Source organism: Anguilla anguilla, chromosome 10, assembly GCF_013347855.1.
Source record: "Anguilla anguilla isolate fAngAng1 chromosome 10, fAngAng1.pri, whole genome shotgun sequence".
NCBI lineage: Eukaryota > Metazoa > Chordata > Actinopteri > Anguilliformes > Anguillidae > Anguilla > Anguilla anguilla.
Genome location: NC_049210.1, coordinates 14,709,021 through 14,835,004, shown reverse-complemented (window position 1 = coordinate 14,835,004; position 125,984 = coordinate 14,709,021). Strand labels below are relative to the sequence as shown.

The 125,984-nt window shown below is 42.5% G+C and overlaps 9 protein-coding genes and 1 long non-coding RNA gene across 19 annotated transcripts in view; 4 read left to right on the top strand and 6 right to left on the bottom strand.

Annotated features, from left to right (window-relative positions):
• LOC118206992 (lysine-specific demethylase 2B-like) overlaps nt 1-4,253 on the bottom strand; it is a 44,842-nt gene extending 40,589 nt beyond the window's left edge. For 2 of the 9 annotated variants that reach the window (XM_035380227.1, XM_035380229.1), the window contains exons 1-2: nt 4,055-4,253; nt 1,545-1,640 (exon numbers count right to left, since the gene is read on the bottom strand). The gene's annotated coding sequence lies outside the window, so the exon portion shown is untranslated. The remainder of the gene's footprint in view (nt 1-1,544; nt 1,641-4,054) is intronic. The other 7 variants (XM_035380224.1, XM_035380225.1, XM_035380233.1 and 4 more) reach the window with 5 other exon arrangements.
• Nucleotides 4,254-10,508: 6,255 nt separating this feature from the next.
• Nucleotides 10,509-15,302, top strand: LOC118207001 (calcium release-activated calcium channel protein 1-like). Its single transcript, XM_035380245.1, has 2 exons — nt 10,509-10,894; nt 13,749-15,302. Exons 1-2 carry the CDS (start codon nt 10,781-10,783, stop codon nt 14,313-14,315), a joined length of 681 nt encoding a protein of 226 aa, XP_035236136.1. The 5' UTR covers nt 10,509-10,780; the 3' UTR covers nt 14,316-15,302.
• A 2,088-nt stretch (nt 15,303-17,390) lies between these two features.
• On the bottom strand, nt 17,391-20,601 carry morn3 (MORN repeat containing 3). Its single transcript, XM_035380244.1, has 5 exons — nt 20,059-20,601; nt 18,952-19,109; nt 18,554-18,713; nt 18,011-18,195; nt 17,391-17,539 (listed from the first exon to the last, which is right to left on the bottom strand). Exons 1-5 carry the CDS (start codon nt 20,198-20,200, stop codon nt 17,462-17,464), a joined length of 723 nt encoding a protein of 240 aa, XP_035236135.1. The 5' UTR covers nt 20,201-20,601; the 3' UTR covers nt 17,391-17,461.
• Nucleotides 20,602-22,263: 1,662 nt separating this feature from the next.
• Nucleotides 22,264-30,141, top strand: tmem120b (transmembrane protein 120B). Of its 2 annotated transcripts, none has more exons than XM_035380242.1 (12): nt 22,264-22,486; nt 24,086-24,204; nt 24,356-24,472; nt 24,621-24,680; nt 25,209-25,304; nt 25,430-25,519; nt 25,840-25,905; nt 26,085-26,146; nt 26,660-26,752; nt 27,374-27,438; nt 27,942-28,010; nt 28,428-30,141. In XM_035380242.1, the coding sequence occupies exons 1-12, from the start codon at nt 22,424-22,426 to the stop codon at nt 28,542-28,544; spliced, it is 1,017 nt and encodes a 338-aa protein (XP_035236133.1). In that variant the 5' UTR covers nt 22,264-22,423; the 3' UTR covers nt 28,545-30,141. The 2 variants fall into 2 exon arrangements, with proteins under 2 accessions (XP_035236133.1, XP_035236134.1); XM_035380243.1 differs by lacking the exon at nt 22,264-22,486 and adding an exon at nt 22,662-22,879.
• A 3,557-nt stretch (nt 30,142-33,698) lies between these two features.
• On the bottom strand, nt 33,699-44,854 carry rhof (ras homolog family member F). The gene is made up of 5 exons (XM_035380246.1): nt 43,046-44,854; nt 40,751-40,838; nt 36,213-36,322; nt 34,869-35,003; nt 33,699-34,446 (listed from the first exon to the last, which is right to left on the bottom strand). The coding sequence occupies exons 1-5, from the start codon at nt 43,172-43,174 to the stop codon at nt 34,279-34,281; spliced, it is 630 nt and encodes a 209-aa protein (XP_035236137.1). The 5' UTR covers nt 43,175-44,854; the 3' UTR covers nt 33,699-34,278.
• Nucleotides 37,606-40,783, top strand: LOC118207004. The gene is made up of 3 exons (XR_004761293.1): nt 37,606-37,693; nt 39,329-39,435; nt 40,703-40,783. It is a non-coding gene; the product is annotated as an uncharacterized LOC118207004 (long non-coding RNA).
• Nucleotides 44,855-52,863: 8,009 nt separating the features above from the next.
• Nucleotides 52,864-79,704, top strand: LOC118206991 (histone-lysine N-methyltransferase SETD1B-A-like). The gene is made up of 18 exons (XM_035380222.1): nt 52,864-53,607; nt 53,767-53,921; nt 54,306-54,404; nt 54,778-55,048; nt 56,177-56,298; nt 57,937-59,124; nt 66,468-67,217; nt 67,571-67,750; nt 68,749-68,842; nt 69,625-69,851; nt 69,969-70,077; nt 70,221-70,676; nt 71,248-72,708; nt 73,160-73,326; nt 73,601-73,726; nt 73,962-74,081; nt 74,500-74,637; nt 75,823-79,704. Exons 1-18 carry the CDS (start codon nt 53,547-53,549, stop codon nt 75,994-75,996), a joined length of 5,898 nt encoding a protein of 1,965 aa, XP_035236113.1. The 5' UTR covers nt 52,864-53,546; the 3' UTR covers nt 75,997-79,704.
• A 97-nt stretch (nt 79,705-79,801) lies between these two features.
• LOC118206996 (4-hydroxyphenylpyruvate dioxygenase-like) lies at nt 79,802-87,500 on the bottom strand. Its single transcript, XM_035380238.1, has 14 exons — nt 87,421-87,500; nt 87,060-87,086; nt 86,769-86,831; nt 86,227-86,331; nt 86,032-86,074; nt 85,818-85,900; nt 85,627-85,716; nt 84,932-85,035; nt 84,346-84,423; nt 83,643-83,805; nt 83,149-83,220; nt 81,764-81,886; nt 81,488-81,604; nt 79,802-80,835 (listed from the first exon to the last, which is right to left on the bottom strand). Exons 1-14 carry the CDS (start codon nt 87,478-87,480, stop codon nt 80,725-80,727), a joined length of 1,239 nt encoding a protein of 412 aa, XP_035236129.1. The 5' UTR covers nt 87,481-87,500; the 3' UTR covers nt 79,802-80,724.
• Nucleotides 87,501-95,471: 7,971 nt separating this feature from the next.
• LOC118206995 (integral membrane protein DGCR2/IDD-like) lies at nt 95,472-109,721 on the bottom strand. The gene is made up of 11 exons (XM_035380236.1): nt 109,304-109,721; nt 106,868-106,900; nt 104,237-104,359; nt 101,843-101,929; nt 101,244-101,454; nt 100,192-100,268; nt 99,520-99,702; nt 99,060-99,263; nt 98,549-98,701; nt 98,223-98,459; nt 95,472-97,985 (listed from the first exon to the last, which is right to left on the bottom strand). Exons 1-11 carry the CDS (start codon nt 109,383-109,385, stop codon nt 97,753-97,755), a joined length of 1,623 nt encoding a protein of 540 aa, XP_035236127.1. The 5' UTR covers nt 109,386-109,721; the 3' UTR covers nt 95,472-97,752.
• A 14,153-nt stretch (nt 109,722-123,874) lies between these two features.
• On the bottom strand, nt 123,875-125,749 carry aplnra (apelin receptor a). The gene has a single exon (XM_035380241.1). The coding sequence runs from the start codon at nt 125,499-125,501 to the stop codon at nt 124,416-124,418; it is 1,086 nt and encodes a 361-aa protein (XP_035236132.1). The 5' UTR covers nt 125,502-125,749; the 3' UTR covers nt 123,875-124,415.
• Nucleotides 125,750-125,984: the final 235 nt, after the last annotated feature.

The window sequence follows — 125,984 nt, the reverse complement described above, 5'->3', positions numbered from 1 at the left end:
CTGACGGTCTCCCCAGCCGCCTGATGTAGGCCTGACACAGATGGATGGCCATGTAGGAGGGGGAAGAGAGGGCATTGGTGTGGAAAGCTGCCTCTCCACAGGTGTTTTCTGTACACGAGTGAAGAGAAACGACTCGTATGTGGCTAGGGATTCCAACTCAGCAGAAGCCCATACGTTAGAGTGCAGTGATATTTCATCTACGCTACTGGAGGTAAATCATCTCTGATGTAAATCATGCCAACACAGTGTAGTATCCTTGATGTAACTTTGAAGTTTAAGCAAATGTGAGCAGAAATCAATTACTGGACCCAAATGTATCTTTTGAGCCTTGTGTCTAAAAATGTTCAAAGGTCTTTCACCTTTGTTAGAAAGACTAAGACCAATTTTATGATCTAGTGGGAAACTTTTGTCACTTCTTGGCATGTCCAGTGTAATGTTCTCCTAATCTGTGTCCCAACTCACATCTTCTACAAGCTTCAGTATGTATGATTTTTCAATCCAAATTTTAACATACGCTGACAAATACTAGCACGTCATACCAGTCCTTCTTAATGCACTCTGTCTGGCAAAGAAATGTCAGATTAATTAAAAAATTCGACTTCTCGACAAAGCAATATACAGTTTCAACAAATGACTCTGTGCTCCTCTCCCACAGTCCCCAACAGCTTCATTTTCACAGTCAGGCCACCCAGGTCGAGCCAAAAGCTTAAGCAGCATTGTGGCCTGTGCCTTCATGCCAAAAACACAGACTGCTGGCCCATCTGACTGTTTGTTGTTGGGTCATGAAATATCCAGTGTCACTCAAAATCCCTCCCAAACAAGACCTACTTAGTGGCATGCTTCCATTGATTAAAAGATGGCCACTAACTTGCATATTTTGATTTTTAAAAACTGCTTTTGACAACTTACGATTACTCCACCATCGACCATGACCGCAGTCCATTACCCCAACTGGCCCGATATGGATCAATGGGATTAGAGGGGCCCAAAGCATGGGCTTAAGGGGGTATTGACGGCAGGACTGCTGTTGTCTTGGAGTGACTGCTCACTCTGTGCAATTAATCTGGCCTGTTCATCAATAATGAGCCACTAACATGGATTTGGTTTAAGTCCAAATTATGTCTAAACAAAATACTGTCAGAAAATCTGGAAATGTGGGTTTTTGGAGTGTTTAAAAAAATGAGATTTTCTGGTGGGGGAGCTGGTTGAGCGAGTAGGCAAGCGGGTGAGCAAGCAGGCTGGTGGGGCAGCTGAGTGGGCTGGTGGGGTAGACGTGAGGCACACCCAGCCTGCACTACCGCAAAGCCGCGCCCCGTTACTGTCGCCCCACGGCCGCGGCACGGCCCGGCAGCCGGCACTCCCCCTTACATAATGGGCTGGCACAGACTCCCCCTCCTTTTGTTGCAGCGAGCTTCAGTCTGGCTGTCTGGGAAGGTGAGAGAGTGGCTGGAAGCTGCCAGCCCAGGGCTCCCAGTCAGGGCCAGCTGCAGAGCGGGACTGGAGGGCAGGACGGGGGATAAAAATCAAGCTTACGGAGGGCTCACCTCCTTTCCTTTGTGGATGTTTTGGCACGGTGAGCTCGTCCGCTGAAATCGAAGTGCGCTGGGGGGATAGTCTCTCCCTCACTCCTCAGACCGTACCTGTGAGAGTGGTAGACAGGAGAGGGGAGTCAGCAAAGCAACGCCATGGCTCTCGTGAGACACGCAGCACTTCTGTACCCCTAACGGACTCGCTGATGGATTCCTTCATCACAACAGACATGCCTTTCTAAGTACCACAGAAGCAATTAAGCACAATGAAGAAAGGTATGTGCTATTTTTGTTCAATGTGAACACTTAACTGAATTTCATTGAACAACAGCAGTAAAAACACAAAAAAAATGTTCTGAAGAATTGTCACATTAAAGCTCACGAAAATTGCTCCAGTCACAGGAGCAATGCAAAGCTTAATTGCTGTTTCTGATTCCTTACACCGGGGCAAGATCGATACAGAAAGTGCCCGTCCTCCCACAATGGAGCAGGTTGTGTTTAATGTGCTCCAATTCGTCAGACAGTATAACTGTACAATTTAAGGCAGGGCTCAGAGAAGAAGGAAAACTGCACAAGGCAGGAAACCATTCACTATCTGGGAGAAAACATCTCAGTTATTTATCTGGTGGAAGGGGCTCTGAGCCCATTCTAATCAGTCCCTCTCTCTTGCGGCATATTTAACAGAACGTTAGCCACTCGGTCCCGAATGCAGCAAAGAGAAAAAAGTCAACAAAATTACCATCCAGAGTTTTCTCACTATGGGATGCTTTTCCATTTATTCAAATGAATTGCACCAATGATTAAAAGTTGATGAAGCATTAATTACTGCATTATTCAGAATAGTTCTGGCTCAGCAGGGCACCATTTGGACCGAGCCCAACCAGCTCAAGAGGGTGCTGTGCTAAAGATTCTCAGGCAGGCTGATACTCCCTACTCACTGCTGAAGTCTCAGCCTTCTAGAGTGACATGCAAAATACTGTCACTTGCCCATGTGCCAGGCTTGACTGGAGGCATGCAGTATGAGGCAATGGAGCAGACTAACTAACAGACACACGGCATATTTCATGGGATGGTGACAAAAACACTGTTCTTGACTAATTGTACGGCTCTGTTATCCTCTATTGTACTAGCCTCCGTTATTGAACAGGGGTCTCTCAGGAAGACCTGGTGACAATAATTCAACAATGGATGGGTGGTGATTTGGATCATTTAGTGCAGTGTTAGTTAATATATAACTTTGTTTCTCAGGGCATTGATCCATATAGCACACAAATTACAATCACAGATGAACTGCAGGAGTCTAAAAAACAAAGAATTAAATTGCAATGACAAAATTTACAGTTTTTAAAAACAAGCCAGAAATATAGAAAATAATACATGAAAAAACAAAAAATTAATATAAAAGAATGGTGAAAAATAAAGAACCTCTGATCTTTTTGATGTTCCGATCACAATCACCTCACTTCCTGTTGAATATGTATGCTTTTTTTAAGTGGTCTGTCAAGCCCCCTAAAATTACCTACGTATAATGATGCACGGAACTCTGCCCTTGTCCTTAGCTCAGTGACCTTGTTTCACACTGATGCTAAACCTGTCACACTTTTTTTTACAGAGTAACGTACTCCTTCCATCCAGGTCCTGTGAGTTAATGCTCACAGAAGTTATATTTGCAAAATCAGAAGTTCAATTTGGCTACAGAAATACTCCACCCACACTGTGGGACTCTTCCTCTGTCACTTCAAGCCTGGCTCATCCACCAGTTTGGCTGCGGCCGGTGTGCCTCGGACCCTGGCACACCCATCACAGACTGAGCGCAGGCTGCTGTAGTCGGAGCTCATCAGAACTCATCCCCCAGTGAGCCCTCATCCTCACTGTAAGTAACCTGCGGAGGGGGGCCAGGGAGCCTGGGGGGAGGGACAGGACCATGCCATGACCTTGACTCCCGCATCAGTGGAAGCGACAGGCAGACTTGGCGGCTCCTGAGCTGTCATGAGACAACCCCTCCCCCCCCCCCCCGCCCCCCCACCCCTGTCCACCTAAGGCACTAACCTGCAATGAAATCTTAGACAGCAGATACTCGGCAGAGAGCGACTATCCAACCCCCCCGCTAACCCCACTCTGAAAAAGCAGGACTACAGTGTTTGCGATATAGATGGATTGAATAGCCACAGCCCTGCCTGATAAAAATGTCAAGACAGAGTAAGCAGGAACAGTAGGCAGAGGCTGTAGCTCACTTCAGGTGTACCTGCACACGTCCCAACCCTCCGCTCCCCACCTGCTCCTGGCAATACGACACCCATTCCTTAGACACCCAGCCACACACACTGCCAGCCAGCCCTTGGCAGACCGCATGTCTGGCAACCAACTGGAACCAACAACCTGAGCCACCACACAGAAACACCAGCCAATAGACAATGAGAAGAGAGGGAAAAGGGCAACAGAGTAGCCACCTAATTATTTTTTTAAAAGTGAGCACCCCAGCAGTGTCTCAGCCCTCACTGAATCAATGACAACCAAATACCCACCTGATAGCTTCTCCCCCCCCTCCTGCCCACCGCGTCTTGGCCCATGTCTCAGTTGCCGGACGGGAGAGATCCGCGCTTTCTTGTTCCACCTTCCGCTCTCTTTCTAGGGAGCTTCATTGAGAGAGAGGGAGGGAGAGGGAGAGGGAGAGAGAGAGAGAGAGAGAGAGATCGAGCGGCTCCGGCGTGCAGGCTTGTGCCGTCTTCTCCCGGTTCCTGATAGGCTGAGGGGGACCAACTGAGTGCCTGCCTCAGCCTGTGAAGCGCCGAGCTCCAGCACGGAGGAGCCCGCTGCCTAGCAACCGGCTGGAGCAGTCATAGGAGGCAGACGGCTGTAATACGCATTGCTGTTTCCAGCGCTGCGCTAGGTAGCGAGGACAGGAGAGAGCGTCATCACAGTTCTGCACACCTCACACCCCATTCCTTTCCTTACAATGTTAATTTGGTGGGACCTTTCTCTGAAGAAAGACTCACTTTGTTTTAACACTGTGTAATTTCAGTTCAGTTTCAAGTCCAGTTTTGAGTAACTTATAAAATGATGAAAACACTGGGAAAGTGCATGGCTGGACAAATAAAACATCACCCCAGCAATTGCCTTTTAACAGGTGGATGTATACATACATAAAGACTTACTATGGAGTCTTTTCAGAGATCAGTCTTAATTTTGCTTTAAGACACTTGTAGAGTGCATGAAAAGTTAACATTAATGGAGGACAGAGCAGAAACAATAGTTCTTCAAGGCAGCCTATGTTTCTGCTCTGGAAAAATTAAACCCAAGGGGAATGTTTTGTTGGATGAGATGATAATGCACCATGTTAGTGGCCTTTGGAAGCTCATTTTGTTTTCTTGCAACACAGAATCAAACACAGGCACTTTATAAACCCAGCCACTTTATCAAACTGGCCAATCCAACCTACCTAGCAAGACTTGTAAGGAGTTCAATTAAGATGTCATATAGTTTATATTATCTTTACGATGGTCCTTTGTGTGCTGTGTGCAGTAGAAGGGAAAGTGTATGCATTATGACATCCATTTGGGGTTGAATATCAACATTATGTTGGTGCCTCTGGCCAATAGAGTGTCATAAACCATACTGCATAATACAATATCCAAAAATTTTTTTTAAAAATTTAATTGTCAATACAATTACCTTCCTCATTGCCATCAGTCAGTGCTTTGTCACAGTACTGGGGAAACAGATAATAATAAACAAATAACAGACACCAGTTATCATATGGCTTTATTTATATGATATAGCATATTATTTAAAAATGTTGCATTACCAAGCATTTCTTCTGGTAACTGTAGCCTTATAGACATATTTCCTTTGTCTTAGGAATTCCTGAATATGCATGGCTTAATCCCAGATAAATCGAACACACACGGAAAAATCAGAACTCATGTTTCTTTTCAAGTATATTGATACTGGAGAGAGACTAAAATTCCTATCCACCCTCTTCCATTTACAGACTATTATTTCACAGTAGTGTGCAGCACTCTTTCAAACAATTACACTGGCAAATACAGAAATAGAAGCCGTCATTTCTTTCTTCCCTGCTCTCTCTTTTTGAGAGGCAAATCTATTTTAATCTTTTAAACTCATTACCAGTGCAGAACTGCCCGTGGCACCCAGCCAAGGCGAAACATTAATAAAGACGTCAGGTTCCATTCCACGGCCATCAGTTAATCCATTTTAACTTCATCTCACCCCATCATCTCATCCAGATTGTTTTACCTCTTAAAATGATTCCAAAGCTAACCTGCTCGATATTGCTTGCAGCAGACCCCTTTAAGCTGATAAAACCAAACGAACTCGGCCCTCAATTTACCATCCAAGGATGTGGGGATAAATATTGCCTCTTTCAAAATTCTTGTTCATTTTGGTAATTTGATCCAGTGTGCTAGTTTGTACAAATATGTGGACTCTCAGCACTGAAAATTAAGGGTGATCAATCTCCGGTTTGTTTACAGGTCAGTGCAGTCTGCTCTCCCAGGTTAAAAATGTAGTGAGCCTGTACTGAGTATGGAACATCTCTTGGGTATTGAAGCTCTGTATTTGTGTACAGAGAGCGCAGCCCCATCCGCTAAGCCTACATCCACATGCTGGCATGCAGCAAGCTTTATTTGACATTTTAAGAATAAAAACTAAATTTCATGTTGGGCTGCTGGTTCTGACTATGACAAAAATTCAGCCTGAGATGCACATAGAATGCATGAATATTTACTGTAATTACTTGTTTATCTGATTTTAGATCGCATCTGTGCACGGTGACATCCATATCTCAGCCTTTCATCTTCCTGCAAAGGTGAATGGAATACAAATGTTTCCCTGAGAAACATCACCAACAATCGAGCAACAAAATCTGATTATGTTCCAGGGCCTGAGCTTTTAGCATAACATAATAAATAACTTTTGTTTTTATTCTGTTCAGAAATAGCCAACTGCAAATGGCAAGATCAATATAACAATACAGTATGTGCATCCAGTAGATGCTGTTCACTATGACCTCCACTAGGTGGCAGTAATTACCCATGGAATATCTATTCTAGAGCCAGTAATCTAGTCTCATCTACCAACAAATCATACAACAAATTATGGACACCTCAAAATAACAGGTAATTTCACAAAAAAAGCACCTTAAAATTGATAGGAGAGATATGTAAGTGCAGTTCTTTGCAGAAAAATAGCTTCTGTTAAAGCAATAGACATAAGGAATAGACTGTGACTTTGATACACTGCACAAAACACCTATGATGCAAAATATTTCAGTATTCAAGTATTTAACTTCCCCAGTAGGCTACTGTAGAGATGGGACAACAGGTCGTGGCAGGTCAAGATATGATTAGTCACCCACACAAAGCACTGCCCTAAATGTGCCTATTGACTCCAGCATGTCCCGGCGCAGTGGGGCCTGGGTCGGTGCTTATTTCCCATCATCCTCTCCTGGGCCTTATTATCTGTCCTTCAGCGTGCGTTCCCTGCTGCTCTCAGCTGTTCCTCTCCTGTTACTCATTTCAAGGAGAGGCTTATGTATTCTGTCTGTCTACTGTGACGAATGAGCTGCCGTTAGACACATCCTCGCTCTCTTGAGCTCACAGTGTCTTGTGTTTTGGCAAGCAGATACAGCACACAGCAAAATGATCAGTGTTACATCGACTCTAACAGTTTAAGAGTTCTAAGAGTCCAATAGGGGATGTATGTACTCTGTTAGTTAGAAGTACTCATATATCAGGTATTTTACAATGTACGTTTTGGTGCATATGAAACCTGGAATGGTATCCCAGCAGGGGATCTTGTCATAGTTCCTGCTTGCCACCAGAGGGCAGAAATGGACTGAGGCCATGTTTGTCCTGTCCTCATTATTGAATCATTGTTGTAATCATTATTTGCATCTGTGTCTCGTCTAGTGTATTTAAGTTGCTCCAGATGCCTTGCTCATTGTTCAGTCGGGGAGTTTTCTGTCTTTATTTTTGTCAATTAAATCTCCACTTCACTGCTTTCCCTGCCTCCTGCATTGCTTTTCTGCATTTAGATCCACTCTTCAGTCCATTTTATGGATCTGAGAGATTGTGTGTTTTTAAGAAAATGTCAGCAATACCAATTTTATCAAATCAGGGGTGTGCAATCCTATCTGAAAAGGGCCACTGTGGGTGCAGGTTTTTGTTTTAGCGCAGCACTATGATACCTGATTCAACTAATTAACTAATCATGATCTTCAATCATGACCATTATATAGAATCAGGTGTGTTAGAGCTGGGCTATAACAAAAGTCTTCAGCCACATCAGCCCTTTTCGGATAAGATTGGACGCCCCTGTATTAAATTGAAAATGCAGAAAAGTACATACTCATGCACATAAAAGCATATAACATTTTAATGGCTGGTAAAATGGATTACTTGGGTGTAAAATCTAAACAAATGGCTGGTGCCTTGACTACCCCCAATTTGGGGTCCCTAGTTGAATTTGAAGGCCTCTTTCGTTGCAGAAGTATTTTCTTTCAGTCTGGGGGACTGCAAACAAGCACCTGCTCTCCTCACAAGTGTGTGCTGACCAATCACCAATCTTTTCACTCGTTAGTCCAGCAGCTGAGTTATTGCATGCAGTTATTGTGTCAAAGGAGTATACTTCATGCATGGCTGACACAGCAGGTGCTCACTCGACCTCAAGAGTTACTCTTGCGTGATGAAATGAGAGAAATATCAACTGACTGAAACCCTCCCTCCCTATGCGCTGCCAAGGCCAATGCTGAGGTTAGTCTCAGTGCTCTGTAACTTTTATCATTTAAATTTGCTTTGCATTCATGAAAAAGAAAATGTTTGAAAGAGGCAGCCGGTTATTAATTTAGCTGTAGAAATGATTCAACAGACAAAATTGCAACACAAATTGTTTGGTCATAGATTGATTGTGAATAATCTAAAATGACCAAAAACATAGAACAAATGGACCAAAACAATAAAGGAATCATTTTTAAATATATATGGGAGACCCTTTTTAATATGCATGAAAGTAATACAAGCTATTTACACATTTCAGCAGCCAGTTGCTATTTATCAAAGAAAAAAGAAATCACAAATATTTAAACAGATTTTATACTGTAATTTTACACCCAAGATTCTCATCTGCTTAATATTTTTTACTTGGACAACATAAAAGTAGTATAAATGCCAGAAATGTATATGTCATGAATTAAAACTATAAATCCAAACATATGTGTATCTAACTCAATCTAAACAACAATTTGCACTTCTTCTTGCTTTTCACTTTGTCAAATAAAGTTTGTCTGCAACAGTGTGTGTGCTCATATTTGATTAAAGAAACCAGAAATTCTTGTCCTTCTCCTTCGCAATTCAGCAAATGATAAAGGCTCTTGTTGGCATTGACACTAATTTGCCATCTAGATGCCACACACTCAGAATGGAACAAGCAAGAACAGAACACACCATTGTCTTTTGGCTGCTCTACAAATTCTGTTAAAAAAGCAACAGTTCTCCTGATATCATTGTGGTTGAAAACAAAGTGGATTATTCTGTGGTTAAAATCAGTACATGTTAATACTCAGATGATTAAGCAGATTAATATGAATCAATCACACAGTTGTGCTTAATCTTTATTATTCTAATGTTTTGCCATTTGTAAAGGCAGAAGACTTGTTCTTGGTTTTAAGGTTTAACGACAAAATAGAACTTGCCCAGTGGTGTTCACTTGGACATCAATGCTGTTACATGCCTGAGCTTGGTGAAAACAATCAGCCATTTATTTTATGCATAGTAGACACACACATGCAACACAAATCAGCAGACAGACCAACACCACACAGGCAGCTCACTCTCTGGTTCTTACTTAATTTATGCTCGGCAAAGGAGTAACTGACACCACATCAGACAAAATGTTTAGTAAACAAATCACAAGAAACACCCTGGATACACCCAATGCTTATATCATTCTGCTTGTTCTGACTTGGTAAAACATAAATGGAATTCAGAGTCCCTGCAAAAGATCCTTTCAGTTGTTCGTGCCTAAAATGTCAGCAAACAGATCTGTGTCTTTTTTTCTTACGGATTTGTGAAAATTGTAAATATTATATTTAATGCAGTAAAAGCATAATGAAAAAATGCATGCTAACTGGTGTTCTTTGCAGTGAATATCAGTATTCAGTTTCTTGTTAGTGGGCACACTACTGGTAAATGAGCAAGCCAATTTCTCACTAATGCCAGCCAACTGCAAGCCCTGCTGGACTTATACTTTGCTAGATTTAGATTATGACATGAAGCTGTCAGTTTAGTGAGAAACATATTAGACATCTGCTCCCAGTTCTAAAAGAAAAAATGTCATAAATTGTTTGCAACAATTTTACAAATTCTAAGGGATTTTAAAAAATAAAATAAAAACATTTAATCATATTTCTGTGGTTTTCCAGGATGCTAATATCACCAGCTCCTGCTCCAGAGACTGAAAGAACTCTCAACCATTAACTTACGACAGTGATTTAGTTGTTATCCCACTATATCAATGAATCTCTTTAACTAAACAGGAGCACAAGGAATAGCAACAATTGGTACAGTGTGTTTCAGTGCTCTTTGGTTCATGGACTGTTTGTCACTGTTTGTTTGTCACATGATTATGAGGAAATTACAATCTTACAATTGCTTCACTGGCTTATCACCATTCAGTGGGTTCACTTCAGCAACTACAGTGAACAAAAAATGGAAATGACAATATAAAGTCAATAGGGTTTGTATAAAAAGCTACAGGACAGCAAATCTCCTGGAACAGTGTTGGTTATTTGTATGTACTATATGTGCATACAAATATGCACATATAGTACTGTTAAAACGCATGCTTATAAATAATATCTCTTGCCTCGTTAAAAAAGACAAATCTTTTGGCCACCTCCAAAATGAACATGCGAATACTTACCACTGCGGGCGTTGTGCCTGAGGTGAAGTGCCTATATCTCTGAACCGCGTTGACTTGTGGGTAACATAGAGTGCAGTTTCCTGAGAAAGCAGGGAACTGTGCTCGATGTTAATAAGTTGTCGACATTTTATTTTTTTTCTTTTGTTACACTTCTCTTTGAAGCAGTGAATCAGTTAAGGCTGTCGATCTCATGATTCCAGACCACTTGTCATTCTTTAGTGACGCTTCCAAACGGAACTTATTCTCGCAAAACAAATCGGACGGTTTGCAGTCAACAAAGTTACCAACTAGTTCCACTGTACTTCAGCGTAATGAGTCTTAACGAGCATTCGCTGCAGGCCCTGTCGTGGAGAAAGCTGTACTTGAGCAGAGCTAAGTTGAAGGCTTCTAGTCGGACATCGGCTCTTCTCTCGGGCTTCGCCATGGTGAGTATCCTTTGGGGGCGACGGTATGATTGTTGAACTGGAAAAGCTGGATAGTGGTTCGCTTGCTCGTTTAGGAAAACTCTTTGGATTTGGTTTTTCTGTCGCAATTTTAAGTCTACTGACTGACTTGCGAGTACATTTGCGGTGTGCTATTTGAACACGTGTAAGAAGTACGATCAGTTTTAAAGATAGCTGACACATTGAAGACTGCTTTAATTATGGGTTGACAAGGATTTCGCACCAGCTGTTACTCGGGGTAATGGAAATCCACTTGTATTGCTCTGCACTATAACAAAGCGGTTGGTATCATTGACAAAGATTGACCTACGTGTCTTGGCAACTTTAACAAAAATCCAAAACTTTTCACTTTGCATCAAGTCCAGTGCTGTAAAAGTGCTGAACGTATCAGCTGTTCAAGGAACGCAAGACAGCTCTCTTCAGACGGCCACTGGTTGCATACGAGGTCAGAACTCTGCAACGTTGTTGCTATCTGTCTTAAAAGCTATGTAAAATTTGGCACACAAATCAACAGCATAATGTAGAAGTCTTGTCATTGCAGTAAATATATTCTGGGCTAGAGCTGCCCGCGCTGGTTCTTGCATATATTGGCACTGATCTCGTGGTGTTAAGATATTTCATTTGCATGAAAGATCTTAACACCACAAGATCACCGGATTCCATACTTTTTTCAAGAATGTAAATGTTTTTTAAAGAGCGTTCTTTTTCATTCAGTGTCAGCTCCAGGCGAAATTAAACTCAGAATCTGTAAATGTGCCAATAGTGATTTTGAATAAGCATTTGCAATACAAACAAGGAATTACTTTGTAGTGTATCTGAATCTGATTACATTTTACACCCCTGCCTTGGTCAGTAATGCTGCTTTTGGGTTGATAAAGAATTTCGTTATGACCTGTGTGGATTCATTTTATGTTCACATGGTAGACTAATTTTTGAAACACGACTAGCCGTTCTATATACATTATCCATAGTTAGCCTACATTGTCCAATTCCAAGGCATATGCAATAACTGTATAATCGAGACCCGGAAGAAAAAAGTTTATAATTGTTTTTTGACATAATAGAAGGGTCTTGGAAAACAAAAACATATGGCACTGGAATTATTTTCAAAAATATTTATTTTATTTTGATCAAATGTTCCTTGGAGTGTAGGTTTCAGCATCATAGCATGTGGTTCTTGATATAAAGACTTGTCCCCTTCAGGTTTAAAAAAAAAAAAAAAAGGATTTCCAGGTCTTAGGAGGATATAGCTGTCCTGGATTTTTTCTAGTCGTGACCAACCCATGGTCTAGGGCTGTTTTTCATGGTTTTGACTAGGCCCTGTGTGTAGGCAAACCGTAATGCTACAGCACACAAATACATTCTATATGATCATGTGCTGCCCCAACAGTTTGGGGAAGGCCCTTTCCTGTCTCAGTATGGCAATGCGAGCGAGGGCCATATAGAAATGGTGTTGTCAAGAATGGAGTGGAAGAACTTGACTGGCCTGCACAGAGCCCTGACTTCAACCCCATCCAATATCTTTGGCATCAACTGGAAAGTCAGCTGCAAGCCAGGCCTAATTTCCTAATCAGTGCTCGACCTCGCTCTTCTGGCTCTTCTGGCTGAATGGAAGCAAATCCCTGCAGCAATGCTCCAATGTCTAGTATAAAGCCTTCCCAGAAGAGTGGGGGTTGTCATAGCAGCGAAGGGTGGACCAACTCCATATTAATGCCCATAATTTTGGATGAGATGTTGGATATCAGGTGCCCACATACTTTTGGCCTGGTAGCGTATGTGCATTATAACTGCACCACTGTATAACCCTGGTTATGCATGGACACGCTACAGCTCACAGTTGAGCTCTATTTGTGGAGTGTCCCCAAGAGTCAGTTTTTTTCCTGTGCTCACTTGAAGTGTTTGTTCTTAACTTCAGCCAGTTCCTTTTTTGCAGTGTCATTCATTTAATGTATCATTCATAATTTGTTTTTTCAGTTGTCTGCTGGTTTTTTGATGTTACGGTTGTTGATGTCTTTGAATGACCCTTACAGCACACATCTGTGATATAGAGATGGTATAGTGTGGACATTTGGTTAGGACCGTCAACAATAAATGAAGGCTTACCATACACTCCTTTGCCTGTTGCATTCTCCTTGTTTTCTTAATGTTTTTCAGCTTAATGTAAATGTTACTGGCGAAAAGGGTGTGCATGGTGTAATTAAGTGAAGAACAGCACAGGAGTAAATTCACAGATGAAAGTAAACACTTGCACAGAGTTGGGACTGGAACCCTGCTTCTGCAGCATTAAGTGCCAATTAAGTCTGTTTTTTTTTCAAAATCTAGTTGAGCTGTAGAGAAGTGATGAAACCCCTGCTTTTCATACAAAGTGCAGTAATATATAATAAAATGAATGAATTGAGGAAAGCATTGGGCCTAATGCCATTGTTTCTGATATCCTGATTGCAAACTGGGAGGAAAGATAAACTTTGTTTTTATCATTTGGATGATAAAGGTGGTCAATGTCACAGATTTCTGTGGTCATTCATCTGTAATGAACTCCATTACAGTAGTGTCTCCAAACGCACCTCGTATAAAAAAAATCCATTATTGACTGAGTTGACATTTGGTGGCGGCCGTGCTGATATTGTAGGGGATGTTTTTGTCAAATCAACTGCATGTAATGTACACTGTTGCCACTGACTGGTGGAAATTTCAGTAGACATTATATACAATGAGTCATTATTATTGTGTGCTTTTCGCAACCTACTTAACCACTTCCTCTGACCCACTTGTCTTCCCACTGCGGTCCATTGAAAAGCCTCTATTGCCCTGAAGATGCTTTCCTGCCTTGTTCCAGGTGGCGATGGTGGAGGTGCAGCTGGAGCCTGAACACGAGTATCCTGCGGGGCTCCTGATTGCCTTCAGCGCCTGCACCACCATCCTAGTGGCCGTGCACCTCTTCGCCCTGATGATCAGCACCTGCATCCTGCCCAACATCGAGGCCGTCAGCAACGTGCACAACCTCAACTCGGTGAAGGAGTCCCCCCACGAGCGCATGCACCGCCACATCGAGCTGGCCTGGGCCTTCTCCACCGTCATCGGCACGCTGCTCTTCCTGGCCGAGGTGGTGCTGCTCTGCTGGGTCAAGTTCCTGCCGCTCAAGCGGCTGGCGAGCCAGAACAATGGCACCACCACCATCAGCGCCGGGCAGGCGGCGGCCATCGCCTCCACCTCCATCATGGTGCCCTTCGCCCTGGTCTTCATCGTGTTCGCCGTGCACTTTTACCGCTCGCTCGTCAGCCATAAAACAGACCGTCAGTTCCAGGAACTGGCGGAGCTGTCTAACATAACCAGACTCCAGAACCAGCTAGACCACAGAGCAGAGGCGGCAGCTCTGCAGTCTCCCGCCTCTCATTTCCCATGATGACTAGTCATCATGGAAAAATAATTAGTTTGAGCCATTTTTTGACTACTGTAAAAAGTTTTTTTTTCTCAAAGCATGGACATAATATAAAGAAAGTTTTATTTAAATAGGTCATTTTTACAAATGTAAAGATTTCTGCTGCTGTTTGGAGAACTTTTTTCATATTTATGTATTTCTGTCTTCAAAAGCAGGCTAAACAGGATCAGCATAAAAATCACTGCCTGATGCATACATTGAGTTAAAACAATCCTAAGCTTAAGTTGGTTTTCCAAGCTGTACCCCATTTCCACCGACTCTCTGAATGTCTGCAAGCTCAAATGCAAGAGCAACAGGTTACATTAAGATTTTTAAGTTTAAATGTTAAAATATTTATAATGTCCAAAATATGAAGGGTGTTTTAGTGTTTAAAATGCAGTTGAATAGTACATACTATTTAACCATGAGCTTTTCCCTGTCATCATTGTTTTAATTCAGAATCAAGCAGAAATGCTGTCAAAAATGGTATCAGAACTATCTTGATTTAATGGGCACATTTAAATCCCAAAATTACAATTATTGTTCATTATTTGGAATTGGTGGCTATAACTATAATTTGAAAGCTTCTGATTAGAAGGTGGATAAATGTACATTAATTCTTTTTATCCTATAGACTAAAAATAAGGCCAATGGGGGGAAAGTCCTAAGAAAATTTCAAAATGGAGTCCCACAAAGTTTGGGAGTTAGTATTTTACCATGTTATATTGGTACATCTGGGTATCCTAAGAAGAGAGGTTTTATCTCACTGTTCATTTTTCACTGGAAAAATGCTGTTTGTTTCTGTCTTCTGGAAGAGTGAAATACTGTACATGCTATGACAAGCTGCCCCTACATGACTTCCTGTGTCGAAGGTGTCTGTCAACTTGCCTCTGCCTTTGCGTGTATATGAGTCAATGAAAACCTTTTTTTTTTTTTTTTTGCACACACATGATAAACATCTTTGAAAATAAACCTGAAATTTGTTATGAATTTTAATTAAAACTTATAATCTTGCTGAGCCTGCTTTGAGAGGAGTTTGCAGAGAATTACATAATCAGACCTTGGTTTCGAATTCAGTAATAGTCCGGTTTCTTTAGCTTTCTTCCCATTTATGTGAACTCGGACTCCTTGAAGGAGGAAGTGATATGTATGTGCACAGTTGTGTTTTGGTTTTTGTAACATTAGATTTATATATAATGTTTCCCAAACAGGTTGCTGGTCTTCAGCAATTTGATGATGACGCACATTTTATTTTCTTTACAGGCTCCAAAAATGTACTGTCATCATCATCACAGTCCATAGTTCAGAATTCAGTGCTGATGTTACAATCAGCAAAACAAGCCCTCTACAAAATGAAGATTGTTTTCACTACTGTCTTGGAACTACCAGTATTTTGCTAGTTATACAGACTGCCAGCCCAGCCCTAAGCCCCCCCCCCCTACTTAGCTAGCATTTCTGAGACCTGACAATGATGGTAATTTGTTCTTGTAAACGTCAGATTGTTACATGGAGAAAAAGTGCAGCGCATTTGTTCTTGTAAAATTCAGATTGTTACATAGTGGAAAAAGTGAATGACAAATTTAGTTTGCTTTACTTGTGATACTTTTGAACACTTAAAATTGTAAGGGCAAAGTAAAATCAAGAAAATAGTTGCATGACCCTGAAAAGTAATTTTTCCAGTTTGTATAAAATTCTTGACAACAATTTTGTGAACATCTTTACCTAGCTAGCTAAAATGAATTATCTTTGTTATGATTATATACAGACCCGCCGTCCTCCAATTGTGTATTCTGGTTGATAGAAAAGTTCAAATTATTTTTTACATTGTTTGTTCTGTACAAATAATGCAACAAACTTGACAGACATCCCTTGGTTTTGATGGTTTTGTGGCTTCCCCTGCAGATTGCTGTGCTGTTCTATTACTATAAGGGAGTTTTCAAACTATAATACAAATAATATACAAAATGTAATACAAATCAAAGAAGTAACCATTCATAGTCTAATATCCATATAAAACCAAACTGCATGCTATAACGATCTTAAAGTAAAAGCAATGGCTCTATAGTATGTTATGGGATACATTGCTCATATCAGTATTTGACTACAGTATTGTCATTATTGGCACATCACTATCCATAATTTGTGCATCCTCCATTAATATTATACATTTACGGCACAGCAGTATTACCCCTGTATAATACATGGCTATTATACCTCAGCTGCACTGCAATATTATTTTATCAGTACATATTAAAGTGTAATTGCTACGGATATGAATGCAGCTGTAGTTAGCTGGTTAGCATTAGCAGTCTGCCTCTTTTGCAGTCAGTATAGTTGGCTGACTTCCCTGTAATATTTACCAGCCAAGCAGTAAATAGTATAGTTAACAGATTGGTTCGTAACCAATATTAGTTTCATCGTGTTAGATAGTATGTTAATTGCTGACAAGCTGCTTTGCTATTGCTGTTTTTGAGTTGGCAAAGGTGGGAAATCCAGGTTCTGTACGTAAAAGTCCTTCCCAGTATTTCATTCCATCCACTTGGATTTGCTAATCAGCACAATTCTTCAGCCAGGAGGTAGAACTTAGTGAACTCTAGTGAGTTTATGGGTTGAAGAGACGCATGGTAGGAGTTTTACTTTCTGACCCTGGAGTTTCCACCTCTGCTTGCCCTGTAGGGTGATGTTGTCGACGGCCGAGCTGCACTGGGACGTCTTGGCTTTGCCACGGAGTTCCCCCTCCTCCTCCAGGCCCTGGAAAATACCCTAAAAGTCTTTCCAAAGGTTTAAGTCTCCTTTGGTAGTCAGATAAGTAATATTGCCCATTGCCACAAAATAATTTCAATGCTCTATGAATAAAATGATGGTGTTTATACCTTTCACATATGGTCATGATATGTAAATTGTATAAATCATGCTCATAATACTAATTTTTCACCTTATATGCTATTGCTTGCTACATTCACCCTTGAAGTGGAGTGACCAATGTAGCAGAACCAGCATAGTATATTATGGCATCTGATCCCCTGTTAACAGAAGGATATAAGAGGCACACACAGGAAGTTCCTGGTATGGTCCGCCAAGAAAGCAGTCTCAATCTTCTTTATTTATTGATTATTTATTTAGCTATTGTCCTAGTCTCCCAAAGATGCATTGTCTTTCAGACAATTCTGTGCTTCCATCAGAACAGAATGAACATCCTCCAGGTAAACCTTGGAAAGAAGAAAATAATTCATTAATTTGGTGTAGTGTAGTGTACAACATTACCTGTATTTTACAAGGTAATCTTAAGCATTTTGCTAAATGAATATGAAAATTAGAAAAATTGTGCCAGCTAAGAGCTGCTGTCACAGGTGTACAATTAAGAGGAATAAGTGTCCTTCCTCTTAATCGTACAGTTATTCAGCCCTTTCTCAGTACATTTCTTTCTGATTGTCATATTTTTCAAGTTGCATAATAATCTAACTTCCTGAACTGTGATGACTTGCACTCAACATTTCCTGCTTTGAGCAGACAGACATGGATTGCTACACTTCTTTATATCAATTTGAAATGCTGTCAGAGCACTGGAACTTCACTGGCTGTAGATATGGGCTATCAAGTGTGCTGAAAAAACCCACTTCCTTGGGTTTTCTATCAGAGTAGCATGTTGGGGCAGAAGGCAGTTATAACGCTGTATGTACCTTTGGAATGGGGTAGGTTGTTGGCTTTGAGGCTTCCTTTCTCCCAGAGTCTAGCAGTATTCCACACTTGGCAATGTCCTGTGCCCACACCCCTTCGTAAAGCTGACCTTTGTCTGGGAAAAAGAACTTCCCTGGGCCATGCTTCTTCCCATCCTTCCAGGTGCCTTCATACCTGTGACCTCCAGCTTGAGCAGAAGTGAGCAGAACTCTACCACAAGGAAATCTAATACATACTCAACATTCTTAAATTCAAAAATTAAACAGTCATCAGTGTGTTACTGGCATCCAAATTAGAGCAAGGAAATAGTTTTTCACTAGTCTGGCCACTAGGTTTATTGTGCAATACATCGACAACATGTTTTTGTGCTGTCATTAATAATCCTTGTACTTAAGGCGTATCAAAACCCTGAACTGTACATTTCCATTTTAATGCCTTGTCATGAAGACACTGCTTTCAAACACTGACTCTACTTTTGCAATGACTTGTGCAGCTGAGAAACTCACAAAACAGGGCAAGTACTATGCAGAATAAGTGTTTCTTACCAAGCCATAAAATTCCCTGGCCATTGTGGTTATTTTCCAGCCACTCCCCTTCATATATGTCTCCATTCTCATAATACATCCTGCCCCAACCACTCCTCTTGCCATTGCACCACTCCCCCTCATAATAGACGGATTCACTGTAAAAGTAAGTTCCATTTCCCTGGGAAAATACATATGCATTACAAACCTGTTACTCAAACATGAGGGAAAACTGCGCTTCCAAAATTGATTCTGTCTAATTTCCAGTTTTTAACATATGTATGATTTTCATTTCTTGGATAAGATGAAAGATTTCTTACAGAATTAATAATACATGGCAAGGCAGTAGCTTTGTGCGTAAGATGTATTTTACAAAATCATTTAAAAGCACTATGCTAAATTGCAGCCATGGTTCTTACGTCCTTCTTGTTGTTTTTCCATCCTCCTGAGTAAACCTTTGTGTATTCTTCAGATCCAGGTAGTTTCACACTGAATGTCCCAAAACCATTGCGTTTTCCGTATTTCCACTCGCCATCATAAATGGCTCCAGTCTTTTTGTAAACTTCGGTACCTTTTCCTATTTAAAAATGAAAACAATATTGACATGATTCATGGTCTCCGGTTCAGTCTATCACTGAGATGAGAGGGAAGAACAACACTGAAGAAATTCAGATGGTAAAAATACCTTTGGTCTTATTTTTGAAGTGTAAAGTATCTTTTTTTTATTAATTTGACTTATCCGCTTGTAAATACGCTTCTCTTGTTTGTCCAATATATTGCACTGACAACATGTGTCTCCAACAGCCATATGACATTTCCCACAATAATTAACGTACAAGTTAGGTGGAAAATAGTAATTGTATGGTGTATAATATAGCTGAGCGTCTCTAACGTACACCACCTGTCCTATATAACAATCAAATAATTGTATCTATCTTGCAGACTGCAGATTGAGGCAGCGGAAGGGCATCAGCTATTTTAAAGTGTTATTTAAAGTGCCCAACTCATCTTCTCATTGGTTGTCAAGAATAGCCTGGAACAGGGTCCTAAACAGGATTACAGAGCTAGCTGGATAACTGCAATGAATAAAACCCGGGGCGATCCCAAATCTGGAATTGAAGCAAAAGGAGCTGTTCCAAGTTTTACTCAGTGCAGTTATTCAAGTAACTCAGTAATCCTGCTTCGTAAAATACCCCACCGCAGTGTCTTAGCCGCAAAGGGCCAGTGTGGGTGCAGGTTTTTGTTCCCAGCACAACCACATCTGATTCAATGAATTAACTAACCATGGATCCATTCCTTAATAAGTAGAATGGGGCGTCTTAGGTCTGGAGTAAAAGAAAAACCTGCACCTACACCATCCCTTTTCGGATAAGATTCGACACCCCTGTACTAGAAGTTCACGGGTAAACCCACTGTTCTCCATTAAATATCTGAGCAAAATAGTGTCCCTTCCATTGCTGTCCAACAACGAGCTAATTATAGATTTATAATTAATCACATTTAGTCGAAAATTTCCGTTACGTTACCGTGTTTCTTGTCGTTCAGCCATTCTCCAGTGTATTTATCTCCGTTGGTCAAATAAATTGTGTGCCGCATGCCATTCTTCTGCGCCATTCGGTCCAATATTTTGTTTAGGGGTTCTTTCCCAGTTAATTTGAGGAACGGCATGATAGTCAAATTGTTGGTTAAAGACTACTGATTGTGGATAATACGTAGCCCTAGCCATGCAAAAAAAATTCCCGGCTACCTGACTGACTAGCGAAGTAGATAAGTTCGCTCACTAGTTGTAGACTTCTTGCTACCTGATGATCTTGAGCAGCAACCTACATCATCACAACACAGTTTGCCTGCCATCCACCAAGCATCAAGCCAGTGCAAATACCTCGAAATCCCAAATAAAAACGGCCAATATTTTTCTTGTTCGCTTAATGTATTTTTACTCCATTAGATAGTCAACAGGCTTGGCCCAAAAATACGACAATCTCTTAGTAACAAGCTATTGACGTCTGTATGCTCTACGCTGAGATTTCTGTTGCTTACTTTTTTGTGGGAACACAGAAACTGAGACCCACCGGAACTTGTTATTCTCTCAATTATTCATACACAGACCGGAACTTGAAATCGGAATGAAAAAGAAAACTGAAAGTTGTCTCTCCTGGCTACAGTGTTCTGACTTCTAAGCGTCTTTTCGGTACTATAGCAACCATTGAACTGTAGCAACAACAAAGAGCTTCTGTAAAGACTATGGCAGCAGCCTCCCAAACATATCCAGTAATGTGACGCTACTTACCGCCATAGACCACCGCGCATTGTCGTCTCGTAGTATTTTTTACCGAGGCAGCTCAAGCCGCGAGCTGTGTGCAGTCCTATTTTTATATTGTCTATGGTCCAGTCTGGTTTACAGTTCATGCTGTATTTCAAAATGCGTTCAATGAATGAATGAATGGATAACACATTTAAAATGTGTTGTATGGGTTAGTCATTTGTGGTTCCAGCGAGCTAAGTAATATGCCAGTTTGAACTCAACAGAGAACGTATTTTGTCCTGAAGAAAACTGGTTTATCAGACACGATAGGCTAACCTACTGGTGCCAGTTGTTCTAGGAATAAAAGTGAATTTGGTAGGAACGCAGTCAATTTTTAAAATAAATATTTCATTAATTGAATCTAGGAATCTCAGTAGAACCAACTACCAGAAAAAGGACATAGGCCTACAGTAAACAAAATTTGTGAGAATACAAAACTGAATCAGGACTGATTCAAGGTCAGTGGCGCAGATCATGTGCATCCTTCGCGCGTGCGTAGAAATAACATTTCCAATTTTATAATGACATACTAAGAAATAACAAAGTTTCGTAAACCCCACAAACACTTGACAACAATGTTTATAGAGCTGGTTTGGTGTTTTGGATCTATTCTGAGCATACCCAGTGATTATAATATGTGTACAATACAAGCTCAAAGAAATGCAACAGTGACATCAAGCGGTAGGCTAAAACGTAAAAGATTTAACTGATTTAGCCTTAAGGTCTACCTGAGTAGTTCATATCAGGTGCTTATGATAAACGATGCAATTGAGAGTGAGATAGTCAGCCCATCAGAGCATAAATCAAAATGAAACATTCACGTTTGTAATAATTTCCTTTCTATCGCAAACATGATAAAGATATGCCAGCAGTATAACGATAGCAAATAACATTTAATTAAATGGTGCACGGAATAAGCGATACAAGTGAAGATGAATGTTGTGTAGTGTAGAATCTATTTCTGTAAATTCCGCACATAGGTTTATACTTTTGCATCGTGCATATAATAATTATTTTAATTTTTATTGTTAATAATCAAATATTTTTATCTGAGAGAGAGAGAGAGAGAGAGAGAGAGAGAGAGATCACCGCACTTGCCATTGGTTATGGCTAAATAACCATACACATATTTTATTGGTTCAGACAGTGTTACTGGGGGGTATGTACCTGCGCCAAAGTGGTTCGAGACACAACGTCATGAAGAATTTAATTGCGTCGAGGTTTATTTAACTGCGATCATTTCAGATGAAGATCTGCGCATATTATTTGATATGTACAATGCCTGGACCTGGTAATAGCAGGAAACGATCAATGACAGTTCAGTGGAAACGATAGTTGTATTGACTAATCCACATGACATATAAATTTATGAACTGCGCACTACTTGCGCCAAATTGACGCTTGTGAATTACGTTAATATGGCGCGCATGCACAGTACCAGAGAGCAGAGAGCAGGGAGGAGGGAGTTAGAGAGGGGGGTTTGTAGATTGTGCTGGATAGAGTTGCTCTACCGTGTGCAGCTGTGGTGTACTGGCTGTGGGACTGTGTGAATGACAGAGAAGGGGAGAGCTCTATGAGATATAAAAATGTCACTACAAAGGTGCAAAACAGAATGGGAAGAAATTGACCAAGAATTTCAGCAGCTGCAGGTAGGTCACATTTAGGTGAAAATAATCGTATTGGCCTGCTTTTGTCAGAGAAGTTGAGGAGTTCTGTGGTTATCAGTGTTGTTTGTACTTTGTAGCCATCCTAGCTATCTACGTAACAGCTATCTAACAAACTAGCGTTTTAGATTGACTAGCTCTTGTATGAGTCATTGGTGGTTAGCATGTTTGCTAGCTAGCTACCGGTGACATGCATGTCTGAGCACTGCTGCAAGATAGATTGTTGAGTTAGCTTCCTATATCCTACTTCGGGCATACATCAACCTCTGGTTAGCTCTCTATCTAACCGGCTACAATGTCTTTTGTTTCAAATTAGCCAAAGGCCTGTAGCTAGCCTGCGACGGCTGAAGTTCCAACCACTTTCACTGCTAAGGCCAGGTAGTTGGTTTGTCAACATTTTTAGTGTCTAATCTTGCTAACGTTAATTTGTTTGATAGATTTGTTTTAGCTGGCTGAACTGAGAGTAGCCGAATTGCGTGGTAGCTGTATGAGGCTAGCTGAAGGTTCACTTGGGTTGACTTGGGTCAAATCAGTGTCCATGGTAGCTAACTGTTATTGGGTAAAAACTGAACGACAAAAAGGGTACAAAAGTCGAATGAACTTCATAATAATTTAACCAGAGGAGATGTCTAGTTGTTCCCTTGGTTATGTTACAATATGTTGCGTTACTTACGTTGCTGATGTATGCAAAGTTTAGCTGTCTAGTGTACTGCTCTTTAGTTACAGTAATAGTATGGGTAGCTAGCTAAATCGCGGTTCACTATTCTCCTAGTTAGACGGAATACATTTCTTATTGAATCACGATTTATCGGGGTTTTTTTTTTCATATGGTGACTTATGTTAAAAAATAAAAATAGATAATGAGTAGTCATGGCATACATTGTTGTTAAATCAATTGACATTGGGATAATTACCGCTGTGTATTCGTAATTATATTACGAATTTAATCGTGTATCGCGGTCTTCCTAACTTTGAAGGTTTGTTATAAGGTTTAGTGACACTTTAGCTTGATGTCCAGGCTTAATTATCGCGTAGTTCAAGTGGAACCTTGGCCAAGTTGCGATTTCGTGAATTTTGGAGAACAAGAAATATAAATAAACCCATTTGCTGTAAATGTAAAGTGAACAGCGGCATAATTATTGCATTGTTCTATTTCTGTTACATGTAATGTTCCTTTCTCTATAGTTTTTATTTAGTGTATTGTGCATAATTGAAACAGAATTTGCTTCGCTTTTAATGAGATGGCTAGGTGACCCGAGGGTTAACATTTTCTTGGGTCTAAATCACAGTACTGAACATTGAGCCAAATAGTCATGATCGCGCATCCCATTTGGGGCATTGCCTCAGTAAGGTTGTTATATACTACCACCTTATTGTCTTCTGCTAAGCAGATATTTATTTTTGTATCACAATGCAATACAATGTAGCGTTGTCATGAACAGCCAGCATGCAAGTAACATACGGACTGTAGACCTAGCACTCTGTGTCATTAGAGGAACTGTGCAGAAGCACATTCATTCAAGGATGGCTGCTGCACGTAGTTTGCATCCAAATGGTTGTTTCTTTCTTTCTTTCATGTCAAAGGAAATGCACAAAACCTACAGACAGAAGCTTGATGAACTTACCCAGCTTCAGATGATATGTAGCAGCTCCATCAGCAAACAGAAGAAGGGCCTACAAGACCTGAAGTTCAATCTACACAGGTGTGTATGCACAACTGCAGCCAGAGGAAACTGCCACACTGCTGGCCATGCTAGATAGCTGTCTAAACAATAATCTGATCAGCCATTTGGACATCATCTATTTTATACTACCTCTGTATTGAGCAAAACGATCTCTGTCCCCGTTCCCCAGGTGTGCAAAAGCAAAGGGTTCTAAAGAAATGGACCAGATAAAGGATATTCAGACACAAATCAAAGACAAGCAAAATGCCTTCTTTGATATGGAAGCTTATTTGCCAAAGAAGAACGGGTAAGTTCATGTGGTGCACATTGCTGTTCCTTTAAGCTTGAAAAATATTAGCAGTGTCATGTTTTCAGTGCTGAGTGAAAAGTGTTATCAACCACTTCCTTCATGTTTGCTTTTAAGGCCTGTGTTCTTATTTGCTGCTCTGTTTCAGGTTGTACTTAAGTTTGGTCCTTGGCAATGTGAATGTAACTCTTCTCAGCACCCAGGCAAAGTAAGTTTGATTAGTAACATTAATATGTTAAACGGTGGTCTGATGCTTGTTTTGCTGCCACTGGATAATACATTGTATTACATTTTAACATTTAGTAGACACTCATTCTTTCCCTGAATTTTATGCTACACTGTCGTCTGTAATGATGCTATCAAAGAGGGCGTTGTGCACACGTAGTGTGTGCTGCTCATTGCTTTACAATTTAGATTTGTTACAGTTCTACTTCACATTTTATTTATCGCAGTTTTACTTACCTTCAGGCTACTGTGGAAAATCTTTAATTTATTTTACATAAATAAAAATTCAACTGTACATACAATCTCAGTAAAATGCTATATAATGCTATATAGCACAGGAAAGCAGTGCTTTAGAAATACTATAGAACAATAAGCAACAATTGGCAAGGCTCTTTGGTGAATAAACATTCAGCATTCAAACACTAGATTTAGAGGAGAAAACTAAAAAAAAACATGGGCTTGCATTGTTCAGCTTTGCTTAATTGATGCTTTTGTTCCCCTCCACAAACAGATTTGCTTACAAAGATGAATATGAGAAGTTCAAGCTTTACATGACTATAATCCTGATGTTCGGTGCCATAACATGCTGGTTCCTGCTCAATTACCGGTGAGTTTCATCTGCCTTGGTGTGGGCGGGTTTAACATGCTTTCTTTTCACTTCACCAAATCAGTGTTTGCTGTCTGATTTTCAGTGACACACACATGAATGAGACATACAATTTGTTGTTTCAGAGTTACAGATGAACTCTTCAACTTTTTGCTGGTCTGGTACTACTGCACACTGACGATACGGGAGAGCATTCTCAGGAGCAATGGGTCCAGGTAAACAGTGGATATGGGTCATCTGCTTGTCTTGTGGTCGCGTATAGGTTTGGAATCGGCCAGAATAGAAAATGGCAATATTGCTTTGAGTGTAGCCATTTATGTAGCTTTTGTCCTAGTAAAATCCGCACTCTGTCCACCAAGGAACCCTGGATTTGTGTGTTTCAGATTTTTGATTTAGATTTTTAGATTTATTTATTTGCACTCATCATATAAAAATTGCAAAATAGAACAAATGCAATGTTTAAACGGATTTATAATTGCAGTCAAGCAAAGTTTCTGTTGAACTTGATACTGTTTCCTCTCTCATTTCCCTTTAGAATAAAAGGCTGGTGGGTTTTGCATCACTACGTCTCCACCTTTCTGTCAGGTGTAATGCTGACATGGTGAGTTGTGTATATCAAGCAGGTCGTTCCTTCACATTCAAGGCTTGGATATATTTCTGGAATGGTTTCAGCAGAGCCGCTTTATCCAGAGGTCACCAGCTCATGTGCTTTGTGTCGTGAGGAAACAAGTGAATGGGCTGACCCCTGGTGTTGGTCTCTCTTGTTTTGCCACTGGAAAGGCCCGAGGGGGAGATGTATCGGATGTTCCGAAATCAGTTCCTGGCCTTCTGTGTCTATCAAAGTAAGCTTCCAATAAAAACTGAAAAGTCACTGTGTTGTGTTTGCTGGTAGAGAGCTATATGCTGTAGGGGTGAGAGCCCCAGAGTCTTATTATTATTATTATTATAGGGGCGATATAGCTCAGGAGGTAAGAGCGGTTGTCTGGCAGTCGGAGGGTTGCTGGTTCAATCCCCCACCCTGGGCGTGTCGAAGTGTCCCTGAGCAAGACACCTAACCCCTAATTGCTCCCAACGAGCTGATTGGTACCTTGCATGACAGCCTTTCACCATTGGTGTGTGAATGGGTGAATGAGAGGCATCAATTGTAAAGCGCTATATAAATGCAGTCCATTTTTTCCTTTATTATGGGGGCTGCAAGTTTGGGTCCAAGCTTGACACTGCTGTTGAATCATCTAACAAGCCTCTGAACCTCTATCAAGCCAGAAAGCATTCAGCTTTAGGAATAGCTTGTCATTATGTTTAAATGTTTTGGCCATCTTCTTTAGGAGGACTAACTTGATTTCTTGCTTTTGAAGGTTTTGTACAGTTTCTCCAGTATTACTACCAAAGTGGCTGCCTCTACAGGTTACGAGCTTTAGGAGAAAGAAATCATCTCGACTTAACAGTGGGTAAGTTATTTTAATGTGACAGAAAAGTTCAGAAAGCCAACTGGTTTGCAGGCTGGCCAATGGCCTGAAAGTGATTCTGATTGTATGTGTTGTTTATCTTGACTGGGGAACAAGCTGTCACACTGTGGTTGAGCTGCTTTTTTTTGTTGTTGTTGTTGATGAATAATTCCTTTAAATCTGTTAATGGATTACAGTCAGTCACAGTGAGAGTACATGGGTTCATCTGCAATGCAGATGGGTTTCTGATGGAGTTGTTCAAGCATTCAACACCAGTGGGGGCAACAGCCAATCATTTTTGTTCACATGCTTGACAAATTAGCATTGGAGGTTTCCGGCTAGATTTGGTGGTTTGGAAACCTCGTTGGTGCCAAGGATGGAAAATGGCTTTTTTTTTCTTGTGTGTCTTCTCTTAATTACTGGGGACCTTGGATATGTAGCTTTCCAGTAAAGATTAGTTGGTACTCTGAGCAAAGAAGGGTTTCTGTTAAAAAGAGTCATAAGATACCGGCATTCTGGGACCACAAATAGGCTGTCCTGTTTGTGTTGTGATGTCATTAAGCGGACTGGTCGGAGTGCTCGTTTAACATTGTTCTCTGTTGTATTTGGTGATTTATTTTTCAGAGGGATTTCAGTCTTGGATGTGGAGAGGGCTCACGTTCCTCCTCCCCTTCCTCTTCTTTGGCCACGTAAGTGCAGGCACTCGGACGTCAGAAGTGATATCGGGTAACCTTTGTGACTGTCGGTCTGTGGGCGGGGTTCCAGCAGCCAAAGTGCAGAGCAGTAACGCTGAGCAGGTGTCGGCCCGGAGGAACGGTCCGGCGCCGACCTCTGAACAGTGGTGGTGTGATCGCACCCGCCGAGTGGTTGTGCAGACAGACCCTCCCGTACCGCAGCGCAGCCATTCACCTTTAAGCCCGGGACAGTTCCACCACATTGCACGGTGAACAGGGCTAAAAGGGCATGTTTCAGTTTCGTACTTGTTGCCTAGCACAAACCAGGGCCACAGTGAAAGCAGCTGGTTTGATGGGCATATCTCATTACCTGTGTCTGAGGTCTATTGTGTTCTGATTAGTGGAGGGAGGAGTGCTGGTGTTCCTAATAGCTGCAAGCCAGCCAGTCTGGAAGCAGTATCCAGGGGGTTCTTTTGCTTCTCGTTTAATTAAAACGCTCTTGGTTTTTTTTGTGGCAGTTCTGGCAGTTGTATAATGCAGTGACGCTATTTGGGCTGTCCAGACATGAGGACTGCAAGGAGTGGCAGGTGAGCATTGAGCTCTGCTCTTTTAATATGTGATTTCACTATTCCATTTGTCCCTTGACCCTGATGTGTAAATCACCTTCTACCCTGGTTTGACAGATTTGATGGCTGGATTTGAAGTGTCCGTTAATTCTACCCATGTCTGCATTTGTATGACAGATGTACGACCTCAGCTGTGTAAATGTCCTTAATCCATCTTGTAGCATGTTAATGATTCATTTCAACGGTTAGTGACTTAAAACCTCGGTCAACATTTGCAGACGGTGACAGTTTCTGCTTATTACACAGAGAACACAAGCCATTGGTGTCCCAAGGTTATGGGGGGGGGGGGATGAATCATGGCTCGCTCATTTAAAACTTGCTGTCTAGGCGATTGGGGGTAATTGCTTCTTCTCTCGTGTGACGGGGGGCGTATTTCAGGTGTTCATGCTGGCCCTGACGTTCCTCGTACTCTTCCTGGGAAACTTCCTCACGACGCTGAAAGTCGTTCACCAGAAGGTCCAGAAAAACAAAGGGGAAATGCAGAAGGAGGAATAGGAAGTAAGGAAGAGAGGGACGAAGAAACCCCTGATTTTCAGGTGGGCCGGTGAAGAGGAGGGAGTCGAGCGTCACAGCTGTTGGGCTCTTTCTGTCCGGTGATTCCAGGAAGGAGAGAGAACCTCTCCGTGCGATCTTGGTGACTTTGCTGGACCCCTTCGCTGTTTGATCAAGGCCATTCTGAGTTTCCTTCGTTTCCGGTGGATGACCTGTGTAGTTTTGTATTTGTTTCCCCGTGCGCATCCAGTTCCAGAGGGAATCGCATAACCACGGAACCACTGCAAACCCTGGAGGCCTCAAGTCGTACTGTCGCGGGCATATGAACAGTTTTTTGTTTTGTTTTTTTAATTTTTATTTCCAACGGATTTTGGTTTGTGTGTGTGAGTGCATTGTGTATGTATGGGGGAGCCTGCTCTCTCAAACTTTATGCAATACAGAAATAGAATAAATAAATTCAGAAATGCAATGTAAGACATAAATATATATTAAAAAAAACAAATATAATGTACAGATAGGCATAGAGTAGATATGCTGTCACAATACTGCCCTTTGATCAAAGTGCATGCATCACATTGCAGGCTAGACTGCTGCTCACTTGTGTCTAATTGTAAATTCTTTCTGTTCCTTGACTTTATATTTGTGAAATGTCTTACAGATTCTAGAAAAAATGTTCAGAAACTTCAGACATTTAAACAAAAATGAGGTTTTTTTTTTTATTTTCTGTTTTTTATAAACCTGCTTAAAAAAAGATGTCACGGTAAGAGGTATAATAGCTGTGAAAGTCTAACCTGCATTGGTTATCAGTTCACACTTGCTTTAAATGTCTGCAGTAATTTGGCTGCTAAACCTGCTGAGATCTCTGGATTAATGTGACTATCTACGTAGTTCAGCAGACGACGTGCCAAAGCCGTGACTACGTTGCCCATGGATTCTAACCCTGAACGAAATGGCAGTAAAATGAGGCACGATTGGACACAGAGGTGTTCATTAGGTAGCAGCGGCAGTGCATTACAGAGGTCCTAACATTAGAACACGGTGTTCAGCTTTGTCCGTTGCCTTGTAATTCAAGTGATTAAAAAAAAGAAAAAGGAAGAAGTTCTGTTTACAAACAGCTGCTGCATTACCTGTCACTGTTGAATGTGTAGTGGTCTCCCCTTCCATTTCACCCACAAGCCATCCATGATGGGAGCAAAGCCTTGTGTTCCGGTTTCATTATTCTGCAATAATGCAGAAACTGCCGTTTGATTAACAAAAGCATTTTATCCATAATTCACTGACAAAGTATACGGTTTATTTGTAACATGGCCGCCTCAACGCACAACAGGTTGTTTTCCTACCCTTTCCCCGAAAGTATGATGATACTGTATCCATTGTGTTGTGTTCAGTTTTGTGTGTTCATATAGCACGGGATCTCTTTGGTGTCAGAACCTTGGCTTACCCTGTGGAACGGCAGTGGCCCATGCATGATCATTGTCTTCCTAGCCGCAATAGAGCCGGGATGAACATTTTGTTCAGTGATGAAAGCATTTCTGTTGTGTTTTTCAGACTCAATCAGTGTACATTGCCATAAAATTATTAAAACTGATCTGCTGAAATACTTTCAAATCCTTTTTTATTTCTTACTCAACAGCTCTGAGAGGAAGGAGGCTGTATGGGGGAGGGGGGGGTGGCTGAAGAGGGTATGCAATTGCATGGTGTCGCCACTTGATGGTGCTCATATAATGATTTCCTTGTATGAGGGTGGTGCTTAAAATCTATGGCATCTAAAGTGCAGGTGAAAAGGAAAATCATTTACTCAGCCCTTTTCCTGGCTGAGAAATCTCAGTACCCTTTTCCTTTGTGCCTGCGTGTCCTAACTGGTTGTAACCTTCCTGAGTAGACTGTGATGAATTATTCAGTCCCGTACACCGTGCACCCTCCACTCTGCATCAACTCGCAACGGTATAAATATCCCTTGTTAAATTTAGGACAGTGCTGGGTGCAGAGAGAGCCCTTGTGAGCCAACTGTGCTGTTACACCCCTGTTGCTTTATCTGACTTCACCAGCATATCATTTCCTTGATTCTAGGAATAGGAATAGGCCACTGTTCTGTATGAAATGGCTCCTACTATATAGACCGCGCTGCAAACTGGACCTTTCAGTTAGCGTGGCAAAGAAGGGTGTATGTATGTATGCGTGTATACAGTGAGCTTCATAATGTTGGGGACAAAGACAATATTTCTTTGTTGATTTGGCTCTACTCCACAATTTTAGATTTGTAATCAGAAACTTCACGTGGTTAAAGTGCAGATTCTCAGCTTTTATTAAATGGTAGTTTTATACATTTTAGCCTCACCGTGTAGAAATTACAGCAGTTTTGATACATATCCCCCCATTTCAGGGCACCATAATTTTTGCGACATAGTAATGTTATGTGAATGAAAGTGGTCATGTTTAGTACTTTGTTGCATATCCTGGTCCTGCAATGACTGCTTGAAATCTGTGGCCCATAAACATCACCAGGTCCTGAGTATCCTCTCCTGTGATGCTCTGCTAGGCCTGTACTGAAACCAGATCCTGGTTGTTTTGGGGACAAGTTGCAATCATTTATCTTGCTGTAGGATGATGCGCACTCCAATGTGTTTGGAGGCATTTGGTTGAACTTGAGCAGATAAGATGCTTCTTACACTTCAGAATTAATCCTGCTGCTGTTATCAGCAGCTACATCATTAATGAAGAAAAGTGAGCCAGTGCCTGTGGCAGCCTGACATTCACAAACCATAACTACCCCACCACCATGTTTCACAGATAAGGCTGCTTTCGATCTCTGGCTGTTCCTTTTGACCTCCACAATCATCAATGAGTCAATTTGTCCACAAGACCTTTTTCCAGAACTCTGCAGGCTCTTTTTAGGTACTTTCAGTATTGTAACCTGGCCATCCTGTTTTAGCGGCTAACTAGGGGTTTGCAACATCCCAACAATTTTCACTAAATATGTAGGTATATGTGTGTGTGTGTGTGTGTGTGTGTGTGTGTAATATGTATATATACATACAAACGAGTGACAACTCAAAAAGAAAAACTAACATAAAGTGTCTTAGTATTGTGTTAGGCCACCACTAGCCAGCCAAACAGCTTCAATGCGCCTTGGCCTAGATTCTACACGTGTCTGGAACTCTACTAGAGGGATGGAACACCATTCTTCCAAAAGATATTCCCTCACTTTGTGTTTTGATGATGGTTGTGGAGAGCGCTGTCTAACACGTCAGTCCAAAATCTCCCATAGGTGTTCAATTGAGATCTGGTGACTGCAAAGACCATAGCATATGATTCACATCATTTTCATACTCATCAAACCATTGAGTGACCCCTCATGCCCTGTGGATGAGGGCATTGTCATCCCGGAAGAGACCACTCCCATCAGGATTGAAATGTTTCATCGTAGGATAAAGGTAATCACTCAGAATAATTTTGCATTGATTTCCAGGGACCCTTCCCGCTAAGGGGACAAGTGGATCCAAAACACCCCAGGAGAAAGCCCCCCACAGCATAACAGAGCCACCTGACCCCCCTCACTGTAGGGGTAAAGCATTTAGGCCTGTACTGTTCTCTTGGTGTACGCCAAACACGCACTCGCCCACTTGTCATGAATATGGTGAAGGATGACTCATCTGACCATATCACTTTTTTTCCACCAGTGCCTACAGTTTTTGGACGGAGCACAGTGGGTAAGGAACTGGGCTTGTAACCGAAAGGTCGCAGGTTCGATTCCCGGGTAGGACACTGCTGTTGTACCCTTGAGCAAGGTACTTAACCGAAATTGCTTCAGTATATATCCAGCTGTATAAATGGATACAATGTATAAAAAAAAAATGCTATGTAAAAGTTGTGTGAGTCGCTCTGGATAAGAGCGTCTGCTAAATGCCTGTAATGTAATGTAATGAACCACTGACCTCTCAAATGTGAAGTCGTCTTTGTAATGAGGGGTTTATGCACTGCAACCCTACTATAATATCCCTCTCTATGTAGTTGTTGACAGACTGTTCTTGCTGACACAGTCTGATCACGTCCTGCATTGACAATCTCAGTCACTTGAGAGTTGCCCTTCTGTTTTTTCGCACTTATGCACGGTCATCGGATGTGGGCTTCCAACCGCAATTTCTGACCCTATTTATTGATGTGCAGACTGTCAGCTTTAATTTAAGGATATTACCATCCATATCAAGTGATCCGTGTCAGAATTGCAGCCCTTTTCAATACATAGTTCCCCATTTCAAGGTTGCAAAAGTAATGGGACAATTGACTGCTCAGCTATTTCTTGGCGAGCTGTGTGTCTTTGAATCATTAGCTCATGCACAAGAAAGCTAACAAAAGGTCTTGAGTCGATTCGGGGTGTGGAATTAGCATAAAATTCCACTTTGGCTTTTGATAAATAATCTAGAACAACCACTGTTAACACAGTCCTGCCTGCAAAATTGCAAGGCCCTGGACCTTTTGAGAGCCTAATGACCAGTGTGAAGTTTTCAAGCAAAAAGATTGCTGAGTGTATGCGTTCACAGCATTTATCATCAAACACCAATCTTAGCTGTGAAGTTTTGTGTAAATCATATTATTTCTCAGTCTTCATTTTGTAAATATGTTCTTTACAATGTTACAATTATGGGCTGATTCTGGTTTTAGCAACCCCGTGTCTGTGTATATAATGCGTATAATTTCAATAATGCCTATTGAAAAATAATGCAGGTGTCTTGAGAATTTCTTTCTAAAACCCACTGAAGGACTGTTTTTCTGCATCTTCTGCATACTCAGGGCCTGAGTTTTATGACTCAGAGTCATTGCCGCCACAGGAGAAAAACATTAGCATTAGCATCAAAAGGCCTTTGAAAGAGTTACGTGAAGAACAGCAGGAAGGAATGCAGCATGTTTTGAAATTCAAAGACCATGGTGTCTGCAAATGGTGTCAGAATTTAGTGCTGACAAAAGGGTGTCTCCTGCCCCACAAGAACCAGACAGCCTGCAACTGCACAGAATATATTTATCCAATTTATTTAAAAAAAAAAAAAACCATACTGCTTTTATAAAATGTGCTAAATCAATGCTAACAAACATATATATCTTTCTGTGTTTACAGCCAAGGAAGTTCATTTGAGAATGACCAGCAAATCAGTCTAAATCAATCAATCCTAGCTGCTTTAATTAGATGGAAAATGGTTATTTCACATTCATTGATCAATTTCCCTGTTTGTGGACTGATTCTTACTTTTTGATAAATAAGTGTACAGTGTGTAAAATCACAAATTTTGGAATTGTGCCTCTTTGAATATTTCTCATTTCCACATGATAATACAGTGTAAATCACCAGTTACAGTGAAGTGATAGGCTAGCAGCATACAGTTTCTCCCCAAAAACATTGTGTGGGGTCTGGTCCAGCCAGTACCCCAAACAGGAGCTTCCATTTGGACAGTGGGGATTCAGGTATATGGACTTCCTGATGGATGTCGGGCAACACGTTATTCCTGGAATGGCTCAACAAATAAATGCCCACACGCGGCTTCACCAGCTGGGGAAAAAGTAAGACCATTTTGGCACAACTTTCATGCCATTTAAAAAAAAAGTATTTGAAATATTTATTTTTAAAAAGGGTCATTGTCTTTTGCGAGAGCAGACACAGTACTTGTACAATATTGTACTTGAGAAACAAGATGGCCGCTGCATCCTCTCAGCTGTTCATCCGTGGACCGTGCTAGTCATGTGATCAGAGGAGGACGCACATCCCGCTCTTCTTGCGTGCTTGCCTGGCTTTCCGAATGCCTGCCAGGCCCCGCTTGGCAGCCTCTCTGAAAATGTCCTCCACGTTCTCCCTGTACTTTGCGGAACATTCCAGGTACAGTTCAGCATTGATCTGCAGCTTGGTCTCCTCCCCCTGCCCAGAGACAATAGAAGCACAGACCTGAATACGCCTCATGCTATGGCTGAATGGTTAATATTAAAGTCAGAAAAAGCTGTGGTTCAGCTCTCAATGAACTGCACATTCTCAGCAGTGTCTATATCTAGATCACAACAGAGCTTGAAAAGAATGTGAGAACTTGAGGGGGTTGAATGTAGATTAGCGGAGAGTGTTATTGTTTATGCAAAACTGAAATTGTTGCCTGACGATTTATTGCAAATATGAGCAAGAAGGCTACAACAGCAGTGCCCCATTTTGGATTGGCGTTACAAGCCCAGGCCTTAACCACTACAATAAACTACATTACACTACACTGCCAATATTCATGAAACTTTTAAACTCATCTGATCTACAAGACCAATAGCAATTTAACCTTGCGCATGGGTGCTCCTCTTTACCTGGATATATGTGATGGGGGCCTGACCGAGAGCCCGCAGCTTCCTGGTTCGCTCCTTGTCCTTGCGGAGGTCTGTCTTGCAGCCAATAAGAATTGCCGGAACGCCACGGCAGAAATGGTTCACCTCTGGGTACCACTGAAAGAGGATTCATATTTGTAACAGGTGCAAAATTATGAAAGAATGGAAAACAGAATACGTGCAATTATGTTTGATCATAACTGTCAAAAGAAAAGTTCTGAGAAAAAAACTTTTTGTAAAACGTTTAGGAAATAATTTTGGGAAAAAGTAACAACGCTGTTTAATTAAGTCAGAAGATCTTGTGCCAGTGAAAGTGCAAAGATCTAACTGCAATTCATCAGGTGCATGATAGGACATTTTTTCAGATGCTAAAGATAAATATAAAAACCCAAGCCTGTTCTATACCACAACTTGAAGCAATTCATCGAGGGAAAACACACACACGTACAGCACCACATTATGGAGGGTGTTTTATGTTCTCCTGAACTAAGGACCAGAGTGTTCTGTGCCTTACACCCCTGTGGCGTGAGTTATGTACCAATAAAGATGTCCAAAACAGCTTGTTCCAGGACCGTCAGGCAAGTTAAAAGGCCAGATATACTCAAGTGGTGAGAAACGAAGATCCTGGCAAAGGTTGTTATGGATACAGTTTGTAGTTTCTCAGGGGGTCAGAGAGAAATTCCAGCGAAAGCCATGTAGTTCAAGTAGATAATATACGAGGGGTGAGGAGTACTGTAGGCAGCATTACTAAAACAGCAATTAGTGAGTAGAAATCCCTTGTCTGTCACATCATCTGATGAAAGGACTCTAATGAAGGGATCTGAAGTACACAGATATGATTAATCTTATTAAACGGTCAAAAAACCTATTCTTAGTGGACTTACAGGCAAGCTGATTAAATTACTGACTGTAGGCTACGTCAATCTGCTTTATGTTTTGCACTCAATAAATTTCACTTCACCATCCCCTTATATACAGTAAATATACACTTTTTAAAAGAGCATCTCTCTCTTACACCCACACACATGCACAAAGCATAAGAGAGAGAGATAAAATAACCTTTTTCAACATTCAAGAAACATCTCTTTGCAGAGACATGTGGTTTGTGCATACAATATAATGATAAGCTCCACTGTATCGAGGAAACAAATTCTGCTGATGTCCTTCTTCACTTACAATCATTGAGATGTGGCACTGTAGATGCCTCCCCTTTCCTTTAAAGTAGGCACTTTTTGTAATAGTAAAACAGGCTCAGAAGTGGGGTTACATGCAATTGCATACATTTGTGGTCACAGAAAAAAGGAAAGCATGTTAAAATGAGTGAACCTTGATCATAACATTGTCAAAGCTGGTGGGGTTGGTCACATCATAGCAGATGATCACAAGGTTGGCATTCTGGTAGGAGAGTGGCCTTAACCGATCATAGTCCTCTTGACCTGAAACACACACATGCACATACAAACACAAAATCAGTGAGTTTAATGTTCAATATTCAATTGTGTTGCAGGGAAGTTTATATGGTGACTAGTGATGGCACTAGACTAGTGCTGGAAAGTAGCGATTATGTATCTATTCTTCTTTACACATTACGAATGGCTATTTTGCCAGACATAAATATGGCAATAGCCTCATGTCAGATCTGATGTTGTGTGTCACATAACGGTTATGTCTTTTACAATCGAACGTAATGAAGAAACAGGAAGCTGTGACTAAAGAGCTTCTAAGAGAGCTTTTTACTGTATGAGAACATTTCTGACCACCTGTCTACAATAAGGACCTACCCATCCCCAAGTTGCAGAGGACAATAATGTTAATTATGACATGAAAGCATGGAACTGTTCTACTTCATCTCTATACATCTATCACTGTATCTCTATAACTCTCACTCCACAGGAGTATTCTACATAATTTCAGCCATATGGGCATTCTTTTGCAAATGTCCGGAGGTCACAGTGCAAGGTAGGAGAGCATCTGTATCTGAGTGGTGCTGTTTTAAACCCATGATGTCCAGAACGTCAAATTGGCAGTAGGTTCAGAGGCAAGGAGAGGTGGTTTTGTGTGCATGCATGTGTGTGTGTGTGTGTCTGTGTGTGTGTGTGCATGTGCGTGTTGGTGGGGGGTTTTCAAGACAAAGGTTACAACTTTTATACATTTATTTTAATGACTGTGCTGACATAACTGTCCACTGCCAGTTCAGCCAAAAGCTGTTCCTTACATTTCCATAATTTGAATAGAAAGTAGATGTTCATCAGCTTGCCATGCAAGCAGAGATTTGGGATGTTTTGCATTATTTAACAAATTCTGTACAAAAATGTGAAGTCTTTTTCACCTGTAAAAAGTTTCAAAAGGGAAACAAATCAGGGGTCTCTATATGAAAGACAAGTATGGCGATGAAATACAGCAGGTTAAATTTCCTCTTGAAATTGGCCTGGGTAATGTCAATACCATCTTTCCTGGCTGGAATTCACACAAGACTACTTTCACGCAGGGGATACTTTAAACACACTGGGGATATTTCAAAAATGAGTCTAGCCAGACAGGAAAAAAAGTAAGGATGGGGAGGCTTTGGTAAATTGAATTTAATGGCGCTGGACTGTCACTCATCCGTGTGTTTTTGTGTGTGTTTACTTTCAAAATGAATGGACTGAGCTGCCACTGCATTGGAAACATTGCCCAAAGGAAACAGGACCAAGCACTATCACGTCAATCAACACGAGACAAAGCATGAATGAGGAATTTCACTCTGCCCCACTAACTGTTGCAATAGCTGACAGAATGTACTGACACGAAGGCGTGTTCGTGACAAGGTATAGAAAAACCTCAACTTCCTGCCTCTTTCTTGCACTTCCTGCTAGCGAGGATGCCCTGTTAGCCGTTTGTGCGAGATAAGCTGCAGTATTGTGGACTAGGCTGCATTTACAAAAAAGGCTGGTCACTTCTCAGAAGGATCCATGTCAACTGTTTCCTGAAACGGATTAAATGAATGCTCTTCAGTAAGGCAATTCATTAAATTCCCTATTAAATCCTGTAAAGTTTTTTTTTACCCTTTAAGATGTAAAATCATAAATATGTGATTAGAATGTTCTTAATAGAACATTTTAATGCTGATGTAATGATCACTACTGCAAAATTAAAGCAATGGAGTCCTAGAACACCGAATTAGAGTTTTGAAAACGCATTCCAAAAAACCTGTTTGTTTTCTATGCCCACCAGAAGCACAGGGAAAATGTCCTTTAGGTAATTCCCCATGTGAATTGTTGACATGAAATCTCACGCACAAAGGTACATCGTCACAACTGCTTATCTGTCCTCAGCAAACAGAGGGTTACTGTTCCACATATGAGTGAAAAATCTACTTCCTTTTTTGCCTACAACACAATGGCAATTTTATCAGGGTTTATACAAATACAGTTGCATTCCATTACAGTCAATGATGTCCACTCACCCACAATGACTTGTTTATTGGTGTGGATTCAAAAATGTGACAGCTATCATAAAGTAATCATTGCAGGGTAGTTTTGATTTGGGTGAGGTTCTAAGCTTAGGTTACTATAAATGAGAACATGTAGCCTGTTGAGCCAGGACCAAAGTATTGACATATTGTGAGCTCGATACAGTGTGTTAACACTTTGGTTTTGTATCTTCATGTCTGTAACAGGACAGACACAAGGACAGAAACTACACACCTGTGATATCAGGACTGGGAAAATCAAATATCTCTCACACATGGACTGTCGGCTTGAGCAAAAACACAGGTTTTCAAAACAGCACCCCACACCGTGGTACTGAATTTGGACCCCACCAGTCTGAACTACAGCTGGCAGTCAAGCATGGTTACACAAAATTGATCATATTGTTGCGCATGGATGGAGACCTGGAGTTTGCCTTCACCAGTTGTGTTTTCAATGTACTCTGACAATGCAGCGAGTGCTTAGCTCAGCTAGCCAAATTCACAGTAAATAGAAACATACGTAGCTCATTGCCAGCATACATATGTGTGTGTGCGTCTATGCTCTCCCTATTTGATGGAGGAGGTCGCAGTGACAAAACAGGCTTCAAAATACAACTGGGGATTCCATATAGGCAAAAAATGAAAAAGTCAGAAAAAAATCTGTTATAAAACATATCTCATATGCGGAGCAGTTAATCATGCTTTTTGCAATCTGTCCATGGCTTACATAGTAAATATATGACAAGAGACCTCGTGGTAGATGTGTGTTCATACAGACAAAATTGTCTCTTACAGAACTCAATTAATAGCTACCAATAACCCATACTTTTATGATACCAAAGGGGCTAAATCGAATGCAGTGAGATAAGATGTAAATTGTTATTTAGTTACAATGAACAACATTCCCTGAGATGTTCTTTTTTTTCCATTTTGTTTTGTCTTTTGGCTGCGGGCGACATCTTAACCACATCCTCTGTTGCCGTGACGGCAGCCTGCAGCGCTGCAGTATGTGAAGGCGTGCTGCTGCTCTGCCCTACGAGCTTCTCTAAGACTGAGACGCAGTGGCACTTCCTCCTGCCCCCCTCCTGCTAAAGCACGGTGAGTATCAAAGGCACAGATCCATTTTAGGCCTCCCCTTAAATGACATGGGAGAGCTCCAATATATAATAAGTCCCAATTTACTGTCCATACCAGCTCTACTGCTGCTTCATACACCCTAAAATAGCTCGCCTGTGTCTCCTGAAATAGATGGTGGGTGTCATTGGGTAACAGAAACAGCCGGCAGGGGAATGACCTGACCCACCATTTCTGTCACCTTGGCCAAAGCTCAGTGTTAATGCAAGTACCACAGAATCGCGGTGGACCTTCATATCTATATTCAACTCACAGTTGTTCTCTCAGGCTCGTCCCTGGCCTGCTTCCTCAATCTCGCTCTGCATTCTGGGTAAAAACGTTTTGCGATGCGCTTTTTTGAAACAAGATATTACCCAAAACAAATATCTGGTTCAGAACAAAATGATTGAGCTGTCATGTTCATGAGCATATGTCTGAAAGCCAATAAAAAAATAGTCAAATTACCAATAACTTACAAAAACGCACTACTGGGTTGCGGGTCAAATCTGCACACACACACACGTGTGCACACACACACATACATACACACACACACACACACACACACACACACACAGATATATATGTTCTACTTACACATTTTATCATCAGCCCAACAAAACACCTGTTGAGCAGTGAATCTATTTTGAGAGAACTGAAGCAATGTACACAAGTTTCATTTGGAAAAGCAGTGTGTGCTGGAAACATTGCCATCATCATGAAATAGTGCATGGCTATGGCACCGTTCTTTGAATTCACCTACAATTTTTTACAATAGGCAACAAAGGCCAGGTTCTCTAGAACTCTGTCATGCGCATGATTCACAAATTCACAAATGACAAGTTGAGTCAACAGTCATTAAACACATACTCCAGGACTGAAGTTTCAATAAAGGCGCCAACAGCTCAAATTAATTACTGGCTTGTAGGTTTCAGAACTTTTGTTGCCATGTGGAATTACAACATGCATACTTTAGTACTTGATATGCAGTACAACTCCTGATTTATGAGTGAAACTGATAAGCCACACCCAGGGCAGTTCTCTCTTTTTCCTACCTTTTGTCCTGGGCACTGGATATATGAAATTTTGGATTAAAGAGCAGTACCAAATCCTATTATTGCACAGTTCTATGGAGCTCCCCATCTTTTATTTTGTTGTTGACTATTGAAATCCTTAAAACCAGAAGACCTTAGTTCTTACATGGCTGGTATGCGTGAAGTTACCCAACAGCCCCACCCCCGCTTTTGTCTAGATATACCCGTCCAGCAAGGTGTTTGGCAGCATGGAAGCCGGCTCTTACCCGCTGTATCATAGAGGTTCAAGACGATTTCTCTGCCTCCATACTTGACTGTGGTGATGTACTTTTCAAACACAGATGGAGCATATTTCTGTAAAAAGAAAAACTGAATGTTTTAATCTTGGTTTTGTGGAGTTGTATTTGGGGTATTTTAGCACTAAAGAAGGTCTTTGTGTCCAGTTATGCGTCTTTTTGGCATGAGGAAGGAAACAAAAAGTGAAAACATTACAGAGAAACATTACATACCTTTGTGTACCTTAAAAGTAATCAGCCTCATCATTATAATAGTCATCAAACATAATAGTCATAATAGTCCATTTCAATTAATTTAAACTAATTTGGTATCAGAACCCCTGTATTTCAATCTTTTGAAAATTGTCAATACTGTTTTAAAACTATTGGCCTGTGAGTTTGAGGGTTGAACACACAGGGTCAAATACACAGTTCACCTGAAGGTATTAAAAAGCACATTCTGAATACAGTGTTTACTATGTGTGAATTAAAATATACATAAAAGTCAGTCGGAGCGATATAAACAGTGTGAAACCAAATTATAAAAATTAACTAAAAAATGACTATTTACTCCCTGATTTAATTAAAAATGTGCCTGCTGTGTTATATACCCTTTATCAAATGCAAAGACAAGTCTTTTAGGCTCAATTAGCCCTTCAGTAAGAATAAGTCGGAATAATAAGTCCAATAATAAGTGTCAGAGAAGCTGACATATGTGTTTTGAAGAAGGCAAGGCTTGTTAGTATCAGTGGTAAAACAACCATTCCCCGGGCTTAACCACCAGATGAAGCCTTTGACAGTTAATTCCACTAAAATAAACAGTTACCATGACAACACTGAAGTCATGGTCAATCAGACATTTGTTTTCCTTTATTTTATTTACCAAGGCCTGTTCTCAGTGAACTAAATAAATATAGGCATGCATTCTTGGGAACTTCCATTTTGGCACCTGTGTGTCTGTGGGCCTTAACTGTAAGTTAAGGTATTTTGTAAGGTTTTCAGTTTAAGAGATACTGAGTCCACATACTGAATTTCCACGTCCGTCACACTAATTGTAATCATTTTAATATCACACTGCTTTTAAATGTTTTTAAAAAGCAATTTTGCTACACTTTTAGTTTCATTTCTTTTAAAGATTAATAACAAAAAGTCTACATGTTTATAGTATTTACAGTACTATAACTCTTATATTGTACTTCTATTATTGGGAATTATCAAACACCACAAGAGGTATCGGGCACAAAAAATGAAAACTCTCTATGGCGAGGGGAAAAAAGTTCCTTCACAACTCAGCTGCATCTCAACATGAAAACCAGTGAATATGCCCTTGCAGATGCTGTTAGTTTTATTTTTTATTCTTGTACTCCTTTTACACATTTATCAGCACTCATCATTGCGCCCTCTTTCTTTGAGCAAAGAGCACAGACAAACAAACTCATCCAAGGGACACTTCTTATCACACTACAGTCAGGCTCACACACACATGAGCCCAGGAAGATGCTCTATATCAGAGGTGAGCAACGAGGGCCGTATCTGTTCCTGCTTTTCATGCCAACGTCTGGCCTTAATTACTTAATTAGCCCTGACAATTATGCCAAATGACATTTTAGCTACATTTCTCACTAATCACACGAATAACAGCAAAAGAATGTTCTTGTGTCCCTACTGTGATCTGTAATCTATGAGTGAACTAGTGTTGGTGTATGCAGCCAATTCACTCATTTAGCCAGGGTAATTTGTGGAAACAAAAACCTGCACCCACACCGGCCCTCCAGGACTGGAATTTCCCACCCCTGCTCTATATGAATTTTAACAGGCGGGCTTGCAAGCATTCGATCAACCAGCAGTAGCTGGTGCATGATAAGGCTCTGTCATTCCAAGTCAACCGAACCCCCAACCTGGGCAACGCTAGAGTTGGTTATGTGGAAAACACTGTTACTTTCCTGAACAAGTATCGCACCACACTGAATGCAAATTCAACCTCCAAACAGACACTGGGACATGGTTTCTAGCCATTCTACAGCAACAGTGTCTCCACTGCGGTCAGAAACCACAACAATGTGATAATGATTTAAGAACACAAACTAGTGTTCACAAGGTACCGCTATACTGTTTCCAGACTCTTGTTCTAGATCGTTGGTTTATCAAACACACACACACACACACACACACACACTATTAATCTACTGTAAACTATTAATACCCAGGTTTTTGACCCATTCAGTTCCAAGCAGTATTAGAAGGATGACAAATGGCCAGATGCGTTGACCATGTAAGGCAGCTTACCTCTGGAAAATCTCCTTTGGCATACACCATGAGAAGGGATGTCTTCCCACATCCCCCATCCCCCACAATCACAATTTTAAGTTCCTCTCGCTGCCTGCCGTGGCCGGCCGCCGAGCCGTTATGTGTCATGCTCCTGCCGCTCAAAAACCAGAGCGCCAAAGCGGGACAGCGATGATCATCGGCTTCCCCAGCACTGAGATGCCTGTTCACCGGGAGCCGCTCGAACCAAGGAGAACAAACGGAAACCTGCCGGGCTGACCGATACTGGTCCAGGCAAGCGGAATCACAGCACTGCCATCTCCTCCTGCACTCAGGTCTCTCGAAGTTGGCAAGCCACCCGGCGTGTCCGGAAACTCATCTGTGGTTAACCTAGCCCTGCTCTCTTACGCAGGCAGGAACCTGCAGGCTGAAGATCTGGCTGCTGGCCCCTCCTCCCGCTCTTTCTGCTGCGATGCCGGTCCTGCCACTGAGTGCGAAAGGCAGCGGGAGCTGCCTACACTCAGTATGCGTGCGTTTGCATAACGTCGGGTGTTTCTGATCCTAATGCTGCTGCTTTAGCTGGTTTTAGGGCCTCCTCCCTGTCTTCTGGCTAGCTGTGATCTCTCTCTCTCTCTCACACACACACACACACACAAACGCACGCACGCACCCACCCACACACACACACACAGGGGAACACTCCACACCTCTCACAGGCTGTTACCACTGGGGTTGGACCCAAAGATTTCACCTGCCACACCTTTAATGTTAAAGCCACGTCATTCATAACTTGCTCTGTGGAATTTCTGTAGTTTGATAAAGGAGGAAAGTTTAGATACTTCAGATACCCTTGCTGCTGTTATGCATTCACTGCATGCGTGCTACACCTACACCTGTAGATTGTTTTACAACAGGTTACTTGGAGGGCAGGAACAAAAAAAACCCTATTGATATCTATTCACACCCTATATGTGAGAGGAAATGAGTGCTTGGAAACAGAAAACAATTGAAAAAGAAAAACTGTGATAAACTACATTCAGAGCCTTTTTGAAAACTGTTTTTTTATTTTTTATTCTTTGTTTGTGTTTCATTGATATATTAAGTTCAAGGAGACATACCAATGAACTGAAACTGAAACTATTTTAATATGTGGAATTTTCCTGAAAACATGCAAGTAAACTTTGGTGAATTCAATCACTAGTTGTTAAGTGTGACAAACAGGTCAGTAAAATGTGGGGATTATCCCAATATTTTCCATCTGTATATTTTAGCTGTTTGCCTTTCAACAATGCCGTAAACTATTTTATTATATCAGCTGTTATAAATTATATTAAAGAGTGGGAGCAAAAAACAAAACCAAAAATTTTTTTAAAACTCAACATATAACCACCAAAAATTAAAAGATAAAATACATTCAACACAAAAATTAGGAGAATTTCACATAAGGCACCCCTGCCTTCACAGAAAATGCAGAAAACAAATTATCTTCATGCATTATTTTCTATCCTGAATAATAATTTCACAGAAACGGAAAAACAACATGCTCTGAAGACCTGCAAGTGTTTTGATGCCACCTAGAGGAATGTCATCAAAAGTCATCAAAAAGACAACTGTAGTATGTCAACCCTAAAGCTAGACTCATAAGAGGCACATCTACCAGTCATGGGTGCAGTGTACATCAAATTCCCCTCAAGACAATTTCTCATGGATATATTAATCTATCTTCAACATGTAAATATCATGTTACGTCTCAATATAACATGATATATTAATGGGTATTTTAACATATTTTGTTTTCGCCATGTAAACATCACAGCATTTATAGATAGCCCCCCCGCCCCCCGCAATTTCAGGGCACCATAATGTTTGGGACAAATAGCTTCACATGTGTTTCTCATAAGTCAGGTGTGTTCAATTGCTTTGTTAGTGCAGGTAGAAGACAGCTTTCAGGTTCTAGTCTTGATTCTTGGCTTTTGATTGCGTTTGGAGAGTGTTATGGGCATGTATCAACATGAGGACCAGAAAGTCAAGGAAGCCAGGAAGCCATTGTGAGCCTGAGAAATAAAAATAATAAAAAACGAATATAGGCCAAACCTTAGGCTTACCAAAATAAACTCTTTGGAACATCCCTAAGAAGAAAGAAAACAGTGGTGAGCTCAGTAATTAAAAAGGGCTGGGTAAACCAAGGACAGTTCAACCTCTACGGTTGGTGATCGAAGAATTCTCACCATAATGAAGAATAAGGCCCAAACACCTGTCCAACAGATCAGAAACATTCTTCAAGGGGCAGTTGTGAATGTGTCAGTGCCTACTGTTCGTAGAGGACTACACAAATAGAACAACAGAAGCTACACTGAAAAATGTAAACCATTAGTTCACCACCAAAACAGGATTGCCAGGTTACAATCTTCTGAGAAGGACCTAATAGCTCCTGCGGAGTTCTGTAAAATGGGCTTGTGGACTAAGGAGACCAAGATTCAGTTGTATCAGAGTGATGGCAAGAGCAAAGTCTGGAGGCCAAAAGCAACTGCCCAAGATTCAAACACAACCCTCATCTGAGAAACATGGCAGTGGGGTGTTATGGTTTGGGCATGTATGGCTGTCACAGGTTCTGGCTTACTTGTCTTCATTAATGATGTAACTGCTGATAGCAGCCGCGGTATTAATTCTAAGGTGTACAGAAGCATCCTATCTGCTCCTGTTTAAGCAAATGACTCTAAACTCATTGAATGGTGGTTCATCCTACAGCAAGACAATGATCCCAAACATACAACAAAATTATTTTTCAAAGCCAAAAACTGGAAAGTTCTTGACTGGCCAAATCATTCAAATGATTTGAGACCAATTGAACATCTGCTTCAAAAGCTGAATAGAAAATTTAAGACAACTAGCCACCAAAACAAGCAGGAGCTGAAGATGGCAGCAGTACAGGCCTGGCAGAGCATCATCAGAGAAGATACTCAGCACCTGGTGATGTCTAAGGGTCACAGACTTCAAACAGTCATTGCATGCAAAGCAAATGTGACAAAGTACTAAGCATGACTACTTTAATTTACATAACATTAAAATGTCCCAAACGTTAGTGCCCTGAAATAGGGGGGCAATGTATAAAAAGTAGTGTAATTTCTACGAGGTGAAACCAAAGTGTATAAAAATACCTTTAAATAAAAGCTAACAATGTGCACATTACCCATAACAATATGTGAATTGTTCGATTACAAATCTAAAATTGTGGAGTACAGACTACAACAATGCAAAAAAAAAAGAATAACCATTTTAATCCTGCTAGGTAAAAGGTTTTACTGCATATACTACTAATACAACAATATTACTAATACAACATAATAAACAATTTGTTCTGTTTTCTTGAATTTACACAAAAGATTATTTTTGAAAAGAATTCAACAAAAACATTTTTTTATGGTGTTCTTCAAACAAGTTAAACAAACTGGAAGAGCAACCCTGTGTGCATAGTGCATGCACAGGAGTAACCACAAGTCCCACACAAAGAATATATATACAGCTGTTCTAAACCACATACATGTACATGGAGTCAGGGCCGCAGACTGGGGGGGGGGGGGGGGGGGGCAACTTGGACCCTTTATCCCGAGCCCAGGATACTATTACCCAGGTGCTGCCGATAAATTTTATCCCAGACCTTAAGGTTCACAGCTGCAGCCCAGCATCAAATAATATATATATATATACACACACATATACATACATAAAAGATTTATTTTACCTGGAAGTTTAAAATGTGTTGTCTATGAAATATGGAACAACATGCAAAAATACAGCCGCAAGCAGCAATTAAGGGGGCCAAGTCACAAATACATGCAGAAACATACATATAAATATTCCAAATGAGATGCATAGTCAGCCAAGTATCAAATGGCTACAAAAACATTTTGAGCCCCATAGCGCCTGAGTATCAAATGTCTACAAAACATTTGTTGAGCTCAAAAGAGCCACCTGATTTAATCTGGCCAATTCCTTAGAGTTGATTTCAGGATGGAGTTGTAAATGTTCACTTTGTCAAACTGGTTGAGATAAAAAGCCATACCCACAGAAGGCAGCATGCTAATGGATCCTTAAGGCTGTTTGTATTCTGTTTGAAAAGGGGTACCTAAGGCAAACACAGCAGGACAAGTTTTCTTTCTTGGAAATTTCGAATGGTGTAGCACCACCATATGGCCAAATGGCACCAAATTTCGTCAGTTGTGGTTGGGGCGTACCCTCTCTCAGTGTGCACAGAGTCATGTGAGTCAACCAGGTAAAAGTGGGAAAAGTAGCATATAAACAAACAAAATCCAAATGGCCACCAATTCAAGATGGCGGTGACCAAAACATTCATATTCATATTTGCATTGATGCAATTAGTTACTATAGCATGTTTCACACATCTACATTAAAAAGTGATTTTTAATGATTTTTTCTATTTTTAAAGATCATTTTGATCTATAGCGCCACCTTGTGGCTTAAACATGCCAATACTATAGGGCTGTCCTCAGAATTGAATATCAATACTAAGTTGTCACTTTTTGTCAAATATAAGGAAGAATAATAATAAAAACCAAGAAATACAATAGCAATAGTGTTCCAGCAGCTTCACCGCTTGGCCACCTAATTATCTGAATCTTTCGGAAAGACCCTGCTTACCCTCTGAGCCTCTTTCCTGAACTTCTGGGGATCCCCAGAGCCTGGTTTAGGAATTGCTGGTTTAAGATGTGTTTTGTTCGGGCAGAACCTTTTTTCTCAAGTCACCCATCAAAGTAAGTACTTGTCTTGACCCCAGATGATCAATCTCTCAGTGAGCTGTCAATCTGGGTCCGACTCCCCCCACCTGAATTTGACCCAGGGTTGAGAAGCCATTTTGTGATTTGCCACAGACTAGATGAACTCATGAGCAATCTTCCTATGCAGTCAGTAAATGTGTGTTGGGGTTAGTGCCTTGCTAATGGTGGCAGATGATTTGTGGAACGTCCTTAGAAAATCACTCTGCAGTGATGTGTAGTCAATGGAGCCAGGACATTGAGGCCAGATGCTGCCTTTTAAAAACTATATAAACCATGGAATATTGCAAGCTAGAATTCCTTCACTTGGGCAAACTTAATAGGTTTGAACATGTAATGACAGAATACCAGATCTGTAAACCAGTATTTTGCACATTTGTATGTTTGGCATCCAAGCATCAGGACTGGACATCACAGCCTCCTGGTCAGTGCAACTGGAACACATTAACAGAAAGATTAACTGAGCTATAGCCCACTGGCAAATGGTATTATTTGATAGTGCCAAGAAGAAAAAGGCACAATAGAGCTTGGTTTTCTTTCTCAACAAGCATATTTGACCAGAGATTAAACATATATTTCAGTTGGCTGCTATAAAAGAAAATGTTTGTCTAAGAAATATCTTGCGGCCTGTTGGGTCTCTTCTTAAATTATTGTCTATTGTACACTGTAGGCTATTGTTCCAGTTGCTCTAACACACAATGCAGCTGCAGGTTTTAATGCAGTCATAGAAGGCAGCTGAAGTATGTGTAATGTGTTAGCATACATTTGATTGATTAAATAAAATTGATTGAGGACAAGCAATAAAATGCAATATTACAAGCATTCAATTATTTTACCAAAGATCTAAAATCACTAACTGCCTGCTGATCTTCACGGTTCTTACTGAATACTGTCCATATATCACAGAGAAAAACATATTGAGTACCAGACGTGCAATGTCACTTCGGAACATTTGAAATGCTCGCAGTTCACCTTGAAACAACCAATAATCATTTTCGGTCTCAGTGTGAGATTTTAGACTCATGGTAATTCGCCTAAATACGAGGGGCTACCAATTGTTTAGATGCAAATAACCATATCGCTATCGTGATGCAAATAACCTTGTAGCTACCAAGAAAATTATTTGGACTGCATGGACGCCCCTGCCTCCTCACCCCAAACAAATCGTGGAAACAAATCATGTTTAACGTAGAACCGCTGACATAACTCTTTCTACCAAATCCACTACTAAACATTATAACTTTCAATTTTAATACAACATGTAATGAAAGTCAGTTCTTGAATTTAGCATATGTTAGCGATACATCTTAAAGGGCAGTTTCAATTAACCAGAAATTAACTAAACTATTCAGCCAACAGAACGGTCGTTGGCAACACTGACAAGAGGATTGGATACGAATTACTGAGCGGTTTCACACCCTCATGGTACAAAGACTATGAAGTCGATAATCTTCCTTGTTTGTAATAAGGAGAGACAGGTGTACCACTTGTGTAACCATTCAATGGCTCCATAAAATCCTCTGGTTTTCAAGGCTACAAATTAGTGATGATGTAGGCAAGCTATATAAATAAATAAAGTTGTGATACACTACCAAACATTTGCTGTAACCAAAACGTTTCTCTTACTGCGAATTATCACCCACCATTGGACCGGTATTCGTTTGATTAAAAATTTGTGCAAATAATTTGTCTATGAACACAAAGGAATATTCCATTTGGTATGCGCGAGAATACAATTCATGGACCACGAAGGGCATTCTCAATTTTCATTTATGACTTAAAACTTCCAACAATGCTGACCCTATGGCCCATTGTCATTACTAACATAGGATAGGCCGGCTGGTTTTAATTAATTAAATAAATAATAATAATAATAATAAATAAATAACCATCGTTCTACCCAAGATTAGACCCACACTATTCTAGTCGACGACGGTTCGTATTTAATTGCCCACTATTGTGGAACAGGCTATTTGCTTTTTTGTGAGTAGTGAAAACTACTATCGGATCACAATAGGAACATTCAGGCCTAACAATCTGACGGTGGAAGGTTTTAACATCATTTCAACTGCACGGATTTTCCCTTTCCGCTTCAGTTGCATGCAAAACATTACTAGGCAATGTGCATTTTTTCCACAAAATGTTGTCTGAGGCATTACATGACCTTCTTTGCTCGCTCTGCATCTGGGCCTAAATAAAATATTTAGATATTATACAAATACAGATTTACATAAATCAACTTTTAAATTCGCACTGCAATTTAACAATACAAAACAGCGATTGTTTGAAAAACATAGTCGCATAAAAAGAATGACGTTTCCTTGTGACCAAAACAAAGGATTCAATTTTGCTTGCATAATATTCTTGGACAGATTTTTTTTTTTAAGGAGAACAAAATGCCGACCCCCAAGCATCGCTTGTTCTTGAAGTAGGGAAATAGTGGCTCACTGTAAATTCTCTTCAACAGTCCTCTTGAGATGCTGCAGTAGGCTACAACTTTAAAACTGTTTTCTTTTTTCACCCCAGTCGATCGCGTGGAATGCAGTCAGATCAGACGCAGGAAATGGTTGGCAGACAGCCAGACTCTCAGATTACAGTCGTTTACCAAGCCTGTTTTCGAGTGGACGGCTGACTAAACGCAGCAAAGCGAGATTGCGCCACGAAATGGCTCTTCATGTCGGTTATATTTGATGCATCACGCACTACACATACCAGCAGAAGCCTTCCTGGTCACTGTTGATACAATATCTGATAATGATTAAGAGAGAGAGACAGAAAGAGTTGCATTTGGAGGATTCAAAACGATTCTTCCGAGACAGATACTCGCCCAGCAATGGCGCAGCTTGTTTTTTCAGCTCTGAAAGATCAGCTTTGTGTGGAGAAGCCATTTTGAAATTGCAGACAGCAGAGAAGCCATTACAGCAGTTCATAAAAAGTCGCTTTTGGATAAAAGGGGGCAGAGAACCATCCTCTAAAGCAAATTTACCCCAAAAACACATTACCATTATCCCTAGGGTGTCGCCTTCTTCGTGGATTACGTTTACATAATTTTAAGTGTAAGTTCTTATCTGGTATGAACCATTTAAAATTTTTAAAAACAGTTTACTTCTCAGAACTCATGTATAGTTTAATATTCTGTTATGTGTAATAAAACCTGGAATTGCTAAAAATGTTTTTATTACACCAGTTGTTCCATATTATTCACATTTAGATAGTTTAAAGATAGAGAATGTTTTTATATAGACCATTACATAACCTTTGCTACTTTAAACATATTATAACAACCCCCCACCTTTCATAATATAATTTGTCCATTTAAGAATGTATTATCCTTTTTCTTTATCTTCAAATTGATGAGGGAGGCATTTGACGGCACGCCTGCTTTTGTGGGGGGAAAAAGAGGAAAGCCATGTTTGCATATTTCTATTCTAAGAGACATTGCTAGGATATTCTCAGCATTTTTGATGACCAGGAAGCAGCTTCTTCAATGTTACTGTCTGTGAGATTTCAAAAGAAATCTTATTCCCTTTCTCTTTTTTGTTTTAGGAATGGCACTCCCTGTCCCATCTAAAAAAGAAACCATGTGCATAATGGATCTGAAGATCAAGCTGAAATTGTTCCTTTTTCTTCTACGTATAGGCCTGTTACATATATATTTCATCAGAATGAAAAGGTAAATATTTCTGAGTATTTTACCAATGCTTGGGCTGTCTGAGTATGTTATGGTGCCTCTAACTGTAATCTGCTGGTTAGGGTGTAAAACATAGGTTAATATGTGCCTTGGCAATAAGATAAATTAAAATGCGCCCTTGATGCAAGGTCAGATGCATGCACTTACCTTCATGGTTGAGAGCATTCATTTTAGAGCATATAATATGAAGATTTTGAAATGTAGTCATTTGTTTCTACATTTGTTATAGTGCAGACATTGCAAAAAGCCATTTCCTATAGTGATTTGACGGTCTTAAAGCTCACTGTACCATCAGCTTGCTTTTTACTTTGTTCTGTTCATCTTAACCACATTCTTTGAAAAGAAATATCTTGCCATTATCCAAAAAGGGGTGGGGGTAAATTATTAAAAGCTAGAATGAACCATTTAATAGCTTTGCACCTGTGACTGAATATTTGTAACATTTCCAATAATATTCTGACTAGTTTGTTTTCTGAAACGTGAGCAGAAATGAACTTAAAGCCTTTAAAGGAGACACATGGCATGCAAATTAAATATTAAAAGAAAACAATAGGCACATAACTCATTACCTTTTGTGTCTATTCTTTGAAGGATAGATCTTCAAATTACAACATTGCCACTTTTCCTTTACAAAACATTAAGCTTAAAACATCACAGTATTAATTTTCTAAAGCTATTTACATTATTAAAGTAAAGTAAAATAGACTTACATATTGCTACATTCATACTTGGCCTCTTTAGTGTGCAATGTCAATGATGTGCCTTTACAGCATTAGATGAACAGTAGTAGCCTATTATTGTATATTTATATTTAGCATAATAGTAACATATCAAACTGAAGCAAGCTGTTTATTCACTCGTTTTTTTTAACTTCAGAAGCGAAATGCTGACATATGGGTGTGCCATGACCTAGTTAGGACAAAGATGGATTCCAGGAAGGGAAAAAAAAATAAAAATATCAAATGGATTACGTCCAATATTATCTTCCTTCTTCTCAGATCCTTTAAATGGTGCAAACATTACAACACACTGATATAGTCCGTGAAGAGAAGAAATCAAATATAAGATCCCTTTTGGAACCATGGAAAACCACACTTGCCATTTGTCTCCACTGCAGAAAAATGGCTACCTGTGCGCTTGGCCTCTCCTCTACACTCTGTTGAAGGATGTCTCCGTACGGCTTCTAATAGAGAAGCTAAAATGGTAGCTTCGATCTGATTGGCTTGTCGAACTCACTGTTGTTAACCAGCCAATTGCCCAAGCACTGCAAAATATCAGACAATGTTCACAATAGTTGCCCCCGTTCTACATATCGAAATATATAAAACATTTTTTCCTCAACAAAAAGATTAATAATGCACGATGTTTCCTGGGCTGAAAGACACAAGGCAAAATGGAAGCTTTTTTCTGATTGGTTCTTGCCGTCTGCATGCCTTAAGTAGAATAATGAACACTTAATTGTCCTCTAGAACCTTAAAACTGTTACCCTTTTTAAAAGTAAATGTTTTCTTCGTGTTAAAAGCAAAACAAAAAAAGCCAAATACCATTCAGACCGAAGGCTTAATATTGGAATATTGGCTGGGATGACTACAACTAAATTCTCTGGCAGTCCACTAAACTAAAGCCTCTCTTCCATCTTGTTTCCTGTTTGGGTAAATCTAACCGGTACATTCTACGCTTTTTGTAGCTTGTAATTTCCAGCCAAATGCGCCGCAATGAGGAGCAGATACATTAACAATGTGTCGATTTTCAACTAAGAAATACATAATATTGAATATTATAATATGTAAGAATTTTATATCGAGGAATTCTCAAAAATATTTGAGTATCGAATGTGCGGGGAGATGGTTGGATAGCTCCCAGTGTAGCTCAATAGTGGTGTATTGTGGGAGAGACCGAAAACCCAGACCAGAGGCACACAATATGTGCTGGCTCGCAAAAAGGAGGCAGGATCCTTTAAAAGCATGTAATGTAATCAGGGAAATGTAAAAGATCTAGCCGTTTTGGTGGAAAAGTCTCGATCGGAATAACCTACATCATGTCCAAGCTTGGAGAAAAAGCCAGGTTAAATGAAGATCACGGTAGAAAGCAGAGTTCAAGTAAGCTTGCCTTTTCCACCTTCCCTTCTGTCTGTTTCGGTAATGGGGACCAGCTTTAAGCCCCATTACGGACATAACCGTGTTTTATGGGACAACTGGCACAAGTTGTTTTTTATCTTAGCATGCAATGTTTTTCTTTCTATTAACATTCTTCTGCAGGTCTGGCGAACGGAATGGAAAACAGCCATCCAGTTTGCAGCTCAGGGGAGAAACGTAGTCACCATTGGAGGAGTTACAAGTTGATTATTGACCCAGCGTTGAAAAGGGGATCGCATAAAGTCTATCGTTACGATGGACATAATTTCAGCATGCCCGTGAGTTTGTGTTTTTTACGATTTACTGGAAGAATGGTAAATTGATACATCTGTGACTGTTCGCAGCGAACGTGATTGTCGCAATGAATGATATGAAAGTAGGAAAGTCGTTTGTCACAGCACCTGACACACTGCATCAAAGTGTCACAATATTCCCATGGTTACGAACGCGTTCGGCTGGCATTGCAATAACAAAACCGTACGTGCACCCATGTTTAACTTTTACTATTCATCTATATTGCATATGAAAGCATAGCACACGTGCATACATGCGCGCCGTGGAGCCATGCTTCATTTGCAAGCTAGCTACTGTAGCTGTTGAATGAAGTGAAGGTGGCTATTATTTTGACTTCATTGCGAATGCTTTTTCCCGCTTTCTAACAGAACCCGGGAATGCAGCCGGTGGAGACTGTCCGAGACCCGAGAATCGGTCGTCTATGGACCAAATACAAGGAGACCGATCTACCGGTTCCTAAGTTCAAGGTAGTCACACCCCCACTCTGAACTTGTCTAATGTGACAAGTGTTCTGTTGTAAAAAATTCTCAGCACTGCAGTCTGATCAAATGTTCTGGAATTCCCTATGGACTGTTGTTTCATCTTACAGTTGTATAGATAAAGGTCGGTATGCCTACTGTTTCCCACAGTTTACATTTCTTAGCCAATTGTGTGCCTACATAGGCTACATACATTGGATACATTCATGCACAATTGAGACATAGCTATTCAGAGTTTTAACGTACATACGATACATTCAGAAACCACAGCATACATGCAGATCGTTGGAATTCAAATACGTTATGGTATTTACTGGAAAATTGTCAACTGTCCTGTAACACTGTTAATTTTTTTATCCAGATTGATGAATGTTATGTCGGTCCGGTCCCTCCAAAGGAGGTGACGTTTGCAAGACTGAACGACAACATTCGGGAAGGTTTCTTGACAGACATGTGCAAGAAATTCGGCGATATAGAGGAGGTGGAAATTTTGTACAATCCCAAGAACAAAAAGCATTTGGGAATTGCAAAAGTTCTTTTCGGCTCCGTAAAGGCGGCAAAGGACACGGTTCAAAATCTTCACAACACTTCTGTGATGGGAAACATTATCCACGTGGAGCTCGACCCGAAGGGTAAGCAGTCTAATTGTGTTCTCTCTCTTGTCTGTGCCTATCTGTTTATGATTCCGGTTCACATTCTAAATATACAGTTTGAATTTTATATGAAATTGATTGCAGTCTTTTAAAAAGCATGAAATCCCATGCTGAAATTCACGTCTTTTATTTCTTGGTAACGGCATGGTGTCCGATGCTGTCAGAAAGCTTATTTTGGTGAACATGCTATAGGTCCATCTTATTCCACACCACTGTGGCACGAAATCTTGCCGGATAAACCGAATATTAGTACCGCTTAGTAAATGGACTTCTTAACTGATTCAGGGTACTTTGAAAGTGAGCTTATCATTCATTACCACACTTACCCTGCCTGTAACATCCTGTTTTTTTTTTAAAACGGTTAATCTGAAAGATATCAGTATATAACTAAATAACTCAGTTACTATCAGCACATTATTCATTTTAAGAGGGTGCATATTATGCATTCTGTTTTATGCATTTTTTATGCTGCATTTTCTTTGAATGATAATGTACTTCATAGTTGAAGAAGCAGTAGTGAGCCTCCTCTTGAAGGTTTGGTGGAGGCAAAGACTGGAGCAGTTTGTTGGGGCAGCTGACTTTTAGACCCGTATATGAACCCCCCATTTAGCTAGGATTCTAATCCAGGGAGTGTCACTCTCTGTACGTGATCCCATTCGTAATCTTCTCTACTTTCTATGTCTGATTAAGGGGGGGGGGGGGGGGGGGGGGGGGGGGTACAGAAGGGGGGGGTACAGAAGGGGGGTTGATTGCCTTCTCCCCTTTTAATGAAAAACAATGAAGTTGTTTGCCCTTTTCCAAATATAGGGCCTTAGTTGTATAGAAAATTATTATTGTTGGCTTTGCAGTTTTGCACTGTAAATATCTTGTGAATGTATGCGTGTTGCTGGTTATCAAATATTCCTGATTGCCTGTGACAACGTCTTGTTTTTTGCATTTTTATAACAATTCCCTGTGAGTAAGGGGCTAAAGCAGGTGAAGGGAATCACATTTAACAGCGGATGGCACAAGCGTTCCATATGTCAAAACGTTAATGGTGGGGTTCTGTGCAATTTAGCAAAGAGTGCATTTTTAAGCTCCACCATCCTCTTCTCACCTATCAAACAGGCGAAAACCGAATGCGGTACTTCGAGCTCCTGATCAATGGTTTTTACACCCCTCGGACACTACCGGTGGGGGGTGAGGACGCCCGAGAGGTGTCGCCACACAGCCTCGCTGATGCCCTGCTGGTAAGCGCTCTGTTGCGTTCAGCTCGAGTGCCTGAATGAAGGAGTCCTAAGGCTGTGATCTCTGCTTACTGTTTCACTGTACGTCCACAGGCAGCTGTGCATGCGTCTCTTTTGAGAAGGGATAGTTCAGAAGTGACATTTGGGTATTGCGGTGGTCATGGAATCGCAAGTTATGGGTTGACTGAATACACTGGACGCCAAAGGCCTGTTTAGTATGTCTTGTACATCTTTGCTGGTGAGGTGCAGAGGTATTCAACAAATTGTTTCTTGCTTCATAAACTTATATTTGATTCAAATTATTTTCCTTATTTGGCAGTGAGGACAGGTTCCAGTTTAATGTCTGAAATTTGTGACTAAGTCACTAAGAAGCAGTCCTGCAGTGGGGGTGGGGGGTTTGCTTTGCACACATGTTTGATGGTGATCAGGGTGAAGGACATACCAGTAGATGGGAGTGAAGAGTTTCATTCAGTGCCATGGGATTATGCACTACCTTCTTACCTTCCCTACTTTCTTTTTTCAGATTGGGTTATATACTTCTGTGCAATCTTCTCTTTGCAGGTGCACTCATTGATTGTTTCCTAAAATTGATTTATTTTCTTACACAATCTGAAATACTGCTGCAGAGAAATGATGTTTTACACCAGTCTGCTGTTCAGTTCATTTTCAGTCTTTGAAACTTACTTTTGTTTTTCATGATATTTGTCTTGCCTTGCTTGTAGACGGACAAAATAAAGAATCTGCTATATGGCCAAATGAAATTGAAATTTGGCATGGATTGTTCACTTAAAATATTTTAAAAGAATATTTCTTGTCACTTGAAGGCAGGCACAAAATGTGGATCGCATTCATTTTGTGTCAGTTGACTAAATTTAACTGACCCTTAACCTTGAAAAAACTGATTTTTTTGCTACACTGTTTAAAATGTGACAGCTGGGTGACCATGTTTTACATTTGAAATTGGGGCATTTGTTAACTGTAATGTCCATAGTAACCTCTAAATTCTTTTGACTGCACGGCTCTTAAAAACGGTTAAGTGCGTTGGCTATATTTGTTTATTCTGGTTTTATGTAAAGTGTGGGGAAAATGAGAGAATGGTCCTTTGAGGTAAGAGTGCAGAAACCTGTAGCTTGAGACGCTGACAACTTCATCAGCGGTTTAGATTGTCTGTGCAGCAGGTGGTAGAGTGAGGCCCGGTCGGGAATGAGCCTCGGTTCTTACCTGTCAATAACAGTGAGCTGAGCAGTTTGATTGCAACCTGTACTTTGACCACATCTGCTAAGAGGCTTCCCACGAAGCCTCTAATGTTGATTCTAATTAAAAATGCCATAACCCTTGGTTCAGCAGAACTTCGTTTTCCTGCTCGTACGCTGAGCGATTGTGAGTCGGCTGGTGGATTTTAATACCCCCTGCGTATCCTCTCTGACAGTTTTGAGCAAGCGACTAGACTGTTCTTACACTTCTTACAATTCTTTTTGGACCTCACTTATGGACGGATATGCCTTCTGACGCACGGTGCTTAATGAATAAGGGAAATGAGTGCTTTGTTTTATTTAGCATGAGGTTGACAGGCATTCGCCTGAGAAAGTGATTTTAATTGCAGGGCCTTGGTCACCATGGTGCAATCTCGTTTCTCTCCAGGCTATCGAACCCGCGAAGAGACTGTCCGAAGGCAGCTCTTCCACCCTGGGGGGTCCAACCACCCCTAACAGCATTAACACGCCCCTCTCCCTGGACACGGCCTATTCCAGCCTGCGGCAGGACACGCCAAATAGCTTCGGGCACACTCCCCAGTCCCAGGGTACCCCGCATACCCCACGGCTGGCCGGTACCCCGTTCTCTCAGGACTCCAGCTACTCCAGCAGGCAGACCACGCCGGCGTACCAGGCCAGCCGGGCCGAAGGCTCGGGAGGGTACAAGGCCCGGAGGCACGAGACCAAGTTCCAGGACGCCTACAACCGGAGGCCAGAGCGCCACTACGTGCACAACACGGGCGGGGCCTACCGCGGCTCGGAGCAGACGTCCTTCTCCAGCCCCTCCTTCAAGCACCAGCCGCCGCCGCCCCCGCCGGAGCCCGCCCCCTCCGCCCCGCCCGTCGGCTCGGCCGGCTACAAGTCCGCTTTCTCCCCGTACCAAGCCCCGCCTCCCCCCGCGTACCCCCACACGGAGCCCCCGCCCCACCACCCGCCTCGGGAGCAGGAGTACAGGAGGATCCCCCCGCCCCCTCCCGCCACCAAGGCCTTCCCCCCCAGCACCGCGTCCGCTCCCAGTGCCAGCGTGGACTTCGTGCCGGTGAAGGAGAAGCCGGAGACGCCGCCCCTCCCCGACCCCCCGCCGTCCGCCGAGCCCTTCCCTGCCGCGCCGCCGCTGAGCAGGACCCCCGAGCAGTGCCCGTCCCCTGGCACCCCCACCCTGGAGTCGGAGCGAAACAGCCTGGACTCCCGCATCGAAATGCTGCTCAAGGAGAAGAGGACCAAGCTGCCCTTCCTGAGCGAGAGGGACTCGGACACCGAGGTGCGCATGGAGGGCAGCCCCATCTCCTCGTCCTCCTCCCAGCTCTCCCCCATACCGCCCTACTCCGCCAACTCCCAGCCTGGCTACTGCGGGGCCACCCCGGCCTCCCGCCCCTCCAGCACCGGCCTGGAGGACATCAGCCCCACCCCTCTGCCCGACTCTGACGAAGACGAGCCCGTCCTGGGGACGGCCTCTTTGGTGCGGAGTTCCGAGGCCTCCTCCCCCAGTGACCCCCTCTCCCAGGCCAAGACGGACAGGGGCAAGAGGAAAGACTCGACCCCGGGGGACCAGACGCCCTCCGACAAGATGGATGTGGTAAGACTTACGCCTGTGTCCTTACGCTTGCTGAATACTGAAGTTTGTAGCCTTATTCTTGCATTTGGTACCCTCTTTCCAGCTTGGGCTTTGAGCCCTGAGATGTATTATTTGTGATTATTTACCTTAAACCTGGCAGGCTGTAGGACTGTGAAGTTGTTGAGTGGGTGCCAGTATCCACTAGTTGAATACCTCTGTGCTACGACTCAGTATTGCACTTGCCCTGTCTATTGTTGTTTTTTATTAAAGAGACATCACACCAACACTTGGTAACATTTAGGTATCGAATGCAAACTGAGCAATACGAATATGCTCTTAATGAAGGCATGTGTTTTTATGTTTTTCAAAAAAGGCACCCAATGAATCTAATCTAGTGAACTTTAGAGACAGGAAACTTTTGAGATAAAACTGATTTCAAGCAGAGATATCTGCACCTGTGCACTCACATGTGGTTTAGTGATGTAATTCGAACTGTGCTTTGAAATTCTCAAAACAGGCTCCTTTGTGGTACATGAGAGATTTGTAAGTGGGCAGAATTAATAAAACGGAATGAAATTTGGATGTTTTAAGTTGTTTATTTGCAGATGAACTACTGCTGTCATTGCCCCATACATTCAAAGTGTGTTGTAGAGTATGACTGGAGGTTATTTATTTTGTGTGGAAAAAATCAGATCCCTGATGCATGCATACATCAACTTGTGGCACAAAAGCAATGCATTCATTTTGTTATATTGACAAAATGTTTCTTTAGACTACATTAGAGCTTTTAATTTAATTTAATAATTTAATAATTATATCTCATTTTAAGATCTTATGTTAGAATGTGCATAATTGCCTAATTATTGGATTCAAATCTGTTCTCAGACAATAGGAATGTGTCACCTAAGCCAAGGCTGCTATAGGGGGCATCTGGATAATATTCCTGTTGTTGTAATGGATGCCTCTATTGTGGTGAAAGTCAGCAATTGAGTGTATTATAGAATAAGCATAAAAATGAGGCAGTGGTTTGCTTTACAGTTGTTGTTTTTTTTTGCTCATAGTGCTTTCAGAAATGTGCGGTGTTGATCTGAATTGTAAGCTACGGAAAAAAGTCTTCTTTTCAAAAACGCGGCAAGTTGGCAGGATGCTGTTCACAGCTTTTTCTGAACAGGCGCTTTCTAAGAATTGGCTTATGTCTTTGCCATTCACCCTACTCTCATCTCCAAAGCAAAGAATTCACTAGTGTTGCAATGTCGTTTTGGGGGAACTAGTGTGTACAATGGTATATGATGGCATATACCTATTGAAGGAAACAATTAGCTAATTGTTTGATATATGTTGTAAATGTACTGTGGCGTTTAAATATAACTGGCAAGTAATTTTTGTAAACCTGTGAAAGGAAATTATCCCTAAACCCATCAGTGGTGATGAGTGATGTTGTTTGTATGTCAAAAACCACAACAGAAACTAAAATAATACTCTTTACAATTGCAAAAAGTTGTGAAAAATAATTTTCTTGTTGCATTTTTAGTTGACCATAAAAACCACAAATATGTGTAATGAGAAGAGATTCTTTTATGTGTATCAATGAGATTTTTAACCACAAAGGCTCCTTTGAGTCATGTCAGGTCAGTCCAGTGTAGCTGGAGAAAGGGAGTCTATTCTGAGAACTGCTCTTGACATTGCATGGCCTAGAGGTGATAAGAAGGGGTGTCACTTTTTTCACCTCCATTCTCATTGTTGCGTTTGATTAATAACATCATTTTTTTGGCCAAATTTTGAATTAGAAGGATATTTTATTATTGTCTTATTGTAGATTAAATGGGATGTGACAATGCAAAAATAACAACAAAAGTTACAATTTTTGACTTTTCATGATATATTATTAACAAATTAACAAAGAAACATCAGACTTCTAATAGGGGAAAATTAAGTGCTCCCTTAGCTTCATTGCTTTGAAGGATTTCGGAACCATTTTTCCTTGCAGAATTGTTTCAACTGTACTTAAATTTTGTTCTGTGTACTTTTAAAAAATATCATACAATTAACACTCTGGACCACTTTGAGTAGTTTTGTAAAATAATACTTAATGCGCAATCTAATTCATAATTTAAAAAAATTAATTTTAGCAGCAAATTTTAAATATTGTTTTAATTTAGCTGCCACCGTAGCAACGATGTTATATAATCCTGCTGTAAAGACTTGCCCAGATTGCCAATTCCACACTAAGTTGAGCCATACAGATTTCCCTGTGAACATCCTACACTGTTTTGTTGTTAATTATATAATTTTGTAAATGCCATTAGGTATTTTGGACCCTATTTTTCCTTTCCATGAATGTTCTCTTTCGATGAATGTTTTAAGAAGCCTACAAATAATTTTCCTTTCAGGGGGATGTGGGTTTGCAGAGATGTGGAGTTCTGGCTAGATTTCAGACATGCTAATTTTAGGCATGAAAAGTTTCAGCCTCATTGAAGCTGTAGATCTTATGATCATACTCTGAAAAGCACAACTGGGGATTACTATCGGTAATCTAATATCATTAATGCAGTGTCCAAGCCATTGTGGACTTCTTCTGCATGTAGCTGTGGGTGAAGATGATGTTTGAGAAGGGCTTCCTTGGGTGTGAGTAATGGCTGCTGATGAAGGTTTTCGAATTGTCTGTGTCAGCTGAACGTGACCATAGTAAATAACAGGCTGGGGAGACCTGTCTGCACGCTGTGGTGTGGTTGCTGTGGCCATAGCCAGGGGGAGTACTGTACACAGGAAGCTCATAGCGTGCAAGTTTTAAAAGTGCCTCCCAATTTTTTCCCTTTTGATTTTTGACTCATTTCACCAAATGTGTTTGGCAGTTGCCTGCTCCAGTATTGTGACAACGTATTGGTTTGTGTGTGCGTGTGTGTGTGTGTGTGTGTGTGTGTGACTGAGACAGAGGCAGATTGATACACCCCTCCCAGTGTCAGGTGTCTACAACTGTTTGTGTTCACGATGGTGATAACACTCAATGGGATTGCGCCTTCCTTGGCTGAGCAGCTTTTCCATATTTGGGGTGGTCTTAATCATTTACTCCAAAAAATCATTTTATTTTATAAAACAGCATATTTACATGAGCACAGATTAGGCTAATAAAATTCTGTAAGTGAACTCTTATCGTGATTGTTTGAAAAGTTGTAGGCCTATAAAGGATGCATGTTCAGAAATAACCCCACTGTCTGACTTTTACTGACTCGTACACAATGGGGTGTGGAAGCAGCTCGCTCACAAAAGATGTGCTGAGAATTTAGTGTCTGTGTGTGTGTGTCTGCGTCTGCTTGTGTGTGTGTGTGTGTGTGTCTGCATGTGTGTCTGCTTGTGTCTGTGTGGTGTGCTTGTCTACGTGTGTCTGGGTCTGGCTGTGTCTGTCTGTGTGTGTCAGCTTGTCTGCATGTGTCTGTGTGTTTGTGCATGTTTGTGTGTGTGTCTTCGTGTGTCTGGTTCTGGCTGTGTCTATCTGTGTGTGTGTGTCGGCTTGTCTGCATGTGTCTGTGTGTGTGTGTCTTTGTGTATCTGGGTCTGGCTGTGTTTATCTGTGTGTCTGCGTTGTGTGTCTGTCTGTATGCGCACGCCCTTGTGTGTGTGTGTGTGTGTCGGCGTCGGCTTGTGTGTTTCTGCATGTGTCTTTGTGTTGGTGTGTGTCTGTCTGTGTGTGTCTGTATGCATGTGTGTGTGTGTGTGTGTGTGTGTGTGTGTGTGTGTAAGGAGCCCCAGCAGGGCGCTTGGTTTGCGGAGAGCACAGAATGGGCCAGCGAGGGGTCTGCTGTGATCAAAGGCAGTGGCGCTGCTCAATAGATCTGAAGCGGAGTCCTCAGCTGTTGAGGAGCTGCAGGGCTTTTAGCGGCACTCAGCACTGGAGCGCTGCTGTGGGGCTTTGTGTGGAGAGAGAGGGAGGGAAGGACATTCCAGGAGAGCAGCGCTGAGCTATCGGCAGGGACACATGCAGACCTATAGGGAGGTTTGGGGAGGGTTTGGGGGGGGGGGTGTTAATGGGGGTTGGACTGTTGGTGCTGCCGCTCTGCCAACCCCCCCCCGCCGTCGGGCTGACTCATCCTATCTGCTGATGAAAGGGAAACCCCCGCTCGTCCAGTGACGCTACGACAGAAGAATGACGGAGGGGGCTGTCAAACTCCTCTCCCTCTCTCTTTCCCTTTCCTATTCCGCTATCTCTCCGCCTCTTTTTTCCCCTCCCCGTCTCCCCTCCCTCTCTCACACTCTCTCTCCCCCTCCCTCCCTCTCTCTCCCTCTCTCTCTTTTCTCTCTCTCTTTCCATCCCCACAGCAATCCTCCCCCCTCCTGTCTGCTGTTTATGAATTCCAGTCTTCTGGAAGACACTAAATCTGTAGCAATGGGGGTGACTGGAGGAATATTACATGCTGGTGGGTATTCTTTTACAGACCAATAAATAGTCAAATGTTTTTTTCTCTTCATATTCTGCAGCTGTATTGTTCTAAGCCAGAGATGACCATAGAAAGATTTAACTGCACTATAATAAACTAAGGATGATGCTGTCATGATACCATCTTTAATAGAAGCCATTTGTGCAGGGCTGTGCTGCTTTGTGCACCCAGTGGTCCTTCTCCTGTCTGCGTGTGTGTGTGTGTGATGCATGGTGATTTCTTTCTAGTGCAGTGATTTTCTCCTGGCTGCATACGTGTACAGTGTGCAGTGGCTGTATTTGTGTCTCTTTTTTATTTTAATGAGGGGGTCTGTTCACAAAGAAGTTCTCTGTTTCTCTGGCTTACCCTTCCTGAATTTCTGCTTCTCCCGATTTTCAGTTGGTGCCATGTTTGGGGTGCTGAATTACATTTAAAAAAAAAAATATGTTTACCATTCTGTTAGGGAATGATTAACATTCAACAAGCCATCCTGGTGGCTCTTTCTCAAATGTCCATATGCTCCACTCAGATTTTGTATTTGATTTTGTATAGACAGCTGTATGGTCCCATGTCATTTTGATGTAATTTACAAATGTGCAAAAGCCTGTGAAGTCATGGAACAGTTAGGAAGACTCCCATTGTGCAAAGAGAAACTGTACAAACCCAAACACTTAACAGCTTCAAAGTGACAAAGAACACTGCACAGACCACTATTCATTTTCTGGTAAAGATTGTTATTCCCAAAACTACAGACAAAACCGTGACAAGCTCAACAGTTGATAATCAGAAATCCCAGTGTAAAGTTGTCTGTCCTTTTGTATATCTCCCAATTCGGTTAAAGCTGCTATACTATAGGAAGAATTGTGACCAATAGGATTTATCTTTGATAGACCACAGGAATCAGAACGGTGAGTAGAGCAAGCTTTGAAAACACTGCTTGATAGTGGCTGTAGCCTTTTAAAATGTGTAAGATTAGAAGAAGGTAACTACGGTGACAGTTACGGAGTAGTGTGACCTTGGAGGCTGCTGGTTACCTCAGCGTTCCGAGCGACTGCCCTGAGAACCGCCACTCGGTTGGTCATTGTGCAAGGGTGGTATTTGTTATGAGCAGGAAACTGGAGGCAGTCCTGTGCAGCGGTTGAGAGAGAAACGGGTTGGAGCCCGTTCAGTTCCTTTTCCGTTTTCCCGCCAGATAAGCGTCTTGTAAAGGAAGCTGATTTCCCCAGACAGTTGGTTTTGCCTTCATGGTTCTAGGTAACATCGAACATGGCTATCAGGAGTTTTTGCTGCTGCATCATTTATACATATAAACAAGATGGGCCTCATTGCACGATAAAGAGAGCAGTTCATTACAACCCCCCTTTTGATTTTTGACTTTAGTACACAACTTTTGTTGGACTTAGAACGCTGACCCTGGCCACTTCTGTTGGTCACGAGCACTTCATCTTGAGGTTGAATCAAGGCTAAAGGGCCACAGCTCGGCCTGTGAGGAGTTTGACCTTGACTCTTTGCCCAATTTGTCAAGCGTGAAAAAAACGCTCCTTGCCATTCTGCGGCCACTGCGATGGCTTCCATTCTGGTCCACCATTATGACCATTATTGGAGTCTCATTGGTCCGTCCTTTGATTCATGTGTGATCAGTTGAGTAAACCTGAATAGCAGCCCACTGACCTCCGTGACCCTTTGTTCCTGTTTCCTGGAGGGAAGGGGGGGGGGGGGGGGGGGGGAAGGGGAAGAGAGGTAGACAGAGCATCTAATGAAATCTGGGGCTGTGAGGTACTGAAAAGCAGATTTTTTTGGTTGCTCACTGTTCACCATCTGTGGTTCTGACACCCTCCCCAAAAATATAGATGGATAATAAATACTATGCGTTATAAGCCATTTTGATTGTAGATTCTGACTTGACATAACCAATAGGCCACTACATTTCTTCGCAAGTATCCATAGAAGTGTTGGGAGGGGTGCATTCATGGCTGAATTCTATATTAAATTCAATAATTTAAAACCCTGATTCACTGATTGATTACACTGAGTGCTGCAACTGTGACATTGTTTGATGTCCTAAATTCAGGACACGGTGCACAAGAGGGATGATTTGTCATTTGGAAATTGAGCAGTGAATTATTGAAGCTATTTAACAAGCCGCAGTAGCTATAACAGAGCTGTGAGATCAGAGAGCAGGTCTTTAAAGCATTTCTGCAGCTAAAAGTGTGATTGAGAGCTCATAAAAAACAATCAAAAGACTGGTGCCTATCCCCCTCTGCCTCAAAAGCACTAATCTGTCATCGATTCGTACGTGATGAGCTTGTGGGGGGTGAGATGGCAGGTATTTGATGAGTGAGGTTCTGTAGTTAGTGGGGGGAGGGGTGTCAGCTAAAATGATGACAGTGAGACAATTGATGGATGGTAAGGCCCCAGCTATTAGCAAAGGACATTGTAATGAACTGTGACATGACTGACAATGCTTGATGAAAGGGAATGATTACATTTTTACACTGGTCATACATTTTATGTACATTTTATGTATGACCAAAGAAAAAAAATTGTATTTAGTTTGTATATCTTTTTTCATATTTTTTTTTTAAAACTAATGTTGCGGTATGGCCAGAGTTGTATGTATTTTGTAACTGTTTTGTAAACCACGTCTATTTCCAACAAGTGCCTTCAACGAAGTGTGAGGTTAGAGTATTTGTTGGTTTGGTTGGCAGATCAATATGTTTGCATACACTGTGTTCCTACTGCAGCAGTACTGTGTATAGACATCTTTGCCACGGCACCCAAGAATGTCATGACTAATACCACTTTTACTTGCAGGGTATCTTTCCTCTAGGAGGGAATTATTTTTATAAAAAATAAAAAAACCCTTTTGGTACATGCATCCAGATACAATATGGGCCTGAGATTTTTTGGAGGAAGTATTTGATTGTTTCTTGCTCCTTGTCTGTCTCACAGAGCCACCAGTCCTCTGGAGAGGACATGGAGATCTCGGACGACGAGATGCCCGGCACCCCTATCGCCAGTGGCGACTGTGCCAAGGGCATCGTGGTCAACTCCTCCGTGTCCTCCATGTCCGCGATCACCATCCCCCCTCCGGGGTTCCCTCCCCTGCCCCCTCCCCAGACGGGCTTCCCCCTCCCGCCCCCACACCTCCCGCCCCACCCCGCCGTCCCCGGCCCCCCTCCGCCCCTGCCCGGCCCTCCGGGGGTCCCCCCCCACGCCATGATGCACCCGCTGCACCCGTACGCGCCCAACATGGTGCCCATGATGCAGATGGACCTGGTGAGCTGCCTGCCGCAGTGGAGCAGCATGCAGATGTCCTTCCAGATGCAGACGCAGATGCTGAGCCGCATGATGCAGGGCCAGCGGGGGTACCCCTACCCTCCCTTCATGGCCGGGGGCGGGGCCATGCAGTTCGGGAACCCCTACCGGCCTTTTTCCATGGGAGCCGGGCCGTCTGCCAGCATGGGGCACGGACAGCCCTGGCCCCTGCCCGCCATGCCTAAATTCAACCCCGCGGTGCCCCCGCCGGGGTACGAGCCCAAGAAGGAGGACCCGCACAAGGCCACGGTGGACGGGGTGCTGATGGTCATCGTCAAGGAGCTGAAGGCTATCATGAAGAGGGACCTCAACCGCAAGATGGTGGAGGTGGTGGCCTTCAGGGCCTTTGACGAATGGTGGGACAAGAAGGAGCGGTCAGCCAAGGTGAGTCAGCCAATCACTCGCGGTACAGGGTAGTTCTTGCTTGAGACCTTTGCATTGGTGTACAACGGGAACGAGTAGCTCGGTTTGCTGCCATTGCTAGTTTACTTCAGGTTTGCCACCAATGAGTATATATGTTACTTCTTGGTCTGGGTATTGGAACAAAGTCCCAATGTGTTGTTCGTCTTTGCTCATGTTGCTAGGATACTTTTGAAGTATAAGCAGCCTGTTACATTTAAAGCATTTTAATACATTTTTTGGACTGACTCTCACCTGCCTCACTGCTGTCTGGTCTAGTTTATCTTTTCTGTTGTTATGATGTGAAATCTAACTTCCCTTCCAATGAACGTCTGCAGGCTTCTCTCACCCCGGTGAAGTCCGGGGAGGGGAAGGAAGAAGAGAAGGAGAAGCCCAAACCCAGGGAGCCCATCGCCTCCAGCCTGCTGGAGAACTGGAACAAGGGCGAGGGGCTCGGCTACGAGGGCATGGGGCTGGGCATCGGCCTGCGGGGCGCCATCCGGTTGCCCTCCTTTAAGGTACGGCCCACGCCTGCGCCCGCCCATTACGTTACATTACAGGCATTTAGCAGACGCTCTCATCCAGAGCGACTTACACAACATTCTACATAGCATTTACGTTGCATCGATTTGGATTTATATACCGAAGCAATGCAGGTTAAGTGCCTTGCTCAAGGGTACAAGGGCAGCGTCCTACCTGGGAATCACCAAAGTGCGGATGGGATGGCCCTTCTCCCGACCAGCTCTGCGTTCCTTTGTGTTCTCAAAACTCTTTTCATTTACGTAATTGGATCAGTGGCTGGGCTCAGTTAATGCAGATGGCTTTTGTCTTTGGTCATTGAGATGGAGTCTGAGAGCATCTTCAGGGTAGTGGTTGGCTGCTGGGAAAACTGGGTTTTGCTTGCAAGCCATTTGATGGACAAGTGGCTTTGTTACTGCTCTTATGTCCAAGGCCACCTGTATTGAAACCCTCACAAATGGCATAGGCACAATGGCCTCTTGTTGGTTGTTTTTTTTCTGGCAATGCAGAAGTCCTGAAAGACGCTGCATAATGGATGTTTGTAACGGCTTGACATTTGAGAGGCTGAGTACCTTAACAGAGGTTCACAAATACCTTCTCCATCCTTTCGCAAATAGAGGTCGCAAAGAGGAAGAATATGTTGTTGGCCTTAGCCGTACTCACCATTTTATTTCCACACGACTGTGTAACCCTGTAATTTCTAGGTCCATTCGGTGTTGTGACCTCTGTCCATTTGAATGGCTTGATCTTATTTATTCAAACGTAATAGTAACTTAGGACTTTATGGAGCAAAATCAGGAGAAATGGGGTCAAGAGTTATTCACAAAGCACTATGTATAAAATCCAGTTGCCTTGGGGATACAGTGTAGTGTATTGTTTTGCTGTTCTTTGCTCGGTGTAGCGGTCGGGAAACGTTTCAAGACCTTGCTTCAGCCAAATTGTGGTGGACGGGCACACGGTGGGGGGTGATGGGTAATGGTGGGTTGTCTGCGCGCAGGTGAAGCGGAAGGAGCCCCCCGACCAGGCCTCCACGGGGGACCCCAAAAGAATACGCCCCTCTACGCCCGTGGATGACGAGCTGGAGGATGAAGGTTAGCTCAGGATCTCGATGAGGCTATCTGTTTAAATAAAGCACGGATAAATTAAAACACTGGCCCCTGAACAGCCTCCAGTGTGGGCGGGCTTTGTTCGTATTTAATGTGTGGGATTGGCACGCTCATGCATTTCGCTCTTTCATCGTTCCTCTCAGTGAGCGGGCAGGTTCCTGCGTTCCCACCCACAGGGGTTCCTTTGCCACTGCATGGAAAAAAAGACCTGCAAAAAAAAAGGGAGGCTTTCTGTAAACAGCCTGCATATATTGTTAAAAATAGAAATGTCCTGTATGTACGACACGTTCCTTTTGATAGTAATGGTAGTACGTTCATAAGGTGTTGAGCAGAGTGGTTAGAGAAACAGAAACTAGAAGTTATGTCAGTGTTCAGAAGAAGTAGCCGTAAAACCTTTAAAAGATAATACATATTGCACCAACAATAAAAAATGAATGAAAATAAATAAGGGTGCATATTTGTGTTTTCCTGTTGATTCTGTAAATTCTGTAGATTCTGAATATATGTGGTATAATTTTCTGCAGGCTCTTATTTTGGTTTAATGTATTTGTTATGCTGTGAATAAGCTAGTGGAGCAAGTTTACGGTTTCACATTTGTTGGTTGCTTAGAAGGTTCTGCAGAAGTATGCCCTGGTCTAACTGTCTATTAGATATCACAGCTCCCTAGCTAAATGCGAGTCTCACGTGATGGCTGGGCACCTTAGCTGTGCTGTGAGCTTTTAAAATGGCGGTGGAGGTTCTCACACTGTGTGCGTTCTTGTCCTCAGAGTCCGAGCGGGACAGGGACATGGGGGACCTCTCTGACGTGTCCAAGAAGGACGGCGACGTCTCGGCCATCAGGCGAAGACACGCCCGGCCGCTGGAGCTGGACAGCGAGGGGGAGGAGGAAGAGGAGACTTCTGGGAAAGAGGAGGAAGAGGAGGAGGAGGAGTCCTCATCGGAAAAAGAGGAGCCAGAGGAAGTGGAAGCATCTGAAAGACTCTCTTCTGGCAAGGTGAGCTGATGCTTTTCATTCGTTTTCATTTTTAGTGTCCAATTGCCTAGAAATAATGAAAGCGTAGGCAGTAGGCACCCACAGGTAAGTGAACCTGGTCTGTTCTGGGCCCTACAGGAGGGCGAGGAAGATGATGACGAAGATGAAGACGACGACGAGGAAGACGAGGACGATGAAGATGAAGTCGAATCTGACAGTAGTGAGAGGGAAGAATCGTCTGATGACGGTAAATATAAAAAAGGGACTTCAGTGTGTAGGCTATGCATTCAGTATTAAGCACATCATGCCTCAATCACAAGTGTTTTTTCGTAGTATTTTTGGTTCTGAATGGACCCCAAAATATGTAATTTCAATCTTTTCACCTCCCAGAAGTTGCCAGCGCGATTTCGTCGAAAGCGGACTCCGACTCCTCCGAGGAAAGCGAGGACTCCTCTGACTACGACTCGAGCTCCGAGGAGCACGAGGACCAAGAGGAGGACGTGGAGGCGGAGGACGAGGAAGACGACGAGGAAGAGGAGGAGCTCCGGGCGTCCACCTCCGATGACGAGGAGGAGGAGCTGGAGGCCAAGCCTCCGGCCACTCCCACGGCGCCCATCCTGCACGACGACGAGCTGGAGCTGGCTCTGCTGGGCGTGGCGGAGCAGGGCATGGAGGAGGCGGAGCTGAGGGAGGGGCCGGTGGAACACCTGACCCACGCGACCCACTTCCTGGAGGGGGACGAGATGGTGGACTGCATCACCGCCAGGCTGGAGGACTCCATCGCTCACATCCTGCCCCCCGAACCAGCGCACGACCTCAGGCCGCCGTCGCCGAAGGGAGTTCCAGGTTATTAAAGCTTCTCTCGTTCATAAAGATGACATCGGTGTATTCATAAAGATAATATTGGTGTGCTGGATTTTTCCATATATACATAGTCATAATGTATCTTCTGGGTATTGTTTAAACAAGGGGAAAACGCATTACCATAGCAATGATTGCCTCAGTGTAATAAAACATAGGGGTGATCAGTGTAAAACAGTGCTTCAAATTAGAGCTGAGAGTTCATCTTTTCTGAACGGGAGGAGAGAACAGTGCACATATGGGGGTAAAGCACAGGAAGAATCCCACACAGTTATAAATGCAATACTCAGCGGTGCATGGTACAATCATTGCTGTGATAATATTGCAAGTTGTTACCCTGTGGTGCAGCACTGAGAGGTGCTCTTAAAGTGGAGAGATACAGGATTATATGCAATATTATTAAGGGTTAAATTAGCTTGGTGAACTATGGGGAAACGTAAATGAAACGCAACTTTTAATTGAACTGGGATTTCTGGTGTGGAAATTCAGTTTTCATCTAATGTTCCTAATCTGTGTCGACTTTTAATGACAAGGTTTTCTGTGCTTCTGTGTTCAGTGGAGGAGCCAGACATCGAGGTGGAGGCCGACCTCCCGGAGGTGAAGATGGAGCCTCACGAGGACTTCGGGAACCTCCGCCCCCCCACCCCGACCGGCTCCTTGGCGGACAGCGACCTGGACGTGCGGCTCAAGGGCAAGTTCTCCTCCCCCGCGGCGGAGGAGGAGGAGCTGCCGCGCACGCCGGGCCGAGAGGCCCCCGCCCTCCTGGAGGCGGACGTGCCTGTCGACAAGCTCCTCCCCCCGTCGTCCGTCCTGCCCCACCCCCTCCCCTGCTCGGCCCCCGTCATCGAGGTCCAGTCCCTGCTCCTGCCCCCCGGCCTGCTGCCCGACCTGCCCTCCACAGCCAGGGTCTCGGCGGACGAGGACCTGCCCAGGACGCCCGGGAGGGACCTGATGAGCAAGGTGGCCAAGTGCCTGGGCAAGTCCCAGAGCACGGACACGGTGCCAATCACGCCGGGCAGCGAGGCGCCCCTGACGGGCAGCAGCCTGACGCTGAGCTCGCCCCACATACCCGGCAGCCCCTTCTCGTACCCCTCCCAGTCCCCCGGCGTCAGCGCGGGTATCCCGCGGACCCCCGGGCGGGACTTTACCTTCACCCCGACCTTCCCCGACCCCGCCTGCGTTGCGTTCGGCATCCCCATCCTCAGGAAGGCCTCCTCCGACAGTCTGGAGGAGCGGCTTCTGTTCAAGGAGCCGCCCCCCAGCGCCTCCCCCCTCGGCTCCTTCCCCGCGCCCCCGCCGACCCCCGCCCTCGGCCCCGACCCCCTCCCCGGCGAGCTGTTCAAGGACTCTGCGCCGCCCCCGCCCAGCCCCTGCCCCTCGCCCATGGGGTCCACTCTAAGTGCAGCCAGCGTGCCAAAAGACCAGCCTGCCGACGCCCAGCCGGCGGAACCGCCTGTGCCTCCCGACGTCACCCCGCCCAAAAGGAAGCCGGGGCGGCCCAAGTCGAAGAAGACCCCTGCGGTGGCCCCGCCCCAAGAGGTAGAGGAGCCCCACGTGGGCGACGTGCCCCCCTCCCTGCCGCCCGACCTTCCTGTCGCAGACCTCCTGGCGGACTTGCCAGTGGCGGTCACAGTGGCGCCTTGTGCCCCGACGGAGCCCGCGGTGGTGACCCTGGACTTCAGGGAAGACTGGACCCAGCTGGAGGAGCAGGACAAGCTGCCCCTCCAGGAGCTGGACAACCGGCCCCTGGAGGAGGACTTCCTGCAGAAGCCGCAGAGGAGGGTGAGGAGGCGGCAGGAGGAGCTCCTGCTGGCCTCCCACTCCCCCGTGGCCTCCTCTCCCAGGCCCCTGTTCCCCCCGCGCTCCGAGTTCGAGGAGATGACCATCCTCTACAACCTCTGGAACGACGGCATCGACGAGGAGGACATCCGGAACCTGCAGATCACCTACGACAAAATGCTGCAGCAGGACAACGGCAACGACTGGCTGAACGACACGCTCTGGGTCCATCATCCTCATATCCTTTACCCAAACTCCATTACTGGCCCCCAGGCACAGTGGTGCTTCAGTTAAGGTCAAACACATGCTTTCTCAGGTAACGTTATCTACTGCTAGTGGGTGCTCATGAACCCCAATAACTGGTAGACCTATCATGTGCTGACAGTCTCGGTCTTGTCAACCAATCAAAAGACCTTGCTGACCATACTGTGGTAGCTCCTCCCTCTTTGGGGTTCATCTTGCTCTCCCATCAGTGCATGTTCCCTTTGCTTTATTACAATGGGATTGGAGTACCGCGGGTTATCTGACTCTGCAGTGAGGTGGTCAAATAGTTATGGGTTTTTGTGGGTTATCAGAACTAGGGTTACATTATTTAAGTGGCATACATTTCAGGACAAATGCTTTGTGGATGTTGTGCCATGTGTCTGTGTGAAGCTCTCTGGTCGTACCCTTCCCTTGACCCCCGGCACCCACCAGCATTGCTCCAGTGAAGAGGAAGAAGCGGGACGACGGGATGCGGGATCACATGACGGGTTGCGCTCGCAGCGAGGGCTATTACAAAATCGACAAAAAGGACAAAATCAAATACCTCAACAGCACACGGCCACTGATGGACGAGCCACCAATGGACACGCAGGTAAGCGGTGGCCATTTTGGCTCAGAAGAGTTAGCTCCCTTAGCTTCTGTTTTCAGATTCTGGATTCTTCCATAAAAATCTCAGTGAATAATAATGCCTGCTACCTGTATAATACAGTATAATAAAGTTATCCAGTAAATGGCGAGAACAAGGATTGAAAGGCTGTAATGAGTCTGTGTAAACAATGTGTGTTTATATTTGTCTATAGACATTTGTGTGTGTGGTGTGCAGGGCTAGTTTTAAGTTGTAACCAGGGAATGTGCTTCTCCTGCAGGGGATGAGTATCCCAGCCCAGCCGCACATCTCCACCCGAGCCGGGTCCGAGCGCCGGTCCGAACAGCGCCGCTTGCTCTCCTCCTTCAGCTGCGACAGCGACCTCCTCAAGTTCAACCAGCTCAAGGTAGGGGCCCAGACCCGTACCTCTTTTACCCCAAATTTCCTCATTTATCTTACCTCATGAATTAGATTCAGTGCAATCTGGTTCTGTAAGTTTAAATTTAGTGGAGAAGTTTTAAGCAAGGAGGCTTATCTCCACGTTTAGCTGCCCAGGACTGAGAGTGGGCCCAGGCTGCATGGTCCAGCCTGTCCCAGAATGTCAAGAGACCTGGCACGCTCATCCCTTGCTCCTCTTTCAGTTCCGCAAGAAAAAGATCCGCTTCTGCAAGAGCCACATCCACGACTGGGGCCTGTTCGCCATGGAGCCCATCGCCGCAGACGAGATGGTCATCGAGTACGTGGGCCAGAACATCCGGCAGGTGAGGAGCCTCTTGACTCAGGGCAGGAGATACTGTGGAATTACCTCCTGTATTCTCCTGTTTGAGCAGGACAACACTGAGCATCTATAACCCTGTCTGGTGGGGCCTATAGCTGTGTTGCCATTGGTCCTTGAAATGTGTTATTTTGAGTGTTTGATTTTCTGTCTGTTTTGCGCTATGTAAGGTGCATAAGCATAAATATTTATTTATATAAATGAAAATTCAAATGGTTGTGAATTTGGTTAATGTGACGTTCTACTGGGGGCAAAATTTGTAAGATGTATTGAATTGTCCATGACAGCCCTTGAGGACTCCTTGAGTTTTGAATTTGATGCACTGTAGAAGCCCTGCTTAATCTGTAAAGTAATGCTGAGGTGAATGTGCTTGCCCCCCCCCCCCCCCCCCACACCCCCCATAGGTGATCGCGGACATGCGTGAGAAGCGCTACGAGGACGAGGGAATCGGCAGCAGCTACATGTTCCGGGTGGACCACGACACCATCATCGACGCCACCAAGTGTGGGAACTTTGCCCGGTTCATCAACCACAGCTGCAATGTGAGTTTCTGTCACCTGCTAGTTCAGGGGATGCCAGTTTTCAGAATGTGTCATGCACAGACCCCTCACGTCGGTTACATTTAATGAGAGGATCACCTTGAAAATAGATAGGAAACTATTATGGGTCTGGTTTGATGCGTAAGTGGCTCGTCCACTGATGCATGCTATTGATTAGAACTGACGTGCGTTCAAGACGCCGAGCGTTAGCTAATGTTTGCGAACATATTGAAACTTTTTTCTGTTCGCCACGAACACTAGCTAACGTTACTTAACAGTCTGAAAAGGTAGTGCTCCGCAAACAAAAATGACTGCGGACAGGAAAGACATCGAGAGAACAAAGGTTGCCCATTTCATCCTGAAATGTGACCGAGAAGTCATCATCTCGAGACTCAGCATATCACTCAGACCTCTTCATTAGTTGCGCTACACGACAATACAGAGTGTACTTGTATAATATCTGTCATATCAACGGGTTGGTGGCAAACTAAATTGTGTGTTCATTTAAAATAGTTCAACATGAACTGTTCGCCACAAACTTAGTTCGGCACGAACTTTCGTCATCTTGAACAATTTTCTGCGCTTAATCATAACATGAAAAGGCTCTAGTGGATTCAGACTGCAACAGGAAGCATAAGCTTTGAAAACTGGTACAAAACGGAGTGCTGAGGGGGGGTCGTGCGATCTGTCCGCTCACACTTGTCTCCCACGGCGACCTGGCGTTTTCTGGATCAATAGATGGTGCAGTGACTGAAAAAGGGTTTATCGCCCTCCACCCCAAGCGAACGCTATAAATGACGAAGTGCAAAGGAAGTTGTTATTGGGAAATGAAGACATCCCATAGCTCATTTATGATTTATATGAACGCAAGAGGGATTGAACTTTCACCGCCTTGTGACTTTGTGAGTTTGGAGGCAACGCTGGCGTATGGGTGGATAAATTATGAACGATTTAATATTAATGGAATTGCATTGTAAGTATGATCGCTGCCTCGTTTTCACAAATTAGCACCGGCCGACCTAAATTGAATGATGTTAGGTACAGGAAGCTGGACTATGGCCGTGGCTGGCTTACATCCTCACTTCATTGCAGGCTTTAGCGGGTGGCGTGGGGACAACAGCAGAATTGGATTGACATGAATTCAGACTAATTTGTGGCAAGAGGATGATTTTCTCTCTTGTCTTCCAGCCCAACTGCTACGCAAAGGTCATCACCGTGGAGTCGCAGAAGAAGATCGTGATCTACTCCAGGCAGCCCATCAGCGTGAACGAGGAGATCACGTACGACTACAAGTTCCCCATCGAGGACGAGAAGATCCCCTGCCTGTGCGGGGCGGAGAACTGCCGGGGCACCCTGAACTAGGGCAGCGCAGGGGTACCCGTGGGGCACCCCCAAACCTGAAGGTGCACAGGCAGGGAGCCCAAAGTCCTCGCCTGATCCCGCTGCCTTCCCTGGGATTATTCAGACTAGTCAGGAGGACCCGTTGCATGGTTGCACTATGCCAAAAAAGAAAAGAAAAAGGAAACAATCAACCTTCTACAAAACTACAAAGTAAAAAAAAGGGGACGAAAACGGAAGACTTGTGTGACTGGAACACACTAATGAATCGCACTTAAGCTCAAAGCTTCTTCCATTAGCTCCTGTGCAGCTAGGTGTTTTTTGTTTTGTTTTGTTTACAGTTTCAGGTGCTTTCTCTACAAACATTTAATGTGTTACTCACTTTTTTTTTCCTGCCGCGCTCACAAGACACTAGATCTTCTCAGCCTACCTCCAACTGCTCACCCTTCCCATGTGATTTCTTCCATAGCCCCTCCCCTCCATCCCACACACAGTACAGTCACTGCCTCTTTGGAATGTAAAGCTGCTATGTTTTCCTTGACGAGCGTCAAACAAGTACGAAAATAATGTGTCTGCTCCTTCACAGGTGCTAACGAGTGCAGTGAGAATCTCCATTGCGTGGAAGTGAATGTTTGGTTTTCACTAATTTGTCTCAATTATCATTTCATGGAGGCAACCTAGAGGCCTTGGGTTCAGTGCCGCAGTTTCTGAAGGATTCATCATGCTAGGTGGAAATGCTTTAACAGTGGTGATGCCTAATGTTTGCTGCTAATTGACTGTTTGCAGTGGGAAGCTAGAGGGATGCTAGTAGGAGGAGGCTATTCATTTTTGCTGCTTGCCCTGTGTTGTGACCGCGACGGGCTCGTAGCGAAGGCATGCTAGCCTAAAAGGTAATGTTCTCATTGTTTACCTCATCTTTTCATTACCCATACTTTGTCTCTAATATTTTAGATTTTTGTTTGTTTTTCTGTATACCCGTGACTTGAGCTTTCTCAAGGAAAAACAAAAAAATGACTGACGATCACTAGTAAATACCTTTGTGTGCAGGGTAGATTAAATTCACCTTTCATTGTGTTCATGTCCAATATTAATACTATAATAGACTGTATAGATTCATTCCCCAGGAGCTTGTCTCTGGAAGTTGAACCTGTACATGAACTATTAATATGTACTGCCCCCTGGTGGCTAGGTTACAGAACTGAAATTAAAACAGATAATTCTTAGCTGCTTATGACTTAGAAGGCAAAGTTTGTAGGTCCCTTAACCAGGTCACCTGGACACTTGTATTGGGGCAGGATGTTACTCTGTGGAGGGAAGCAGTCCGTGTAACAGTGTAGATTTAATATTCTTTGTATCAGTCAGCTTTTTTACATAGATTGTGCACTTTACTGCATTCTGATAATTACTGAATGAGGTTACTTTCCTGACCCCTGAGTCCAGTCCAGTCCTTTTATTCTATGCTCCCTGCATCACTGTGTGATTAAACATTGGTGATACTGGTACAGGCTTTCTAACCATGTGTGCGTGTATATGTGTGTGTCTGTGTGTGTGCGCGTGTGAAAAATTCCTTGGCAAAGTCTCTCATTCTTATAAGCATTTGCTAGGCAGTACGTGTGATCTGGGTATGTGAGAATCTTTGGTCGACTGAGTGTAAGGCAGGACCTCACCAACATGGCCTCTAAGCCACAATTCTCCCTTCGTTAAGTAGATGTAAATGTTAGCTCTCCTCAACACACTCTGCCTGCTGGTCTGTGTTGCAGCTGCAAAGGAACTGCTGAACAGTTCCTTCTGACCCAAAAATTATGGTAGTGAGTGGAAGAAGCAGCCTTAGAAACCATAGCCAGTGTCCCTCACTGACTGACAACTGGCTGACTGACGGAGCAAGGAGCTGCTGTAGTAGCAGTATTTGTACACTAGAGGGTGAAACGGAACTTTCGGAACAATAATGGCCAACGTGAACAGTGCCTATTCAATTCTTTTCTGAACTAATGGATAGCACCTTTTCAGATAGAGAGAAAGTGAGAGAGATTGTGTGTGTGTGTGTGTGTGTGTGTGAGAGAGAGTGCAACCATGAGCGTGGTCTTTACTGATTCTTTGGTGCTACAGCTGAAATGTCCTGGGCCTTGGAAGAAGGCTCTGTGTTTACAGACATGGGGAGGGGGGAGACTGTAGTGCTTTTCTCTTTCTTTTTCTTTTTGGAAGTAAGGGCATCTCCCTTAACCTTTCACATGCTGTTAATTTCTTTTTGTCCCCCCCCCATTCTTGTTCATTTCCCATATGGTGCTGCTTTTTCTGTTTTCATTTAAACTACGTATGCATTTTCACCAACTGTCATAAAAGTAGCAGCAGTAATTATTGGTTGCACAAGTTAAATTTTTTGTTGTTGTTGTTGTTACAAATGCACTAATGCTGGGGCCCTTCCTTGGCAAGGGCCCCATCTGTGAATCAGAAGCCCCAAAAGCCCACATTATTGTTCATCTTGCCTGCAGCTTCTGAGCATTCACACAGGGTTGTGCGGAGGCTTTTTTAAAGAGAATCATCGTTGTGTTTATATTGTACAGGTTCGTTTGTATCATGCCAGGCGATTTTATCTTCAGCAAAGGTGCGGGGAAGGGCAGTGGGGTACCGAAAATTCCATGAGTTTGTTTCCTCTTTTTTTAAAGGAAAAAAAAAGGATAATTATTTAACAATTGTGATATTTTCAGGGAGCATTAAAACGTGTAAAGTAAAAAAAAAAAGATAAATTGTTTATTTGAAGCAAAGGTGCGTCCAATCCATCATGTGAATCGGCATTTCCCTTGGAAAGATTGTTTCTTGTAGAAACGTCTTTTTTTTTTCTTTTCTTTTTTTTCCCCCAGCCCTTTGCTCTTTGTAAGCTGTAGATTGTAAATAGTTGTGTAAATGTTTTTTGTTTGGGGTGTTTGCTACAGAAGCACAGCTCAGAGGTATGCACCAAGTGTAGAGTACACTGGTGCACACACAGCTGGTAGCAATATATTCAGCTTGTGTCAAGCTTTTTTTTTTTTTTTTTTGTAAATTCCGTGTACATCTATTTGCAGTGTAGAGAATACGAGCATTATTCTGCGAAAGGAAGAATGGCAAAAGAGCTGGGTGAGCTTTCGTGACTTCTCAATTGCCTATTTATTATAAATGACTGAAATGTTTAAAAAGAATAAAATTAAAAAATAAAGGCATCTTCAAATGTATTTATGGACAGCTAAAAGTGGATTTATTGTTTTTACACATACACTAACGCACAATTTCCTCCCATCGCCACTACAGATGTCTCGGTGGTTTAAGCAATGCTTATTAAATATCAGTGCCCAATGAGAAGTTTCAAGTTAGCCTCTTTGCAGTTTGTTTTTATTCATTATATTTGACCATTTTTAACTAATTTTTCTAAACACATTCATATTTAGAAAAAAAACAAACAGGTTCCATGTGGATTGAGGTATGGACATTGAAATGGTTTGCAATAAAAAATGTCTGAGGCATTTGAGTATTGGTTATTTTTATTGTTTTTAATTTTACTAAGGCCCAGCTTTGGAGACCGTACTGTTTATTATTTTTTTATTTACACACCTAGAGGTTTTTTGTGTTGATGGATAATGTGCCGAATATCTTTGTTGACAAGTGTTGTGTTTTGCTGTAAATATTTGTTCATACTTTTGTGAATTTATGATTATGTATTATTGTATTATAGTAACTTTTATAAAGGAATCCATAAACATACTGACGTTTTGTTAATAACCTTGAACTGTGTCTTTTGTTAAGGGTACCATCGTACCCCAATGTAGTGCATACAGAGCATACACACAGCATTTATGTCCAAACCAGTATTGATACTTTTATTGCATGCATTGCAAAGCTTCATGTACACAACTTAAAATATTTAAAGCTTTTAATATGAAAAAGCAATGGAGTTTATGAAGAACAAGGAAATGTGCCATGCTACTTCACTGAGAATTCAAAGGCTGTGTGTGGATTTGTTCCTTATCATTTTATATTATTAAATGGCCCCTGCCCTATGATGTAATAGCTTACATTGGCCATGTTTAAAGGAATTATGATAAGTGGTTTTAATTATCTTAGATCTGTGAGCACATGAGAACAATGACTTAACTCTGTCCACAGCATTAAGAGCTGCAACTGGTATTAACACCTGTTGTCATTAAACAATTCTGATGAGTGGACACAATGTGCTTTAATTGGATTTTAAACTGCTATTATTATCAGTGCAAGGCAGGCATAACTGTTTTGAGTATGCCTTTAAAAGCATGAAAAGCATAACTGTTGAGAAGCATGTTTAATATAACAGTAGGAAAGTCTGCTGCATTACTAAGTTGTCTTAACAGTTTCCCCTAAAATCGTGTAATATTGTATATCCATTTCTGTGGGGAAGCATTATTAGGCAGTGTGGGGGATTTACCCAGCATGCTGTCTGACAGTACCAGCCTTCTGTAGCAACATGCATAACCAACCATTAACAATCATTATCTATTGTGATCTTATATTTTTGCATCTTATATTTTTCAAAAAACCAATTGCGTGTACAGAGTGAAATCAGCCCTTGCTTATATTAAGTGTTTACTGAAGAGGAGCAAAGGGTAAAAAAAAAACCATGAGCAGCACAACGTATAAATCGGTACAAAGGAATTAATTTGAGGGATTCTTTCTGCACCACTTGCCACTTGAACAAAATGTACGGCCATTTAGTTGTTTTGTGCTGGGGTTGTTTGGCATGAGATTAATTCAAAGCCGTTCTGAGACACCATTAGGAGTCAGGACCGTTAAATTTCCTCTCGCGTTCTGGTCAGCTTCGATGGCCTCGAAGAGAGACTTGAAATTTCCGGCTCCAAAACCCTGGAAACACCAAGGCACTGCTGTTAAAAATGGTGCCATTTTAGGAAGACCTGTTAGTATAATTTTGATTCACTATGCTCCACAAGTGGAAGTGGGTTATCCTAATCAAACTTCCAGTTCTAGTTTCATCTCAGTGGTGGGCTAAATATTTCTAAACGGAAATATGTATACAGTCAGTTGTAAAATGTAAAATGAGTCAATGTGTCTTTCAAGCAACTTGGATAATAGTACAAAGGTCATTTTGAAATGACAATGTTGCTTTTCCCTGATTCTACCTGCAAAGTCTCACACTTCCCAGATATCTCAATTTCCAATATCTACAGACTTAAAATCCCTGGTGAATAACACATTTTATTGTTATGTATACTAACAAAATTCTTAAAAAAGCCCCTTCTACAAGAAGCAATTTAATCAGCGAAGTCTCCATGGCCATTATGTTGTTCATCTTATCTTGAACAACATAAAATATTGTGATATTATAAAAATGAAGTATGACATTTCCTGGACAGATGAAATAAAACACTGCTTTAATTCTTTAACTGTAACTGATGACAGGACTGTACATATGGATGAAAAATTAACAATGCTACTGAAGCATCTTGTGTTTCTATCCTCCATCCCCTGCCTCGCTCATCTTCCTCCAAGATCTCACCTGGTGGTTGTGTCTCTGAATCACCTCCAGAAAGATAGTGGGGCGGTCCTGCACAGGCTTGGTGAATATCTGAAGCAGGTATCCATTGTCATCAAAATCCACCAATATCCTCAGCTCCTGGAAGATCACAGCAAGAGTTAGACCCCGTTTTTCCATTTTGTGCTCTCAAAGGCAATCATGAGGAACTGAAAAATACTGTTTCCCTTCACAGGGTTGACCGTCGCCTGGATTTGTCCAAATGTTGGTTTACAGAAGCTCTAGAATACAAATACTGACCTCCAGTGTGTCCAAGTTCTCCTTGATCTTCACTTCGGAAAATTTTAGCCTCTCCCTCAGCTGTTGGTAGTAGGTATCTGGCACATTCATGAACTCCATTCCACGCTCCTTCAGGTTGCGAATCTGAGGAATTTTTTTTAAAACAAGATTGAATCAATTGAAACCTGCCTGCCTCGCAGATAGGAGGCTATCAGATGGCACATCTGGTGAAAGCACTCTTTCCACTCCTGACTGTGTTAGCGCTGTCTCTGGCTAGAAGCCTCACAGTATGGTACACAGTTAGCTGTAGCGTCACCGGGGGAGAGAGGGCTTCAGTGGGCAGGGCTGTCCCTGCCACATCACACAGGAGCAACTCTTCTGTTTGATCAGGAACCTGCAATCTGCCTGCTGTTTGACATGAATTAATTTAACTAGGTACAAATGATTATGGTTTCATGGTGTTGACAAGCATAACCACAGTAATTATGTTCTTATCCTCCCACCCATGTGAAGTCTCTTAAAGGCAGCAGTATACTTGCTGCGGAAACAAAAAGCTTTTTATTAATTTTTTCAATAATTTGGTGCCCAAAGCTGGACTGTGTGTATCCAATTCCCACCATAATTTGGAATGTCAACTTAACCCCAGCTAGGTTTATGAGCGAACCCCACTGCATGGTCCACATGGGATAGATCAGACCCATGGCTTTCCTCTGAAACATGTGGTTATGTCACCTGTTTCAATACGCACCACCACCAAAGAGTGGAGTCAAAAGAAGACCACTGATATGCAGCTAGCATGCAGACCGTGAGCGCCCAACGGGGTTGCCACATGAATGTGGGCTGACTGAACCCACCCATACCCTGGGTGACGCAGTCGCCAATTGAAGAGCTGCTGGCCACGGTTGGCACTGGCACAATCGGGCCTTGCTCCAAGACCATGCAGCTCATCCATGCACCACAGCGTGGTGCCTCAACCAAATGGGCCACCTAGCAACCCCTGCGGAAATTAACCTAGTTGGTATGAACTAAATGATGTAAATTGATGCGTTTCTGGAGCAAACAAAACCATTAACTGACTTTGGCCACCACATGGTGCACATCCCAGCTGGCCGAACTAGCCAAGATGTCTGCACATAAGTGTGAAGACTGGCTGCAATTGTTCTAAGATATCACGTGGGTGGCTGCATGCTCTCCATCCAGTCTCCTCATCTGATTGAGCAGACAAACATACTGTACCATCTTCTTTTATTTTTCCCTTGGTTGCCACAACCACAGAATCAGAATCTGTGCCACCTCACTGTGTGGTCACTAAACAAAGCTACAATGAGTATGCACACGTTTGTATGCGTTCCCATGTTTGGCTGCCTATAGCAGTTGAGCAGAGTGTCGTCTGTATGTCTACTCACAGCTGTGATAATGTCTGATGTGTTCATGGCGATGTGTTGGACCCCTGGACCACCGTAGTAATCCACATACTCCTGCCGGAAAACAAAAGGAAGAACTGTGTCAATCTGAAACCAGGACACGAGCAACATGATTTCCGCAGTTCTGGGTTTTATTTAATTTATTAACAATCAATTACATCCCTCTGTTTTCAATATTGATCTGTGCAAGATCATGGTGTCAATTATTTTTACATGTTTGAAGAGGCGGAAAGTCCAGGAGCCAGAAAGTAAAAGTCTGGCCATGTGTTTCTTCCAACCATGAACTCAGTGAACTAGTCTCACTAATTATTACCACCTCCTGGTTTTATAACTATTCTAATTAGCAAATACGAGTGATTGGAACAAAATACTGGGGAGGACTTACTTTCTGAACATGGATTTTCCACTAAATGTCTGACTGTGTTCACTTCACATTTCACTGATACTCTGTTCTGAGCTTCTGAGTGAGATCTTGCCTGGATCTGGGACATGCGTCTCCCCAAGGCAGGTTCATTGATGGGCATCTTCACCGTCTCCTCATAGTTGGCCACGACGATGGAGCGCAGAGCACTGAAGTCCGTCTGCAGCTGCTTGTCGTCCACTGACCAGAATCGGTGGAAGAGCAGGTTCTTCTGGTACCTGTGGGAGAAAACAAGCCTTATGCTCTCCAGCGAGGTGAACCCTGACCTGGACCATTTGAACAGCAGCTGCTGCTGATCTCATGGGCTGTTTGATCTTCAGTGCTGTACAATGAAGCAGAAAACCTACTCCAGATGCAGGGCGTCTTTGAGATCCGGGTGGAAAAACTGCAAAGTCACGGCCGTGCATGGCCTGTGCCAAACTTCCACATCTTGCACAAAGCCCTCCCACTCCCCTTTCTCCAAAAAGAACAAAAAAATGTGAGGAGGGGCCTGGCTCACTGGTTGGGCCAATCTGGAGAATATACATCTGGGTGATAGATCCCACTGCAATACTCTATACTGCCTGTCCCATGATCCCTTTATGACAATACAGTATGTATGGAATTTTAGGCCATTTTCTTTCTTTGCATCAGTGTAAATGTGTGTATGTATAGCTGTATAGGTACTGTGCAGGTATTGTTTATGTTGCAAGTGGAAAATAAGATGAACACAGGGTATGTTAATGAGCTCCAGATGTAGAAGCTATCCTGTGTATTACCACTCCACTACAGGCACCATCTCATTGTCCGGCTGGTTCCCCACCACGTGGTCAATGAAGTTCAGCTTCCCGCTTGGCCTGTAGGGTCAAGGCATATGTCCAGCATTACAGTTAGCGACCACCATTACAGCTAGCTACCAGCATTACAGCTGACTCCCACTCTGATTCTGGCTTACTCAGACTCATCTTTAGAACCTTGACTGAAAACACACACCTCATACTTCTTAATCTTAATCTACACCTGGCTTGTAATGCCCCTACTCTGGTTTAAATTGCACCGACTCATTCTAGTCTTATGTACATGTGATCTACAAAAATATACTTACTTTTATCCTATATGGTTGAGGACACTTCTGCAAGATACATTTGGTCTACAACACATCTATTTATTTAAATTCTGTTTTCACCTGGGCTAAAGCATACCTACTATATCTAGTCATTTTGAAACCTTGCCAAAAAACCAAGCTATATTTCATCTTCATACACCTGGCTAAAATGAATATACTCCTTATGAGCCATATGTACAGCAGGTCGATAACACTGCTAGTCTTACTGCTATTTCTGTCTTCAGGGGTTTCACACTCACAGTTTGGCCAGAAGGGGGTCCTTGAAGAGCGGTGCCTTGAAGCCAGGCAGGAACAGGCCCTTATACTCTGTCCTCTCCACCAGTGTGTGCGTGGTGTCACCATACTAGGGAAAGTGAGAGACATTTGTCATTCCACAGCTATAGGTGAAGAGATAATGAGCATTAACCAACACCTTGAATCCCAGAATCAGTGGTAGTCTCTGATGCATGGAACTTATGATGGAAAAAACCTCCCTTCAACAGTTTTTTTCACTATGCAGTGACACTTGAACAAGCTACCCCAGGTAGTGATTTGGGAATTTTGCAATATTGCAACGGCAAAGTAATAAAGGCCCACAAAATATATTATAAATGCTACCTGACATTCTATTGGCTGATCATATATGCTTGGCAAAATAAGTTAAATTTAGAAACATAGTTATTTTTGTAATGGTCCTCTTATATCATGCTACAGACCTTAGCAGCCAGCAAATGCATTGTGAAGTGTGTTGAAGCAGTCACAAGCAGAACTGAGAGAAAATATTAAAAAAGAAAAGAGTACCTTTATCTTTATCTTTATGTCTACTATGTAAATAATTATACTTGTTTTTAAATCATGCAAGTGGGTGCACATGGTTTGTAGTTTATTTTGCCTTTTGAGCACATGATTAGTCCTTTGTGCAAGATTTAAAAAACACAGTATTTGTCTCATTTACCGTCTGAAGGACAGCTAATTTCACCCATCCGTACTTGTCTTCCAGCACATAGGGCTCCTTCACAATAACAGCTCCGCGCTGTCTGGCTTTCTGTGGGGGATCCAGACAACACGTCACTGCGGGGCCCGGAAGATCCAGTGAACAGAAAAGGGCAAAGCAGTTTAAAGATAGTGCGCGGAATGTGCCAGTACCTCGACAATGAAGTCACAGTCCTCCACTGTGAATGCAATGTCTTTTGCTCCATCGCCATGCTTCACCAGGTGTTCTCCCATCTCTGCATTAAAGTGTGCGTGGGGAGGTCAGAAGTAGGAAACACCATTAGAATGCTGAAGAATATAATTCCTTTTGTCATAATGCAATGAGCTCTGATCCTCTGCCTGCCCTGGGCCCCATCCACATCCTTACCTTTGTTTCCTGGGTTGAGCGCAGATTGAAAAACATAAATGATCTGCAAGAAAATAAAATGAAAAACATTCACAATTAGCGAACAGCCACCAATGGTTTATCACTGTAGGTTGCTTGATTCAACCATAGATGGCCTCACACCCTATACCACACAATGTGTGTGTACAATTATGTAGGGAAAGTCAAAATGCCTACCTTTCCCTGTTTCACCACATGTGACACCACATCACGACAGCCTGTCTCAAGGCCCTGGTATGCCAAGGGTTCGAATCCCATCTTGTTACAATAGAATGAGGCTGCCTATTTGTAGTGTTGAAAGGATCCAAAATAAAGAGTTATGGAAATAAAATTATCATTACATTAAAAACAATCATGACATCATTAAAACACACTTATGGAAATACAACAACATTACAGCTTTAAATAGAAAGAAAGAAAGAAAGGAAAGAAAGAAGATCGTAGCTGCGGAGCAAGTGTACTATTTTGCACATCTGGATGTGCAAAATAGTGTCGTTAGAACGAGCAGAGGACCCCTACTGGCCATAGATGAAATTGGCATAGGGTCCAATGTGTATCCAATTAAGATCAAGAGGGTCGTTCGGTCTGCGGTTCAATGCTAGCCATTCCCTCCCCTTCGGAGAACCAATCGCAGTTTCTTGAGGGAAAACTCCTCCAGTTTTTTTTCCCGGGGGGAGATAACAATCCCAAAAAGCATCCCCGTGTATGGATTCTGTTACCTGCATGGCGTTGCCGACCCAGAACGTGAGATGGTCAAAGCAGACGAACCTGCCCTGTTCATGCTGATTAGCATAAAGGACAATTCATTCATTAAAATTTGCATCAAGCCTGTGGTACCATTATAGAAATTAATTCGTATTTTAATGTTATTTTAATTCGGCATCTTAAAGAAAATGTTACTCTTCAATAAAATGTATTATTTCTGACTAAACCGTTGATAAATATATATCATGATGCACATTTTTAAAATTTTAACTGTTATGGAATATTTCATGTTAAACACCACATACCTTTTCGCCTTTATCAGAGTAAGTAGTCTAAAATTAGAAAACAAAACGCAATATTTTATCAATATTCAGAATACTTAACTCACGAAACCACACATTAAAATTTCGCATCATACATTTCTGTTCACCGTATGACATCGCTCTAGCAGCGATAATAGTTTAATAAATTACTGTAAAATATGTGAGCATGATGTTAAAATTAAATCAACAATGTTATGTAAAATATTAGGCTACAAACATTAAAATCACGAACACATTAAAAGTTAAAATCACATAATTATATGAACGATACTATCTGCAATTGGCTAATAATGTAAGAAAATAATTAAAATAGCCTATATATTTTCTCTGTAAATCATCTCACCATTTTCCACTCTAGGTCCTTCCTCGGCAAAGACAGTCGGTACAATAAACTGAAGACCATAAATGACTTGAATGAACTTCAGAATTCCACGCCCACCGGCATTTTTGTGAGTGGAGAGTGATTGAGAATGGGATGGGATGGAGTTGTGCCACGCACTGCACGCAGCCCTTTCCATTACGGCTGAGGTGATTGGTAAACTATTTAGCTACCTCCTATAAAATCATCTCTGGGTTTATCTAGAGAAACAGTGAAGAAAGCACGGCCTGTTTCAGTGTGAGTCTCCGTCAACATAAATATGTAGCTCAATCCGCAGGCATGCCCGAGCTGCATGATACCGCTTTCACACCGAAGCAACGACCCAGGTAAGACCCTGTGTCGTTGGTGTGAAAGGGTCAACTTCCATAGGAATGGGTCAAACGCGGGTTAACCCCGTGTTCAGTATCCCGGGTAAACCCCGGGTTTGTGTGTGAAAATGGTACTAGTGAGCCTGTGTGCGTGTTAATTTATTGAGTAATTCCACATGTTTGTATGGTAACAAGAGGAGTTACTGTAATCGTGGTTTCCGATTGGTTGTTTAACTTTTCCACCCAAAGGCATTATAAAAGCGCATTTTTTTTGTTCCTCTGTAATACATATAAAATCTAGCAGTAGTAGTCTTGTCTGTTCTTCAAATATGCATTATTATCCCAGGGTAAAATTAACAGAAGAGCGCGTCACGTCTGTTAATTTCGATGAATAAAATAGAGGAGACCACGGACGATTGACTTTTTACAATTTTCACAATAACTCAAAATCTATTTACTCTCTCTGCTGCTGAATGGTTATGAATATTTCCATACACAATGAACTGGTTACAAAATCCATTTCGACCATCCCTGTTTACATTATAATGAACGTTTTGAAGAGAAAGAACATTAATTCTTTATCTATCACTCTTTCAGCATTTCGTATTAAAAAAATTTTTTTTTTACTTCTACTATTGTAGAAATGGACACATTTAAACAGCAGTGCAATCTTTACAAAGTGAATAGGTGGCAAGGGAGCTTTATGGACTGTTGAAATTCAGTAATATTTTTCTATACTAACATTATATAATTATTGGAGAGCGTATTCCCTGATTTGTGGAGTGTTTTCAGCTCAAGCTTATGTTTCTTTGCATTTGTCTTACACAGATTGAGGTTAGCAGAAATGTCTATCATCAGGTCTAAACCACCTGTTCTCTGGCATTGCATACTGCCTGCCAAAGCTGTCGGAATTTTATTTTTATAATTTTTTATAGCTAATTATTTTAATAAATTAAAACTACATTGTTCTGACCTTCTATGATCAATAATAGCACAGACATGTATGACCTTCTGATGTCCTGTGGTTCATTAGATCACTGGACACAATAGGCCACTACCTTGCTAGACCTCTGGAAGATGGCTGGGTGTTGGACCCAAATCATCCAAGATTCATCACTTGCAACTGAAGGAGGTCATCAAGCCCAACAAGGGCTACTAGCATTCTCTTTTATAACTCAACCACTATTCTACTTTAATAGACAAGGCCTCTTGGACTCATAACTGCTTTTTTCTAAGCCCCACCACACAATACATTCACCTATAGTAAGAGTGAGAACAATAGATTGAAAATGTAGTACTGCAATTAAAACCAGTTTTTAACCCTTGTACACAAAAAGTGAATAAAAAGACCCATTCCCCTTCAACTATGGGTGAAAGGAGACACAGTAGTGAGTTCTGCGAAATAGCACGCTGAAAATTCAAAATCAAGTCACACCCTCTTCTGTTCTCTGTTTGAGATGCAGGTGTCCCTAATGGGTTTTGTTTTTTCTCACTCTGTCTCCCAGGAGCCTCTTGGTGTCAAGAGGCACAATTAAGTCCAGTAAATGATGACAGTAATTTAAAATGCATTGGTGTGATGTTACAGTGCAGGAGCCAAATTGGAGCGAAAGCATTTTACACCTTTAACCTGCTTACCTAATGATTCAAAACTACTCTGTCAGTACCCTGTCACTTCATTCTTTATCTGACAATAAAGCCAAGAAGCACTGTAGACATTTTGACTTCTGCTTAGTAAAATAATCTCTGAAATAACCTCTGAAAGTAGACACCACAGCAGTTGATAAGAATGTTTACTGTCTGTGTAGTAACAACATGTTACTACAGTTCAACTCAAGCTGACTGGAGCAAATATTCAGCCTTATTGAATTAAGATGAGGAATGGCTTCTCAAGACCTCACAATAAGAAAGTCTCAAAGTATAGTTTTGGATGATTATTATGAAATGAATGTATCTTCATTAAGTGAATAATGATTTATTTTAGAAATAAAGACTTTATAATGATGGGAAAAGGCTCATATGATGCAAGTCCATAAAGTAAGAAAGAATGAAACAGACTTACATTGTTTTTTGGACACAATGCATACAAGTACACCAAAAAGAACATTTAAAAAAAATGATTGCCCTGTACATTTCACTCTTCGCTGGGAGGAGGATAGACAGTGCTATTGTATTCCCCTTGGAGAGATGCTGCCTGCCTGCTCAGGTGATGGGGGTTACACAGCTGATTGGACACTGGGGAAAATCCCTTGAGGGCACAGAACTGTACCTAGCTGAGTGATGCCAAGTACAGTGCAGAGGTAGTAAGTAAGAGGTGAAGACTGAGCACACAGACAAACACAGCTAGAGCCAGGGCATGAACATGAGCGAAGCAGAGCTTGCAAAAGTCACTGAAGAGCACCTCCAGCAAGAGGAGAAGGAGGGAAATGCTGAAGAATCTGGAGAAGAGAAGCTCCAAAGCACGGAGGAAACATCTGCAGCCCCCGGCAACACACCCGGCCCTGACGACGAGCCGAAAGGGCAGGAGGACTGCGCCGCTAGCGCTGTCGGAGCTACGCAGATCAAGATGCAGTCCATCTTCATGCAGGTGCGCAACCAGATCAAATCGCAGGTGGGCATAGACTTTCACAAGAAGGGCATTCTGGATGTGGTGCACAGGGTGACGCGCGAGAGAGCTAGGGAGAACGGAACACAGCAGCCCAGCCAGACCAAAGAAAAGGGGGAGGAAGAAACAGAGGGAGAGGGGGACGGAAAGGAAGAGGAACAGGGAAAGAAAGATGTAGAGGGAGACAGCATTGCTGAGTCTGCAGTTGAGGAGATACTGAAGGGTGAACTGGCAACACTCAGAGGGGAGCTGCTGGCCGGCATTGAGACCCTGAGGAACGACTTTAAAGAGGAGATGGCCTTGCTGCGGGCTGAAGCACGAGAGTACACTGACAAAGCCGTCAAAGACTTACAGGCCCAGGCACTGAGCCCAGGGCCAGACCCCCAGAAGGGTAAGCTCCAGCCAGTGAATTCCTCAGGGCAGCATCTGCAGCCTGGGGCCAGGACCAAGGACCGGCAGAAGTCCCTCTCCGTCCCTTCACTCGTCCCAAGCAGGCCCCGGATGCTCAACCGTACCATGACCACCCTCAACCCGAAGACCTGCCATTCTGTCGTCCTGGGGCCACGTTCTAAGTCAGAAACCCTTGGTTCTCCTTGTGATAACAAAGGTGCTGTGTGTTTGCTGGAGAGTTCAGACTTTCATGTCTTTGCCACCCAGGGTAAAAAGAGCAGTAAGGCAGGTGGAAACTTGCCCCCTGCCTGCCCAGCTGTCCGCAGTAACCCGAAACTCATGTGGGGCAGGGTAAGAATGGGGAATTCCACTACAAAATAGTGCTCACGATGAAATTGAGTCAAACTACAATCGGGAAAAAGGATCAGTAGAGAAAGGAAAGCCCAAAGATGTTCACAGCCTTGTCTCAGCAATCTTTTGGCTTTCCTGAAAGTAATGTAACCATTGACAGCAATCTTCACAAGTTTAGGCTTAATGGCTGAATGGGATGGAATCAGAATCTTAGTAAGATGTGAATCCGTGTGAAATGCTCTTCAGTAGGCTGAGGTGACACGTCTATGTTAGAAATGCAGCTGTTTTTGGACCTTTTTGTACATTGTTTCAAAGGGGTTGATTGGGATATCCAAACCAGTCAATCACATTGGGCAAAAATGGCAGTAACTTTGAAAGATTATCTGCTTCCCAGTGAATTAGATTTATTGCATTCGGGTTTCTGAAAACATTCTATAGTAGAGGGCTTAGAAAAGGGCTCAGGTATGTACAGCTACATCTGAAAACCAAAATAATAAATGAGCAAGTAAATATAATTATTCTCCCCTTTGCTAAGCACTAAGATGTATTTTTAATAAACAAGACATTGTGCTTATATTTAACTGTTGGAGTCTGATGTTATTTTCATTTTTGGTTCTTTATACCATCCTTCAAGGACTGCCTTATGAAAGTCTAAGTAAAAGACTATTACTATTTGCATTTCATAATGTGCTAAATAAGTCTTATCTTTTAATTTCAAGTCTACTGTATTATTTTGTTTTATCAGTTTTGCAAGATATTTTATATGCTTTCATTTATTTAAGATAGTATGCTGAACTGTGTAATTTTTACGAATACCACCCCTTTACTTGTATTGGGACGACATTTATCCTGTTAGTGATAATAATGCATAAACTGGAGCTGTTATACCCAGAGGGAGATGTTTAAAGATGCTGAAAGGAGGTTTTCATTGCCCTCTCTGAATACAGTTCATTAAACAGGGAGGACAGGTAATTATTAGGTGTCACACGCTGTACTCTGGGGATGACATCAGCAGGGTTGCACCTGTGCTGTGGTTATATGCTGCAAAAATGGTATTACTCAGTCACACCTAGGAAGAACACAAAGGACCTACTCATCATACTCATACACAATGGGTAACTTGGGGGGTGGGGGGTGGGGGGCTGGGTTGGGGGTTATGTGTTAATTGCATCACACACGCATGCACGCACACACACACACACACACACACACAAGACAATTCCATCCATAAAGTCTTCACATCTTATGGAAAATATAAAATATGAAATTGTTCTCATTGTAATTCTAGTAACATAATAAGAAAGCAACAACCATAATTCATATTGAACAATGTGATATTATAAATATTGCAATATGAATTGTCATTTTCAAATGTCGTTTAATACATTGTAAATGTACATATCAGGAATGTTTAGCCTATGTTTCGATAAATACAATATTTAATTTGGACATCCATGCAGACAACATAAGGCTTATACTTGAGTGGTTTTTCAATAAAGAGCACCTCTTTCAAAGTTGTATTTTATATATTTTTTGGAATCCACTGACGAATCCACTAACGAGAAATAATAGATCATATAATCTTGTCGAGTACATTCATTTTATTTATTAAAGTTAACGATGGTTTGTGGCGTACAATAAACGAAAGCACTGCTCCTAGCGTCTCACTTGTTCGCAAATTTTATTGGTGTTTTCTGGTCAGTATCTATCACTATCACATATCCTATTATAAAGTGAGCGACAGTATTCAATAAAAAAAGATGTTTAGAGCTGAAAAACCATTGTATTTTTCCAATACATGCTTTTCCCCAATACCAGAACGGTGCATGTAGTTAATTCAGGATTTAGAGTCTTTGCCAATTAAAACGGCATAACATTAGGAGCTACGTTTAGGAGCTACCCACACGGCAAAACCTGAAATTGCAGTCATATTTGATGCTTGAACATCCCGAGGTGTGACGATAGTTTACATTGAGTTGGGTGACAAAGAAATGTTGCTTCAGGGTAAAGTAACATTTGTATCAATAAATAAATACATACAAGATGACGACAAAATAAAACAATACATTCACAGAATATGCTTAACGATATAATGTTTAAGGGTGAGGTAATAAGTGCTGATGTGACGTCGTGACGAAGCAATGATTTCCTAATGGCGACACCCTGCGATACAGCTTGAGACAGCATCTGTCTCGCCTGTAATTAGCTTCGCAACCTCTAGGGGGAAAGAGGGGAGAGAGTAACAAAAATAATAAATGGTTATGAATTCGAATAAAAATAATTTTCTTCAAATTCTGAATTTATTGAACAAACAAAGATTTCATACATTTTATTTAAAACTGTGTTGATTAAAAACAGAACCCACAAATAAAATAAATCATTCTCTTTTAATCTCCTTTTTGTGTGGTGATGTGGCAACTGTTTAGAGAAAACACTTCCCGTCCACTTGGACTGCATACAAAATGGATTTGGTGGATATAAAGATATAAACAAAAACACGTTTTCAGCGTACAAAAATGCCAAGATACGCATACAAAGCACTGTCTACAAGTTATTGATTAAACCTTGGAAAATCTAGGCCTGCCATTAAAATTAGGCTATTGATATCAAAATGAGGCCAAGATACAACAAACAATATTGGCTATCTTAGCTCCCACAAACCCGCAAGCCCTATCCCAAAGCAATGGTACCCAATGTTTCCCAAGTAATTTCAGGTAACTTGGCCTTATTTTTTCATCTTACCATTTAAAGAGAATGTGGTCATTCAAAATGTATGTGTCACAGTGTCAAATGACAATGTAGAGAAAATAATCTGCAATTCAATTGTGTTACACAATTTATTTATGAAGAGTACACTATATATTTGAACAGTTATCTGCATCCAGTAATTTAGGTGTATGAAAAGCATATCTTGAATAAAATGCATTGTAAATGAAATTACACTATAGTACCTGTTTGGCTGAACTTAATCTGACCCATAAACCTACAGCATAGTAATATGTCTGGGTAGGTCTGTAACATTTAAAATGTCATAATACCTGGTTCAATTGTTTCCAGACTTATTGCAGTAATGATGTCGTATGATGATATGAGACAAAATAAACACCTTGTTTTCCCTGGACTCACCAAAGGGAATTTCTGGTGGTGGGTCAGAACTGCAGGTTTAATACTCTAAACAGTTCCTTTGGAGCTTCAATGTGGGTTGAGTCAGATCTCATATCAAAAGAGTTCAACATTTTCAACCCACATCAATATTATATAAGTCTACCGGCTATGCAACTTCACTGCATTTGCATAATGAGTACCCTATCAGTATGCAATACTGCAGCACTGTCGTGACTCCTGTTTGGTATTCCCTCGAACATAAAGTTCCTGTCTTTCTTTCACAGATCCTCAAGGACAAAGCTTGAAATGGTGTACTAATAGGCAGTAGCGTACAATATGATAGCACATAGGTTTTTGCTTCAAGCTGTGAAATTAGAATTTCTGGTGAATTCTAAGGGGAAAATACTTCCGATTACTGATCAGTATATTCAAATCACATCATGAAATCTCAATATTTAATTTTTGAAACTATTTTTTGTCATCATCATGCTATATTATTGGGGGGGGGGGGTTAACTCCCCCCTAAATATTACAGCCTTACTCCTGGTCCATACGGTTAGTAAGTATTAGGATTAAGGAAAGTTTTCTGTCATGTTCATGGCTTGGGTTAAGTGTCACGTTAGGGTTGGGATAAACAAAATATATAAGACTTTTCCAGAAAGTGAAAATGGATGGAAAATCATAAAATTCACCATAATTTGATAAAAGTGGTAGGGAATGGAAATGTATGGCATTAAAATGGTTCTGAGTTGAATTAAAAGCCATCAAATGAAAAGCAGTTTAATATTTTTAGATAAAAGGAGAGAATATAATTTTAAAGACTTTTTTTTATTGAACTACACCATTTTTTAATTCAGTGTTGAATTTTTGTAATCATTTAATAATCAATTCATTATTCAATTCAGTTGTGTTTTGATTCAATAAATTTAACACCTTGTAAAGGGGAGAGGTTATGATAATACCTCAGGAAGCATCGATCCTGAGGACAGAAGAAATGTAAATCAGATTAGGAAGAACCGTGACTAGCATTTAGTTTTTCAGCAAAAAATAAAAAATAAAAAATAAAAAATACATTGAAACGTACTATGTAAGCTACAGATCTATACATGTATTTAAAAAAATATATAGCACATTTTGCCTTAAATTGTTATGCATTACGCATTTATGTATTACAGATGTACCGTATGTACACATTTTAAACAATTTAGCATTGTAAACCATAGCCATTTGAAATGCAAAGCAATAAATTCAAAATAGAGTGTTTCTTCAAGGTAAAATTTATTTGGCGTTTAATTACACGTACAGCTACTTCCAAAGAAAAAAAGTATTTCCATGGGAAAAGCAGTAGTAAAAGCGAAAATGATATTAACAGAATTAAACAAGAGAGAATAAAATTAATCAAATGTAGATTTAAACAATTATTTTTACACCACTACAGCTTATGTTGAGCACAAATGAACTGCTTAAAAAAGTTTAAAATACAGCAGTTGGGGGGGAGGGAGGGGAATTGAGTGTTAAAGTCCCGCCCACCGCAAAAAAGTGACTGGACCTAGGAAGTGGTTTGAAACAATGGGATTTCCCACAGAGGAAAACGTTAAAAATCGTATCTTCTCATGAGCGAACAATTACACAACCTTTCTTGAAACAACATGTTTCCCATATCAGTTGATTGTAAAAAAATGATATTTAAAAAACTTTATCCTCAGATTTACGATATCGTTAAAAAACTACACAACAGCTAGCGAGAGCTTGATGATCCAAACATCTGTTGTGTAGTCTGTTGTGTAGTGCACATAAACATGCACTTCAGGCTCAGCCAAAACTACAAATACAGACCCGCAACACACATACCCCCCAACAAACACCAACAATAACAATACAGTATTTTTAAAATTAAATGATTCTTGAGTTTCGTTTTTGCGCTGCGTTGAAGAATGTCATTGCAGAAATAGAAACAAGCAATCCCCCTCCCAACTAAAACAACAAAATAACCGTAATAAAGATCTGAAATCCATTATGCAACAGACCTGTTGTGCTGACCAGCCACACTGAGCACTTTCTTTGCAGTGTGCTCTGCAGCCATTTCAGTACAGTAAAAAGCAGAACAATTCTTAAGCTTAAAAAAAATGAAATTCTGTGATACAATGCAGGCTGTATCACAATAAATATAGCATGCATCCAATGAGTCGACTAGCCCTAATGCTTTATAAAGTGTCTGTCAAGTCTTCCCACAGGCCCTTTTGGAAACAATATCGCTTCATGGCTAAATCGACTCTGAATTCTACCTCAAAAAATCTTAGCAGGCTGTCAATTCAAAAGACAAAAAGTTTACTAATGTGCTTTATGCGTTTTGACCACAACCATGTAGAAACCACTGTATAAAAACAAACACTGAAATGGTAGAAGTGCAATTCTTATGGTGAGTTCTTTTTTTTTTTACATTTGCTTGCAAGTCTAAACCTTGTTAAATGTTTAATTTTATGACAAACAAAAAACAAAGGAAGCCCACTTCACAGAACTGTGATCTGGAAAACGTTTGTTTAAAACTTGCCAAGAAAATGAAACCGCCAAATAATATGCCAAAGATAAAGCATGTGCATTTTGCAGAAAAGTTTGAAAAAAAAGGACCAATGGTAATGAAAAATGTACTGATATTGACCCACCTTTCAAAATGAAAGACATATAAAGTGATACAGAAAGGGAAAATTACTCTGGATAAGAGTGTCACTATGTGATTGTAATGTTTGGAAAATGTAACTAATTAAAAAATATATAAATTTCAGTTGAATTGGGTATGAAAAACACTGAGATGGAAATACACCTCTTTCCAACAGTTACTTTACACAGTTGTTTAACACAAACATTCATATTCCAAAATTCTGAATCTAAATCTGTATGTACTATATTTCCATGGATTCTGTGATTTGGATTGTCCTGTAGAAGATAAAAAAAAGTTTCATAGTGCGGTTGGACTTCAGAGCAATCATTGAATGCTGGAATTCAGCAAGTGTCCTAAGGAAGAGAGGGAAAAAAAATATTTTCCCGACTGTTTGTCTTGCCACCCTGAATGGTAAGAATTAAGAGCAGAGAAATGACCCAAAAATCATTTTTGCTCCCAGAGACATGAAGTTTCAAGCCCTGTGCATTTTTGAGTCCTGACTTTGAGAATTTTCAACCACACCTTCAACAGAGTGGCCTACATTTTTCAGTGCATCTAGACAATCTGTTCTAGTGCCGATATTCAGTTTAATAAATACATTAATGAGTCCCTAGTCATAACTTTTCTCCCTCCTAATTTGTGAAGCATTCTGTTGGCCTCTTCTAGAGAAAAAAAAACACCTGATAAAGTATTCGTATAAGGACATACATGAAAATGATGTTCAAGTCGAACCAAAGACGGAAAAGTGTTTTTTTTTGTTTCAAAACCAAACCGTTTTGCTCGTCTTCCATGTACATCAATGTGCCAGAAGCTTCTCTGATTTTTTTTCTCGAACGGCCAGAAATACGTGCAGTGCCTCTATCGCAGGCAGTATCTTGGCCCTATACGACAGTGCTCAGTGAGGAGTTGATGGGGCGACCTGCCACAGTAGTCTCTGTCATGGTGCCGTCGGTTGGTGTGTCCGGGGCAACCAGGAGCGAGCTGCTGTCGATGGAGTCTTCGTGCTCCACCGAGGACTGTTCCAGTGTGGGGCTCTCCTCTGGGAGGTGTGCTGGGGGACCGGCGTTCTCGGCGACTGCCTGACCGCCGTCTGTTTCGAGAGCATCAGCCCTCCCTTGAGAAGCACACAAAAAGGTGTTAAATGTTAAAAAGGTGTTAAATGTTAACATGTCACGAGAGACAAATCTCAAAGGAGCAAGAAGATTCCCCATAGCACTAGGCGGGAAACTTCAAATCTCATCCAAATTTGAGAGTAGAGTTAAGTACAGAACTGTGGTGTGTTTTCATGGAAAAAAGAAAACACACAGGCAGAATTATGAAAATGATTTTGAAAGTAAATAAAGTGGTGTACCTAAATCCACATAGAGGATGGTGTCTTGGTTGATGGAGGCCTCGTAGGGAGGTGGAGGGTCGTCTGGGTGGTGAATTTCAGGGTACTTGTAGGCAGCATACGGTGGGGGCGGCTCATGGAAGTGAAAAGCGCCCCCTTCTCCGTCGTCGGACAGGTGGAGGGGAGTCAGGCCCGTGCCGAACCCGTCCGGCCCGTAATCGAACCCGGGCACCCTGCGGCCCAGGTTGAAGTGGTGCACTGCGGACGAGAGGAAGACGCTCTGATTTAGGAGCTGGCGCTCACCCCGAACGAACTCCGATTGGAGGACCGGAGAAGGAAGCGCTTACGGTTGCCTCCAATCAGGGTCTCGATGCGCTCGCGTCGCCGCTGCCTCAATCGGTGGACCATGAAGAGCAGCAGAGAGAGGATGAGGAAGGACGAAATGCAGCTGACGATCAGGCGCATTCCACTGGCCATGGAGTCAAAGATGCTGCTCCCTTCTGAGAGGATGTACCGTAGATATCAAACATACCAAAACGAAAAACAAAAACCATTAACATCCGAGAGGAAGCACCACAGATATCAGCACGCCACACAAAAGGCCTACGGCCACTCTACACTGCATCATACAGCAGAAACGGACACATGCTGATGTGCATCACATCTTTATAAGAGCATGTACATGTGATCCCCTTACGGCTATCTTTCAGCCAGACAAGAAAGCTGTGACTAGCCTAGAAAGAAGGATTTGGTGGAATGAAACTTTATCGGTCAACACGTATAAATCAAAACTCTATTAAGCCAGTGCGAGGGAGCGGTGCGCTGAGCTTGCGAGGGCAGGCGAGGCCGTGTGGGCACCTGGGTCCAGGCAGGTGAACTTGCAGCACTCTTTGGGGTCCTTGCGGAAGTGCTGGCAGCCCTGGGGCCGCTCGCAGAGCGCCGCCACGCACATCTCCGGCTCGCCGTCGTGACACGTGCAGCTGAGGCAGGGGTCGTCCCCCTTCGGCGTGAAGTAGTACCCCTCGCTCACCACGTTGTCCTTGATGTCCACACACGTCTGTCCTGCCGTGCCACAGGAGGGGTTACAATGTATTCCCTCTCACACAGGCACACACGCGTTTTACATCAAGGACTGAATAGGACAAGACATGCCAGTGTCAGTCAAATCAGACAGTAGTCCAATACAAACCACCACACAAAGGGTGTATAACAGAACTATATAACACAACTGAAATGATCCCTTTTGTGAAGCCCCTACATTTTTACATGTTTACATGAGATTAGAGTTCGGGTTAGTCAGACTCAGAGTAGGACGTACTCCTCTTGCAGAGGAAGGGGAACTTCTTGTAGCAGTTCTCGGCGTGCCAGCTGTGCAGGCCGCGCTCGTTCATGGTCTTTATCTGGAAGCGCTGCAGCTGGGCGCAGAAGACGTTCTCTTGGTTGGGCACCGCCTCCCTGAAGTTCGTCAGGCCCTCTGGGGGCAAGAAGACCTGCATGGATCCTGTTTGACCAAAACAAGAGCACCTCCTGCTTAAAGACAGGCTCTTCTTTCTTAGAAAGAGTAGAGTAGAGTAGAGTAGAGTAGAGTAGAGTAGAGTAGAGTAGAGTAGAGTAGAGTAGAGTAGAGTAGAGTAGAGTAGAGTAGAGTAGAGTAGAGTAGAGTAGAGTAGAGTAGAGTAGAGTAGAGTAGAGTAGAGTAGAGTAGAGTAGAGGAGAGTAGAGTAGAGTAGAGTAGAGTAGAGTAGAGTAGAGTAGAGTAGAGTAGAGTAGAGTAGAGTAGAGTAGAGTAGAGTAGAGTAGAGTAGAGTAGAGTAGAGTAGAGTAGAGTAGAGTAGAGTAGAGTAGAGTAGAGTAGAGTAGAGTAGAGTAGAGTAGAGTAGAGTAGAGTAGAGTAGAGTAGAGTAGAGTAGAGTAGAGTAGAAGAGAGTAGGACAGGGTTAGTAGTACTGTGTAGTGGTGGCTGGGTTTAGAACACTGATGCTTTACTTACCTCTGTATGCCACTTCCCATCGCCCTTCCAGGGAGTGGTTCTGATTTGTGATCACATACTGATAGCCAACCCAGAATCTGCATTTAAAAAATCAAAAGATTAAAAAAAAAAAAAAAAAAAAAAAAAAAAAAAAAATCTTTCCTAAGATTCAACCCTCCATAAAACAATTTTCGTAACTACTGGGCACGCACCCACAGAATAGAGAAACAAGCGCTTCAGCAGCTGGCATGTTTCAGTCTTTTCATTCTGTGCTTATTTCAAGGTCATTTTCCTGGAAATAACAAACGTGACATTTCAACTGATGTGGAACACAACATGCTAACTTTTGAAGGGTTAAAAAAAAACAAAAAAAAAACATTTGTGCTATTGGTTAACGATGAGTAAAAGCACTTAACTTTAAATTATGGGACAAGGGTTTAAACATTTTTGGGAAAACAGGAACCCGAAACCCTGGGCCTCGAGCTTAACCTTAAGACTTTCAAAGCAATAACATCTCTGCTGCCAAACATTTGCTGGCTATCTCTCATTAACAAAGTGAACCACAGCACAAATACCGCACGGACAAACTCCAACAGATCTGGCGATAGCAAACAAAACATAACTTCTTCTAAGACAGATCTAATACGAAAACTGTTTTGCTCAAAAAAGAGGCCAAACAGCTTTATATCAGGATGTTTTGTGGGTCATTTAATTGCTTATACGCTGAGACAGAGTTAATCTGGGGAGAAAAAAAGAATACACTGCTATTCATCCTGGATACAGCAGTGCATACCATTTCATGGGTTAAAATGTGGAATCCTCACAAACAAGCGCAGCTAATTGAAGTGTAAAGCATGTGAAAACAACTGCAAAAGAAAAGAAAGAGAAAAGCCTCATTTCCATGTCATCGGGGCTTGCAGGAGAGGATGCCTGCTCTGCAATCAGACCCCAAACAGGATTTTTTCAATGAGGCAGCTTTGTCGTGGGCGTAAGCACGCCATACGGGAATCTTGTTGAGAAACGTGTCTTTTGGAAGCTGAGACCGAACGTGCGCGGTCGCGGCGCGCACTCACTTGCACTGGTCCTTGCGCTCGCACACGTTCTCGTCGAAGTCCACCTCGATCTTCAGGATGAACTGCAGTTCCTCGTTGGTGACAAAGGTGGCCAGGGAGCCGTTGGCCCTCCGGCACGTCTCCACCGCCTGCCAGTAGTTTTCGTTGACCAGGTACACCTTGTAGCAGCTGGCGGTCTTCTCATAGTGGTGCCACCCGGTGGGGCACTTCTCTGTGGTGGGGGCAGGGCCAGGGAGCATTAGATCTACACCCGCTCCATGATTATACAGAGCACTGCCTCATTAGGAATAGCAGAATCCAGACCTGGGTCAAACACGTATTTGTTTTGTATTCAAATACTTTTCTGTGCTCTATTGATATTGCCTGGTTTAATTGAGCCTGCCAATATGACCAGAAGGTGGGATTTGCACTTTTTGAGAGTATTTCATTGGCATCCATCCAGTACACCAGACCAGTAAAGCGTAGAAAAGTATTTGGATCCAAAACAAATACATATTGGACTCAGGTCTGGGAGAATCACAATAATGACACAGCCCTATCACACTGCATTGCCAACCAATTCTTAGTGGGGCCAGAGGGAGGGAGGCGGGCGGTCTTACTGTTGAAGCGCACGGGTTGAGCCACGCCCATGATGTCCTCCACCTGATCGAAGCTGTTTCCGTAGTGAAACCTCTCCTTCTTCATGGCTGCGGGAGAGACAGTGCGTTATCTTAAAACACAGTCTGGTTCACTACAGCAGATACGGGACCCAGGTTATTGGTATCAGATACAGAAGTACAGTAAAATTCATTGTGGGTGAGGAAGGAGGAAGTCCCCGGACTTCTGGGGACTTCCCAAATGAATAAATTCTCACGCTATTGGACAAATATGCGCCTTGAAACCCAGGAAATCATTTTTTTGGTTTACTGGCTGTGAATATGTATCCATTCAGACCATTTGAGTCATCTTAAACAACGCAGTAGTGTCCCTTCAGAAAAAACATCTTTGACTGGAAAGTTTTGAAATACATAATAGCAAACCATCTAGTTCATTGTTCACTACTAGAGTATATACTAGAGTTGAGTTGTGTATATAATATTTACAAAGTTACTTTAATCTGTACACTTGGTCTGTGGGTGAGGAAGGAGGATCTCCCCAGACTTCTGGGGACTTCCCAAATGAATTAATGCTCACGCTATTGGACAAATATGCACCTTGAAACCCAGAAAATCATTTTTTTGGTTTACTGGCTGTGAAAATATATCCATTCAGACCATTTGAGTCATCTTAAACAACGCAGTACAGTGTCCCTTCAGAAAGAACATCTTTGACTGGAAAGTTTTGAAATACATAATAGCAAATCATCTACTTCATTGTTCACTACTAGAGTATATACTAGAGTTGAGTTGTGTATATAATATTTACATATATTTACACTAATATTTAAGTTACTTTAATCTGTACACTTGGTCTGTGTCTTCCAAAAGCTGATGTAGTATTTGCATCTGGTTAACAACAATACAATGAGGTGGATTGTTATTGCCGTATTTTACAATTACGTTTTCTCCATTCGATGCCAACAAAGTCGATCAAGCCACCTTCAGTGTGTCTGAATCTCTCATTATTATCTAGGCCACATCTGTGGAGGCGGAGAGACTTTTGTCACTAAAATAAGCAGCCAGCTAAGAGCCAGCCATTGTTGCTGAAGATGCGCTTAAAAGGAGATATAAATACATTAGACAAGAGGAAGTAAGAAAGAAAGAAAGAAATTACAGGACATTTTATTAATATTACAACAACATGTTGACAGTTAATTTATTTATTGGACATTTTACTGATTTACCAGCAAATGGTCAAGGTCTGCTGGTAATTACATTTTCAGTGCGTCATTACTTAAAGTTCCAGGGAACACAGAGTGCTGGAGGCACTTTATATATATGTGTGTGTGTGTGCTCTTCGAACACGTGTGTGAATGTTAATATCCTCACTTTAATTTAATAGTTAACTATTTACAAGTGGTCATTTTGATTACGCTGTGCAGTTTCGTAGCATTTTCCTCACCAGCTCTGTACAATTATACACAATTGACTGTGCAATTTGTTGAATGCTCAAATATATTGGGAGCATTTAGTAGAATAGTATTTAATACTGATGATACTGTTGCTGTAGTACCAGGTTGTTTCCAGTATAGTTCATATGTATATTACACAATTATTTTCGTTACTTTCAGTTGATTCAGAAAACAAAGGATTTCCTGAGAGAGAACTAAACATTCCTGTGAATGTATATCCACAGAAATGTAATAAACATGAATTTCAATAAAACAATAGAAACAACATTATTTTTCCCCAGTGTAAATTCACCTCTTCACAACATTCAAATCAACGTAGATGGGGCATAAGCATTTTCATCTAGACATTTTCTGTAGCTTTAAAAAGGCAACAAACCTTGAGGCTTTCAGACTAAGAGATAACAAGTGAACTATTCCCAGCCTAATTAGAAGACATTTTAAAGTCATGTTTGAAATTGATATTTCTGGATCTCTAGCCCCATTTTAGATGAGTGAATTTCTTAAATTAAATTCTTAATTAAATATTATAGCATTCAATTGCTTTTGTTCTTGAAATTCAAGAACCAAAGTATTGCCAAATTTTGTCATTTTTCACTTATTGGCAGTTGTCTATATACTTTAACCATTAATCCCATTAAAATATCATTAAATACTTCAGAGTCTAGTAGCCAACAGTTAGCTGTTATATTACCACTGTGGTTCAGTGGGTTCAAATAGACACAATTAAGTCTTGTGCAAGCGTATGCGAGTCCATGCTTCACTTGCCTAGTCTAATGTCTAAATGACTGCGGGCAAACACACCAATTTCACCAGATCTTAATTGACCGTACTACACTTGTTCATTTTTGAGGTACATTTGGTTGAAGAAACAGAAAAGAGTAAGTTCAACACTGCTCCTCGGGCCTGCAGAGTAAAAGGGCTAACAGTGCGGGCGCTTGCTTACAGGGGCAGTCCATCTCATCGCTCTTGTCCTCACAGGCCGTCCAGCCATCGCACTTCCAGGCCATGGGGATGCACTGCATCTTCCCGCTGCGGCAGGCGAACTGCCCCGGGTTACATCGCAGCTCTGAAACAAAGGGGAGCGGTCACAAGAGAGGGCATCTCAGGGAGGCCTAGAACACTACTTCTTTTACAGTGATCCTCAGTGGAGGTCTGCAAGCTACTTTAAGTGCGTTTTCTTGCTTTAAACCACAAACCCATCAATGCCCCTATACGAGCCTTTGGAAAGTTGCAGGACATCAAAAATGTATATAAATGTCTAGGTCAATCAAAACATACACTAAAACTGTAATTATATCAAAACTGCTGAAACGGAAGCATCCTTTCCTCATCCTGTGAATACTCTACACACTGCTGTACTCCCATTTACTCCTGATATTCAACTCCATAGTGCAGTCTGTTATCCATGGCTTCTGTATCTCCTGAACGAGTACTTTTGACTTCCTATATGGCTTAGGCTATATTTTTTTAACTTGAGTGAGTTCTTATTCTGGCACTGTGCTTACTAATCAGTGACAGTGAATGGATTCAGTGTGCTACAGTCACAGCTTTGTTTTTACATCCTATTTGCTAGTTCCTTCCCTTTACTGTCGAGATGTGAAACATTTTGGAATTTTGTATATACTCCAACTCCCATTTTCCTAGGAAATCTCACTTTCCTGTTCTGTTCTGCTCTAGCACCTTTCCCCTTGGAGCTGGTGTGTAATGTGCAGAATGCGTTTCCCCTCTGTCGGCACAGCCTGCTCGAGCCCTTTTCACGGCTCACAGAGAGAGGGAGGGAGGGAGAAAGAGAGCGAAACACAGGCCTGCTCTCACCCTGCCAACAATGCACTGATCCTCTGCTGCAGCCATATGTGCCCAGGGCCTGCATGACAAGTGTGAACATGCGTCTGAAATATCTCTCTAAATGCACACAGCGGCTCATATGCCCTGTGCCATTACAGCAGCGAGCAGCACAAACTCAGCCTCTGACAACTGAAGAAAGAAAGAAAACAAGACTAAGAAAGAAAGAAAAAGAAAGCCTACTGGCTGATTACAGAGATGTTTGATACATATACGGGCAGTCTTTGATAAATGTGGTAGGTACTTTGGAAGTGTGGATGCTGATACATTCGTGCACTAATCTTATTCAGGAAATGAAATTGTACAATTGCAGAGACAGCTGCCATTATATGGTTTTCCTTCATTCTTTCTTCCAATGAAGCTTACAAAAGGCATACACCAGCTCACAGACCCAATACCAGTAAAGCTCCAAGCAGCATAAACTCAGCCACTGTCAAATGAATGAGAAGGGAAATAAAGAAAATACAGACAGAAAGAAATAAGGACATAAAACTTAATAGCTGGTGACTCAGAGGTATGTTCAAGAGGTATGCAGACAGCCTGATAAATGTGGCAGATATTTTTGGATGTGTGGACACTGACACATTCATGCACCAATCTTATTCAGAAAATTAAATTACACAATTGCAGACACAGAAGTAGTTCTCATCATACTTGACTGAGCCAGATCAAAACCAAGCGCCAGAACCAGCAGTTTCCCCACATTTACAAACAAGGTCTTGCAAATGCGTCAAATGTGTGGTGCACAAAGGAATGCTAGCAATGGTAACTTAGGTTTAACTCATGTGCCCATTGTTTTTGTGGTCACACATGAGCAGAAAATGTCCAAGAAGAGTGACAAGTGAGCAAAAAGATACTAACAAAAATATATGTGGAAGAAAAACAGGAACGGGGGAAAATTAAACAGGAAACAGGACTGCCTTAAAACCCCAAAAAGAGAAGAAAAACAAGAATCTGACCTGAAAGTCAAATTAAAACAAAAGCTCCATTTATTTAAGATTTATTCCATTTCATACCTAGCATCCATTACATTACATTTATTTGGCAGATGATACGTACATAAGTGATGTACGATCCATCCATCACCATCAAGCCGAAAACTTATATAAAAATGCATGCTGATATATAGGCTATGAATAAGACAAAAAATAAACAAAAAAATGTGATCAAGTGCATCTCCTGTGCTCTTTCTGCAATTATGAAAGCGAAACATACTTACCTAATTACCTAAATAACTTCTAGAATGTGCAGGATACAGAAATATTTTCAATGGTAAAACTACTTAGTTTAGCTAGCTGACAAATTAGCAAGCTACTATTTACAGAAAACATTTTACAGAATAAAAAAGGACTTCATATGAAGGATTAACTACTGCAATAGGTTGGCAAAAAAATGCATTAATAGTGTTCTTTATAGATAACTGCACACGTATACGAGTTAATATTTCAGAGTGACTTTTCCTTGTTCTATTTTGTGGTGAATTGGTAGAGGAGTGGGTGTATAGAGTGTTACACTGCATTCAATTAGTAATGTGAACTGTGACACAGTAGGTGTGCTGCTTGTCCTGCCCTGGAGAGAAACATAAGAAATAATATGGGAGTTCAAACGAATAGGAGTACCTGGACGTTGATGAATCAGATTAAATGTACAACAAGGAGTTACATAACGTAAGAGTGCCTCTGATTCATGTTTGTGTGCTGCAAGGTTCAAGCAGAAAAGAGATACACCTTACCTGACAGCAGTCGAGCCAGAGCAAGACTTGGACCTGAAATGAAATATGAACACCCTCTGTGATTAACGCCATACAATTTCTAAAAATACTAATAAAATTTACTGAAAAGCATACAGGAAAACACAAGTATCCAATTTAACAGAAAAACAATAAAGGTACCATTAAAGCTTAATTAAATATTTAAGCTTGACAGAAGGAAGATACACTGCCTTTTTGATAAACACAACAATCTAGCCTACAATAAAGTATTTGCATCCATGCACAAAGCACAGTGTTCCTTCATTATGCAGCACTTGACTGCTGTCGGTCTATGCGAAGAAAGAGAAAATGATCCTAAAAAAAGAAAGAAAATATGCCGCGAAGCCTTGAGTGACCTCATCGGGAACCATTCTCCACTGCACAAGCTTTTCTTTTCCTCCCTAAAATGCTGGACAGTGGCCATGGTGAACTGACAACCTCATTTCAGCCTCCCTCTGGCAGAGGCCCATAGGCCGTGACACTGGGGAGTGGCAGCAATCTAACTGAAGAAAGACATATGACACAGCGGCCCAATTTGCTGTCAGCCTGCAGAACACCAGCAACCTGCCAGCACAGAAAAAAGGCTTGAAACTCATAGCAAGACAAACCCCGGTTTCACCCGTCTCCCTTCTTTTCTTTGGCTACATGCACACAGAACCTACCTGCATTTAGAATTAAGCATATAAGTTCAGCATAATCAAAGACCATGTTTCCTATAATTTGTTTGCTAAAGATTAGAAACATAGCAGAAATGAGGCAACATAAATAGAATCAGTCAATGGATGAAAAAGCAGCTCAGCTTACAAAAAAAAGAAAAAGGGTAACCAGAGAAAGGAAATGCAAAGGAATTCCTTACTGAAATCGGAGGAGTCTCTGTCTCCCTAATGGAGACACTGCTGGAGATTTACTCCCTCCAAATGGCTAGACACTAAAACCTGCAGACTGCCGCCTTTTGACACGCCAACACCTGTTCCATTCCAGGCCTAACCTATCAGAATCTGGAGGACAGACTAAACCTTTTGGGTAAATAAAACACACATCCACTATTTTTGTTCTTACTACAGATCACACGATAGAAATGCGTTTAGCAATCCACAGAAGAACTGCTCCACTGGCTTTCCCTATAATTTGATTTTGGGACGTACAGAACCCAATGGAAATGGCACATGGATTCCAATGCCAGGATTCGTGTTTATTTATTCATTTATTTAAAATAACAGTAGATAATACATATGAACATAAAAGAAACAGCAAACCATTCCAAAGTAGATGTTCCGTTATATAGGGCGGTTCATAGCTTTCCAGTGCTTAACAAACCATGCAGCCCTTACGCAGACATATGACTGAGTCTGAACGTGACATTTACCTTGCATTTAAATAGGTAGTGGTGGTATCCAATGTAAAATAGCAGGCTAGTGGTAAAATGTTACCACACTGCTTTGGACGAAAACTAATTATTATGCTATTAGCGTGCCAAGGAGCAGCTCGTTTTATGATGAAGTTAGTAAACTGATTTTAGGTCAATAGGTTAGGTTAGCTGTTGAGATACATGAGCATCCAAGCTAGCCAAAAGTATTCATACAAACAGTTCGCTAGCTAGCAGCATAGAGAGGTTATATGGCTGTTACAACTTTAAATGGATTGCATATAATCCATGACCGATGCAACCTGACATTCACATAACTAAGGAACCAAAAAATAAGGCAAGACTATCTTACTTACGTTAACCGAACTAACAAATAGCTACATCTTGACAGTCAGTAAGCCATCTTGAAAGCTAGCCTGTTGTGCCCTTTATCAATTCAATAAAATAGCTAATCAACAGCAACATGCAACCGTAACAAAACTTTTCCTTAGTCAGGCACCAGCATTACACCGTTATAGTCGTATGGTTTGCAAGCTAACCTTACTAACTAGTTACCCAGTCGCTGAATATACACAGCCAGCCTTTAGAGCTAGTTAAGTCCTAGCAAGAATGTAACATTACAATAGAATACTAAAACTAGACTGGCTATGGTGAGTGGCTGGGCATTATAGCTCTGCTGTTGTTGACAGGGCCGAGTAAGGCCTTTGATAAGCTAATGCTAGTCAGTTTACACAAAAAATCCACGTCCAATTTAAGGGGCCTGACACGCAGCCCTTGTATTTTGCAACAGTTCGTCAACAGTTTAGCTAGTTAGCTCATTCAAAAACACATAGAGTTAATAATGTTGGACAAATCAACTAGCTTACTAGCTAAAGTCCAAGTAACCTAGCAGTACCATGCAGGGACTGACTCTGCATCTAGCCAATCCATTTTACCCCATTCCTTTAAAAATGCCATTGTGTAGGTTGGTCTACTACTAGAGGAATTGCAGGAGCATATGTTAAATTACCTGCATGCAAGCAAGCCCAAAGAGTATCGGTCTCTTTTCTTACCTGTCCGTGGTGGATCTGTCAGAGTCAGGGCGAAGAGAAGACAGAGTAGAGCGAAACTGCTACTGTCAGCTTTCGGCAACATTTATCAGCCACTCATCATACTCCTAACGTTAAATAGAAATAAACAAACTGGTCAGAGTGGAACCAACCCTCTCTCCCCACTCACAGGAACAGTTCGTTTTCAGTGGATCAATAGATATTTTATGTATCTCATCGAAATATCATATGAACTACATAGCTAGCTATCTAAGCCTGCTTGATTTGCTCCGGTGATTGTTCTCAGTCTCTGTGATTGTTTAGTCGAAATTGTAATAACTAGCAACCTTGCTATTACAATTCTATAACCTGTCCCACAAGCAGGCTGTCCAACCAAACCTGCGTATTCCAGGTTCTGACTACAAGATGGCTTCCTCGTCCCTTCACGGTTCCAAACACGGCACTCAGCCTATCGGATCCAACGTGAGAGGCGGGGTTTACGTTACAGTCCGGAAAAAATAACCACTTGATATGCGCTGCCAGCCTGCCACTAGTGGTCTAGGAAACAAGCGTGACCTGTCCGTATGTGCCGGTGCCATTAAATATATTTAGTAAAAAGTAAACATTTTTTTGTACCAGTATAGTTTTTTTAAAGGTTATAATTATAATACAGCACATGCTATAAATAACTTGTGGTCCAAACCCAGCTCAGAACCTATTTTAAGTAGGATCAGAGCAAATCGGTCCAGTCTGCATTATTGACTAAGAAGGAATTACACGCACGCTGACAGTCGCTACTTCATCTTAATTCTAGCAAACTAGCAAGGCATTGTCTTTCGCAAACGTATAAAACTCACCTTTTAACAATAAATCTCAAATTATACATAGAGATCTCACTTTTTCTCGCAAGAATTGAGACCATACGTAGGCTATCACTTTTCGTAGGCTTATCTCTCGTGCTTGTGTAAAATTCAAATTCGCTTCGGCTAAAAGCATCTGCGGCATTGTAGCCTAATTGCCAATTGTATTTCTTTAACTTTAATTAAATTACAACATTTTTGTTAGTTCATGTCATTCAAATTAAATTTTATTATTAGAACGAACCAGGGACTGCATGTGACGATGGAAGATGATAGAGGCAATCACTGTAGCCTAACAAATAAACAATGCACTAATTAAATAAGTTAATTAATAGACACATGTAGCCCACCTCTTCATGCTGTTTTAAAAAGAGGGGAGAAGTAGGCTCGGGTAAATATTTTGTATGTCCGAACTCCAATTGCAATGCTTTGCTGTCACCCAGTGGCCTCATGAAGTCATAACAGTTTTTTTAAACAGCTGTAATTTATATAGATGTGACATGAGACTAACTGTTATTTAGTTCAACAGTGTCACATTTGGGCGTGCGGGCATTTCAGGACTTCATTTATGTGACTTTTGTGACCAATCTTGACGTTCAACACATCAGAAATAACCACTACAGCAGTAATTATTTTGGCTAGATATATGATCAAAATCTGAGGTTATAAAAATAATGGATTTATATAGCCTACATAACATTGGGCTGCTGTTTAACTCCTGAATGACCACAACAAACTGATTCCCCGGCATTTATCCTCGGTAAAGCTTTTGTTCCGTAGCAACGTCTCCGTGACTGCTGTAAGAAGTTGTAGTTCTTAATACTAAACAGCAGGTAGCAGTGTCTCCCGCTGTGAGAGCATATTGTTCTTTCCGAACATCACGGCGCGATTTAGCTGTCTGCTGCACACTACAACGGCCTCTTTGATTCAAAGCAATTTATAAATGCAAGAACTACATTCAAGAATGTGATTGCACCAGCACTGGCTCACATCTGCTGCTCTCTGAAAAAAACTGCCTGAGAGTACCAGTCTCCCTCCTGAATAAATAAATAAATAAATCTCTCATTGCCCCTTAGTCTTCTCTGTGTATTTTTCCCTTCAGGTAAGGTCAGAAGAGGGACTTTGTAAAATGATAGATTTATTTGTTTTGATCTTTATCTTTTTTATTTTTTTATTGATTCACCATTTTTTTGTTGTTGACAAAAGCAACATGTTGCTGGGGGAGCAGCTGCACAGTTTCATGTATTTTTTCTACCCATTACTCTTCCATCACCACTGCTGTTCCCCCATCTCTCACTGTCTCTCTCTCCCCCCCGACTCTACAGCTTTGACGTGCTGCCATGGTCCTATACTGGAGGTCCTTTCATGGGGGCACCTGTCAGGAAGAGGAGGGGGTTCATGGTGGCGGTTGGTTGTTGTTGCAGGCGGTGGATTCACTACGTGGGCCAGATGAATCAGGAGAATGGGGGTGTTCTCTGTCGGGGGGGCTGAGGGAGGAAGGAGGTGAAACAGGAGGTTTGCCTTATATACACCATTCACCATTGAAGCATCTCTGCCCCTGTTATCAGTGCAGCAATGGACTCCATTCATGCATGGCCCGACTGTGGTCAGAGGAAGCTGGGTCGAGTGTACCCAGCACGTGGGAACATTATCGGAGGCAAGCCCTGGTGGTCTGTTGTTGACAGATGGTACGAAGAATAACACTAAGGGTGCCCGATCCCCCCCACCAAACACAATCTTTAAACGACCTTCTTATTTGTATAATTTCCTATTCAGTCTCAATAACTGTCAAATGCTCAATGATTGTCTCTCTTTTATAATTATATCAAGCAAAATGAATCTTTTGAATTTTGAATTTTGAATTTAAGCACTGCATTCTGTTCCTGGTGGCTGGATGGCTCTAAGTGAGGGGATATGCTAATAAAGTAGATCATAGAATGTATGCATCTAACCTGTATATTTAAACCTGCTTTGGCTTCATCTTTTAACAGATCTCAGTCTATCCCTGTCTCTGTGAGATGTTAGATTAAGTGATTCTCCAGGCCCTTGAATGTGCCCAGCTGATCTGGCACACAGCATGAGAAATGACAGGAGTTGCATTTAGGTCCCCGATCAGGACAGGGGTGCATGCTCTGAAAGCAGTCCTTTCACAAAGGAGGGGATAGAGGAGGACATGAAGAGGAGCTTTGTGCTCCTGGCGGGATGAGCCCTTCCACGCCCGAATCCGGAGGGCTATGTGCCCGACCCATTCAGGTCCCGCCAAGCGCCCCTGTCATCGGAAGCAACGTGTCTCACTTAACGATACCCCGGCCGAAGAACATGCAAATTTGTGTGTGCATGCTTAGATTTTTTACTTTGCCTTGAATGACGGCAGAAGAACCCTGCTTGCCCTGCCTCCATGTGAGGAATGCAGAACTGCAGGTGCACGGTTATCTTATCTCTTCTCCACAGTTGTCTAGCAACGGCAATGTGGGACGTTCTCCTCCAGTGGCAAGAATGGATGAGTGAGATGTGAGCTACAGGTAGGATGGTAGATTCACCCTGGATGAGGGTTGAAGACCTGATAAGTCTCTGGCTTCACGCAGCTCCTAAATTCTCCATCTATCCTCATTGACAATGTTTGCTTCTAGGCTCTGCATCATGACAGGGATGTTTTTCTTGTCCTCTGGATCCTTTGTGAAGTGGCTCCAAATCCTGGACCAGATAATGATGATGACTCCTGCTTGGAATGAAAACAGGGCAAAGCCACTCAAAGGCAGGATATCCTAGAATAGGACTTTACCTCTGCTCCTGACTCTATCCTGTCCACTAGGGCAATCCTCTCCGCGCCCAGGCCCGGTGCCATAGAGGCTAACTGATGCTATCGGAAGGATAGACACACTTAAACAGCCAGACTAGCTGCCAGCGCTCATTTCTGGCCAACATTTTCATTATTTAAGCTTCTGGAAGACACATTAACTTGTACGCACGTGTACATCCTTGCTGCTTTATCTTTGGACCTGCCATTGGTCCTCACTTTGGTGTCTATAATAAAGATATGTCAATGGCAGTGCTATTCAGGGATGTCAAACTCAAGTGCAGGCATATGTTTTTAATCTTTTGTTATTTACATAATTAGACAAAATGATCATCTCCTCAGTATCATATGCATTTAATATAACCATATACAGTACAGTCTTACACTAAGTAATTGTATACTACCATGTATATTCAGAAATGCTTGCATGTAGGTGTCCACAGCTTATTAAATCATTGAAATAATTAAGCTGCGGGGAATGATTGGACTAATATACTAATATATACAATGGAATTTCAATAACTGAGTTTTACACTACTTTGTGTAACTTTCAATGTGGTAATCAAATTCCCTAATACAAATTTACAGTCATGAACAGAGTGTGATATCCAGTATTTAATTGTGTCACAGATGATTGCACTAAAAATACCTGTTATTATAATAACTACATTGTCTTTTTTTCCCTTAGATTTGAAAGAGTTTTAGCTGCCTTGATGGCAAGTACAAATGGTGTATCATCACCCAACATTAAATTTAAAGTTGACATTTTCCTACTGGAGATATGTGCATCCCCAATCTCACGCATGCATGCACACTCAGTTAGCTTGATAAAAGGACCTCGTAATCCAGGCAGGCGTTTTCAAATTAAGCATCTTTTTTAAAGTTGGTAGAACAAAGAGCCCTGACGTCTGAAAGCTTGCATTACTAAAGGGCACGCCCCTGTCACAAATGGGAAATCAAGTCAAGTTAACAGCTCCTGCAGGAAACTCAATGTTTAATCAGTTAGTGGGACAATGAAGAAGGAAGTCCCCCTGTTCACAGGCCAGTCTGTGTCCCACCCTCCATTTTTACTGCCCTGTTCTCCCAGGAATACACGTACTCCTTGCTTGCTGCATATTAACTGATAGGTTGAGGATTACTTATGTTGTGCCAATAGCACAGGGGTACAATCAAACGGTATTTGTTTTGTGGTGCAGTGAGGTGGATTGTGATAATTTGACCATTGCTGCCACTGCACCATGTTATGGAGAATTCTGAGGCATGTTACCATACTCAGGATCCATACTCAGTCGGCACCGTTGGAAAGTGGACTGAATAGGAAAAGTGGACTGGCTGGTTTAACAAGCTAGTCTGTTTGGATGCCATGGAAGTCTTTTTGATGAAAACTACAGGAGAGGATAGAAAAAGGATGGTGGAAGAGAAAGGGGGGTTGTGTGAAAAGTAGATAATCTGGAGAACAGGTGCTTGACTGCTGTGGAATTCTCCCTTTTTTATTGTTATTTATGTGTTACAGACACCCTCATGAAGTCCCACATGCACTACAGTTACACACCTGCCAGATTCTTTAGCCCCTATACACAGTTGGAGTTCTTACTGAAACAATTTTTGGTACCTTCCTCAACAGGTGTCCCTCTTTTCTCCAAAATCTCTCTTATAAAGTTACTCCAGTCTATGTTTTGAATATTTGTGATTTTTGAGGAGCTGAACCAATTAACCCCAAATTAAGCATTAGCACAACAGGCAAGGTTCTGATAGAAATGAATCATTTTTCACACCCCCTGGGAATGTAATATTTAAAATCTTACTGCAGTCCCTTCTCCCATGTGTGAACAGGCCAGTCTGAAGCCGGTTCAGTGAGCTGTGCCGGGTGTGGCACGGAGCCAGTTTGAAGACAAAATCTGCATGAATAACTGGGGAATTGAGACAGCCATTTTATTCTATTCGTATGCTCATATGAAGGTTGGAACACTCCCCGCCCTTTAACTACCTGGCACGCCAAAAACATCATGATCCCGTATCACATCCATACGAACAATGGGGACTGCTGGCAGTATACATACAGGGAACGTAAATATTCACGCGGGTCCATCACACCTCTGTGCAGGTGCGACAGGTTACAAGCACTTCCTACAGGATCAGGGCAGGCGAGTTTACATCTCCACCTAACTGCCTGAGGCATCAGGAGGCATATCGGTCTGGGATGATACAGGCTTTCCCTGTTCCTTTAGTCCAAGCTTTCTAAAATAGATTTGCTCCCTCTCCCTCCTTTCTAAATTATATTAACTTCCACATGTCTTCTCAGTGGCTGGTCCGATGGATAATAAAATATGCCTTGGATGACAAGACATGAGATTAATCATTTTAGTCATGAAAAAAATACCGTTGGAATATGAAAGCTCTTCATAACAGTTCATTAAGACCGTTAGTTTGTAGATCATATTAGGCTGTAGGCTGTAGATGCTATTTATCGTTCATCAACCCCATACATAAAGAGCAACATTTTCAGGGTAATATCAACTCAGGGAGAGTATCTTTTTAAGCTATAAAGGGATTAACATATTGTCCATCATATGAACTGGACTCAAATAAACAATGAGTTTATTTAACGCAGTAAACTTTTATGAACTGCTGTCTGTGCCTCAAAGCATCAATAAAACAGGCATGTATTTGTGAACTGCAACAAAAGCATTAACTGAAAGCCACGCTGTATTTGGTCTCTTGTGAACAACATGGTATATGTTTCATTCAAAACCGTAATTTTGATGGTAGACTTAATACATGTCAAATATTAAGCAGGAAATGGATCGAGAGAATCAAATTAGCCAACTGAGTAAAACGAAAAACATTTTTCCCCAGGACCAGTTCTTATTTCCCGATTTAAATTTGCAAGAGTTTGCAATCCGCTGTCTCTGCTGAGCTGACATTCAGCTTCAGATTTTTGTACAGCCCCATTAAAAGACACTGTGAGCTGTTTTTTATCCAGTGATTCACCTTACAGTCATCAATGATCTCAAAGATCCAAACTGGTCTTTGTTTAAATGTTATGGTAAATGTTATGTTTCTGGAGGGAAGAAAGTTGTGCATGTGTTTGGGAACCCTTGGGACAGTGTATATTTGAACTTTCCAAACAAACACTTTCCCTGGTTTTCCTTCCCCATTGAACCATCCCAAGTGCCTTCCAGTCAGAGGGAAGACTGAGGTAGCACCTAGATTCTATGGTGCTTTGGTCAATCTCCTCAGGTTTAAAATGGTACCATAGATTTTCACTCTATGGTATTGCACGGGTTAAGACTCATAATAAGATAGGAAAATAATATATTAACATTTACCATGTGTATCTTTATTCAAAGGCATACCACTGTAAAACATGCGGAATCCATTATGTATTTGGACAAGTGGCAAAGCACTGCCCCGAAATGAAAAAAGTCAAAGTGTTTTCGACGAAATGAACCATGATCACTGGGGGGTGTAGTATTTTTTGTGGAAGAGTATATTACTGCAAGAGTGTATTGGCCTCCCATTGTAATGCAAGTCACTGGGTCAATGTTTTCCCCATTAGCTCAGATTAGTGTCACTTTAAGGGCAGCCTTTGTCAGCTTTACAATCCAATTGATGTACCTTCAGCCCACCACTCAGGGAACACAATCAGGCTCAGAAGCAAATTAATTATCATTTAATCACAGATATAATTTAACTGCTATGTGATCGCTGTCGCTCTCTACTCCAGTCGCCCAACACCAGTCATTAATGTAGATACTCAACGGATGATTCCCCAAATCTTGCAAATACTTTTTTAAGAAATCTGGGGTGGGGAAAGTTTGGCAACCGGTCGCAGGTAACAAAGGTAATTTAAAAAAAGCATAATCTGGACACTTCCTGTACCGTAACTCTTTCCTACAGAGTCAATAGCAAATATGACTGAAAGCACAGCAGGGACAGAGAGCCACAGGGGAACACGGATGGCACAACAGAGACAGGAAGTGACAGCATGAGCAGTTTAATACACCCTCGGAGAAAGAATGGGTTAAAGAGAATGAGTTCCCGAACAGGGACAATGTATGATCTCAAGACGCATTGTTCTTCACAAACTCATCAAGGAAGAATCAGAGAAGCCCAAAATAAAATACGAAAAAAAATCTTTCAAAAACTATTTTTGGACAGAGGCTTCTCTCGCTGTGCTTGAACGCCCTTTTTAACGCACCTCATTTCAGCTCAGCCAGAATGGGAGTGATGAAGAGCGGAGCAATTATGCAAAACAAACGAAGATCAAGAGAAGACTCTCCTTTTCAAATACAGGCGCCGAGGCGGTGGCAGAACGGAACGTCTGCGCCATTGATCAGCGTTTATAATCTAGATCGAATAATGTCGCTCGGCCCCCTCCGCCCTGCGAGAGGTGATAATAAGTGCTTAACGGTGTCTGCGGGGCCTGAATGAGCCTTGCCTTTTGCCGCGGTGGGCCCAGCAGGCGGCCCGATGCAGGGTCAACGTTTGCGCAGCGGTCATAAGAGGATTGCGGGGCGGCCACGGCGGAGGGGGCCCGGTGCTGCCGATGGGCCCGTGGGGCCTGCCCTTTGATCCGGGGAGATTGGAAGCAGCCAGGTGGATTAACATATCTCCCCCCAACCCCCATCCCCATCCCCCCACTCCCACCTCCCTCCCCACATTGTGCCGCAGAACACATCTAGACCCAGCGCAAATGGGGGGTGGGTGGGTTATTTAAAAATGGAGGGGGGAAAAAATCGAAGAACAATTAGTGCCTTGTCCTCTTTCAGGTGATATTTATTTCCCTCTTTCCTTTTTGTTCTCTCTCTTGCCTTAAATTAACCGCTCTGTTAAAAGAAGAAAAAGAGACTTGGATTTCAAGGACCCCCCCCAACCCCCCCGCCCTCAGAGACTTCCAGCTGCATCTCACAGTCAGCTATTAGGCTGGAATGCTGGTTGTGTCTTGGGAAAATGCAAACAGCACAGAGAGAGAGAGAGAGAGAGAGAGAGAGAGAGAGAGCTCTGTGCCCAGGTTCAGTGTTAGGCTGCAGCCGGAGTGATCGAGGCCTGCTCTGCCCTGTTTCTTTGTGAGAGTCGGTCCAGGGGATGAGCTCAGCTGCAGGTGCATTGCACAACCGTTTCTGTCAGAGCGAAGCCGAGGCTCACCGCAACCAGAGCAAAACAGATTTTCCAGCACACGCAAGGGTATACCCTGTGAAATCGCTGTAAAATGATCGAATTACACCTCTAAATCTTCACCAAAGCCAGCAGCGTCCCTGTGGAATTCATTGTCAGATCCTTTTTTTTCCCCTCTTCAGCCATGTTTGTTGCTGAAGTTGGGCCTCACTGATTTTGTGCTGTTTATCCACCAGTGAAACTGCAGGCATTACTTCTGCATGCTGCTAGATGGTTCATAACCTGGAGCGAATGCGTGCTCTCTGTGTCGACACTGCTCATTATGGCAGGATCAGAGGGGAGAGGGAGCACGTTAAAAACATCAAAGCCCCCTTCACATTGGGGCGCAGAGGGACACAGTCACAAATGATAAGCTGGGCTGCTCACAGTCTGGCGCCAAGCGGCACAATTTTTTAAAAGTGCAGTGAAAAAAAGGGAATAAAGTCTCCTTGAAATGTATTCTTCTAAGCTTCTCTTCACTTCTCGGTCGTGGTACACGAAAACAGCTTGGAGGCTAATCTGTTCAGCTGGGTCTGTGTGTCAACGGCATGCACATATGTGGCTGAATGTGCACACAGACACACAGACACACAGACGCACACACACACAAGCTTTTGCAGCTGATCCATGGCTGAAACAGAAAATCTCTCTCACCCAGGCAGGAGACAGGTACCACATGCTGTGCTTTGCAACTTTTTCTGTTTTGTTGTTGTTTTGCAGGGATGGACCGCCAGTTCTGGTGGATAAGAGGCTCTTTTGTCTAGACTGGCGCAGAGACCCTCGCAGACACATTAAGTTATTAGCAGTGTTGTGTCAATCCTAAGCCTCAGCCGGGATGGGGTTACCTTTCGCGGACACGTGGGATGCTGCCGGATCAGCTTGTTGTTTTGGTTACTGCTCCTGAAAATGCTAACTGTGCAGTGTTGCCATTGCTTTTCGTTTTTAGAAGGTGGGGGAAGGAGGGGGGCGGTGGTGAATCAGTGACTGAGAGAGCAAGTCAACACAGGGAGAAGACGCCTGTTGCAGCTCTCTCTATGTGTTGAATTTTTAGCCACATGCAATCAGTGATGTCACCACAGGTTTTTTAATTTATTTTTTTTGATAAGAGCAGTTTTATGCTCCGTGTTGACGTACTCTTTAAGCACTATTCTCTGAAAAAAGTCCAAAGGCAGTTCAGAGTTGTCCGCTCAGGTTCACACAGGAAGCAAGCTGACAATATGTTACAAATTACATGGCCGTAAGGACTTTTATAACACACACACACACACACACACAAAGACACGTGACATGCTTTTTTCACTTTAGCACTGTAGGGCCAGGGGTCCTTTGGCTCCTGTTGTCTGGGGACTAGGTGAGAGCATAGAGGTGGCGCAGACAGGATAGACTCCTGTCAGCTCTGACTCAGCCGGACAGTCCTAAACTCTGACTGCAGCTCTACCAACAGTTTGATTGACGTGGGATCATGAGGACCTTTTAATTAACAGAAACCACTTCCCTCCAGTTTTCTCTCTTCTCTCCTTTTCCTGAGTGGGAACAAACCGTGTTCCAGGTCCTAGTCAGGGTGGACTATAATTGAAATTGTGCCTCTACATCTCTAGGCAACACCCCTAGTCTCTTTGAAGTTCTGGGGGAGGTGTGTGTTTGAATGTATGTGCTGTTTGTGCATGTGTGTGTGGCGAAGGGGGTGGGGGTGTGGGAATTTGAGGGTGTAAATGGGTCTCAAACCAAACTAATCTCCCTCTGCTCTCCCTCTCTATTTTCAACAGTCTGTTCCCTGATAATGTTCTTTCCACACTCACAAGTAAAATGTATGACCTTTCTAATGGGGTCCTGCCTGTTGTCTTAGAGGAGAGGTTTTGAAATTGAGAATGCGTGATGTATGTCCTAGTTCTCTACCTACCACTTTGTCTGTCATAGCTGGAGTTTAGGAATTTAGCCCAATACATATGTGTGTGCATGTGTGTGTGTGTGTGTGTGTGTAAACGCATGTGTGTGGGTACATCTGTGTGAGTGCATTACCACTGAAACAGGTGGAGGGCAAAATGGGAAAAAGTGGGCAATAGGTGATTGAGGAATTCTCTGTTTATACACTGACACACACCTGTCAGTGTGTGATGTGTGTGTTTGTGTTTGGAAGTGAGTTCATTGTTTTTGTGTGTGCATGTGTGTGAGTGTGCGTTCTGACATGCGATTATATAATGTGTGAGTGTGTGGGTGGGACAGGATATCTGAGGGGGGTCTCGCTGAAGGGGTTCTAGTCATGCTTTGGTTTAGTCCCTGGGTGTTCAGATGCCGCATTTGGGCGGGGCCAATCCCGCTGTTGACGCCAAGTGCTTGACGACAGACACCTACGCCTGGGTGGCCGGGGATGCTGGTAGGAGCTGGAGCAAGCAGGGAGGGTCTGGGGGGCATGGGGAACTACGGGGTACCCCCCTCTGCAGGCACCCCCTCAGTCCGATGCCCATCACATCTCCCTATACGAGTCCACTGGATCTCAGCAGAAGAGTGAATCGGGGTTCATTTAGGCAGAGAATGTGCTTATCTGAATAATCAGCTTATGAGAAATTTTCTCATTTATCCACGACACTATCTGGTCCCGTGAATGAGTGACTTACGCACTAATCTCTAAAAAAATAAAAGTACAAAGGCAGGTCAGAGCAGTCCGCCCAGGTTCACACAGGGAGCAAACTGACAATATATTACAAGCAAATTATATGGCTGTAATGAGTTTTGTAACACATGCACTTTAACCGATTGTAAAAAATTCATGTACTTACAAGCAGGAATGTGTGCATACACATGCAAGTGTACACATTGATGACACACATGCACACAAACACACGCACAGACTTGTGACTTACTTTTTTTCCCCTTAAGCACTGCAGAGTTAGGGGTCCTTTGGCTCCGGTTGTCTGGTGACTGGGTGAGAGCATAGTGCACATTGATCACACATACACACAGGTTTTTTTAACCCTTTTTTCATGATTTTTGGAAAAATATCTCAGAAATACATGTTGCCGTCATAAATGTGTGTTTGCTAAACTACTGAAAGCAGCTAAATGTTTCTGAATTGTCACTTGAACGTTATTGTGCCAGTAGTTAAGCAGTTGAATTTTTTTGGCCAAATATTTGCTGTAACTTGGCTAGCCAGCCTATTTTCTGTGAAAATTTGCCCACAGGACTGCCTGCATGTGGTCTGATATAGCTTTCTCTGTTTCAGGAGCTTACCAGATGAACTAAGTGATTCAAAATAGCATGCACACAGCGCAGTAATCAACTATTTTTGCAGGGATGGTCAAAAATACAAAAATACAAAATACCATAAATGCATCAAATATTAGAAGCTTTGCACATGGCACAGAAGCACAAGCAAGCAAAAAAGGCAAGCAACCGTTATTCCATATAAAATTAAAATACGTACTGCACATCCCTGCACATCAGCTATTGTATCAATGTACCTCAGAATATTTAGCTGCAACTAGTTTTAATTTGTAGTTCCTTGGAGGTGATGGTGTATAAATTATCTCTATGTTGTACGACAGCAGTAAAAGCCATTTTAACAACTAAACTGAACACACTGCACATCTCTCTGTAAAAACTGGAAAAATTGTGTTCTGGTTAGGTCCCTTGTCTGCCTTCAATCAAATTTTCCTGACTGTGTTCTGTTGTGCATGCTTGTGTTCTGTGAAGGACCTTCTTCCCAGCATACTAAAGAAAACACACCTTGCAGTACACTTCGACTTTGTTACATTTGGAGCATGCTGCTTGTCCTGTCTTTCATCCGTTCCACAGTGTCCATCATTGTCTACCTCCACACATGTTGTCTGTCAGAAACACAGAGGGTCAGAACCCCCCCCTAATAACCCCCCTCTATCAACAGAGACAAATATTGACCTGTGCTCTGGGCTCAGTGCCAGCAATTGTTCATGGATTACTGTCTCACCCACCCCCAAGATTATGTCCAACAGAGCTCATTACAGCCAAATCAAAGGGCTCCCAAGAAGATGCTCACACAGGTAATGGCTCTATATTCATTCAGCGTTCAAGAGTTTGCTCGCAAATTACTCACAGAACAAATGACCCGCTCACAGCATCTCTGGCCCACGGGGGGAATACATATCTCACTGTTAACTGGAAGAGGCTCCCTGTAAACATGAAGGATTAGAGAAGAGGTTACGGGAGGGAGGCAACAGGGGCACGACTCAGGTCGAACCCTTGTGACAGCCAATAGGAATGGTGATCACGAACAAAAGGAGGACCGTTGGGATGTTGGAGAGGGAGTCCGGCTCAAGCTGAATGATTCTGTTGGACAGTTCACAGCAGTCGGTGTGCTTCAGGAAGCAGGCTGTCCCATCTAATCTGCTTCATAAATTTTTTATTCACAAATGCTACTTCAGTCATAGGCGGCTATTGTGAAACTGGCTTCCCAACTTGGCTTTGTGCAGCAGAAAATCGGCTTTTAAACCACCCCCCCCCCCCCCCCGCCCTCCACTTCCAGGCCTCCAACAGGTTGCTGTGTGCTGCCGAAGAGGCCTCAGCAGACCGTGTCTCTGGCAGTGGGTGAAGATATTTACATTCCACCGAGGGGCTGCCATGCATGTGGAATGACGTAAGGCATGTCAGCTTCTCCTTTCATCCCACTACACTCTGCACTTTGGACCTTCCATCACAGTTGGAAGTGCTTTTTAATGAACCCAAGTTTTAATGTAAATATAAGCAGGTAATTTCATGTACCTTTAAGCAGGTCCCCTCCACTACACCCCCCCCCCCCCCCCACCATTACCACCACCCCCACCCCTGAAGCCAAGTTAGGTTTTTGTGGCTGCTTCTCCATGGATTACAAAATACTGAAAAAAGAACAGATGTTTACAAACTAAAAGAGTACACTTCGTACCTGACATCACTGCTGGGTTGCCACAGATACATAATTCACACTCTACTTGTCTCACAGCCACATTATGGATGGACCAAAACGAACAAACAAAATGTTATTTCCCTGAAGGTAGGGAAAATTTATGGATGAACGGTCAGTTTGTGTGTGTGTGTGTGTGTGTGCGCGGATGGGTGTGGGTGCGTGTGTGTGTTTGTGCGTGTGTTTGCTCATGTGTTATGCCAGGACATTCAACTGGAAACAAAACCGCAAAGGAATTCAGCCGTAGCCATATTAAAAATAAAAAAAAAACACTAATATTGCACAGCATCATGAGAAACAATGAATTTATTTTATAAACCACATTTTATTTACAAAGCAATAAGTGTATCATACAGTAGTTAGTTACATACATGTCAAAATAATTCATGAAATTTCACCCCCACCCCACCCCCAGTATTACCAGTGCACAGAGTCTCTGCTATCAGAGCTACCACCCCATAACAGAGACCACACCCCCCCCCTTCCCTCCCCTACCCGACAAAACATTTGTCAGCTGCCATCTGCCTGTCTGCCCCCCGTCTCCTCTTTAAACTATTTAATTAAGCCGCAACACCTTTCCTCGACTTACACTGCCCTCAACACCCACCGACCCCCACATCACAACCCTAAGCTCTTGTCCTGACTAACACAAACAAGCAAAAGTGGAGGAGTGGTTTCCCAGGCCTCCCGGAGCCCCCATTTTTCATCTTTATACAAGTGCTACAAAAAAAAACAAACTGGACAAAGACAACATGACAAAAAAAGTATGAAAATACTGTACATTTTTTTAAAAACCAGTGTAATGCTCACATGTTACAACACCCCCCCCCCCCCCACTCCACACCACCCCACCCCCACCCTTCCCCCCATGTTCAGGGCTCTGCTCCCCTACCCCCCTGCAGTATCACTAGTGCCTGTAGAACACCTGAAGAACAAAGCAAGGAAAAAAAAGGTATTTTCTTCCTTATTTAAAAAAAATCATTTTACCTCTGTCAAAAAGGTGTATGGAGATTCCAGCAGCTGTGAGCTCAGCCAGCTGGCCCCAACTCTGGAATCTCAGGAGGAAAAGGATTGTCCCAGAGTGACTGAGCGACGCGTAACGTCTGTAAGTTACTGCAGAAAAACAGTCTCTGGCACAGGACCCCCCACCCCCTTCCCGCCCCCCCTCAAAATCCATCTTTCCCCCTCCAGTAGCATAAGTTGTGTTGTTAGTGGGAGATGCGCACGCATGTCAACTGAAACGCAACTCTCTCTTCGGTTCACTTCACCTCAGTTCTCCGGCGTTCATTTTTCTCCCCCACATCTCCACAAACAAATGAAAAAATGTCTTTAAAAACGGAGGGTCATCAAAAGTCCTCGGTTTACCTGCAGAGTTCATGACAGGTGGGAGCCACCTCTGCCGCCGCTCTCTCACACCTTGGTGGCCAGCGACTGCACCTCGGACTTCTGGGTCTGGGCGCTGAGGGTGGAGGACATGGAGCTCATCTGGCCGTGCATGGCCTTCTTCAGGTTGAGCAGGCAGAGGCACTGGGAGCGGAAGCGCAGGTCGAAGAAGGCGTACAGGAAGGGGTTGAGGCAGCTGTTGACGTAGGCCAGGCAGGTAGCGTAGGGGTGGGCCAGCAGCAGGAAGCGCAGGAAGCCGCAGGTGTTGGGCGCCAGGTCCAGGTAGGACAGGGCGTCCATGCTCTTCAGCACGTGGAAGGGCGTCCAGCAGAAGGCGAAGACCACCACCAGGGTGGTGATGATCTTCAGCAGCCTGCGCTTCTTCTGGTCCTCCTTGCGCAGGTTGTTGAAGTGGCGGGTGACGGTGCAGCCGATGAAGCAGTAGAAGACGGTCATGGCCAGGAAGGGCAGGAGGAAGCCCAGGGCGGAGGAGGAGAGGCTGAGCCCGGCGATCCACAGCGACTCGTGCAGCCGGTTCGGCGTCACCATGCTGAAGTCCATGGCGCAAATGGTGCGGTTGCTACTGAGGTCATCCACAGTGGTGCGGAACAGGAGCGTGGGCACAGCCAGCAGGCCAGAGAGCAGCCAGATGGCGCCCAGAGAGGCCAGCATGGTGCCCCTGGACCTCAGCCGGCTGCTGGACAGCGAGTGGACGATGGCCAGGTAGCGGTCAAAGCTCAGGCAGGTGAGGCAGAAGACGCTGGCGTACATGTTGACCAGCACCACGTAGCTGCTGATCTTGCACAGGGCCGCGCCAAAGGGCCAGTGGTAGCCCAGCGCCGTGTAGACCGCCCACAGGGGCAGGGTGACCACAAAGGTCAGGTCAGCCAGGGCCAGGTTGCCTATGTAGACATCGGCCGCCCGGCGCTTCGACTTGGACTTCCACACAGTGAAGATGACCACACCGTTGCCTGACAGTCCCAGGATGAAGATGAGCATGTACAGGACGGGGATGAGGGAGAACGAGGGCTCCCATTCGGAGTAATCGCACATAGTGTCATTGTCATCATAGTAGTCAAACTGCATGTATCCATATTCCTCAGTGGTATCCATATCAGAGGTTTTCTTGAGTTCGGAGGAGAAAAAATTGATAAATGCTTTTTAATCCACTTCTCCAGTCCAGTGATGTTTTTTCACTCTAGAGCCCAATAGCACTGATCTTGCGCAAATCAAGGCCCGGAAAAGATAGAATCAATTCAAACAGAAGAGCCAAAAAATAGAATGATAACTTCGGAAACAGAACCGCAGACACGGGCAGCGCACCAACAACGGAGTCTCTGTCTGAGTTCGCAGCGCTGGGCAGTCTGCCTTTTTAAACTCACTATCATCCACACCCCTTTTTTCCTCCCAGGACTAGTCCCCCCTCCCCCATCAATCACCTCTTCTAACCCCCGCCCCCCTACTCTCTCGCTCACACCACAAATTTACACATCCACTGCGAAGCCCAATGTTTTCCTTCTTAACTCGTATAATTGCATTTTCTGGCAGGAATATATTAGATTCCTATTCCAATATTATATGACAATATTTCTCTCT

Bases quoted from the DNA above. Each gene is read 5' to 3' on its own strand.
- rhof (XM_035380246.1), bottom strand. From the start codon at position 43,174: ATGACACATAACGGCTCGGCGGCCGGCCACGGCAGGCAGCGAGAGGAA. The intron at 36,323-40,750 runs GTAAGAGCCGGC...TGTGTGTTTCAG, and splicing joins GAACCTCTATGATACAGCGG to GTCAAGAGGACTATGATCGG. The intron at 35,004-36,212 runs GTTCACTCATTT...ATCCTCTTTCAG, and splicing joins TTGACAATGTTATGATCAAG to TGGTACCCAGAGGTGAACCA.
- tmem120b (XM_035380242.1), top strand. From the start codon at position 22,424: ATGTCACTACAAAGGTGCAAAACAGAATGGGAAGAAATTGACCAAGAA. The intron at 25,520-25,839 runs GTAAACAGTGGA...ATTTCCCTTTAG, and splicing joins CTCAGGAGCAATGGGTCCAG to AATAAAAGGCTGGTGGGTTT. The intron at 26,147-26,659 runs GTAAGCTTCCAA...TTGCTTTTGAAG, and splicing joins GGCCTTCTGTGTCTATCAAA to GTTTTGTACAGTTTCTCCAG.
- LOC118206995 (XM_035380236.1), bottom strand. From the start codon at position 109,385: ATGTTGCCGAAAGCTGACAGTAGCAGTTTCGCTCTACTCTGTCTTCTC. The intron at 99,264-99,519 runs GTACGTCCTACT...GTGGCACGGCAG, and splicing joins CCCCTTCCTCTGCAAGAGGA to GACAGACGTGTGTGGACATC. The intron at 97,986-98,222 runs GTACACCACTTT...GTGCTTCTCAAG, and splicing joins CATCCTCTATGTGGATTTAG to GGAGGGCTGATGCTCTCGAA.
- morn3 (XM_035380244.1), bottom strand. From the start codon at position 20,200: ATGCCGTTCCTCAAATTAACTGGGAAAGAACCCCTAAACAAAATATTG. The intron at 18,714-18,951 runs GTAAGAACCATG...GTATTTTCCCAG, and splicing joins GGAAAAACAACAAGAAGGAC to GGAAATGGAACTTACTTTTA. The intron at 18,196-18,553 runs GTAAGAAACACT...CTTCTGCTCAAG, and splicing joins CCAGGGAATTTTATGGCTTG to CTGGAGGTCACAGGTATGAA.
- LOC118207001 (XM_035380245.1), top strand. From the start codon at position 10,781: ATGAGTCTTAACGAGCATTCGCTGCAGGCCCTGTCGTGGAGAAAGCTG. The intron at 10,895-13,748 runs GTGAGTATCCTT...GCCTTGTTCCAG, and splicing joins TTCTCTCGGGCTTCGCCATG to GTGGCGATGGTGGAGGTGCA.
- LOC118206996 (XM_035380238.1), bottom strand. From the start codon at position 87,480: ATGGTCTTCAGTTTATTGTACCGACTGTCTTTGCCGAGGAAGGACCTA. The intron at 87,087-87,420 runs GTGAGATGATTT...TTCTAATTTTAG, and splicing joins AGGACCTAGAGTGGAAAATG to ACTACTTACTCTGATAAAGG. The intron at 85,717-85,817 runs GTACTGGCACAT...GATCCCCCACAG, and splicing joins ACTGTGACTTCATTGTCGAG to AAAGCCAGACAGCGCGGAGC.
- aplnra (XM_035380241.1), bottom strand. From the start codon at position 125,501: ATGGATACCACTGAGGAATATGGATACATGCAGTTTGACTACTATGAT.
- LOC118206991 (XM_035380222.1), top strand. From the start codon at position 53,547: ATGTCCAAGCTTGGAGAAAAAGCCAGGTTAAATGAAGATCACGGTAGA. The intron at 53,608-53,766 runs GTAAGCTTGCCT...ATTCTTCTGCAG, and splicing joins CGGTAGAAAGCAGAGTTCAA to GTCTGGCGAACGGAATGGAA. The intron at 70,078-70,220 runs GTAAATATAAAA...TTCACCTCCCAG, and splicing joins GGAAGAATCGTCTGATGACG to AAGTTGCCAGCGCGATTTCG.